General features: G+C 41.8%; 5 protein-coding genes across 28 annotated transcripts in view; 3 read left to right on the forward strand and 2 right to left on the reverse strand.

Moving 5' to 3' along the window:
- The window catches only part of hephl1a (hephaestin-like 1a), a 24704-nt gene extending 14060 nt beyond the window's left edge, over positions 1-10644 (reverse strand). For 2 of the 4 annotated variants that reach the window (XM_027025912.3, XM_027025913.3), the window contains exons 1-6: positions 10322-10644; positions 7318-7562; positions 5261-5473; positions 3656-3829; positions 2064-2318; positions 1634-1802 (exon numbers count right to left, since the gene is read on the reverse strand). In XM_027025912.3, the coding sequence (XP_026881713.2) occupies positions 1634-1802; positions 2064-2318; positions 3656-3829; positions 5261-5473; positions 7318-7562; positions 10322-10497 (1232 nt within the window). In that variant the 5' untranslated portion in view covers positions 10498-10644. Of the gene's footprint in view, positions 1-1633; positions 1803-2063; positions 2319-3655; positions 3830-5260; positions 5474-7317; positions 7563-9120; positions 9275-10321 lie in introns of those variants that run through there. The other 2 variants (XM_081722658.1, XM_081722657.1) reach the window with 2 other exon arrangements.
- A 12744-nt stretch (positions 10645-23388) lies between these two features.
- Positions 23389-26881, forward strand: LOC113587311 (transmembrane 4 L6 family member 1). Its single transcript, XM_027025911.3, has 6 exons — positions 23389-23641; positions 24190-24366; positions 25576-25644; positions 25898-26043; positions 26391-26577; positions 26749-26881. The coding sequence occupies exons 2-6, from the start codon at positions 24196-24198 to the stop codon at positions 26761-26763; spliced, it is 588 nt and encodes a 195-aa protein (XP_026881712.1). The 5' UTR covers positions 23389-23641; positions 24190-24195; the 3' UTR covers positions 26764-26881.
- Positions 26882-35004: 8123 nt separating this feature from the next.
- Positions 35005-52222, reverse strand: med17 (mediator complex subunit 17). Of its 4 annotated transcripts, XM_027025934.3 has the most exons (14): positions 52095-52222; positions 51715-51743; positions 46220-46474; positions 45087-45250; positions 41821-42040; positions 41460-41596; positions 41281-41362; positions 39360-39512; positions 38983-39113; positions 38490-38674; positions 38247-38384; positions 37756-37873; positions 37440-37599; positions 35005-36188 (listed from the first exon to the last, which is right to left on the reverse strand). In XM_027025934.3, exons 3-14 carry the CDS (start codon positions 46452-46454, stop codon positions 35980-35982), a joined length of 1932 nt encoding a protein of 643 aa, XP_026881735.1. In that variant the 5' UTR covers positions 46455-46474; positions 51715-51743; positions 52095-52222; the 3' UTR covers positions 35005-35979. The 4 variants fall into 4 exon arrangements, with proteins under 4 accessions (XP_026881735.1, XP_026881733.1, XP_026881734.1 ...); XM_027025932.3 differs by lacking the exon at positions 51715-51743 and having other exon boundaries at positions 52095-52219; XM_027025933.3 differs by lacking the exons at positions 51715-51743; positions 52095-52222 and adding an exon at positions 51557-51689.
- Positions 52223-52755: 533 nt separating this feature from the next.
- Positions 52756-121125, forward strand: cep295 (centrosomal protein 295). 12 transcript variants are annotated; one of them, XM_081723658.1, is made up of 26 exons: positions 52756-52887; positions 53055-53482; positions 53796-53996; positions 55489-55613; positions 84355-84448; positions 84678-84791; positions 85396-85536; positions 89652-89835; positions 91162-91326; positions 98195-98404; positions 98519-98604; positions 98792-99022; positions 99515-99576; positions 99796-100078; positions 100213-100566; positions 100681-100780; positions 101085-101204; positions 101629-101856; positions 102009-102037; positions 107183-107297; positions 109242-109424; positions 110271-110395; positions 114467-114619; positions 114740-114937; positions 116400-116460; positions 118173-121125. In XM_081723658.1, the coding sequence occupies exons 2-26, from the start codon at positions 53375-53377 to the stop codon at positions 118241-118243; spliced, it is 3741 nt and encodes a 1246-aa protein (XP_081579784.1). In that variant the 5' UTR covers positions 52756-52887; positions 53055-53374; the 3' UTR covers positions 118244-121125. The 12 variants fall into 12 exon arrangements, 10 of the variants coding, with proteins under 10 accessions (XP_081579784.1, XP_081579783.1, XP_081579785.1 ...); XM_081723657.1 differs by having other exon boundaries at positions 99802-100078; positions 101064-101204; XM_081723656.1 differs by having other exon boundaries at positions 52757-52887; positions 101064-101204.
- An 8473-nt stretch (positions 121126-129598) lies between these two features.
- The window catches only part of urb1 (URB1 ribosome biogenesis homolog), a 52504-nt gene continuing 38653 nt past the window's right edge, over positions 129599-143449 (forward strand). For 4 of the 7 annotated variants that reach the window (XM_027025917.3, XM_027025920.3, XM_035528305.2 and 1 more), the window contains exons 1-10: positions 129599-129811; positions 130926-131065; positions 131401-131552; positions 135218-135347; positions 135596-135692; positions 135798-135883; positions 136000-136125; positions 136198-136325; positions 138851-139046; positions 139146-139283. In XM_027025917.3, coding sequence (XP_026881718.2) covers positions 129679-129811; positions 130926-131065; positions 131401-131552; positions 135218-135347; positions 135596-135692; positions 135798-135883; positions 136000-136125; positions 136198-136325; positions 138851-139046; positions 139146-139283 — 1326 coding nt within the window. In that variant the 5' untranslated portion in view covers positions 129599-129678. Of the gene's footprint in view, positions 129812-130925; positions 131066-131400; positions 131553-132030; positions 132065-135217; positions 135348-135595; positions 135693-135797; positions 135884-135999; positions 136126-136197; positions 136326-138850; positions 139047-139145; positions 139284-143449 lie in introns of those variants that run through there. The other 3 variants (XM_027025918.3, XM_027025919.3, XM_081723663.1) reach the window with 2 other exon arrangements.

Raw genomic sequence — 143449 nt, forward strand, 5'->3', positions numbered from 1 at the left:
TTTGAGGCTCAGACATACTCTCAGTATTTAAGGGTAAGCTGAAAATCTATCTGTAAAGTCAGGCATTTTATTAACTACTTCCCATCTTAGGTAAAAGTGTAGATCTGGGGGTCCATGGGCTTTGAGAGTTATGGTAAACCGGGATGTTATGATGCTGTCACTTCAACTCTCTTTTTTCATTCAAGTTTGTTGACTGAGAGTGGCAGAGTACTGATGTTCCACGGTGCCCTCATGCCTGTGGTTCCTTTTGGCTCTTTTCTTTTAGCTGTGCTGCCATAGCTAGATCTGCCGTAGTAAATCTTTGCACATTATAGTTCCCTCATTTACACACCCTCATACCTGGTCATGCCTAATAATATATTCTCTCTTTCCGCTAAGGTACACCTACCCCTGATGTCATGATGTTAATGAGCATCAACCCATCTCAGCTGCCATGGCTACTCCCGCCACCTCATGATGTCTCCTGCTGTAGCCCACACCGACACCCTGGCCAACTACTTCTCTGTTGCCCTTGGTGGACGTTCTTGGGCGGGATGGGTTTCAGACACGTGCAAACCACTGGGACCAGACTAGTACTTTTAGAAAACTGGACTAGCCATTAATTGCTTTTTTTCCCCCAATTTTATTTTTACTTTATTTAATAATATAGTTTATTTATTTTTTCTTTCGAAATTGTTACTATTGTGGTGACCTTTGTAGGCCAAAGAGAGATAGGCCCCCCCCTTTGAGTCTTGGTTCCTCTCAAGGTTTTTTCTCATGCTCTAGGGAGTTTTTCCTTGCCACTGTCACCCTTGGCTTGCTCACTGGAGCTTGGACTTGAACATTTTTAAAGCTGCTTTATGACATCAGTTGTAAAAAGAGCTATGTAAATAAATTTGAGTTGATTACTGAAATGACAGTCATAGGCATAGCAGTCACCTATATGGATCAAGATGTCATTCATTACAATCTGAATGTGTCCTACACAATCAGGATGGTTTTCATTCACTACAAACAAAACAATAAATTAAGTTGTATAAATCAACTATAACCTCAAATTACAAAAAGGCTTAAACACAAAATCAAACACAAGCCAACTAGGCAAAAACTGAGTGACTTTCAATATTTACGCAAACTAATAATGAACATTCTGGTACAAACTGAAAGGGCTTCATATACTGTAGACAAATGCAGGGAAGGGGCAATAGAGGCAATAGAGATACTACTCCACAGGTGAAAATAATACACCAGAATTAATAAGGACAGTTTAATGAGTGAAAAGGAATGCATGAAAAATGAAAAAACTTGTGGATTTTCTTACAGTGTGTGTGTGTGTGTGTTTGTGGAGAAATGGTGAACAAGATCTATTTCTGTAGGTAGGGTGGGAAAAGGTTGACAATTATACAAGTAGCCTATATATACATAATGACGCAGGCAGCTAATCAAGAAAACACTGTGAGTATCTAAATATTCAATAGATAATTAAATACGAAAATTAATTATTATACCACTCATTAAAAAGATTTGCTTTAATGTGGTATGACACAGTGACCTGATGTCACTATGAGTAAACAAACTTGTGGTAAGCTGGCAAATGCTGAGGGATAATGTATATATAACACCAGTAGATCACAAAATACCTGAAAGTATTTACCTGTGAACTGCCGTTAGCAGTTCATCAGTAAATCCATTTTTCCCTGAGGGGGCATAGTCCCAGAGCTCCTCCTCTGCAGCAATGTAGTAATGTCTCTCATGGCCAGGGGGCACTGTAGGTGCAGTTTTAGTCCCACACATAGAAACCTGATAAAAGCCCTGCATACCTGCTACTCATTGCAGCAGCAAGGAAGCAAAGAGACAAAAGAAACACAGCGTGAGAGTTTTCCCCTGGATTTCTCTGATATACATCAGAGTTCTATAACATGTTATAGTGATATACCTTACCAGTGTTTATAGCACTAACACTGTAACAGAATAAAATGCAGAACAAATGTACTCCAAAAGTAGATGACCATATGGTAAAATGACAATGCATGTTATGTCATACTTTAATATATTTCAGAAACACATACAAGAAGAAGGAATACCTTGCATGTGATCATTGACAAGGCAACTAAGCATCCACTTCCCTGCTGTCATGGGAATCATTTCTGCAGTGACAAAAGTGGCAGGAAACAGGCTGAGCACATCAGTGCGGTGACCACGGTCAAGTAGGGTGTGGCCATGGAAGTAGGCAGAGTGAATGTCAACTTCATTTCCAATGCCAAACAGATGCCAGGATACAGTGTGTCCAACACACATTTTCAGTGGTGGCAAGTTACCATAGACATAGCCATTTATTGCTGGAGGGAGAGAAAAGCAATCAAAAAATTAAGATGACATCATTGTTAAAGAAGTAAACATACTAAAGGTGGGATTTGAAAATTCTATTGTTCAATCTAACATAGGAGAGAAAAACAAACAAAGTTTAAATGGAACAGTAAATCACATCTCTAATGATATCTCTCTGATGGTCCATTTGAATGACTTGTCCAGTCATGTCATAAAACAATGAGACCATAAAAAACCCCATCAACCCGATTAATTTGTGAGGTGTAGAGTGTATAAATCTTAGAGAAAGGAACAATTACAAATCAAGTGGCCCTGACAGTAACTCCACCTGAATCCCCAGGAGCTGTGCATATCAACTGGCTATTGTCTTTACATCTATTAACATTTCACATATCACCACCTTAGTCTCTTTAAGACCACTATAGTACCACTGCCCAAGGAAACCAAGGTAACATGTCTGAATAATTACTCACAAGTGGTTCTTAGTTCCATAGTTACGAAGATCCAGGAAAAGCTAGTCAGGTCAAAATATTATCCCTGGTTCCCGGGACCATTTCAATTTACTTTTTGCACAAACGGGTCTGTGCATGATGCTATATATCTGGCTTTACACATTGCACTTGAGAATCAGGATACTGATTATGGCCTGGTTTTATACTATAGTTATACTACAAATTAGGGGTGACCACCAAATAGTCGACTATTCACTGCTTCAAATTAAGAAACCTGGTTTGACTGCTAATCTCATAAATGAACTTCATGTTTAACATTTATTGCTAGTTATAGCATATAACTAATTAGTCACAAAGTGCAATGTGGACTAATGCACTCTGCACAGTGAGAGCTTTCAAGATAGCAGGCCACTAGGAGCCATGGCAATTCTTTTCAGCAGTAAGACAGATCACTACTCAAATTTTATGGCTCCTTTACGGATTTTCAAATATTTCAGATGGATTGTTGACACATATGTGAAAATGCTATGCATTGGTGAGAGTGGTCACCTTTAATGCATGTTGGAATTAAACTAAGAATGCTATTAGGTAATATCAGTGAAAATAATTACTCTTGAATGAGTAATTGTTATTTACGTGTCTACAGCTAATTAATGTATGTGTCTATAGCTAACTTAATAATTATATAGATATAATTACTAAGCTAGCAGGTCAACCTGGAAGCCTGCCTGAAATGCACATGTAGTCTCAGCACATTTGTGCAGTATCTAGCTATCTAGAGACTACATGTGCATCTCAGGCAGGCTTCCAGGTTGACCTGCTAGGTAATCTGCCAAAAAACAACCAAGATAATGATCACTGCCCTGACCATAAAAAAATTAAGCTGAGTATCTTACAATGCAGTAGGTTGGATTTATAAAATGCATCTCTTTCCAGGTTACTAGTATCAGAGCAGAATCTGTTAACATTGTCATCAAGATACCAGCTGAGATTTTCATCCACTACACTGAACATTAGAAAGAATTCTCCATCCACATCAGACCGCTTAAGTCCAGAGCTATCCAGAACTCCTGAAAGTGAATCACAGAGAGCATTAATACAGAGAGTGCATATAGCCAGTGCTAATTTCTAGTAATGGGCTGTGTAAACCTGATTTGCCGTGGTTTAGTAGAGTAAAAGAATGCATCATTATGAGTCCAAATATATTCTAATATTCATACCTTCATTTTTTGCACAATCACCTCTGTTTTGGCTTCTGTAAAGCTCTCTTTGTGCTTGAAGACCCTCGATTAAACCCTTAAAATCTCATCGCTGTTCATCAAAATTACATATTTAGAAGTTATTTCCAAGCAAAAATCTCCTAATGCCATAAAAGTGGCTTGATTGTATTTTTGCCTTCATTCAGTATGCATGGATCTATGTTCACCTTCAATTTAGTTGCTCACCATTGACTCACAAAACTGGTTGCTTTCTGTAATGCTAGCTACTGCATGCTACACAATGGCAAGTAGTAATATTGGAGTACATGTTCAAATCTGAAACTTACTCAGAAGAAGAGTGAACTATACAGGGTCTTACACACCAGCTATTTGGCTAAGGGCTCCAAACTTGGTATAAATTAGTATGGAGTGAGATAATGTATGCTGAGTTTGGAGCCTCTAACAGGTCAAATGCATTTGAATTGGATCAGTCAAAATAACACTACAGGGGCATATACACAGGCTGTGTGATCTAGTGGCTTCTGATTTTGCATGCATAGAAGGCATTTGCTGAGTTTTTCAGCCCTGGGCTGAAAACTCAGTATCCAACTCTTTACATTACCCTATATAGGCAGCACTCAGTTTATCCTGTTAAAGCAATGCTGCCAGGCTCTGCATGATGGCCATTTGACTTAGAGGCCCCCAATTTTGCTCAAATGAGGTCAAGTGCGGTTGAATTGGAAATTTGGCTGCATACACTAGACCTTAGAGAGATGCTGTATGCCAAGTCCCTTGGTCAAAAGGTCAGCAGGCCTTGACCCTTTACATTTACTCTTTACAGTTGTTCTTGTTTAGATAGCAATTTGACAAAACTGACAAAAGTTTAGAATTTTGTTGAATGAAGCCTATTTAAAGGGCTGAATGAGGGTTGTTAAAATGGGGGGGGGGGGGTTCTTGATTCTATGTTATCTTGACCAATGCATGTCACAGAAATTTCATTAACACCCAAGAAAACTGTTAACTTGGGTAAAGGGGGTATGTCACCTTTAATGTGTACGGTGCTTAATGATATGTAGTATTGTTGGGACATTGCATTTTGCATCATGAAAACAGGCACTTAAATAATTGGATGCATGCGTGTCTATTGATGCGTGTAAGTGTGTTTGGGGGAGATACATGTGTGTGTCATGCATGAGATTGCATGCATGTGTGTGATGTATATGTACACATAATGTATATGTACATGTAAAAGAGTGTATGCTTGTGCATATATAGATGGATGTAAGGTTGAATGTGAGTTACCCTCCTTGCAGGTGAGCAGTACACCAATGAGTCCAGCCGCGATGTCTTTAGGTGCATCAACATGTGAATGATAAATCCAAGTGAGGCAGTTGGAGTCATATTCTAGGGGCGCAAACTCTGCTTTCACCTTCCATGTATACTTGTAGGTCTCGCCCGGAGCCACAGCATCATCTTTCTTACTCTGACCAGATGTATCATCTGGATACAGTGCACCTAGTACACAGTGTCACAGTGAGTTATATGATGTAACATAGAGGTGTGGTAGTGATGAAAATAATTGGCATGAAAATCTCTAATATAGAGTATTTATATTATTTATAAAGTGGGAGATTACTGAGGTAGAAAACTAATTTAATGAAGTTTTAAATTAATATTCTAAACACTCCTTGACCTAGTGCTCTTTACTCAATAAAGACATATGTAACATCTTATCCCACAACAGAAATAAACATGACAACAGCCAGCCAGTCAGTCAGTTTTGGTTTGCATGTCAAAGTACATGCCTATTTCCTACAACAAGGCATTTTTTGAGCTACCAGTTTTGAAGAAAGCTCTGAAATCTAGAAAAGAATTTGTGGAACCAGTGAGTGGCACTAAAGCAAAAGCAAAAGTAAATTTGCAATATCCTCCAAAGTTGAGGAAATTGTTGGCAAAAACTTTACTACAACATCAATTAGTAATTTGGATATCTGAAAGGTGATGAATGACAGATTCAAACAGACTGCAAAATATATTGTTGGTTGGTGCAAACCAAGACAGGAAACAACAAATATTTTCCATCACCTGAAAAGGTGCCATCCCAGTGACTACAATGACCACACCCACAGTGTGAAATGTGGACCTCGTTAGTCCATCGACATTTTAGCAGCGTGTGTGGGGCTGTACTAAAACAATAATAAATTGTGTTGTCTTTTTTGCCCATTACCCAATATGAAAAGCGATTAAAAGGAGCAAGGATATAACAAACACAGTTTGTTATATCTTGTAAATAAAGACCTTCTATTTTCTTTAGGCTTCAGTCATTAGAAGGATACTCTCCAAACTGGCAGCATTATAAAATTATATATTGTGATAAATACTAATATTGATCAATATGGGGATTAGATCAAAATCTGATCTAGTTCCCAACCTCATCAAGGCTGGCTCACCATTATCCGATGCCCCATATCTTACTTCATCAGAAAGTCTCTTGAGAGGTTCTGTTCCTCTAAAGAAATTGCTGCATTTATACTAATTCTTAAGTACCATGGCGTTGATCCTTCTGAACTTTCTAATTACAGACCCATTTCTGATCTCTAGCGAAAATGCTAGAATGGATGGTAGCCTATCAACTACAAAGCTATAATGTCAGAATGGTTTTCATACTCTGCATAGCACTGAGGTAGCCCTTATAAAAGTCACCAATGGCCTCCTCCTTACTGCAAACGTATTCTGCTAGACTATCGTACCACAGTGTTGTATATATTGTGTTGTACAGCTGTACAAAAATTACAATTACCCAAACTTTTATGATTGCACTAAACACATTGTGTATATGACAACTTGTAATGACTACCTCTTTCTTCTATTTCTGACACTGCTCTAGCTTAAGCTCTCTTCTCTAAACATGACATTTCCTCTTCTTGGCTTGTTCATTCTTCTTCATTCTTCTTCTATTTAGTTTGTATAGTGCCATGTACTTACTATATTGTAATGCAAACTTCAATGTGATGAACACGCTACATAAATTTAACTATTATTTTTATTTAACAATCAGAGGAAAGCTAAGTGTGACAAATTCTCCTATTACTTATTTCTGTTTCACAGATATTTTTCTTTAGGTAAAGGGTATTTTTTAGGTATTTTTCTTTAGGATATTTATTTCTTTACGCTTTTAGTGTAGCTCACAGAGAAAGAGAGAGAAAAATGTGAGATTTAAGAAATTAGACATTTAACAGAGTTTTGGTTTAATGGAAATTTCCTGTTGGGAACTTCCACCAACACACCAGTTAGTATCCCTTAACATTCTCTTACTCTCCTGAGGCACATAGACAGAAAAAGGGAAGGGCACATCCTACCTTCAGAGTCCTTCTCATAAAATACTCCATGTGGATGAAGTGAATAAGGCCGAGATGCAAAGTTCTTCATGTACACCACAATGTCATCACCCACTTCTGCTCGGATCACAGGTCCAAGAAAGCCCAGCCATTCTGGCTTAGAGATTTCAGTGGAGAACCCCTCATCTGTGTACTGCCTATACACAGCTTTTTTATACACACTACCAATGTGCTGTGGGCCATGTTCCAGAAATGTAGAGGCATACCTTAAAGAAAAGAGAAGGAGAATGGTGAGAGTTATTATTTACCTCTAAACCCCTGTAATAGTGGTCTATGTCCATGTAATTTTTTTAATTCTGTTTATTTGCATGAACTAACCCAGGTTTTAGAGTTATGTTTATTATCTTTATCATACACCAACATCAGACAAACTTGATGTAATTTAGACCTTTTGTGTAGAGTTAAAATGTATCAGGTATGAGTTAACAGTTCCAGAACCCCAGAGAGATTAATAATTTCAAAAAGGCAAACTAGAAAGCAGGTGGGCTTCATTACATCATTATGATGGCATCATCTATCTATTAGCTTTCATTACAAGATTTTGAAGCTACTTCCCACTTTCATGTTATACAATGTATATTGTATTTCTTGTCCTGTTTATATGCCTATTGGGCTTGTCTTGGTACTTCTTATAAGACTCCATTATATAACCAGCGATTATGACATGAAGGCATGACACTTTATTATGGCTTGTTTTGTATAACAGACACCCTGTCATACCATACAATGACCCAGATCAAAAAACCATGGTAGAGATGGTGTCGTGTCTGTTGATGCAGGAAAGAAGAGACAGGAACCAGTGCGTTACCTTGTGGCCTTTTATTAATACAGAGCTCTGGAGATGTCAGTTCACAACGCAGTGCGAGTGAGATCTAACTTTGCAACAGACGGACTTATAGTTTTCTCGCCTTGCGCCACTTCTGCTTTTGTACTTTTCCATCTCAGCCATCGCCTCTGTCTGACTGTCGCGTACACATGTCTTCTTGTATAATCACACATATGCACGTCTAGGGCATTTCCTGTTATGTCTGGACATACAGTAATTATTTTATTAATTCAAGCATTAGTCCTATTCCATTCTGCGCATTATTCTCTATTAGTGTAAGCTTAGCATTCATTTAATTTATGCAACCCCACAATGGTAAAGTCCTTAAGAGATACCACTGGCATAAAATGGCTTCTCACTAAATGCTCAAAACCATCACCATTGCCCTACATAAGTTTGACAATGGCACTAAAAACTTTACTGAAAATGGGGGGAGAAAGGTTTTCAAATTTGTTTCATGTCATGCAAATATTCAATCTCTCAAACAATTTGCAAAAAAGTCTGTAAAAACCATATATGACCCTGGCTCCTTTCTTACACAATAACATTTTTCAAATGTGGCTTTCATGCACTATGTAGCTCTTATGTAACTTGATGTAAAATACTCCTTTGCAAAACGTGTGTGAATTAACCTTTTTCCTGTAATACATAGAGTGAAGCTCAACTATAAGACCATAGGCATAGCAATACATAAGCGAAGTAGCTGTGAGTAAAAAATCTTAACATTTTTAATTACGCTTAAAACATGTCTTTGCTGTCAAGGCTGTTTAATCACCCTTAGTTATATTACATACGCTATATTAAAACAGAAAATCAGCACAATTAACCAAGGTTTTAAAAAGAGAAACCGTCGAAACAGCTGATGCGTGTTGATTGTTTTCATGGTCTTTGGCCAAGCCTAAACGTACAATTAGGCAGTTTTATGAACTCGTACTTACTCTCGTTTTCTTACTTCTCGTTGCTGTGTTCTTTTTAACGTATATTACCCTTTAAAGTATATAGTTTCTATACGCGACGTTAATTTAAAGTAGTTCAATTCAGAGTTCAATGTTAAATTTTAGGTTTGTTAAGACAGCTGTCTGGAATACTCCCCGTAACGTCGCTTTTGTTTTGAAATTTCTTGTCATTCTCTTACCGTAATGTCTAATACACACACGTCCCACAAAAGAACGTGGCGGCTGGCTTGACCAGTTAACTTTACTGTGTTACCTTTTAAAGCCTATTAATAGTCTGCATATTTAAACGTTAACTTCAAGTTACGATAGAACGGAATAAGAAGCTATTATCGTTCATATCCACGTTAAAGTCTATTATCAGCGCTCAGCTGATGATGGCTTTCGAAGTTAACCTTCAACGCATTTCATTTCAGTTAATTTTACTCAAAATTGACTGACTGCGATCTCTGAAAATTTAATCGCTGTTCTGGAACCGACAACTCCGGTATGTCGGATTTACTTAGGTCAACTCAGATTTCAAGGTTAAGTTTTCTGGAGTACCCCCATGGATCGTGTCAAGTATTGTTTTGGTGTGATCTGCCAACAACGCTCATTTAATGTACAGCTCCGCACAAACGCTCCACGCCTAATTGAACGTCTGTGGGTGTGCATGTCAGGGCGCATAAGAGCCTCTGCGAACTAAGGTTTACCTACAAAAAAACTTCCTCTGTGTCGCTGCTAAAATATTACGTGCATATCAGAAGTATAATTCAGCATCAATATATAGCACAACAAAGAAGCAAGTGCCTCAGGCTGTACAACATTTGTACATTTCCAAATGGCTACTAGATTAATTTGGCTTGACTAAAATGAATCTTACGCTTAACCATTAATTCCTAAACGATAAATGCTTACCGACTACCTTGTTTACAGCTGTAAACACTTGGGATTTTTTTTTCTTAGATGAGATTAGCAGCGGTTGCCTGTTAAATCTGTACAGACTTATTTATAGGGGTCAAAGTTTTTACAGTATCTCATTCTTTTTATGTCGTTAGAAATTGTCGATTGGAGGGGTTGAAAAATAGCAAAATCACATAATCAATCGTACATGATCGTGCAATGGTTATATCGTTATATTTAATATCAGTAACAATGTTTGCTACTATTGCAATCGTTCCGTGAAAACACTAGGTTATTAACTTACTCGTCATCACTGATATCGAGGTCATTGATAAGATTTCGTCCACTGGGTGCATAATTCCAATCTTCTTCTCGAATTCCGATGTAGAATGTCCTTGTAACGCAGTGAATTAAAGGAAAGACAGTCAAGATTGTAAAACAGAAACACAAGGCTTTAGCTGTCATTGTATGAACAGACATCGAGGAATTGTGTGTTCCTGTATCCAGTCTAGAGCTAATGATATTCGCGAATAAACACGTATCACAAAAAAAACATATTATTCGCGAATAAATACGCAGCACTATTTCACAAGGTGGCTGCTCACAATACGTATGACAAAAAAACACTGTTCAGCTGCTGTAAGTTGAAACTGAAAGTGACATTCACATTAGCTCCTCCCTGCAGCTGACGAAACTACGGAAAACCACTGAAACTCCCAGTGAAGAGGAGCCTCTAACTACATGCCGATTATGAAGCACTAGCACACCGCGATGCAGACTGCGCAAGAAGATGGTGGCCTCGAGCCCCTAGATCCAAAATCCAAACCAATACATTGCAAAACTCAGCTTCTCCTCTTTAGCAGTACGATCAGCCAACTGAGCATCCTGGAAGAACTGGAAGATCTACCAGTACTACAATAACATACTCAGCATGGATAAACTCGAAGGAAAAAATTAAGCTAAGAAAAAAGCCAACTCCCTTATCGAAGAGACCACGGCCGGCAAGCTCAATTGGTGTCTAAGAAGATCAGGTAAAATCCCCGCTACATATGGAGACACAAAACAATGTGTAACCAGCAGAGTTTCTCAATTTGCTTTTAGCCAATTCATGTGCCTATTGAATGTATGTACTGCCATGTTGTGTTAGCCTCGTAGCTTATTTCGGCTACCACAGTAATTATAATTACCATTCACAGCTGTGAGTAATGAATGATTGAGTTTAGTAGTGTATATAAATGCTAGCACAGTCTGACTGAGCTAGGCTCTGCTGTTCACATTTTAATCACTATCACCAGCTTCCTAAAGGAAGCATGCACACAATGAATAGGAGGGGCCCGAGAACTGATCCTTGAGGAACCCCTTGAGTCACAAGAGAAGTGGAAGAAGTATAGCCAGAGGGTAACAAACTGTTTTAACTCAGTTAGATATTATGTGAACCAGTCCTGGGCAGAGCCATCAATGGCCAGCTCACACAGTCTAGACAGAAGAATGGAATGGTTTACCGTGTCGAAGGCTGTGCTTAGATCTAGTAGTAAAAGAATACAAAGACCAGCAGAATCCACAGACACGAGGAGGTCATTAGTGATCTTCAGTTTCAGAGCTGTGGAAGGGATGGGATCAGTTCTCTTCAAGAACACGAAAGGAAAGGAAGATTAGGCCAGATGTTATCCAGAGCTAAAGGGTCCAAACCAGGTTTTTTGAGTAAACGAGTGACTGCAGCAATTTTAAAGGTAGATGGAGCATGTCATGTGATTGATTAATAAGAGTTATGATATGAGGGGCCCGAGCGGGCTTCAGTTAAAATGTAGGGAGAAGATCAAATAAGCAGGTCATAGTTTTAGACTTTACAATATTAGTGTTGTGGACATCAACTATGTGCAGGTGCACAGCAATGGCAAATGCAGTGACTCTAATAGCAGTTCCCCGTGGAATTGCTCCATGTCAACCCTGCAGGGGTATCGGAATGTAATGTGGGTCTGTGGTTCGGTGGCCTATGGTGAATTGCCACAGAATTGGACTTGTTGTTGTTATCCAGCTATAGTGCACCCAAGGATGCAGGTGTTTACACTTTCCTATGCCAAGCAGCACAGGGCGAAGAGAGACATAACCAGCACAGACTATCGTGGTAGAATCCTGAGGGACCCATGGACTACTCCGGGGCAAACTTTTGGCTGAACTTTGGTTCCAGGACTGAGGACCGTAGCAGCCTTTCAAAAGATCAATGGGTTAGCTTATCAGTTACTGCAAGTAGTTAATGACACCTCAGCAGCTATAGGTGCCTTAAAGCTAGAAAAACAAGCGATAAGGGCAGCAGTGCTTCAACATACAATGGTATTAGATCTCCTAACCATGAAGGAAGGAGGGGTGTGTAAAATGATTAACACTTCCTGCTGTTTTTACATTCCAGATCTCAGCGCTAATATTACTGATATGAATCATATGCGATCTGCCATCACTCCGCCGCCTACAGTTCCAGGTGGATTCTGGGACTGGCTGATGGCCTGGTTGGGCAGTTGGGCAGCAAACCTAGCGGCTGTAGCGTTGCCCATTCTGCTACCCATTCTTCTTCTTCTTCTTCTTCTTCTTCTTCTTCTTCTTCTGTGTTTACCTCCTTTTTTGTCACTGTGTGTCAGACGTCTTTCTAGTGTGTTCACCACGCCAGCTCTCAGCAGTCATGCCAATGACCAACCCCATGTCTGTGAAGACATTCCGCTCCCCAAGACGGGCGGTGCTGGTGACCCACATGAAGACATCGTAGTGTTATTTGCTGAATGAATGTGTGATATAGAATCAAAGGGAGAGATGTTGTGGAAATTTACTTTGCTTTCTGTTACTTTGCTTTCTGTTTCTATAGTCACAGCATAACAGTCTGCAGATAAGCGCATGAGTCAGGGACACCAGCTGCCCACATACTGTTCTAACCATAGAGATAGAAGAAGCCTTCAGCGCTCAGGCTAACCAAAACATGAATTAGCAGATACTCTGTAGGAGTCGTTTTTCTTTTTTTCTTTTTCTTCTGTTCTGTGTATTAGGGGAGGGGGACCGTACTGCGGGTCAGTTCTCTTACTCTGTTATACAGGGGACAGAACTCAATAAACTTTTACTTTTTACTACTCAATGCATAAAACTGTCTGTGCTCTCATTTTTCCACCACAATTTGGCGTTGTTAGCAGGATGAGCAGCTCCACCGCTGAAGGAGGAAAATCAACACTTCACTGAGGACGCTCCTTGGCAAGGCTGAGCTGGGAGGGAACACCCATTCGGGGAAAAGTACCGCCAGAGTGAAGGTATTTTCCCTTATCTTGCGGTGCCTGCCTCATCTTAAAAAAGAACCGTGAGTGGGAGAGAGCAGCTAATTGTGTAAGTACACAGACGTTTATTTCCCTCTGGGCGGCCGTTCGGGAGTTCTCCTCCAGCATAAGAAATATTTCAGATGTACTTGAAATAGCTTTGTTACGATGGTGCAAAGTAAAGTGAAAAAGTAGCCTGCTGATAGTGAGGCACCTATTACTCAGACATGAGATAGGGTACCCAAATAGGTCCGGACCTGGGAGGAGAATCAGTCCGAGAGCAAACAGAGCATAAGATACATTAACGGGACTAAATTACAGTAGCGCATGCATTGAGAGAGTAATAAAATGGGATCCCAAAATACTAAATTAATACAACATGACCCATTCGAGTGGAACCAGCCCTTACATAATGACATGCGAAGGGACTATATGGAGAGTGCCCTAAAGTGGTTGCCCATATGGGTAGATTATTATGGATTCCCTCGGAATGGGAGCTTGAGTGTGAAACTGCTTAATAATATACTTAGACGTATGGAAAACCGACCAGGGGATTCTGGTCAGCATAAGGTATAGGATAGACACCATGGGAATATTATAGCAAGTTTTAAAATGTGGATAACAGAAAAGAAAAAAACAAAACAAACAAACAAACTAAGCAGACTGGGAGGAGGGATGAACCTAACTCCACTTCTCAGTGTGTGTCCTCCAGAGCCGATCCCGATCTCAACTCCGCTCCACCGCAACGGAAACCAGCAGCCGTGGTGCCTGATCCAGTGGAAGCGGAACGTGCACCCGCCTATGGACTACCTCAAGTAGGACCACACACTGGTCTCTTAGATGAAGCCCACGCCATAGAACGAAGGCATCACCCTCAGAGCGGTTAACCAGGAAATGGATGCTGACACCTCATTCTGACTCAGCAGACTGGCTAAAGACTATGCCAGACATCATGAAGCTCAAATTCAAAGAACAGAGCAGACAACATTGATCAAGCCATGTTCACCATGATGCAACAAGTGGCTCCCAGGGGGAGAGGACAAGGAAGGGAGCAAGATGCTCCAGGAGGGAGAGACATGTCATGGAGAAATCTATGTTAAAATTGTGGAAAAGAAGGACATTTTTTCAGAGACTGTCCAGACCCAGATGGCCAAGCTGCGAGAAACAATCTGGAAGAGGTGGACTGACAGGCGGAGGAGAGGCAGGACGGCTGTGAGGGACCACTAACCCCATCAGAAAAGGGAAGTGCCAGAATTTTATTCTATGTATTCTCAGCAATTAAGTAAGGGACCCCTAGCATTACCCCAAGTAATCTTAACTGTTAATGTCAAACAATTGAAGTTTTTAGTAGATAGCGGTGCAACGCACTCAGTAATTCAAGCCAAAGGGTTTAATGTACCAATTACTAATAGGACGGTGTCCATAATGGGTGCAAGTGGAAAGGTGGTGCATGAAAGAATGTCTGCGCCTCTCCAATGTCAGGTGGGGGAATGAAAGTTTTGACATGGGTTCCTTATTTCCTCTGTGTGCCCGATCAACCTGATGGCTCGAGATTTGATGTGCAAATTGAGTTGAACTTTAGTAAGCTCCCCAAAGGGACTCAGTGTTACCTTCGCGGAAGGCAAAGCCAGTGCACAGATGGTGCAGCTGGGAGAGGGGGAGCCGGGATATATCTACGAGTAGGCGTTGCAAGGTGGGGCAGGGAAAATAACCGAACACATGATCGAAACTGCCAGAAGGGCAACTAAGGGAAGAATTAACTATATGAATGCTGAATGTTTGTATGTGACTGCATATATTTCCGATGGTCCAGACGAGCAGTACGTGGAAGCTTTTTTCCACCATAAAAACCTAGAGACCATTAGAACTAAATATTTGTATTGGGATGATTATTTTGTAGCTACGCAAGCTGAACTGTCCGATGAACAGAAACGGTGATATGATGTTGAGTACTCCATCCCCCATGTCTCACTAGGAAGAAGTAATCCTTTTAGACAATGGCGGGAGGTGGGACCGTGGATAAAACAAATGAGTCATCTCCACAGATGGGAACCCACTGAACAACCCACTATTCACTATAATGCAGGAGTATATGCATTCCGAATGACTCTGCTGTATGTAATTACGGCTAACAGAGCTTACCTCACCTCATCAGAGTGTACCCTTGACTAAGTTTGTAGCATTAGAATTCAAGCATGATAATTACCTGAGTGAGGTACCAGATATCTTATGGGCTTAAGGGAAAAACGATGTGGGATTAATCAAAAATTGTGAGCCAGTGCAGATTACGCCAAAGGGCGCATACAGACCGAAACAACCCCAATACCCATTGAAAAAGGAGGCTATAGAAGGTATTAGGCTAGTATTCCAATCCCTTCAAGACGCCGGTGTAATAATACCATGCCCATCCTCACCTGTCCGTACCCCCATATTTCCTGTGAGGAAACCAGGGCGTGATGAGTGGAGATTTACAAGCAGTAAATGCAGGAGTACAAGCAAGGGCGCCTGAATTGCCAAATCTGCACACCGTATAATCACAAATACCACATGACAGTCGATGGTTCACCGTCGTGGATCTTGCGAATGCTTTCTTTAGTGTACCGGTACATCCAGATAGCCAGTTTTGGTTTGCTTTTTCCTTTGAAGGAAAACCCTACACGTTTACGCACCTCTGTCAGGGCTATTGTGAATTGCCAACCATTTATAATGCAGCATTAAGACAAAACTTAGAAGGTCTTACTCTTCCTGCAGGCACAACTCTGCTGCAATAAGTGGATGATTTATTATTAGCAGCACCAACAGAGGAGTTGTGCAAGCAAGCCACTTTATGCCTGTTGTAACGTTTAGCTGCAGAAGGGCATAAAGCTAGTAGAGCAAAATTACAGAACTGTAAAGAGGAAGTAACTTTCTTGGGGCATATTATTAAAGGAAATACACACAGGCTGTCTCACAACAGAGCACAAGCTATAATTTCGCTACCTAAACTGACCACAAAGAAACAGGTATTGTCTTTCCTGGGCATGTGTTCCTACTGTCGCATGTTTATTCCATCCTATGCAGAATTGGAGGGACCGTTACAAGCCATCATTCCCACTAAAACCGGGAATGTGATGCAGCTGGCCTGGACCCCAGAGGTGGAAAAGGCATTTGTAGAATTGAAACAAGCACTACAACGCCTGCCTGCCCTAGGTTTACCAGATCCCAACAAACCTTTCACTCAGATGGTAGATGGGAAAGGTGGTTATATGACTTCGGTTCTATGCCAGAAACATGGCACACATCAAAGACTAGTAGCTTACTTCTCAGCAAAATTAGACATGGTAGCACGAGGGCTACCAGCCTGCCTCAGAGCAATAGCATCTGCCAAGAAGGCTATACTAGCCTCAAGAGATATAGTGGCATACTTCCCTCTTACTGTTTTAGTCCCACACGCAGTACACCGAATACTGCAGGACCAAAGAGTGTCACACTTATCAGCCCTGCGGTGGGTGCGATACCACACTACCCTCTTAGACATGCCTAACATAACTGTCAAAAGGTGTATAACACTGAACCCAGCTACACTCCTTCCTACGGAGGAGGATGGAGATCCACATGACTGCACAGCAGTCTTAGCTGAAGTATGTACACCGCGGGTTGATCTCTTTGAAGAAGCCATAAGTAACCCAGACCTATGCCTCTATGTGGATGGGTCAGCAAGCAGGGATGACACAGGGGTCAATAGGGCAGCATACGCTGTAGTAACAGATCATGAAATACTTAAAACAGAAGTATTACCATCCTTCTATTCAGCGCAGGCTACAGAACTAGTAGCACTGATGGAAGCATGCAAACTAGCTGCAGACAAAACTGTTAATGTCTCTACTGATTCCAGATATGCTTGGGGGGTAGTTCATGACTTTGGAGCCATATGGAAACACAGGCAATTCCTGATGAGCTCAAGTAAATATATTAAACATCACCATCTTGTAAATACACTGCTAGAAGCCATTTTGCTGCCAAAAACAATTGTTAAGTGTGCAGCTCACAAGGCCACAGAAGAGCAAATCAGCAATGGGAATAATTTCGCAGACAGAGTAGCAAAGGCAACTGCAACTAAAACCACTGTGCAAGCAGTACAGGAAACAGCTACTACCCTGCAGGCCACATTATGGGAGATTCAGTCAGGGGCTACCGCACCCGAACCATTTCAACATTGGCAGGTTGATTTTGTTGAATTAACCCAAGCAGCAGGTAAGAAGTATATGCTGGTGTGCATGTGTATGTTTAGCAAGCGGGTAGAAGCACAAACGGTAGCTAAAATGTTCCTAAGGGAAATCATTCCTAGGTGGGGCCTACCAAAGCGTATCTCAAGTGACAACGGCACACCATTCGTACATCAAGGGCTCATAGAATTAACCAAATATCTAGGTATTGATATGAAGAAGCACTGCAGTTACCAGCCCGCTAGCGCAGGGGTGGTAGTGCGGGCTAACGGCATTTTGAAAGCGGGATTAGCAAAAATGTGTCAACAGACAGGACATAACTGGGCACAGTGGTTACCATTAGTCCTGTGGCAAATGTGAACTAGACCCCAAAAGCGCACAATGCTTAGTGCCTTTGAGACGGTATTTGGCAGACCACCCAATATGGGTGTAGGGCCTCCACTGACAGATAATGCACTCCTAACTGATTCTATAGTACAGTATTGCATGTCATTGCACCATGCTCTGTCAGTTGTATCCAAACGGGTGCAAGCTCTCCTGCCAAGCCCTGCAGACAAGCACCTTCATGATATCGCTCCAGGCGACTGGGTGTTGGTGAAAGACCTCAGACGAAAGAAGTGGAACCAAACACGGTGGACAGGACCACACTAAGTCCTGTTAACAACCCACACTGCTGTCAAAATAGAAGGACGAGGAACCTGGATACATCACACACACTGTAAGAAGGCTCCCACACCAGCCCCAACTCCAAGCAGCAGCACCCCAACAGACTAGATCGGAACTGTGTTGAGTAGGGTGTTGAAGGCAAGGCCTACCATTTCGACACTTGGAACCATCAAGAAATCTATAAGATGGGTGTGTCGGTGCTTGTGATACTTGGGGTCTGGCATAGTGTCCACTTGAGTACATCCGAACGTATAACCTGGGATACCACTTCCTCCGGTTATTGGACCAGGATAAACAACGGCTATTTTAGCACCTCTAACAAGGAACAAATCCCATGGTATCAAGCCTTCAATAAGCCAGTGCAGCAGACAATTACAGGTCACCTAAGAGAAAACACCACAAAGCAGTGTCAAATCATTAGGGTTCCGTCTGCTTCTTATGATTATTCTGCAAACAGAAAATATGTATGGGACATCAGAACTGATAGCGAAGTTAAACAATCAGTCAATCTTACTACTGCCAATGCGCCCGGGGATGGAAATGCCATTCAGGTAACGTTACGAGGAAACTGGAATATGGCTAATCCCAATGGTAGCTATCTGTGCTGTATAGAAAGGGTGGGGGCTGACATTTGTGCACCACTGACACAGATAGCACTGCCACGTAGAGAAAATCACACACAGCTAACACAGGCAGAACATAGACTGCATATTACTATGGACAAAGAATCCTATGACTTATTCAAAGAATTGTTACCATTTCAGGGCCCCAACACCACTGAGGCAGAACGATTAGCAGCTAAATGCCAACACAATACAGCGTGTATGCCAGCCTTTGTGCATGCCCAACATATCGAGCAAGAGTGCCTGGTGTGCCAGCACACCGGTGTTCCATGGACTGTAATCCCTCTGAAAAACGCAGTGAATATGACAATCTCTAGGTGCCAGGTTATTAACTAGACCTCAAACTGTTCCAATCCCACTAACCCTGCACCACCAAAAATTATGCTGCATGTGGCAGCTAGAAAGGGTGAGAAACGTGTATGCCAGATGAAGCAGCAGGTGCTGGTAGGTTGGTCCAGATGCATCAACTATGTGCAGGTGCACAGCAATGGCAAATGCAGTGACTCTAATAGCAGTTCCCTGTGGAATTGCTCCATGTCAACCCTGCAGGGGTATCGGAATGTAATGTGGGTCTGTGGTTCGGTGGCCTATGGTGAATTGCCACAGAATTGGACTTATTGTTGTTATCCAGCTATAGTGCGCCCAAGGATGCAGGTGTTTACACTTCCCTATGCCAAGCAGCACAGGGCGAAGAGAGACATATCCAGCACAGACTATCATGGTAGAATCCTGAGGGACCCATGGACTACTCCGGGGCAAACTTTTGGCTGAACTTTGGTTCCAGGACTGAGGACCGTAGCAGCCTTTCAAAAGATCAATGGGTTAGCTTATCAGTTACTGCAAGTAGTTAATGACACCTCAGCAGCTATAGGGCACCTTTAAGGCACTTAAAGCTAGAAAAACAAGCGATAAGGGCAGCAGTGCTTCAACATACAATGGTATTAGATCTCCTAACCATGAAGGAAGGAGGGGTGTGTAAAATGATTAACACTTCCTGCTGTTTTTACATTCCAGATCTCAGCGCTAATATTACTGATATGAATCATATGCGATCTGCCATCACTCCGCCGCCTACAGTTCCAGGTGGATTCTGGGACTGGCTGATGGCCTGGTTGGGCAGTTGGGCAGCAAACCTAGCGGCTGTAGCGTTGCCCATTCTGCTACCCATTCTTCTTCTTCTTCTTCTTCTTCTTCTTCTTCTTCTTCTTCTTCTTCTGTGTTTACCTCCTTTTTTGTCACTGTGTGTCAGACGTCTTTCTAGTGTGTTCACCACGCCAGCTCTCAGCAGTCATGCCAATGACCAACCCCATGTCTGTGAAGACATTCCGCTCCCCAAGACGGGCGGTGCTGGTGACCCACATGAAGACATCGTAGTGTTATTTGCTGAATGAATGTGTGATATAGAATCAAAGGGAGAGATGTTGTGGAAATTTACTTTGCTTTCTGTTACTTTGCTTTCTGTTTCTATAGTCACAGCATAACAGTCTGCAGATAAGCGCATGAGTCAGGGACACCAGCTGCCCACATACTGTTCTAACCATAGAGATAGAAGAAGCCTTCAGCGCTCAGGCTAACCAAAACATGAATTAGCAGATACTCTGTAGGAGTCGTTTTTCTTTTTTTCTTTTTCTTCTGTTCTGTGTATTAGGGGAGGGGGACCGTACTGCGGGTCAGTTCTCTTACTCTGTTATACAGGGGACAGAACTCAATAAACTTTGCATTTTTACTACTCAATGCATAAAGCTGTCTGTGTTTGATGTGCTCTCATTTTTCCACCACAATCAGCAATGAAAGAAGAATCAACAGTATGAAAAGTTGAAAGAGAAGAAGAGAATAAGTTATAGACTGGGGAATGCCAGAGAGGAAAAGGAAGACTTATTAGCAGCAGAGGGTTATGGTCTCTATAAAACGTTTTGATAACACATCGGATGCTGATGACTTTCAGTGGCTGTTGCCTCTGACGGTGGTTCCTACAACTCTTGAAAGGTGCCAGTCCTGGTGTTTTTAGTTACACTGATGGTATTGATAACATAAACATACATTGATAACACATACTTTTTAATAATTCATTAGTTTTTTTAATGTATTGTCCTCTTAACTATTTACCACTGCAGCATATTCCCATGAACAAAGCCTGCTATAATCAAAATTCCAAATTTGAGCTATTATTACTGCTACCATGACATAACATGCTAAAGTCAGAGCTAATCATTTTGAGCTAGCTGTTGGCTAGAATCATCAATTCAGCAGAACAATTGTCAAACAAAAGTTATAAACTATATACATAGCCTACTTGTAACACATTCAGTTTGCATCCCCTTTAACACTCAAACTTCAACCAAAAGTGTTTACTGGGATTTTAAAAACTACTACTAACAATAATGTATGATAGCTTGGTTAGCATTTGTTGTGGTAGCTAGCTAATTTTTCGACAAGCTTATGCAGTACAATAAACCACTTATATATAGCTATAAATGTCTGATTAAAATACGATATATGAAAGAATTCAAGTACGTTAAAACGAACTATCCTCCGGAGGCTTCGTTTTGTTTTTTCTATTTTATGTTGCTTGTGTGCAGAGAACTGTGGGTAACTGAGCGACTGGAAGGATACATCAGTTGCATCCTTAAAATTGCTCCAAATGCATTTCTAGGCTGAGGATGCCTGTTCTTGCTGCTCCTTTGTTATTGCTTTCCCCTTTGCCTGCTTTTTTTTGCCAGTTGTATTGTCCATCCCTGTGCTTGTTTCTGTCTCTGTGCCTGTCTGTGTGTCCGTTTCTGTGTCTGTTTTTGTTCCTGTCCCATTGTCCCTATCCTGGTCTATGATGCATTTCGGTTTTCCTCATCCTTTTGTACCTCTGATTGTCCCCTTGTCATTTGTTGTCATATTTGTATCTCCTAATCCTCCCTCCCAGCCCTTTTGTCATCCTCAGTCTGTTTCTGTTGAGGGTTTTATTCCTGCTCCTGCTCCCATGTCTGTTCCAGGTTCTTATGCTCCTGTGCCTGCTCCTCGTCATGTCGCGTGTTCTGCTCCTGTTCCTGGTCTGTGTGTTCCTGTGTCTCATCCGGTTCTTGTCCCTGCTCCTCAGCTTGCCTGTTTTGTTCCTGTTGGTGTCTCAACCTAGTCCTGTTCTTGGTCTGTTTTATTTTTGGTGGTTTTCCTTGTTTCTGCGCACCTCTGTGCTGCGTGCTTTTGGGCGGGGGGGGGGGGGGGGGGGGGTGCATGCTGTCATGTTTTGCTCCTCCTAACTTGTATGTTGTCATGTTTACCCTGTTTCATGTATTTGTTTTGCTTCCATGTTTCATTTATCCCCACCCATCTTTTGTAGCACCTGTGTCTTGTTAAATCCCATTAGTACACGTGTGTTTGCTGGTCATTGTTATTCCTAGTCAGAGTTTGTGTTCTAAGACTTGTGTTTTCTCTGCCTGTTTTGTATTCACTAGTGTTTAAGTGTTAGTTATAACCGTGACTTGTATCACTGTTATAGCCTGCTCTCTTTTTTGTTGTGTGCTTTTGTTTGTGAAGCTTCCTCTGGCTCCCCTCCAGTTAAGTCACAAACTCAAGACGTTCTTGATTACAGGCGTTTATTTTGCACGTTCATGCCTTCAAACAAGCTGTAAGAACTATAGAAATAAAAAAACTAAATCATAATGATTTAGTGCATTACATACACATTCTCTCAGAGAATAATTATGAAGAGATCACACAAAACAACATACTGTCATGGAAGGCTCCTCCCCCAACGAGTCACGTGGTATGGCCCGCCGCATTCAGGGGATTCACATTTGTACTGTTTGTAACCACCCCCCCCACCCCCCACCCCCGAAATTGCACACACCTGCACAGGGTTTAATGTTGAATGTCTGTCTGTCTTTTTAAACCCCTGTCAGTGTGTACATCCTCGTTGGTCATTGTCACTACGTGTGTGTTAATTTCGATCTTTGTAGCCCCGTGTTAAAGAGTTCCTCTGGGACGCTCCTAGAGCAGCCAGCAAAAGGAGGACTATTAGGAGAGGTGGTACGTTTGGAACTGGGGCGGACATGCACCCCTTGGTCCATTGGGGCCGAGGATGCATTTCCAGCTGTGTTTATCGCCGCATGTACTCACGCTTCATGTATGTCTGTGTGTGTGTGTGTGTGTGTGTGTGTATATATGTATATATATATATATATATATATATATATATATATATATATATATATATATATATATATATATATATATATATATATATCAGAGAAAGAGAGATCATATACATGTGTCCAAATCCAAAGGTATGTTTACCTTGTCAGGCTGCTCCTTTTGAGCCAAAGAACTGTTGAGATTTAGTGACAGCATTCAATATGCAAGTGTGTTTTGTGCTTGCAACATTACATAAGCCCTTTTTCTTTCTTAGTTAATGATTAACATAATAGTCATTTACACAAGCAAGACAAATGGCATTCTCTGGATATATATATATATATAGTTCAAATCATGTCCAAGCACTCTGACTCATATATCAGTAAATGCTTCAGCATTGATGCAGATTAGACACTGATATAAGTCTAACCACTACAGTAAGAGTCAGCAAACCTAATGCTCAAGGACAGAAAGCCTTTATTGAACTCTGAGACAGGAACACTGACCGTAGGGGCAAGACTGCTCACTGTAACTTCACTTTGTCTGTTTTGTACCCATTCAGAACAACATCTTTTAACGAGTCCTAAAATACTGAGTCCTAAAATACTGATCCTTTTAAGAGTGTAGACTGAAAAAAAGTCCTTTGATGTGCAGGTGATAGAATTAGAACTAAAGGATCATAAATTTATTATTCACCATCAAGTTCAGGAAATAAGAGGTAAGTTTTCATTTATACAGAAACTGTAGATTTGTCTGTTCTTCCACATTGTGACCCAAAATAATAGAGGAATCATTGTTTACCACTAATCTGGCTTAAACAACTATTATCTTACAAATATTAATCTGTCTTAAACAACTATTATCTTACAAATATTAGCATATACATTTATTAAATATAAACACAAATATGTTTACTGATTGAGAGTATGCTTTACACTTATGTTGTTATTTTGTGTTGCACCATGGTCCTGGAGGAATGTTATTACATTTCACAGCCAAAATTACAATAAATAACATCTTGAGTTGACTTGTGTGTGATTGGCTGCTGCTTCTCACTGGTGTGTGTTGACCGTCTGAAAATGCATTGTACAGAGCATTGATTGTGAAGTGTCCTTTGGTATTAAGAAAGGTGCTATATAGTCCATAATTGTACATTACCTCTATAAAGTAGTTGAACCTAATAAAGTTGCCATTGAGTATAGGGACCAGATCTATTTTTTTTAATAACATGAGTAAACAAAACAAACTAATGTGGTTTTTCTACAGGTGATCATGTGTACAGGAAAGTGGGCTAAGTGCACAGCAGACCTGCTGTTCCCACTGGCTCTGTGTTGCATTGTAGCCAATATCCTTCTGTTTTTTCCCAATGGAAAGGTGTGGAGTACAAAGAAGATCACGGAGGCTATCTGGTACTTACCTGGAATCATTGGAGGAGGAATTCTGGTGAAGTTTTGTGTGTGCACAGAGGGACAAATGTTTATTTCCATGGATATAAAACCAACTGTTTTAGAATAACTTACTGATTATGACATACATCTTACCATATGTGTTTTTTTATGCAGTTGTTTGATGTGTTTCTTTATATGATCAAATTTGGGCTTGGATAGCTCTGGCAATCTAACTGAAATTCTGGAAGTCCTTAACTTTGTGGGAAAGAAACATTTAATAAAAGTTACCTCCAAAGGATATTTTTATGATAAATGTAAGAGCTGACCAGAATAATTTGATCACACATTTTTTAATTCAGGCGTCAATGAGAAATATTCTGTACACATCTATCTATTGAAAATTTACTTTATTTCTAGATGTTTTTATCAATTTTAAGTAATTTAAGTACCAATATTTTATTGTTATAAGCATTTATCTTAAGAAAACCTACCTGCCAGTAACTACCTTACTAATTTACTTTCCTTACTTACTCACCTTACTACCTTAATAATTTTTAAAAAATCTAAATAAATGTATTATTTTCTTACAATCATTTCAAAATTAGATTGTAGATAACTACATAAGATTTAAGATGTTTTCACTTATCTTTCTCACCATGAATGCAATAAAAATATAGCCATAACCAATGATCACATAAGCACAAACTATGCAAGCACAAAATGTAGGTTCAAGCATAAAATTGGGTCCAAGAGGTTTTACAAAAATGGACAATGAAAGTAAATTTAAAAAATCCAATAGCCTCTCTAGTTTATAGAGTGACATGCATTGAAAAGTTTCATTATGTTTCAATATATTTCAAATAGAAATAGAAGGGTGAATTTCATACTTATGGAATGTTTTTCATTACTACATGGGAACCTATGATGTAGGAAATGGGATTGTCTATATTATTAGACCTACAGAAGTAGGAATTACACTTCAAGGAAGGGGATTGTTTTAGCAGCATGTAGAAAGTCAAACCCATGCAGCAGGAGTTGCTAGCACCTTGAGCATATTGAGTTATTGGTGATGCTGAATGGGAAGGTTTCTTGAAGTTTTGATTATGTGGTCAAAATGGAATAAAAGTGCTGCATTGTCTGCACAATGTGCAATCATATACTATTATTGACTGCATAAGGTACAATCAATATTAGACCACAATGTCCAATTAATCATATACTTATCCTTACCTAACTAGTGCACCATCTGTATGTAATTTCATAGGTGTTCTTACCTGCTTCACTAATAAGGGCAGTTGGGACAGAGGGAAGCTGCTTTTCTAACAGATGTGGGGTGAGATGGCACGACTGTTAAAATTAGCATGCCTAGCCTGTGTGTATAATAGCAGGTGTGTGAGGCCTTCCATACAGTGTAAAAGAATATGAATGAAATGCTTACAGTATTTCCACAACATTATGATTTCATTTAACTATTTTGTGAGCATCTGCCTTTGAAGTCAAGTGTTTTGGTTACTAGTTCTCAAAGAAATAAAAAGAGAACAAAATAGTTTATAAAACATAACTTTTGCACCAATTTAATGTTACAGATGATGCTTTCCATGGTGATGTCTGGTTTGGGGGTTGCTGGAACACTCTATTGTATTCTAGTCTCTGTGGTTGGGTTGCAGGATGGCCCCCTCTGTGACACAGGAGATGGCGTGTTTATCTACCCTTTCTCCAATCAGACGTTAAAGTAATACACACGTGTGCAAATACAGACATACAAACATACCAACACAAATTTTTCTTAGCATAAAAAAGGAAGTGTGGGTTTTGTGCCTATAACTCTCATCTAGTTTAATACTGCCATATTCTGATTTTCTGAGAAACTGAAACTACTCTTCATTAGTCATTTCTGTTACTTCTCTTTAAAGAAATAATGCATATATGCATATATCGACAAAATTGCAGAATAATTTGGGGAACAATTTGTGGTTTAGAAATCTCATCTTGGAAAAAGTGTTAAATTATAAATTATAGAGATGAAGAAGAAAAAAAAAAGTAAAACTAACCATAAGCATGTTTTTATCTTCTCTTCAGTGAGAGTTACTTGTTTAAACAGGAAATTTGGGAGGTGTGTGAGCAGCCAGAAAACGTGGTTCTGTGGAACGTGGTTCTATTTTCAATTTTATTGGGTGTGGGAACCCTGGAGGCAGTGCTCTCCCTTACACAGGTGACCAATGGGCTTGTGGGATGCCTTTGTGGAACCAGCATGAACCACAGACAGGTATACTACACAATCTCTCTCAATAACACAGACTGAAATCCAATAATTATTTCTTCTGCAGTAAGAGAAGTAACAGAATGCTGTCCCTCCTAATGGTGATTAATGACCACAACATTGTGAAATAAAAAAAGAAAAAAAAACAGCACTCTCCAGTTTTATGTTTTCTTACAGGCTTCTATGGATTAACCCTTCTTCACATTTGAGCAGTGGGAGTTCCTGAGACCTGTTGAATTTGCTTTGCTATTAGTGCAGCAAGACCAAAAAGATCATCATCAAGGCCCTATCAGATGACTATAACCATATTATTCAGATATCAGTACAATTTTCCACACAATGACCTCAATACTGGGTTCACAAAAACTAGACTGGTTTCAGCAGTATACAACTTCTAAACTTGAAAATTGTAGTGTAAAAACACAATTACATTTCCTTTATGAAATTCAGTGTTTGAGTTCAGTGTTTTACATTTTTACCAATTGGACACATGCATCCCTTACTGATTTTGAAAATAAACCCCTTTTCCCCAACATAAATACATTAATGTTCAAATAAGAGGCAGTCTCACTACTGCAGCTGATGACATAAGCTACATGACCGGCTGTCGCGAATGGCCACCCTCCTGGCGTCCCTGTTGTCATGGATTCCCTGTTGTCTGTTTTCCTGCACTCCCTGGTTCCACTCCTTAGTTTCGTTTTCTCCGCCCCTCATCTGTTCCTTTATTCCAGTCTGTGTTTTGGTTCTCCCTGTTCCCATGTTCACCTGAGTGTTCTGTGCCTGATTGTCTTGGTTATTTAAGCCCTGTGTTTTGTCTTCTAGTTTGTTGGTTATTTTGGTAAGTCACGTTCCTTCTGTCATGTCTATGTTATGCTCCTAGTACTGTCGTCACCATTGCTTTTCCATTTACTCCATTCATATATCATTTTTACCCTCAGTGTTAACCCTGTGCCTCTGGTTATTTTGCCTTTTGCGTTTGTATTTCCCTTGTTTATAAACCGGCCCCTGCACATGCATTCTGCCTCTCTCCTGTTCCTATGGGAATCGTAACACTGGCACACTAAAGAGCAATGGTTAATTTGTGAGATCCCTGTCACTGTGCATCCCTCATCCCATTCTATAAAATCTATTAACCTCTGTTCTTTCTTTTTCTCTTCTTCCATTTATCTGGTGTTTCTGTGGACTTATGTCCTCTCTCCTACTGATTTGCTCACTTGGTAAAGCAGGGAGGGAAAAGTGTTAGCAATACTAATGTCATTGGCTTGATTCACATGAAGTACTTACATAGCAATAAATATGTAATTTGCTCTAGATAAGAGTATCTGCCAAATGCATTTTTTTTTTTTAAATTTACATCCATCACTCTTGATTTATTATGGCTTCAATGCCCAAGATCAAGAAATTGCTATCAACCTGCCACCATACTTCCTAGTAATATTATTTGGTTTACCAATGTTGATACCCAAATGCAGTTCCACATAGCTATATCATTTTTCTCAGAAGTAACTATATATATATATATTTATGTATATATATTTATGTGTATATATATTTATGTATATATATATATATATATATATATATATATATATATATATATATATATATATATATATATATATATATAATAGTATTTAAATATTCTCAGAATACTAAAATATCTACTACTGAAAACTACTTTTTCATTTTGCAGGAACTAATTTCCACCAAATACCAAACTTACATTCAGTGACACCCCACTTATACTGGTCTAAATTGCACAGTGTCAGCATCAAAATCATCTTGAGGCAAAGGCTCTATTAAAATCTTGTTACTTAATATCAGCAGTGTTACTGTTGATGTGTCATAATAATTGCCATCGTTCTCTAGCATCCCCCAAATGGCTATCAGCCTGGGCTTTTAATGAACTATATTTTCAAGGATTTACTGAAAGTGAAAAAACAACCAAACAAAAAATACCTACAATCAGTGAGCATGTGGACGAGAACAGGTCAGAATGGTCAAAGGATAATGGCAAAAATTGTGAAAGCAAGCTGATAGGCTACACCCAGCCAAATTACATCCAAATTTATACCATATCCAGATTCAACACTGTTGTGCAAAATGGCATCATAGAGCAAACAACTTAATAAATCCTGTCTCGAATAAGTTACAGCAGTCAGGTGCCTATGCGTTCATGATGTTTGACCACCAGTATTGGCTGTCCACTTGTATATACAGTCTTTGGATGTAAAAACATGCTCCATTCCAAGCTATGTTAAGGCTCAGCACCAGCATGATCAATTCTTATTGGACAAGCTGTTTGATGTCATATAACTGCTTAAAAACATTGCTCAGGAGCAATATTCTACTGCAGTACTACCAGAGGAGAATTGCCACTCTGTAATGTGTTCTGGGTTTGTCAGACACTATAGAGACACCTGTGAGATTCCAAAATGATTGGGAGTGAATGGAGTTGAACAGCTAAAAACAAAAAAAATTAAATAGTTTATCAACACTTGACCACAATCTTCCTTTAATCTTGGAAAGTAGAAGTATGTATTGCACTAAAAATATCAAAGAAAATGTACCTGTATATTTCAGCATATGGGTTTTGAGTGCTACTGCTACTGAGTGCTATTTGGCTGGTGAGCTGATGCTGGAGTATCTGAAGTGCTAGAGTCCTATTGTCCAAAATCCTACTGGGTTATTCCATTATTCTATAATGTATTTTACAGGAATGGACAATACCAATTTTATTTAAGATTTGGGATTATTGATATATTTAAATTCGTAAATTTTAAATTTGAAAGATGAACATCTTTGATATTTGTCATTGCAGATAAGTGAAGACACAATATATAAACAGCTACAGAACAAAAGTTACAGATAATGCAAATAAGATAAAATGTAGGCTAAAAAAAAATAGTATCTTACAGTGAAGGCTATAGCATGATCGACCATGGCATGAGGGATGAGGGAGCGTGTGTAGGGAGGTCTTTTTGGGACAGGACAGAGCTGGATTATACGGTTATACGAACACAAGAGAGTAGGCATAGTACAATTATACATGTTAAGATGCTCCTTATATGTGCCAAGGCATTACATAAGGATTACATAAAGGTCTAGCTAACCTTCCCCCTCCCGTTAACCATACTTGACATAACAATAGAAAACCACTTTGAAGGCCATCACATCACAGGATTTTCATAATGAAAGATGTTCATAATGAAACTTCAACACCTCCAGAAGGATCAGCAGTGAGAACAGGCATCCTAGATCCATCCACTCCAAGCCCACTTTGTTATACATTACATAATTATTAGGCCGTACATTACAAACTCCACAAAGTATAGTAACGCTGTTACTACTGTAAATCAAATGAATGTAGTGCATTTCTGTACAGTGGTAGGTAATACATCCCAATTCTGTGAAATGCACATTGCCCACTCAAAAAGGTAGAGTGTATTAGGCTATGTTTAATTATTATTAATTTCCATTAAGATTTTTTTAAATGTCTGTAAATGTTATAAATAATGCGCTTATGCATTTAGTCTGTGCATTGTTTTGTCCAGGCTGCATCAGGCTTTATTAATACTAAAGGTGATTCCTTTCTTCTTAATATTTTTTTACATTCTTCATATAGCCTTATTCCTGTAATAAGAGTAATTCCTGTTTGGGTGGAGAAACAAACACTACTTGTTCTTTAGCACTTATTACCGCTCAAACATCTCTCGACCCTATAGAAGATAAAAAAATATTAGATTTCTTTTAATACAATTGCACATCTAACTAGGAATAAGACTGACACCAATACTCAGATTACAACATCACATAGTAGTAATAGGTTCATGAATGAGAATGAGAAAATTAAGCACATTAGAGATAACATTAGGAGCATTAACGTGACATCAGGCAGCTACATAGAGATCAGAACAACCAAGCCAAAAATGACTCTATAATCCTTTACACTCCAACAGCCAGAATTTGCATCTCTGATCTTGTGCTCAAAATCCTCCACTTGCTTACTAGATTCACTGCCCACACACTTTCTTAATGAAATCCTACCTGAAGTAATTGAACCTTTACTAAATTTAATAAACTCCTCCTTGGACCTTGGCTATGTTCCTAAATCATTCAAATTAGCAGTAACCAGATCACTTATAAAAAAATCTAAGCTCAACTCATGTCAGCTAGTTTGACAAGCTGATCTCAAACCTTCCATTTATTTCCAAGATCCTAGAAAAAGCTGTAGCTAAGCAGCTAAGCTCATATCTGAATCGAAACTAAATATATGAAGTCTTTCAGTCAGGGTTTAAGCCTAATCAAAGTACACAAACAGCACTAATTCAAGTAATTAATGACCTGTTGATTTTACTAGATAGACTCAAAAATGTTGTTGGGATTAGGGAATAGCTGGTCTTACCTAGCTGGTCGGTACCAGTTTGTTAACATACATGGAGACTTCTCAGCATACAACAAGGTTGTATGGTGTCCCACAAGGATCTGTTCTAGGACCTTTTCTTTTTTCTTTATATATGCTACCTCTAGGTGACATTATACATAAACACTGTACTAGTTTCCAATGCTATGCTGACACTCAGCTATATGTCAAAGGACATGTTTCAGCTTAGTGTTATTGACGAATGCATAAAGGACATCAGACTTAATAGTGACAAGACAGAGCTGCTTCTATTAGACCCAGAGACAGCTAGGTCCTCACTGTCTAATTACTCAGTTAACCTCAGTGGTATCACAATTACACCTTCCCTAACAGTTAAAATTCTTAGAGTTACTATGGATCCCAGTCTCTCATTCAAAACTCATGTAAATAATATTTCTAGGATCTTCTTTTGAACAATTCAAAGATTAGGAACATGCCCTCCTCACATGATGCAGAAAAACAAGTGCCATGCATTTATCACTTCAAGATTTGGCTACTGTAATGCCTTACTATCAGCCTTTTCCCTGTAAAGCTCCCATGGAATAACCTTCCTGTAAATGTTCGAGATTCTGTACAGTCAGGAATGATAAACTACTTCCCATCTTAGGTAAAGGTGTAGATCTGGGGGTCCATGGGCAATGAGAGTTATGGTAAACTGGGATGTTATGATGCTGTCACTTCACCTCTCTTTTGTCACTCAAGTTTGTTGACTGAGTGTAGTAGAGTGCTGATGTTTCAGGGTGTCCTCATGCCTGGCTGTTTCCTACCATAGCTAGATCTGCCGGAGTCCAACATTGCATATTATAGTTCCCTAATTTACACACCCTCATACCTGGACATGCCTAATCTAGTTTCACTTTCTGCCGAGGTACACCTACCCCTAATGTTGTGATGTTACTGTGTCTCATCCTGTTTCAGCTGCCATGGCTACTCCTAATACCCCCTGATGTCCCCTGCTGTAGCCTTAATGGACGTTCTCTTGCAGAATGTCATGATGTTACTGAGCTTCTACCCATCTCAGCTGCCATGGAAACTCCCACCTCCCCCTGATGTTTCTAACCTTTAGCCCACCACACCTCCACCCTAGCCAAATACTTCTCCATTGCCCTTAATGGACATTCTCTTGTGGCCCACATGAACACCTCAGGACAAAACTAGGACCTCCAGAAAGTTGGACTAGACATTAATTGCTTATTTCTTCATTTTAAATTTTTTTTCTCTTTAAATTGTTATTGTTGGGTGACCATTGTCGGCCAGAGGATGATGGGCCCACCTTTGAGTCTTGGTTCCTCTCAAGGTTTTTTCCTCATGCTCTAGGTTTTTTTTTCCTTGATACTGTCGACCTTGGCTTGCTCACTGGGGGCTCGGACTTGGACATCTGTAAAACTGCTTTTGACAACATCTGTTGTAAAGAGCACTATATAAATAAATTTTTCTTTTGATCTTTATCAATTATGGATGATCTAGGATAATCTCTACATGTTAAATGCATCACTACAATGATTGACACTTTATTGAGACTTCATGTGGGATTTCTAACAAATATAATGAAATGTAAATACCTTAATGTTAGTTCAATATGCCTGTGACCATTATTGGATGCTGCATGAATGTGTATTTGTGTGTGTATGTGTTTTGCTAATTATCTTTCAAGGTAACTCCAATTACCTTTCCAGGTAACATCAGGTAGCTATGATAGCTAACATTAGTAATGATTGTTGATTGATTTAGCATTTGCAAATTGTCCCATTTTTTCCAAAAACGCTTGTTTACACTTCATACAATTACTGACACTTTTTAGTAAAATATTATTTATTTCTACCACTACAGTTTCAATGCAAACTGATTTACTGACATTAACATTACCTTTTCTAGATGTTAACTACTCAGCAGTGGTGTGTGACACAATATTAATTGTCTTATCAACAACAGATGACGAATCCTAACATTGCTCAGAGATAGAGGGTGGAATATTTTTTTTCCTTCGGTATATTGGGGGTTGACATTTTGATCATATCTGAATATTGGGAGGGACATGTCCTTCCCAATATATATATATATATATATATATATATATATATATATATATATATATATATATATATATATATAGTGACTACAGCCTTGGGTTAAAGATTATGGCTATATGGTAATTATAGATATAGCTAATAGCTAAAAGCTAGTTGTCTCTCTTGTTCAATACTCATGTAAATATTTCTAAGACACCCTTTTTCCACCTTAGGAACATTGCAAAGATTTGGAAGATACTATCTTTACAAGCTAGTCCATGCATGTATCACTTTAGTGGTACAACCAGATGTCTTACTATCTGGTTGTACCACTAAGTACTTATAAACAAGCTTCAGTTAGTTCAAAATGCAGCAGTCAAGTCAAATTTATTTATATAGCGCTTTTTCACAAAGCAGCTTTACAAATGTATGGGTCCAGATCCCTGAAATGCAAGCAAAATGCAACAGACTCCAACATGTGTAAAACTGTTTTGTGACAACAGCTGTTGTAAATAGAGCTATATAAATAAAATTTACTTTGCCCCACAGTACATAAGTGAACTCTTGGTGCACTATGATCCTACACGTCTGCTTAGACCATAAGGTGCAGCTCTTTATTTGTACCTAGAATAAGGAAATCTACCACAGGGGGCAGAGCCTTTCCCTATAAAGCTATGGACACTATAGAATAACCTTCCTGCTAATGTTCAAGATTCAGACAGTCTCAATATTTAGGCTGGATACCTATTTGTAAGTCATGCATTTTAATGATTACCTCTCATCTTAGGTAAAGGTATAGACTTAGGGGTTCATCTTGAGAGTTATGCTAAACTGGAATGTTGCTGTCACTTCACCTCTTTTCTGTCACTCAAGTTTGTTGACTGAGAATGGCAGAGTGCTGATATTCCAGAGAGCTCTTATGTCAGTGTTTCCTTCTGGCTCTGTCCTTTTAGCTGTGTTGCCATGGTTAGATGTACCAGAATCCATCCTTGTATACTATAGATCACTAATTTACATGGTTGTATTTGGAAATGCCTAATAATCTATCACCTCTTTCCAGTGAGATACAGCCACTCATGGTGTCATGTTGTTGCTGAGCCTCTACCCATCTCAGCTGCTGTGGCTCCTTCCACCACCCCAGCAACCTACTTCTCCATTACCAGTGGCAGGCATTCTTGTGCTGGATGGGTTTTGGACACACCTACTCATCAAACCCAGACTAGGATTTTAGAAACACAGAATAGACTTCCATTGCTTATTTGTTCTCATTACTTATTTTCGTTCCTTATTATTTATATTGTTACTGTTATGTCTAGTGTCAGCAAGAGGGGGATGGACACCCCCTTTGAATCTTGGTTCCTCTCAAGGTTTTTTCCTCATGCCCTTAGGGACTTTTTCCTTGCCACTGTCACCTTTGGCTTGTTTACTCTGACTTTGACTTGTACATCTGTATAGCTGTTCTGTGAAGATTGTTGTTAAAACAGGTGCTATATAAATAAATTTGACTTGACTAGTATTTACAGGGATTACGTATTAGAATCTTTGTATAAGGAGCTTTTCTATATCCTTTTAGAAAAACACATGACTTACCCATATATGTGTGACCTGCATTGGAAAGCAGAAATAACACTTAAAAATTGTCTCTTGCAGGCAGTCGCTATATCCTCTTGTAGCCAACTTGTGGGGAGGAGGGTGGAGTATACACTCTGAAGGCTGAGCAGCATAATATCTGGGAAGGAGAGCCAGAACCACCTAGCTTGTGAACAATAACATGAGAGTGGACCTCCCTTTGGATAGTTTTTTAAGTTGAAGTGGTCCTCACATTATAAATGTGCCTGAAGGGCAGAAGATTAAACAATTTATTCACAACAGTTCAATATGTCTATACCTGTGGTATGATGTGGTAGAGCATCTTTAAAATAGTACACCTTTTTAATGTTAAAACATAAAGAATGCTTAGTCTATAAAGATTTCCAAATGAATAAGTAATGAGGCAATGCATGAATTAATTCATGTAGGTTTATGTGTTTTCTCCAATGACGATGATCAAGAACATTTGGATTTTTCATGGGGAGAGATAAAACATGTCACAAATATGTGAGCTACAGCCAGAGGAAGTCCAATTAAACCATACATGGGACCAACTCCTGAGGTTTCTAGAATCTTCTGTTTCCTTCCCATTGAAAGAGAGGTTAACAATACATCAGTTATGATATATAAGAAAGTCCATTATTAGTTAGATTTTTAGACAAGTAACTTTTGGTTTGCATTCTCCAACCAGGTATTGCTGTTATTAAATCAACTTCAAATTCTTTATATCTCAAAAGTTCTTCTTCCTCTCAAAAATTAGGCATTATTCTGCCTTACCTTTCATTGTCTTAATATATTTAGTTTTATGATATACTGAGCATATATTTATCTGCTTGTACCCTGCATGCATAACTTTGTGCAAAGTTTGTATAGAGTCTCGTGTCTATTCTTTTTATTTAAATCACAATCATGGTCTTCAGCATTATGCCACTCAACCTACTTGTTCACAACTGATTTTAAATGAATATATACTTATATCAATATACATTAATATATTAATATATGAATTGAATGTAACTATTATTCAGACCATGACAGTGATTCTTAGTATAGACAATCAATATTTCATATTTATTAATTTCCATACAAAAAAATATTTAATATTGATGTTCACTATACTGGGTGAAATACATAACTATTTGCCATATTACAAGAGAATAAGAAAATGCTCCAATGGCCTGCAAATGGAAAAGTTGTTTTTCACTGCATCACTGTTTATTGATGGGCTTAATCAGCAGCCCTCTCATCTTCAGAACAAAAACAATGTGATGCAGTTACAATAATACACTCAAAAATAGAGAATTTATGGTGAAGGGCGAAATGAGAAGAAAACCGATGTACAGACATTGTAGATAATGTATAAAACATGGTTTAGACAAATGTGGTCTAAGGACAGGGAGTCAGTGCAGCCATTAGAAGCTCCATTTTGTAGACAAAGTTCTTGCCTTCCATCCTGCTCCAGTGCACTTCTTTATATGGCCCTCGCAAATGGCTCCATTTCCCATCCTGCAAGACGTCACTTTTTGGTAGGTCTTTAGCCTGGCCACGTGGAAACTGAACCAGAACCTTACACCCACTCTCAGGCCCATTCCGCACTACGCACGCGCACGCACACGCACGCACGCACACGCACGCGCACGCACGCGCACACACGCGCACACACGCGCACACACGCGCACACACACACACACACACACACACACACACACACACACACACACACACACAGAGAGAGGCACTTTTATATACAGTTAATCTTTAAACAGCCTGCCATATTTTTATCATACCTTGTAGGTTGTAAAAGTTAGAAACACCTAGCCTGCACCTGTACTCACTAGGGGTGTAACAATGTACTTTGCTCACAATTCGATGCACAATACGATATCTTCGACAAAACTTATATTTGAATTTTTTCATGTATAAACAATGCAAAAAAAATGCACAATGCTCATTTTTTCTTGTATAAAGAATATTTACTTCCCTGCAATTAAATGAAATTAGTAACAAGTTTACAACTGTTAAAAAATAATCATAATTAAAAAAAGTTGTAAACAAAAAGTAACTACCATAATAAATAACCAAGTAAAAGCATTCCTTTTTATTTCTGAAGCATAAACAATGAACAATACTGTGTAACTTTTGTATCAAATTTTAAACAAGAATATTTAGTCTCCTGCAATTAAAAAAGAAACATAGAACAGTGGTTTATAACATGCTATTGTACCAAAACGTGACACTGTAACAGCTTTGCCAAAGGTCGAGTGTGACTTCTGGTGTTTAAACAATACAACTGCATTAGATAGCATAATACACAGGACGATGCATCACAATGAATTGTGTTACATTGCTTCGTTACACCGCTAATATTCATTGTCCATTTTAAAATATACCCGTCTTATAGGTGCATTATATACCAATATTTAATTACAGACTATTGTGAATGCAGCCATCCTCCAGCCCTTTTACCATAGGTTGCTGTCTGACTAGAGGATTGGTATGAGTGTGACAAGAAACAGCAGCATTTCTAGAGTTCTTTCACCCGTCACTGCAGATGGAGAACTCAGCATATACATAGACAAACAGCATATACACTCAAGTCCGTTTTAGAAATACCTATACTCACTATTATGTAATCTTATTAGTCACCTGTGTGATGGCATGTACGATCTCTTAGCCATCCCATATCTTGGTCATCATTGTTTCGTTTTTTTTTTCCCCCACTACCTGACCATGGCCACTACCAAGACTGAACATTTTATTAGTGATATTGCATGGTAGTAGGTGTTGCATTAATATGAGATGTGTGCACATGAGGAATATGTGTGTGTTAGACTGTGTGTAATTACCTGAGATGGCATACTCTCCATTGGGTGATGCTACAGTAATGGCAGAAGCATTGCCAATGCTCTCAATGGCTCCAAGTCCCACATGGTTGCTGAAGCTTAGTACATGCCATCCCATTACCTTTGCTAACTGCTGTATTGCATGTACCTGGTGCTGAGACATCTGACCAACACACATAGGCAAGACACAGTGAGATTTTGAAGAATTAAGTTCTGCTTTAAGAGAAGCAATAATCCAGCCAATTTGGTTTACATTAGATTGAATCTCATACATGCGTAAACCTACAAACAATACCCTTGTGTTTAAGTGGGTGTTTACCTGTGACAGTAAGAAGTCTTGCAGCTCTTGCTCTTGATGGGAGAGAGAGATAACTCGTCCATCTCTGTGCACCACTCTGATCTGCTCCACTCCAATATTTAGTTGCAACTGGATAGACCTGAGATAATGAGAGAGGTTGGACATTTTTTTTGTCAGACTGAGTTTTTTTCCATTTATGCTCATGTCAATAGAACTGTAATAAATAACATGCATACACACATGATCTATTTTATTAAAAGCACTGAGCTTTTATTATAGGTTATGTCCTTAAAGCTAAGTCCTGAAAGTTCTTAAAGGTTTTAAAATATCAAGTTCAAATGAGGCTCAGGCCTTAAAGTCATAACCAAAACATTTTCTTCTTTCTTTTGGTGGCCACTTTTATTAGAAACTACCTGTTTCTAAATAAGCTGCTTCTAATAAAGTGGAATGTATATGTACTATAACACACTAGAAGCTTACTGTGTCTGGGTGTCTCTAGTATTTGCTCTTACTTGCAAATCTGCTCATAGCCTTGTGAAGTGATCAGGACTTTGACGCTGGACTCATACACATCATTAATATTGGACCAGTGAGCTTGAATCTGAGGATCCTCTATACGGCTTGCCAAGCTGTCAATCGTCCGTGCCGTCCTGAGAGAGACAGAAGTTCTCTGTGTTTACACACTCCTAAGAAAGGCATGGTGCCCATCCTGAATAAATTATTTGTGTGTCTGTGTGTGTACATATACACATTACCTACTCCTGAGGAAGATGTGTTTGGCTTGTTTGATGATTTTCTCCAGTAGGCCCTCACTGTGCTGTAGACAGTTAATTTCAGGTTTATCGTAGGCCATTGGCCCAGCCAGTCGCAACCGCTTTGGTCCAAACGGAGCACTTGCAGGGTGAGGCATCACAGACGAGCTCAAGTTCTGCTTATGGAACTACACACATGGGGTATACAACCAAGGGAGGCCATTATGATTTAGAAAATAAATGCTACTTTTTCTTACTGCCTTCAAGGACATACATTTCAAAAATAGCTTTATTCTAATGAATGTGTGAGATTAAGGATGCAGACAGAAATAAAAAGAAGACAAAGTCAGACTATGCGTGCACACACAGACTTGTCAAATAACTTAGTGCAGGTTGTGCTGTTGCATGTATAGGGGAATACTTTTTATTCATTCAGTTCTTTTATTAAAACAGCTGGGTTTTTTTTGTTTTTTTAAACTCATATAGATATGTATACCTCTCTAATAAGCTGGTGCAGGTTGTGCTCCAGCACATACAGATGGTCATCTGGTTTGCTTTTGTCAGGTGAAGCTCTGTGGTTCTTCTTCTCTATATTGGAGTGGCACAGAGAGATGGAGAGCTGCAGCCCTGCAATTATAAACATCCTATTAGGCTGGAGAGGTGAAGCACAGTCCTGAAATTTTTAACTCCACATACCATGTCACAGTCACACACATACACCAAGGACAGCAAACACCAAACTCACACACTCATACAAAACTCCCTCTTATATACACATATACCCATACCACTACCCAAAATACAATACTGATCTGTTTTGAGAGAGCCAGTGTGTGTGTGTGTGTGTGTGTGTGTGTGTGTGTGTGCACTCACCAGGGAAAGGCTGGGAGATGATTTGGTTCTTGACGACAATGTGCGGAATGTGAGATTTTATCTGCACTGCCTCCCGAGAAAGCTGAGCAAAGATCTCTTTACAAAGGAGAACATTCTGGGCAGCTTCTAGCTTTAGATGCCATGCCTGGGAACCTGAGAGAGATGTTCCACTTTTAGGTTACCGATCTGCTGCCTTCTTTTGCACATTAGCTTTTTTTTCTGTTATATGCACGATACTGCCAAAAGTACTCGCTTGTCTGCCTTCGCAGGCATATGAAATTGAGTGGCATCCCAATCTTAAACCCTAGAGTTTAATATGATGTCAGCCCACCCTTTGCAGCTATAACAGCTTCAATTCTTCTGCGAAGGCTTTCCACAAGCATTAGGAGTGTGTTTATGGGAATTTTTGACCATTCTTCGAGAAGTGCATGTGAGGACAGACACTGATGTTGGACGAGAAGTCCTGGCTTGCAGTCTGCTCCAATTATTAATCCCAAAGGTGTTCGATCAGGTTGAGGTCAGGACTTTGTGCAGGCCAGAAACACTCATCCATGTCCTTATGGACTTTGCTTTGTACACAGTCACATTCGAACAGGAAGGGGCCACCCCCAAACTGTTCCCACAAAGTTGGGGGCATGAAATTGTCCAAAATATCTTGGTATGCTGAAGCATTAACAGTTCCTTTCACTAAGGGGCTGAGCCTAACTCCTGAAAAACAACCCCACACCATAATCCCCCATCCACCAAACTCAATGCAGTCAGACAAGTATCGTTCTCATAGAATATATATATTTATCTTGCATATATGTATATTTTTCTCTATGCACCCCTGTTTTCTTTTCCTCAGTTTGGACAGAGCACTCTCCACCATTTCACTGCGAATTATACTGTGTATGACCATGTATGTGACGAATAAACCAAACTTGAACTTGAACTTCTCCTGGCAACTGTCAAACCCAGACTCGTCCATTGGATTGCCAGGCAGAGAAGTGTGATTCGTCACTCCAGAGAACTCGTCTCCACTGCTCTAGAGTCCAGTGGTAGCGTGCTTTACACCACTGCATCTGACGCATTGCATTGCCGATGTAAGGCTTGGATGCAGCTGCTTGGCCATGGAAACCCATTCCATGAAGCTCTCTACATACTGTTCTTGAGCTAATCTGAAGGCCACATGAAGTTTGAAGGTCTGCAGCAATTGACGCTGCAGAAAGTTGGCGACCCCTGTGCACTATGTGCCTCAGCGTCCGCTGAATCTGCTGTCATTTCACGTGGCCTACCACTTCGCGGCCGAGTTGCTGTCATTCCCAATCCCTTCCACTTTGTTATAATACTACTGGCAGTTCACTGGAATATATAGTGTCGAGGAAATTTCATGACTGGACTTGTTGCACAGGTGGCATCCTATCACGGTACCACGCTGGAATTCACTGAGCTCCTAAGATCGACACATTCTTTCAAAAATGTTTGTAGAAGCAGTCTGCATGTCTAGGTGCTTGGTTTTAATCACTTGTGGCCATGGAAGTGATTGGAACACCTGGATTCAATTATTTGGATGGGTGATTGAATACTTTTGGCAATATAGAACATATGCAAGATCAGATACAGATCTAACGGTAGTCATTTCTATAAAAGTGAAAAGGTGAGGTTTGTAACTTATTTGACTAAGACTAAAAGACCTAGGGAACATATATTTTAAAAGGTTGTATAATACTAGAGTGTATTATACAAAACAAAAAAAAAAAAACACAAAACAAAAAAAATTATACTGCTCAAATACCTTACACACAGCTAGCTCCTTGTATGGTGAAAAAATGCATAAACATTTACTGTGTATTTAGAAGAGTAAGACAAAATCAAACTTGAAAGTAAACACCAATTTAGATGTTTTTAAGGTGAATTTATCAGCAGTTTTACTCAGTACCTGGCTTGGCCTTGGGTTGCCTCCGGAAAAGGCTGACTGTTCCTAGGTCTCCTATATCTGGGGATTGTTTCTGAATAGAGACCTGAAGACAGAACATGCTTTCCTATTTCACCCTACCAACAACATGCATTTGGCTTTGCACTGTGTCATTGTACCATATCCAACAGTGTGACTTTCACCTTAATGTATGCTGAGCCCTCCAGGTCACTGGGGATCTGGACATTGAGAGGACAGTAGTCATCTGGAATTTTCTTATCCAAATCGATATCAGTGTTTTTAATAACCTCAAAGGTGCCATGGTGGTTAAAAAGAGACCCTACAGTGATGTAAGGACATTAACAGAGCATTACTACAGATCAGTAGACCCTAACACATTTGAGACATAGCCATAAACATAGTGTTAGCACATAATTCCCATAATGTATCACACATCTTACCACCCCAGTACAAAGATTAGCTGGGTAGCATCAGCACAAAACACACAATCACAGGGCCCTGTACACATACAAACATGCATACATTCGCCCCAACTAGACTCACCAGCACTGCGGTAGCTTAGGTCTCCAAGTATTTTGTCTCCAACTTTGCGCAGTTTCCACTGTGAGCGCAGTTGCAGCAGTTCAGTGTTAAAGTCACGCTGCCGCCGCTGCTCCTGACTCTCTGCTACAGACTTACTCAGCTTTTCTGCCCCCTTTAGGAGCAACTGAGCTGCATTGGCAAGAGATTTCTTCTTACTGATTAGCTGGAAGACCTGAGGGGTCTAGATAGACATGAACAAACATGAATGGAGGGGCTTATCCATCCATGATGCCTCCACTGCTTCTATGTTATCCATGTGATCTGTTTGAAGAACAATAATCAGTGTTCTTGGAGGCTAATGCCTGTAACAGAAGTTTCTTGTCTCATTCTAGGCAGTGAATTTTACACTTTTGTGGGCCCCTTTCTCTTTTCTTCCAGCTTGTGGACAACTTTTGGAAGTTGGATCTTGGGTGCTCCATGCATTATGAGTAGTTTTCTGGGCTTGACATCAGCAGCTCCCAATTCTGCTCTTGGCCAGCTTATTGTGACTGCTGAGTTTCTGATGGCTGACAGGGTATGTGTGTTCATGGTGCTGATCTTTTTATTCCGATTCAACTGGTTCTTGTGGACCTGCCTTGTCCTGTGGAGAAACTTCAATGTTGCAATCCTTCAATAATGCCAAGCACCACTGCTACATAGTACCCCTTGGTTTCAAAGTTACAGATGGTGCAAAAATGACCTCCTCTAGACTTTTAAGATCACAAAATGTCAAGGTCACTTTCATGAACTCTAATATGCCACTAATAAAGCCATGTAACTGTTAGGCTATTATTATTGTTATATTATTACTGTTAGGCTATTATCACAAATATTTTTCAATTTACCTTCACTGCCCTGCACTCAACTGGGTGATACATTTCTGTACACTCTCACATATGGCCTATTCTATACAATCTATAATAGTACTTAATAAATAAATATATGATCCTCTTCATGTAAAAACATCTGTCATCATCCAACTTGTTTATGTAAGATTGGAATGTCATGCTTGCATTAATGCATCATGAAACTGATGTATTAATGAAAGCCCATCAGCTCCTTCCTATCAAATACTATCTTTATGTTTTTGAGTGCATTACTGACCAGAAATGGTACCTGGAAGTGCTTCTGCCACAACAGAGGGTCTTAAAACCCCAGAATAAATGATAGAGGTCAAGGATCTCGCAGAAAGGGCACTGGGATTGCCAAACCAGAAAGAAGGGAAGGTGCTGTACTCATGATTTTCTCCCCTCTACAGAGAGACCAGGAAAAAGATACACCTCTAAAGGTGAAACCGCAAGTGATAACTGCAGCCCCTATGATAAAACCCTGCCCACCAGACAAGAGGTCTGATCTTGGCTGACAGTTTTTGTGCAATGGGGGCTAAAAGTCACAGCATGTGTGTTTGGCAACGCTATGAAACTGACCTTAGCTAACAGCAGCACCTTAAAAGAGACTCAAATCCTTGTACCACACATTCATTCTAGCTTGCCATAAATTATATTTTGATTTAAAAATAAAAATGAAATAGTTGTCTCTGCTAGTTGCCTCAGTGCGCACTCACTATTCTCCATTTCATAATTCAAATGCCACGCAAGCTATGAAACCGAAACAACTTTAATTTATGACATTTCAGCAACTACTTAAGCAAAGACTGGCAATATCAGCTGTCCAATGAGATAGAGCCTTCACCAAGCTGTCTAATGCATAGGCCCTTGAAATAACTGATAGCTGGAGTATCATTGAGGAGCTAATATTTGTGTTGCACTCATTAAAATGTGCTACCATAGTAATCTACAGAGAATCTAGAGTATCAATTTTAGTAGTACACCCAGTCACAGCAACTTTTCTCTCAAAACATCTTAAAGAAACCACTTGGAGAGTCATCCACTTTAAGTGCACCGCTTCCCTGGAGAGGAAGCTAGCACCTGGCAATGTTAACAGTGCTCAGAATGTTCCATGCATTGTATTGTTCCACAGGTGACAGACTTCTTGAACAATAAGAAAGTGCCTGCTTTTCTGGGGTTAATAGACCATTATAAAATATTTGTTCCTCATCTCCCCTTGATAGTCTCACAGAACTTACAAAAAAAGACAAAGTAGATTACACAAGGAAGTACCAGTTAAAAATGTTACTTAACTGCTAAACTACTTCAACATCCTGACTTTTGCTGGCTTATAGACAAACTCATTAAATACTTGCCTCAGAGCAGTTCAGGGCAAAAATGTCAAGGGAGAAGAGCATCGGGTTCCTTCATCTATTGTAAGCTGACCCTCACCAAACAACCTATGCTGCTGTGAAGTGAGAAGTGCTGGCCAACAAATGGGCCATCTGAACTGAGAGGAATTTCTTGAAAGGAAATCTGTGCCCTGCAGAGGTTTTTGAGAGGTTATTTTTGCAGTGCCTATAACTGTAACCAAGCAGTAGCCAACCACTTAAAAACCATTTTAAATTACTCTGAAAAATATTTTTGAGGATTAGTGCTAGAAGATTCCTTTATTTTATGTGTACTGTAACAATGATAAACTCTTATTGATAACTTACCAGTATCTGATTAGTTAAAGAAATGAATGAGAAAAGGGCTACATATAATCTGTTGGCCAGATTTCAGATTTTGGTAGTAATGGTCAGCGCAAGTACCCACCCACCTGGGCCATTCTGTTAAATCTCTGGGCTTGAGACAAATCAATTTCAGCAGGCTTGCATTTTCCAAAATCCAGCTTTCATTTGTTGCCCCTCTTTTTGTGTGCACCCTAATTGATACATGAGATTTCTTCTGCATTCTTGGCTATACTTTCCTGGCTATATTACCTTAGGAAATATTTTCTATATTTCCAATTTTATTGGGGCTAAACCACATTCACTACATAGGTCAACAGGTAGATTTTAACGAACTGAGACTGTGATAAAATCTGGAAGATGTGTTCAATAAATTAAAACAAAGATAGACCTTTTCAAATTTCCCTGTGTCTTTGGATACAACTGCATGAAGTTGCTGTTTGTAGCACCTATGATACCGCAATTAATGTGGAGAATTTGTTTTACACACATAGTGCTCCAAGTTTGCTGTGGCCCTCATGCCCGAACATGGGCCTTCCAATCCATCAGAAACTTCAGAAATTGTGCTTTTATTGATTGCTATGTAGTAAACGCCAACAGTTTAAATCTTTAAATTAGATCAATGGCTGTTGCTGAGACTTTAATAATAAGAAATCTGTAATTACTCTTACTGTAAGAAGGCTGTTACCTTTGCAGCAGTGGGATCTTGGGAAACAGGGTCAAGAGCCATGTACTTCTTCTCCTTGATGATGCTGAGCACATCATGCAGTACACACATTTCAGTCAGGGCACTACGTAGGTGATTCCTCACAGAGTCCCATGGCCACAAACATGGCTGGAATTTCACAAGGCCTGAGAGAAGTTACATATGTAACATATGATAATGAGCGCGCGCATATACATATATATATATATATGCATACATATATACATATACATATATATACACACACACACACACACACACACACACATATATATATATATATATACACATACATATACATATATATACATATATACATATATATATATATACATATATATATACATATATATACATATATACACATATATATACATATATACACATATATATACATATATATACATATATACACATATATATACATATATACACATATATATACATATATATATACACACATATATATACACATATATATACATATATATATACATACATACATACATACACACACACACATATATATATATACACATACATACATACACACATACACACAAAAGTAAATGGAAAACAGCCCCAGGGAAAACGCTTCTAAATTTACTGCTTAAAACTAAAAACCTAAAAAGTTACTTCTGGATAAAAGAGAAGTCACTCCAAACAGCTTTCAGCAGAGGATAAATTAAATGTATCCTACCCAAGAAGACTTTTAAAACTTTTAGAGTAACTGCACTACAAAATAAAAGCAATTTGCTTCAAATGATATTATTATAATTGGTGATTGTTATTGTTATTAGTGCAGAATACATAAAGAAATGGAGCTCATAAGTGATTTTTGTTTATCCAAGGATAAAATGAAATAAAAAAATATTTTGGTTTGTTTAATTTCAATACAAAAACAGGTAAGAAGCCTATTATAAATTATTGTGTATCCTGGCTAATAGTAGCTTTTGCTATATGTTCAAGCTTATGTCTAACCTTGGTCACCATCGAATTTGATTTGCTTTTCACATTAGTTACTGTGCATTAATTCTCTGCATTTCTCCATATTCTGCAGGAGTAAGAATGAACCATTAGGAAAGGTTTATGGACAGAGGACAAGTCCCTCTCACCCTCATCCTCTTCTGGTTCCTGCTTGTTCCAGTCTGTATCTCTGCTTTCCCCATTTGGTTCTTCCTCTTCTGAGTCAGAACCCTGGCCAAAGTCAATCCGCTGTGCAAGCTTTGCAAGATTTTGTGACATGGACAGTGGTGGCACATATGTCTCCACTCCATCCAGTGAAACCTCCTGTACCTGTCGCTCACAGGACGACTCAATACTCACACGCACTGCAGGGCCCCCAGACATCCTGGTCTCTCACCCAGCTTCTGCAGAAAATAATTAAACCACAAACATGACTAAATTCTCATTCCAAACACTACTGCATCTCATAAACAGTCTTGATATCAGCAAGCCCATTCCACAAGGACATTTTCTGGGGAGGCGTGAACGAATGCTAATTGAGAATTTTTTATAACCTAACCAAGTAGACGGTAACAATGTATTTGCTATATAAAAATGATCCAAACCAACAGCTTCAAAAAGAAGGCCAAATAGTTAGCCAACACAGCCAAGTCATTTACCACCAAATTCTCCAAGTTCACTTATAGGGAACTACAAACGGAACAAAGAGTAGCAACGAAGAACCAACAAACCTTCATGAACCTTCATGTAAGTAAGATTTGCTTATAAACATCCGCAGCTAAGGATGGAAACACTTCGAATATGTATTTGCATCTAAAAACTAAGCAACCTCTAATTGCTTCACAAATGCCGTCGACCTCAAAAAGCCACATAGTCACTGCTGGCAAAGCTACAGCGGCACAGTCACAAAAAACTAACAAGCGCTTTCGCCAAATCCAAAATATATAAGGGGCAGTGTGTGATGGAAGACGTATAGTAGCGGTTACAAAATATCTCACTAAATAAATGGGTCATACGGTAGAAAAACCTTCATTTAAAGCTAGGATCCAAACACTTGATTGCCAGTACGAGCTACCTGGAAGGAAATACTTTTCTAAAATAGTGATTCCTAACACTTGTATAACAAAGTTCAACAAGATGTACAACACGCACTGCTGTCGACTGCAGACAGCTATTCATTCAGACATGTGGCCATCCGTGAACATGACACCATAAATGTCACTGATCGTCAACTTCATCACACCAGACTGGAAATTACAGTCTAAATGTCTCGAAACAACATTTTTCCTGCAAAAACTCACATAGCTGCCAACATTACTGGCAGGCTAGTTGATGCACTCTGAGAATGGTAACTGATTGAGAATAAGCTCTCAGCTATAACTACAGATAATGGAGCTAATCAAGCTTCTATCAAGCTTCTGCACTTGCCATGGTTAAACTGTTTCGGTCATAGTCTCAATTTGGCAGTGTAGAGCAGACTGCATGAGCGAAGGCAAAAAACAGATCATACTCTTGAAGTTTGCTGTGCCATGACTGCAGCCTTCTACCAAAGCTGGTATTGGAAAAGAGAACTGAGAAGACTTGAGACTTCCTCAATGCAGTCAGCTCACATTTACTATCTGTTTATTTTTTACAAGCCTATTCTATGGTTTTGTAGTAGCTTACAGTTGTACTGTATCTTAATGTTTTATGTATACTTTATATTGCCGCCATAATATTTAATAATTAGAATATTTAAAAATAATTGTTACATAATGGTATGTTTTTATTAACAACCTATATAAAGTGTGATGTTTATGTAGACTTATACACAATGAAAAAATTGTATCCCATTACACTGCTGTTTTGTTAGTGTTTTTTATTGATGTAGCTAAATAAATTAATAAATTGATTAACAGACAACATTTTATTTGAAACTATATAAACTATGTTGCTTGATATGTTTTTGACAGGACTGTGCTACACTTTGGGGCTCTAAGCAGCCAATGATGAGCCAGAAAGCACTGGATAGGATCTGCCCAACGAGAGACGAAGCAGTCTCTCCCTGACATGGCAAGACAGATGTTTTACAGGCTATTGGTACCGCACTGAAACCCGTTAGTTTGTTTACTGATATTTTGTCCAGAGAAAACTGCATGTCCAGCTCTTCTATAGTCCCCATACTTAAGCTGTGCAGTGAAGATCTTTTGGTTGCAATAGATGTCGACATCCCACCAACAAAAGCCATTAAAAATGGGATTCTGGGGAAACGAGGCAAAATATAAAATATGATGTGGAAAAATTGACCCTAAATACCATGGTGGACATGAAATTGCCGACACATCTTGTGCTGAGATGAAAGCTTGGTTAAATGAAGAGATGGTCACATGTGATCGGAACCAGCTCTGGTGGTAGTGGCTGATAGGATGGGGAGAGTGAGAAAAGGGAAATGAACAGTGTGGGCTGTCTAAAAGAGAAGCAACTATCGGCAGCATCCAGAAAAAAAACAAAAAAAAAACCCAAACAAAAACAAAACAAAAAAAAAACACATCAGCCAGCAGAACTTTGATGTATACAGAGGAGCATGTAGCATCCGAGATTTCTGCTTACTTTTGCAAGCCTGTAATCCACTGAGATGAAAACCCTCTAATTTAGTAGAATCAAAACCACTTATCAATGATGACCAAGTTAACCAGAAAGTACTGCGTGTTTGTGCCACGAGCTGAGCATCAGAGCAATTGTTCAGCACTGTAGACAATAGTTAGCCCTGTGCGTAACTTTCTTAAGTGTGACAAAGTAAACCAGTTAGCTTTTCTGGCAAAAAAGCTTGAATAGTGAATTTTCTTGCCATCGTTTCTTAACAGGCCACATACAAGCCAATTTAAATTTGTCATTAAAACACTGTTGAACTGTTTGTATTCAATGTTAAAGCCTGAAGGATTTTTTGCCTCCGTTTTAACAGTGTTCAGTGAGAGATTAAATCTACTGAAACCAATGGCTAAATAGTATAGCCTAGGTGTGTTTAAAGCTGTAAGGTTTAAATATATTTTTCAGATATTGCGCTATCGTGAAGTGCAAACTAAGTACCATTTGTAATGTTCTGATGCATCTTTAAAATAAACGTTTGTTTACAGAATGTGTATTAATCCCACCCCCCCAATAATTTATAGCACAAGATTATTTGAAAATGGCATGAAAAAAGGCAATACCTAGACGCCTATCCCTAGACTAGAATAATGCACATTTCAGTCAACAATGTTAGAAAGCCCTGTTTTACATAGAACTAAATGTTTTGTTTATACAAGAACATTACAATAGTGTAAAAATGTTGTTCATTTTAATATATTTCATAACTTGGTGTTACATCCATGAGACATAAACTGGCCCCAAGTATATACAATTAAAATGATTTTGAGCTTGGATCAACAGAAAATTACAAGGGTATGCTTTTTATGGCAGTCCACATACCAAGAAATTCATCCCCCATTTTAAAATATAATTATGTTTGTGTTACATCCATTAAACTTGCACAGGTATTGCTTTAAACTCAAACATCTTAAAGCATTTTATGGTCTTGACAACAGAAAGGAGTCATGAATTTCAAAACAGCCAACAGAAAGTAGTAGTCATGCAAAACAGCAGTAAAATTTGTCCTATTATTTTTTATTCAATAAATTAGTTACGTTTTTTCAACAAACTTTTAGTCTATCGACACACCATCCTGATTATCGGTCATCAGCAGGCCACTGGTGGGCATAATGGTGAGCCCACACTCGGTGTAGTGTGTTCTATACTGTTGGCTCTGGCAAGTCCTCATCAGAGCATTTTTTTTTTTTTTTTTTTTTACCAATTGTGCATGTCGAATGTCAGCCAAGAGGAAGCATTTTCTGATTAGCTGAACAGTCAATTTGACATGAAACAAGATAATATAAGGTTGCATAAGGGGTTTTTTTGTGCCACACTGTGGCTTAATCAACTGAGGCAGTGTGCTAGGTTAACAGATTTTGCTACAGAGAAAGTAGTTTTGTTGTGCTAACTACCTAGAGAACAGGTGGAACTTCTCATTACTTTGATGTTACAAAATGCAATTTTATGGAAGGAAGGAGTTCAAGAAGAAGTGGGAGTCACGTATAACTTTGTATACTCATCATCATAAGCCTGGATCTTTGGAAAGCAAGCAGTTTCCTTTTGAGTTAATTTTCTTATGCATAGGTACACAATGTACATGTTATAAAATACTGAAATACTAATAGCACTTTTAGTACTTCTATACTATCAGCACTGCACTTCATGTTGATTCCAAAAACATGTTCACTATATTCTTAAAAGTGTAACACCTTTGCAAAATGAGCATTTTAAAGTCACTACCGTGGTAGTATCAGCACTGAAAGCATGTGCTTGTTTTGCAACCTGCGTGTCTTATGACGCACAATGTTCCATTATTTCCCTGTAATCATAACTTGAACATTTAATTATACACTGTAACGCACTGATAATTGTTAACTAAAATGCGCGATCCTAGTCTCATTTTTTGATAAGTACAAAAGGAAAATGCATGGGGATTGCCTCCGCTTTCGACTGAAACATATACCACATTTAGTTCTGCTCTGCAAAACAAAGATTTCCCCCATTGTTGACTGAAACATATGAACCTAGTTTCATTCTTTTGATCCATATAGAGCTAACAAACAGGGATAACATCGACTTTGGATTGAAAGAGGTACCGGAGTTTGCTGCCGAGAAGGGGATTGTATCTCGTATGTAGCTTTTGTAAAATAACTAAGATTTTGTAAAATAGCCACCCAAATATAGCAATCCTAGCCAGCTAACGTAACAGACAATAAAGGGCAGGTTCACTGCACATTATTTATACAATAACAATAAACTTAACATTTCACTCGATATTTGGAGGAGTAACCTGCACGCATATTTATGGCTTGCAACGTTTCCCCTTTGCCTAGATAGCTAACCCATCTTATTATTGGCCAGTTGAGATTGTGGAGTAAAATGGAAGGCCACCAGCATAACAAATTATATTACGGTAAAAACTCCTTTATAGTGGTTCTTTGTCGTGACAGACTACATGAGACTATAAATTACCACAACGTTGTACTAGCTAACTTGCTATGCTATGCTAGCTAACACAACATTATTAACCAACTATCAGCTAGCCCGTTATGGCTGCTCTGTCGTCAATAGCTAGATAGCCCCACTTAATTAATCCATCGACTTGACGTTAATTAGTCGACGCTCATACAGCGCGGCACTTACTGAGGGAAAGTAGCTAGCTAGCATTACCTAGCTAATAGTTGCCTATCTGGCTGTCTCTAGCATAGAGTAAATATACAGTCTATTGTCTGTATCTAACACGCCACAATAAAGACACGGGGAACTACTGTAAACCTAGCTATCCTAGCTAGCTAACTGGAGTTTTGAAAAACAAGCTACAATTGACATTCGGAACTGTACTAATAATAGTTAAAAAGTCAAACCGCCGTGTTACTTACATATTTGAATAGGTAGCTAATCAATTATCTAGCTAACTATGTTGACCACAGTCTTAGCTTTAATCGATTAACTAGCTAGTGCAAACACTGCAAAGAATGGTACAGTCTTTTTCTACGGTGTCTACGGTGTTGGGGAAACCAATAAAAAGTGCATTTACCGCCCCCTTTGGAGTATGTCTGGTAGGATCTGGGGAGAATCATTAGCATTAGGCATTATTATTATTATTATTAGTGTTTCATAATAAAATTACAGATAAATGTACACAAGCAAACAAAATTATCTTATCACAATTAAATTAGCGGCACTAAAATAGTTATGCAAGACAACATATTTTAAGTCTACAGCAAATATACAATGAAATAACACTGAAAATCGTTAACATGTTTGCAAAGGTTTATAGCAACATCTGAACTTAATACAGGCTGCCGAATGCCTGGCTAATTTCCGCATAGTTAGCATAGATCACAACATAGTCGGTACTTAACTCAGAGCACCGAAGTATACTTAATGTCCAAAATAACAAAAAAAAAATCTTACCTAATATGAAGAATATCAGCAGCAATATGTGTTTTTGAAGTAAAACAGTGAATATATTATCCACACTGGATGCATGTTCTTACGAGCAGCCATCAGACGTTTCTCCACTCATGGTGCTAAACTGCGCATGCGTGTGAACTAAAAGGTGTGCTGTAGTACAGTTCTCGGACCTACAAACTAAGGGAACAGACCATTTGTCTTTGGGCAATGTGTCTGAACATAAACAAAATGTTTTGTATAAATATAATAAACAAAGCTACTTTGTGGCTGGGTTACATATATGAAAACAGGAAAAAAAACAACAACTGTTTTCGAGGCTACTTTTTTTTTTTTTTTTTTTTTTTTTTACTTCCAGTGCTATATAGAATATATCTTAGTGAGGTAATTACCTTAGTCATCACTTGCATGGTTTCCAGCATCCACGCACCCCAAGACTGTAGCTATGACTGGAACTTTGGGTGGACCATATCTACCCAAGGGGATAGGGAATCACTAACTCGAGATGAAATTATTATTTTTAAGGACTAATAAAGTATAACCATAATCATATAAAAAGAAATCTATGCATTTTTGTGTAACCTTAGTGTGGTGCAGAAGGGAGTTACATCAACTAGGATGAGTAATCCTCAACGGGCCTTTCCTAGGATCGGTGGGAGGGTTTAAACAACGAAGAGGCAAATCTGGATTTAATAATTGTATTAAGACAACAATAGCAACTGTACAGCTCTTTCACTCACTGAACAGTGGGGGCACGTTACAGTTATATGAAGACAAGTCCAGCTATAGGAAAGAGGTATTTTAATTTATTTGCAAGTACACATCAGGGACATCTGTTCTCTAATTTTCACCCCTTCACTTGTCTTCTCCTTTTCAGCCCTCTATTATACTATCCTTTCCAATTCTATCTTGTCTTTACTCTCTCCTGCTCTCCAGTCATCTCTTCTCTTCTCTGTCACGCAGCTCGCCTCTTCAGGTCTCACCGGTGTGGACTCAACAAAGAACTACCCAGTCATTTTTTTTTTAATTAAGAAAACACATACATAACTGGTGTCCTTAAAGTTGTTTGTAAATCATCAAGATTCATTGGCGAGGGAGTAACGATTGAACCATTGCGCAAGCGTCTCTACACCGGAACAACTGGTCCCGTATGGAATTATGGGAACGTCTAAAAACTGTATATAGGCGGGCTGTTTAAAACATGTCCGTGTGTTAGCTAGTTTCTAGCTAGCTAACCTCTACAGTTCAACAAGCACAACATCTAAAAACATAAATATCGTAGTATGAAAGGAAAAACGAACAAAGGGAGCCGAGTGCGACTGAGCCCAAACGAAGAGGCGCAACTAATTCGAGAAGAACTGGACAGAAGAAGGAAGCTACGATTCCAGCAAGTGAGTGAGCCACCTAGCGTTAGCTTATCTTAGCTTAGCTTAGCTAACCTATCTAGTCAGAAATACATGTCTGTGAGTGCTCGATTTGTTTATGACAGAAAGAACAAGTTGGTCCATTTTTATGAAGTAGTACATGTTAAATATAGTGTCTAAAAAGTCTTTCGATTCTCCCAGTTTGTTCCCCATTCAGCTACCTAGCAACTAATATAGATAGATACTTGGCGACCTAGCAACAGGACATTCCACAGATAGTCATTTATGCTTGAGCCCGATAGTTTGCTTTGATGTCGATGACGTTGTCATTTATGAGCAGGTACGGGAACAGGAGCGGTACGTTGCGCTGCAGGTCCGGCATGAAGTGAAGGAAAGGAAGGAGAAAGAGCTTCAGAGTTTAGCTGAGACTCTTCGAGAAGAATGGAAAAAGCAGCGGAGAATAAGGATACAAAGCCTGGAGAAACTCTTCGATGAGAGCTTCCGATCTGTAGGTCAGGGCCATCGCATTGCCAAACAGAACGTGAGTATAAAGACAACGAGCGGTGTTGTGCAGGCACAACGTTTGGGCTGCTTCTTAAGTAGTTAGGATGGGTTAGCTAGCTAGCTAATAGAATTCATCCAAAATATTGTAGTAAGAACGTCGGATTGTCAGTGTGTTGCACATATTTCATACATTTTTACACATTTGCATTTCAAAATCATTTTGAAGCACATATAAAATAATGTAGGTCACTGACAAATTATAGTGAGTGTCTGGAATTTGGATTTAATGTAAATGTATCTGTACTTTGGATTTAAAGTAACAAAGACTGGAGTTTGGATGACATGTAAAAAATGCTTTACATCTTATCAGATTTGTTTCATTAGTGTTTACAATTCATTACATACAACACTAACAGTCAATCATGTAGCTTTGTGGCAGTGCTGTCGAATTCTTGATTTTATTGCTATTTTTATTAACTTAATTTCTTGAATTTTAATACCATTTCAACCATAAATGCAGTATGTTCAAAATTCAATGACTATCATTACTTCAACCTACGTGCCTCATTTTCAGGTGTTTAATGTTTCTTTTAATGTGAAAATTTAAAGTGAGGGGAAAAATATCAATATAAAGAAGGAACAGAATTAAATTTAAAATCCAGTGGTTGTGATTAATGTCACCAACTGCATAATTTCTGGTTGACTTTAGAATTGTTTGTATTTCAGTTAAATGGTATTTTTACATTTAAAAGAAAAAGTGAAAAAAAAACCCACAGGAATTTCATTACATTCCAAATCTAAAGCTTATTACTGCCAACAAGCTACATTATTCACAGGTGGTTTTAGTGTTGTATGTAATGAATTTTAAATGCTAAAACTGAGAATTTAAATGTAAAACATGCTTTACATGACATCCAAAGGTTGTGCATTGATTCCATTTGTTGTCATGACTTTTCTTTTGAGCAATGAGGTAGACAATTTATTGACAATACTTCATTATCAAAAGTGAACTGTGTGGTAGCTTGTTGTCTCAGGGTGGGAGTGCTTGTATGCAGAAACTCACATAAATGATGAGCATCAAGCGAAAGATAGTGCTCTTTTCTAAGCAGATAATTGAATATGGGGATATAGTAATGGGGAGCATCTCATAAATTGACCGAGAGGATGTCAATGTAAACACACAAAAGGTTCTGTCCTAGAACTGTTTCAAACAGGTTTTCTCAGGAATTTAATAAATACATACTGATGCCATTGCTAAAATATTTGTTCTACATATGTCACATAGTGCATTAGTTGACTTTCTTACTGTTTAACAACTCTTCAGTCAAATCTTTCATCTCACTTCTGTGTTTTCTTTTTTAAAATATTCTGGCATTATTATCCAAAGCAAGCTTGAGTTTGAGAAAGGCAGTGCATCAATTTGTTGATGGTGGTTATACTAATAGATAGAAGTGAGTTCTTAGTTTGTGTGAAGTATTAATTAACCATAATAGCAGTTGGAACAATTGTTTGTATATGTTCCTGCGTAGGAGCCTGATTGGAACGCTTTGGCTTGGAAAAGGGAATGGAATGAGGAGCAAGCGGCAGAGCGGCATCAGCGAGCGCTCCGAGACCTGATATCCTGCAGAAGAGCCCAAGAGCAGCATCGTACTTGGTTAGAACACACACAAAACACACACACACACACACACACACTGGGTGTGGGGGTGGGGGGGTGGGTATGTATGGGTGTGTATGTGGGGGTGGGTGGGTGTGTATGTATGGGTGTGTATGTGGGTGGGTGTGGTTGGGGGTGGTAGGGTGTATGTGTGTGGGGGGTGGGTGTATGGGGTGTGTGTGTGGGTGTGTGTGTGTATGTGGGGGTGTGTGGGTGGGTGTGTGTGTGGGGGTGGGTGTGTGTGGGTGTGTGTGTGGGGGGCAGGTGTGTGTGGGGGTGGTGATGGGGGTGTGTGTGTGTGTGTGGGGTGGGTGGGGATGGGGGTGTGTGTGTGTGTGTGTGTGTGTGTGTGTGTGTGTGTGTGTGTGTGTGTGTGTGTGTGTGTGTGTGTATGTGTGGGGGTGGGTGGGTGTGTGTGTGGGGGTACACACACACACACCACCCCACCCCCACACATACATACACCCCCCCACCCACCCACCCCCACACATGCATACACACAGTGAATATATCTACCCACACCCCCTCACATACAACACATTACACACTATCACTCCCCACACCTGGGGGCCACCCCCACACACCCAGTTACCCCACACCCACACACCTAATCACACACACACACCCACACACACACACACCCACGTCACATACACCCCACGCAGGGGGGGTATGTGTGTGTGTTGGGGCTGCGGGTTGGGTGGGGGTGGTTGGGTGGGGGGGGGTATTATGGTGGTGTATGTGGGGGGGGTGTCGGGGGGTGGGGGTGGGTATGTGGGGGTGTCGGGTGGGGGTGTGTGTGGGGGTGGTTGGGTGGGGTGTGTATGTGTGGGGGTGATAGTGTGTATGTATGGGTGTGTATGTGGGTGGGTGGCTGGGGTGGGGGTGAGGGGGTGTATGTGTGTGGGGGTCAGTATGGGGGTGGGGTGGGTGTATGTGGGGGTGGGGTGTGTGTATGTGGGTGGGGGTGGGTGGTGGTGTGGGGTGGGTGTATGGGTGGGGGTGGGGGGTGGGGGTGGGGGTGTGTATGTGGGTGGGGGGTGGTGTGTGTGTGGGGGTGTGTGGTGTGGGGGTGGGTGAAAAAGGGTGGTGGGGTGTGTGTGTGTGTGTGTGTGTGTGTGTATGTATGTGTGGGGGTGGGTGGGGATGGGTGGGTGTGTGTGTGTGTATGTATGTATGTGTGGGGGTGGGTGGGTGTGTGTAGACATACACACATACTTCATTCATCACCACTCCAATTCTACACATACATATTATTGACATTAATACATTATTACCTCATCTACACTACCTGTCCTACACATAGCAGCCATCTCGATTTTACGACCCTCACCGCTGCGTTAACATCATGCCACATTTCCACATATACCACACCTGATATCTTTACACCACACCACTACTCGATTCAGCCACGCAACACCAACAGCACCATCCATTCATCACACCATCCACACACACGTACACACACCATGTAGTATACAAAATAATGAATAACCACAAAAAAATAATTAAATATATGAAGGTATGTAGGGGTACGAAAAAGAGGTAAGGTGTAATAAAAATATATGTGTATAAGGTGTATATGTGTAAGAAGTAGGCAACACATCATCATTCATCTACCCACCCCCTACATACAGACATTGAATACATATATTATTACACTACTACTATACCCCCACACATACATACACTCCCACCCACCCACCCTCATTTATATTTATTACACATTAACTCACCACCACACCTTCCCCACACACACACACCCCCCCACACACACACACACACACCTGGCCACCCCCACACACACACCCCCACACACATTCCCCACATCATCCATTCAATATCATCCATCATCATCATCACACATCCATCATCACCATTGCTGACCCCACTATGGGGGGGTGTATGTGCGTGTTGGGGGGTATTGGGGGTGCAAATGTGTGGGGGTATTATGTATGTGGGGGTATTGGGTGGGGGTGTGTATGTGTGTATTATAAAGGGCAAAGGTGTGGGGGTATTAAGTGGGGGTGTGTATGTGTGGGGGTATTATGGGGTGGTGTAGATGTGGGGTATTATGGGGGTGTATATGTGGGGTATTGGTGATATGTGTGTATGTGTGGGGGTGTATTGGTGGGGTGTGTGTAAGTATTAAGGGTGTGTGTAGTATTAGTGGTGGGTGCATGTAAGTATTGGGTGGGGTGTGTATGTAAGTATTGTTGGGGGTGGTGTAAGTGACAGTGGGGTGTGGTAAGGTGTGGGGGCATTACAGTATGTGGGGTGGTCATGGGGTGTGCAGATGTGTGGCATTGGGGGTGTGCATGTGGCATTAAAGTGTGGCATATGACAGGGGTGTGTGTGTATGTGTGGGGGCACATGGGGTGTGCATGTGTGGGGTATTATGGGGCAGGTGCGGCATGCGTAAAGGGTCATGGGGTGTGCATGTAAGACATGGGTGTGTACACAGTAAGACACAAAGTGTGTGTGCATATGTAAGTATTGGGTGGGTGTGTGTGCATGTGTAAGTATTAAAAAGAAGGCAGAATATTTATGAAGGTGCAAAAAGGTAATGCATGGCCATGGGGTGTAAAACATGTAAGTATTATGAAGGGTGTGTGCAGACAGTAAAAGTGGTCATGGGTGTGTGTGTGCAATGCGTATGGTCAGCGGGGGCGTGCGTACGTGGGGCTATCATGAAGTGCGTGCGTATACGCATCAAAGCGGGGCGTGTGCATCATAAAGCGTGTAAAGTATCATGGGGCGTGATTTATCATGGGGGTCCAGTGTTGGACTCATTCATAAAGGCATGCAAGAAGTATCGAAGTAAAGCGCACGTGAAGTATCAAGGGCAAGGCGCAAGTGATCATGAAGTATAAAGATCATGAAGGCATATCGATGGCGCGTGAAGGTATCAATGGAAGCGCGTGCGAAGATCAATGAAGTGGCAAGGATCAATGAAGGCATGATTCATATGAAGCATCATGAAGGCAAGGCGCACGAAGTATCATGAAGGTGCGTAATGCGAAGCGACGATGAAGGTGCAACGTGCAAGATTGAATAAACAAGGCATCGCGTGAAGTATCATGAAGTGCGCGCGCACGTGGGGGCATCATGGGCGTGCGCACGAAGTATCATGGGGCGTATGCGTACGTGAAGTATCATGGCGTAGCGTGCACGCGGGGCGAATATGGAAGGTGCAAGACGCAAGATCAATGGTGCGCACGTGCAAGAACAAGGCGCATGCGTACACGCAAGTATCATAAAGGCAAGCGCGGCACGGCAAGATCAAGGCGAAGGCAGCGCGGGGCACGCGTGAAGATCATAAAGTGCGCGCGCGCACGCGGGGCGTATCATGAAGGTGCGCGACGCGTGAAGAATATGGGGCGCACGCGGCAAGTGATCATGAAGGTGCATGCGGGGCGATTGCGCGCGCACGCGAAGTATCATAAAGCGCGCGCACGTGGTATTTATCATGAAGCGCGTGCACGTGGGGCATCATGGTGCTGCGCACGCAAGCACATAAAGGCGCACGCGTGAAGTATCATGGGGCGCGCGTGCGCACGCGCGGGGGTATCATAAAGGTGCAACACGCAAGTATCAGCGAAGTGCAGGCGCACGTGCGAAGTGATTATGAAGGTGCGCATCGCAAGCATCATGAAGGCACGCGTGAAGTATCATAAAGGCGCGGCACGTAGGTATCATGGGGCGCGTGCGCACGTGAAGTATCGGCGAAGGCGTGAAGTGGATCACAGCATCAGCGGCACGTGAAGTATCAGAAGCAGCACGGGTTGTATGATCATAAAGTGCGCGCATGGCGAAGTATCGGCGAAGTGCGCGCGCGAAGTATCATGGTATGCGCGGGGCATTCATGGAAGGCGTGAAGTATCGAAGCAAGCGCGTGAAGATCATGGGGGGTGCGAAGCATCATAAAGGCGTGCGCAAGCATCATAAAGGTGCGTGAAGGCATCATGGGGGTAAAAGTGATCATGAAGCAAGTATCATGAAGTGCACGGCGACATGGGGCGCGTGTACTGGAAGCATTCAGTGGGGGTGCAAAGGTACGGCGATTCATGAAGGCGTGAAGCGCACGTGCGAAGTTATCATGGCGCGCGCGCAGGCGAAGCATCAGCGTAAAGGCACGCAAGAACATGAAGGCGCGCGGCATCGGTAAAGTATCATGGGGCACGTAGGTGATCATGAAGTAAAGGCGCAATGGCGAAGCATTATGGAAGCGCACGGTTAAAGTATCATGGGGTGCAGGTGCGGCACGGCGGTGATCAATGAAGGCGAAGTATTCATAAAGTGCAAGTAACACAAGGCGTAAGGTACGTAAAGTATCATAAAGGTGCGTAAAGTATCATGGAAGGTGCGCAAGCATCATAAAGCATATCAGAAGGTGCGCAATATCATGGGCGCAATATCATGAAGGTGGAAGTATTCAGGTGATCAGTGTACAAGTATCATGCGTGTATCACATCATAGTGGCATCATGGTCATGGGTGCGCATGCAAGGATCACAAGGCAGGTGAAGGCGCACATGAAGATTCATGAAGGCGCGCACGTGCAAGCTATCATGGGGTGCGCGCACGTGCAAAGATTCAGGCAAGACGTGAAGCGATCATGGGGGTGCGTGCACGCGCGGGGTATCATAGTACGTGCAAGGCATTGGTAAAGTGCGCGCACGGGCGGGGGCACATAAAGCGTGCACGGCAAGCGATCGAAGTGCGCACGCGTGGAAGTATCAGGTATGGGGGCGCGGCGAAGTGCACGCAAGTATCATAGCGCGTGCACGTATGAAGATTATGCGCGTGCGCGCACGTAAAATCATGCGTACGTGCAAGCATTGGCGGAAGGTGCGCGCATCGCAAGCATTATGGGGCGCGCACTTGGGGTGATTGCTAAAGTGTGCGCGTCGCAGAAGTGTATCATGAAGGTACGGCACGCAAGATCATGGCGTGCGTACGCAGCTATCATGGGGCGCGTGCGCACGTGAAGTATCACAAAGCGTGCGCGCGTACGCGCGGGGGCATTCATAAAGTGCGCAAGACGCGTAAAGTATCATGGGGGCGCGCGCGCAGTGAAGTATTCATGGGGGCGCGTTAATGCGAAGTATTCATGGGGTATGCGCAAGCACGGTGAAGATCATGAAGGCGTGCAGACGTGCGAAGTATCATAAAGTGCACGCGTGAAGATTGGCGAAGCGTGCACCGTGAAGATCATGGGGGCGCAGGCACGTGGTGAACATGAAGGTGCAAGACGTGGTATTCATGGTGCAAAAGTGTACGGTAACATGGGGGCGTGCGCGCGTGGCACGTAAGTATCAAGGCGCGCGCGCGCACGCGCAAGGATCATGGGGCGCAGCACGTGCAAGATCATGGGGTGCGTGCGCACGCGAAGTATCATGGGGGCAAAAGGCACGTGCGTGGTATCATGAAGCGTTAATGCAGGCGAACAAGGAAGCGCAAAGTGCAGGCACGTGAAGTATCATAAAGTGCGTGCGGCACGTGGGGTGATCATGGGGTGCGTGCGCACGTGCGGCAACAAGGAAGCGCGGCACGTGAAGTATCATAAAGCGTGCGCGCACGTGCAAAGTATCACAAGCGCGCGCACGTAAAGGTCTGGCGGCGCGCGCACGCAAAGTATCATAGCGCGCGACGTGTGAAGCGACCAGAAGCGCGCGCGTATCGCGAAGTATCATGGGGGTGCGTTATCGCGGAAGGATCATGGCAGCGCACGTGCGAAGTATTCATGGGGCGTGCGCGGCAACGCGCGGGGGCGATCACAGGCGCGCGCGCACGCGTGAAGTGAATCATGGTGGCGCGCGTTAATGGCGTAAATATCATGTGCGCGTGCGCGCAAGCACTGCGCAAGCATCATCATGGTGCGCACGTGCAAGCATCATAAGTGCGCGCACGCGCGAAGTATCATGGGGCAGAAGCAGGCACGTGAAGTATCATAAAGGTGTAAAGTATCATGGAAGGCGGCGGCGCGCGCATTGCGCAAAGCGTGCGAAGACCATGAAGGCGGCGCGTAAAGATCAATGAAGGCGGCGTAAAGATCATGGGGGCAATGATCAATATACAAGAACATGGAAGGACCAAGAAGGTGCGTGAAGCATCATAAAGTGTTAAAGTATCATGGGGAATGGCAGGTGCGTGAAGTATCATGGCGGCAAGTATCATGGGGCGGTGGTGGTGCAGAAGACGATGAAGGTGAAGTATCATAAAGAAGGCAAGATCATAAAGGCGCAATGGTCATAAAGGTGCGTAAAGTATCATAAAGGCATGAAGGTCCATAAAGGTGCGAAGTATCATGAAGTGGGGCGATCATGAAGGCAAAGGCACATGATCATAAAGGCGCGCACGCGTATCATGAAGTATACACACATCAGCAGTGCACGCGATCGAAGTGAAGGCGTACGCGCAGAAGGTGCACGCGTGAAGCATTGGTAAAGCGCATGCGTGAAGCATCATGGTGCAGGCATCATGAAGGTATCATGAAGGTGCACGCAGAAGCGACTATGAAGGCGCGCATCAAGTGATCAATAAAAAGGCACACGAAGTAAGTGCATTGTTATACGTGTGCGGTCATCATGGGGCGTACGCATGGCTAGTATCATAAAGTGCGTGCGCATAAGCGGTAAGTATCATAAAGTGCAAGTATCAATGGGGCGTAAAGGCATCGACAATATATATCATAAAGTGTAAACATGGGGCGTGCGTGAAGATCAAAGAAGTATCATGGGGGCGCAAGCATTCATGAAGTGTGAAGTATCGAAGTATCAGCGTAAAGTATCATAAAGTGCACGGCGGATCATGGGGCAAACATGAAGTGGATCGGTAAGTGCACGTGAAGTATCATGGGGGCGCATGCAAAGTGCAAGGCACAAGTATCATGGGGGCGTGCGCATGCGTAAGTATCATGAAGTGCAGCATGCAAGTATCATAAAGGCACGTGTAAGCATTGCTGGTGCGCGTGCGTATGTATATCATGGGGCACGTAAGATCAATGGGGCAAAGGCACGGCGAAGTATCATGTAAAGCACGTTAAAGGTTCATGAAGGTGTACGGCGATCATGGGGTGGCATTGCTATCATAGCATTAAGTAGCATCATGGGGTGTACATCAATGGTCTGGTAAAGTGCATGTAAGCATCATGAAGTGCACGCGTGAAGTATCATGGCGGTGGCATCGTTCAGGCGATCACGTGCGCAGGTGAAGTATCATGGCAAGTACGTAAAGTGAACATGAAGGCATGCGTACCAAGTGGGGGCATCAGGCGGTGCAAGATGCGCAGCATATGGGGCATTAAGAAGGCGTGCGCGTAAGTATCATGAAGGCATGCAAAGGATCATAAAGTGCGCAGAAGTATCAGCGGAAGGTGCAGAAGATTATAGGTGCAAAGGCGGCAAGTATCATGGGGCAGCAATGGCGTAAGTATCAAGAAGCGCATACTTGAAGAAGGCAGAAGTATCATAAAGGTGCGCATGAAGCATCATGAAGGCAAAGGCGGCGTAAGTATCATAGTACAGCATCATGAAAGCAAGGCAGAAGATTATAAAGGTGCATGAAGATTATAGGGCAAGTAGTATGATCAATAAAGCGAAGATCACAAAGGCGCATATATATCAAGGGGGCGCAAAGATCAAGAAGACCATGAAAGTACAAAGAAGTACCATAAAGGTACAAATATCCATAAAGGTACAATCAATAAATACAAGATCATAAAGTACAAAGTAATGACCAATAAAGGCATGAAGATCATAAAGGCAAGGTTATCAAGTAAAGGCAAGAAGACTAATGAACTACAAGTGACTAAGGGGCGTAAAGGATCATTAAATACATCAATTGGTAATACACACATATCATAATGCATAAAAATAATAAACAAACTAATGGTAAATACATAGTAAGACCAATAGGGCGCACATCACATCATAATGCAAACATGTATCATGGTATACTAAGATCATGGTATGCGCATTATATCATGAAGGTGTACTTTAAAGTGTGCAGGTACGCACGTGAAGTATCATGGTATGCGTATCGCAAGTATCATGAAGGCGTGCGCACGCAATATCATAAAGGCGGCGCACGCAGAAGTATCAATGAAGCGTGCGCATTACAAGATCATGGAAGGTGCATTTGGCAAGATCATGGGGCACGCAAGCATCAAGAAGGCACACATGAAGTATCATGAAGGCAGGTGATTACAGAACCATGAAGGCAAGATCATAAAGGCAAGCAAGATCAGCGCAGCAGCAAGGTGCATGATGAAGGCAGCGAAGATCAAGAAGGCACATGATCATAAACGTAAAGCATCATAAAGGTAAAGCATTCAGGCGACCATGAAGACCATTAAAGCAGCACACATCAAGGCATCACGATCATAAAGTGCGCACGCAAGCATCAGAAGTGCGGTGAAGGCACATCGTAAATGGTAATAAAGGTACAGTACATTGCAAGTATCATAAAGGCAGCAGCACGCGCATACTGGCGAAGGCAAGGCATCAAAGAAGGACTGGCAAGCACTGCACGTATCAAGAAGGCGCAGCACTAATATCATGGTGGCGTGCGCACTGGTGATCATGGCGGTACAGAATGGCGAAGTATTTGGCAAAGGCATCGCATGAATGACTGAAGAAGGCAGACTGCAGCAATATCATGGGGCACACATCCAGTGATTGGCTACGCACGCGTGAATGTATCATGCGCGTGCGCACGCGTGGGGGCATCATGCGCGCGTACGCATAGCGGTCAGCGCAAGGCGCAAGACGGCAAAGCACTACAAAGGCGTACGTGCGCATGGGCAAGCATCAGTTAATGCGCACGTACAAGCATCATGAAGGCAAGAATCACAAGTGTTATGGGGCGATCATGGCGTGGCTTATCATAAAGTGCGTACAAGTATCATGAAGGCGCATGGCGAAGTATCAGCAAGTATGCAAAGTATCATGGGGGTGCGGCGCGTAGTATTCACATGGGGGCAAGTATCACAAGTGCGTATATAAAGCGATCATGAAGCGTGGCGAAGATCATGGGGTGTGCGCATGAAGTATCACAAAGGCGTGAAGTATCAGCGGAAGGCGTAAAGCAATCAAGAAGGCGCAAGCATCATAAAGTGCGTATGCAAGCATCAAAGGTGAAGTATCAGTTAAAGCGCAATATCATAAAGTGCAAGCATCAAGAAGGTGAAGCGATCAAGTATCAGCGCGCAAATGGTCAGCGCGCGCACAAGAACAAGGTGCAGACGTTTATCACAGCGCGCACGTTAAAGGCGCGTAATGCGTAAAGTGATTTGGTAAGCATTTGCAAGTATCATGAAGGTGCACACTGCAAGCATCATAAAGTGCGTGCAGCACGTGAAGTATCATGGGGTGCGCAGCATGGTAAAGTGGTCATGGGAATCAGTGCACGGCGGTATCATGGGTATGGTAATATGAAGTATCATGGGGGGCGTGTACGCAGCACGTATCATGGAAGGGTGACGGCAATATCACAAGGCAGCACAAGTATCATAAAGCATGTGCGAAGTATCATGAAGGTGCAGTATGATTACGAAGCATGCGAAGTGATCAATGAAGTGCATAAAGTATCAAGAAATGATCGCGATCATAAACAAAGGTGGACCTATCGGAAGGGGGCGACGCGTGAAGCATCAAGAAGTACATTGCGCAAGGATCAGAATGCACACGCGCAATATCAATGGAAGCGTAAAGATCATGGGTGCAAGGCATGGATTAGTAACGTGCGTGGAAGTATCGAAGTAAAGTAAAGTTATCACAAGTGCAGAAGTGTCCATAAAGGCGGTAAAGTGATCACGCGCAGCACGCGTGAAGCGATTCATAAAGGCAGCATCATAAAGGCATTAGCAAGTATCATGAAGTGCGTACACGCAGCAAGATTGGCGAAGGTGCACAAGTATCATGGGGTATCAAGCGTGCGTACGCAAGATTATGAAGGCAAGGCGCATTACATCATGGGGGCGCACGTGCGGGCGGATTGAAGAAGATTGGGCGCGCGCACGTGCAAGTAATTGGCAATGCGCAGACAAGTGAACATAAGGCGCGCATATCGAAGAAGGCGGCGCAACAATAAAGGCAGGCATGAAGCATCGGTGGAAGCATGAAGATCAAGAAGGCGTGAAGTATCAGCGGGGCAGAAGTATCATGGTGGTGAAGTATCATAAAGGCAAGAAGGCAGACGCATGAAGTGACTAATAAATGCAAGGCGCGACATGAAGTGACTAAGAAGGTGCGTAATGCGTGCGGTCATGTGCGTGCGCGCACGTGCAAACAATAAAGTGCGCACGCGTTATCATAAAGGCGCACGTGCAAGCATTATGGTGTGTGCGGGCATGTGGGGTATCATGGGGCGTGTGCGTATGGGGGCATTGGGGTGGGGGTGCGTACGCGTAAAGCATTGGCGGGGGTGTGTGCGCACGCAGGCATCATGGGCGTGCGCACGTGCGGGGGTGAATATGGGGTGCGCGCACGTGGCAAAGGGTCATGGGGGTGTGCGTACGTGCGAAGCATCATGGGGCGCGTACGTGCAAGCATTGCTGGGGTGCGCGCGCACGTTAAAGCATTGGGCGGGGTGCGCGCACGTGCGGGGGCATCATGGGGGCGTGCGCATGCAATGGTCGGTGGGGCAAGTGGTCATGGGGGTGCAGCACGCGGGGGCATTATGGGGGCGTGCACGGGCGGGGGCATTGCTGGGGCGTGCGCGTGCAGGCATTGGTGAAGTGCGTGGGGTATCATGGGGGTGTGTACGCGGGGGCATCATGGGGGCGTGCAAAGTATCATGGGGGCGTGTGCAATATCATGGGGGCGTGGGGCTATCATGGGGGCGCGCGTGGCGATCATGGGGGGTGCGGCATTGTGGGGGCGGGGGCGGAACATGGGGGTGAAGCAAGGTCGAAGGGGGCGTGCAAGTATCATAAAGCGGCAAAGGGTCATGGGGCGTGCAAGCATCATGGGGGCGCGTGCGGCAAGTATCATAAAGGCAAGGCCCATGGGGTGCAGGCAATATCATAAAGGCGTGAAGTATCATGGGGCGGCATCATGGTCATATGGTGGTACACTTGCTATCATAAAGTGCAGACTGGCGATCACGAAGGCACACCGCGTATTCACAGTCAAAGGCAAGGCAAAGGCACGCAATATCATGAAGGTACGTTAATGCATAAAGGGATCATGAAGGCGCAAGAAACGCAAGTAGAAGTATCAAGAAGGCGCAACATCGGCGGGGGCATCACAAAGCAATGCAAGATCATGAAGCGCAACGGCGCGAATAACAAGCAAAGCACCAATAAAGAACCAGCAAGCGCAACATATGATCACAAGGCAAGGCGCGCATTACAAGCATCACAAAGGCAAGTAATGGTTAAAGCATTCATAAAGGCATGCAAAGCATCAATAAAGGCGTATGAAGCATCAATATACACATGAAGGCAAGGCAAGTATCACAATGCAAGAAGCATCATGAAGGCAAAGACCATAAAGCGAAGTATCATGGGGCGTAAGTGGATCAGGCACCAAGGTGGCATACATCAAGAAGCGCACGGCCAGATCATGGGGCGCAGCAGCACACGCATCTGGTAAGCGCACACGCGAAGTGATCAGCGGTATGCGCAATGCAAAGGTGCGCAATGCGGTGGCGATCAATGAAGGCGCGTACGCGTAAAGTATCATGAAGTGCGCGCACGTGCAAAGTATCATGAAGGTGCGCATTGCGCAAGGTATCACAGGCGCGCAGCACGCGGGGCGATTACAACACGTAAAGCATCATAAAGCGCACGTATGGGTGATCAATAAAGGTGCAAGGCAGCACGGCGAAGTATCAATGCGTGCGCACGCGCAAGTATCACGGTGCAATGGTGATCACAGCGCGTGCACGGCGAAGTATCAGCGGGGTACACGCAATGATCATGAAGTGCGCACGGCAAAGCATCATAAAGCGTGCGTACGTCCAAAGTATCACGTGCGTACGGCAAAGTATCAAGCGCGCACGCGTAAAGAACAATGCGTGCGCACGTGAAGCATTCGGCGGGGCGGTACGCACGGCAAAGCATCAATAGTGCGACAGGCATATCATATGAAGCGCAAAGGCAGGTATCATGGAAGGCGCAGCGTATCATGGGGCAAAGTATCATGGGGGCGCATACAAGTATCATGGAAGTGGGGGGCATCATGAAGTAAAGCGGATCAGTGATCAAAGGCGTGAAGATCACAAGGCACGGCGACCACAGGCGGCATCAAGCATCATGGTAAGGCACATCACAGCAAGATCAATAAAAGCGCGCACGCGCAAAGGCGTGCGCACGCAAAGAACAAGGTGGCGCAGCAAGACGTGGCAGAAGCATCAGGCGAAGGCGGTGCGCACGCGTGAAGTGACTAAGTAAATGGCATGCGTTAACGGTGAAGACCAAGAAGCGGCACGCGCAAGCATCAAGAAGGCGCATACGCGCAACAAGTGAAGTGTATCATGGGGCACGTGAAGACCATGGAAGGTGGTGCAATTGCTAGTGGCATTCATGGCGCGTGCGCGCACGTAAGTAAAGATCAAGGTGCGCGCACCAAGCAAAGTGTATCACAAGGCGTGCGCGTAACATCATGGTAAGGCATACATGAAGCATCATGGCGCTACGTAAGGCGGCGCAATATCATGAAGGCAAGGTGAAGTGCATCATAAAGCGGGCGCAGGCGTGAAGTATCATGGGGCGGCTGCGTAAAGGGTCTGAAGTAAAGCGCGCGCGCGTGCGCGTATCATGGGGGCGCGTGCGCGTAGAAGCATGGGGCGCGTGCGTGAAGTATCATGGGGGTGCGCGAAGCATTGTAAAAAGAAGTATCATAAAGGTGGGGGTGATCATGGGGCGTGGGGTATCATGGTGCGCACGGCGATTGTTAAAGTGCACGGTGATCATAAAGTGTGCACGGTGATCATGGGGGCGTATCGCGTACATTATGGGGGCGGCGTACGCGTGGCGTGCGTGCACGTGGGCATCATGGGGCGTGCGCGTACGCGTGGGGGCGCAATCATGGCGCAAAAGCGGCACGCGTTAAAGGGATCATGAAGTGCGTGCACGTGCAATATCTATGAAGGTGCGTACTGCGTGAAGGATTATGGTGCGCGTGCGCGTAAAGGTGCGCGTGTTATCATGGCATATCATGGGGGCGTGGGGGCATTGTTAAAGTGGGGCATCATGGGGGCGTGCGCACGGTATCAAGGCGTGCGCATTGGCGATCATGGGGGTGCACGTAAGCATCAAGGCGCATGTGAAGCGTGCGCACGTGAAGGAACACAAAAGGCACGTGAAGTATCAGAAGCGATCATGGGGCCACCGTGAAGTATCATGAAGTAAAAAGCACGTAAAGTATCACAAGGCGTTGCTGCACAAGTAGCATCAGTGCGTGCACGCGTGAAGGTCACAAAAGCGCGCGCATTATTATCACGCGGTGTAAATGGGCATCATAGCGCGATGTGGTAGAAGTATCATGGGGGCGCATGCGAAGCGCGTGCGCATCGCGCAAGGATCATGGGGCAAAACGGCTATCATGGGGGGCGCGTGGCATTATATCAAGGGTGGCGGCAGGCATGCGTGAAGCATCATAAAGGTGCAAGGCGCGCAGCAATGCGCAAGCAATCAAGAAGGCACGCAAGATCAGCAATGCGCAGCACGCGCGGGGCATCAGCAAAGGCAAGGCACGCGCAAGTATCATGAAGGCACAAGAACATAAAGGACGCAAAGGATCATGAAGGTAAAAGATTGGCGAAGTATCATGGCAGGCAAAACATGAAGTGATTAGCGGCGCGCAATGCAAGATCAAGAAGGTGCATTATTATCAATAGGTGTACACACATCATGGCGTGCATTTACATCATGAAGGCAAGATCACGGTACAACGATGAAGTGCACGCAATGTATCAGCAAGGTGTTATCGCATGATCACAAAGGTACAAAGTACACGCGAAGCGTATCATAGGCGGCAACGTAGAAGATCAAGGCACGCGCAATATCAAGGCACGATACAAGATCATAAAGCGCAACGCGCAAGGACCATGGGGTGCAAGCGATCAGCGGGGGGCAAGAAGTGGGGCGTATTATCAATGCAGAAGTGATTAAGAAGTGGACCATGCAACAAGTGATCATGGGGCATCAGTAGCGCACGCAAGACCATAAAGCATCATGCGCGCGTGACGTGCTGGGCATTCAAGGTATGCAACACGCAACCAGCTGAAGGCACATTATGAAGTATCAATGGGTACAGCATCAAGAAGCACCATAAAGCAAGACATAAAGATCAATAAATGCTGCGAAGATCCAACATACGCTACACAAAGATTAATATGCGCCACAAGAAGATCAATGCGTGAAGATCAGAACGAAGGTAAAGGGTCATGAAGTATCATAAAGGCACAAGCAAGTATCAAGTGGGTGGCAATGTGGTATAACAAGACAAGTATCAAGTAAAGGCGGCACGGCATATCATAAAAAGGCGCATGATCAAGTGGTGGTGTACATTGTTAAAGTATTTGGTAGTGCGCGACGTATGATCACAAGGTACGCAAAGAACTATGGTGGCACAGGTAAGATCATAAGGTACAGACGGCATTTATAGTATGTGCAGACACATCATGGGGCGCATGCAAGTATCATGAAGTGGCATGCGCAAGGTATGCAGTAATGCGTAATATCAAGGGGTGTACATTATATCATGAAGGTGCATTAAGTATCATGAAAAGTAATGCGCAAAGGTCATGCAGCACACATTATGGGGTGCGCGCACGTGGTATGAATCATAGGTGCCGTTAAAGAGACTATGAAGTAAACACAAAGGACAAGAAGGTGCAGACAAGCATATCAGCAACAGTGTGCACGATCATGAAGTGCATGCAAAGGGTCATAAAGGTGTATACGTAAGTATCATGGTGTGTACGTTAAGCATTGGGCACAAGGCGCATTGGTGGTACAGACATGGGGCATTGGCGAAGTGCGGTGCACGGTCATGGGGCGTACGTAAATGGTTATAAAGGCACGTAAAGTTATCAGCGGGGCACAAAGGTCATAAGCATACAGAAGTAACATGGCAAAAGGTGCACAAGCATCAGTATGTTACTAATATCATAAAAAGACATGACCAGAAGTACAGACAAGAAGGCAAAGGCACGCGCAAGTATCAAGTAAGTGCAATGGCTATCATAAAGGCGCACTATGATCATGAAGGCACGCGTGGGGGCATCAAGGCAAGGCACGCAAAGCATTCATGAAGGTGCATCGTAAAGCATCACAAGGTGCACACAAACAAGCAAAGTGCGCACGGGTAAAGTATCATGAAGCAGACTATGAAGATTCATAATCAAAACGCATCATGAAAGTGATCAAGCGACCAATAGCGCACGTTGGTATTAATCAAGTAAAGGCACGCAAGCATTCAATAAAGGCACGCCACAAAGCATCAATAAAGCGCACGTAAGATCATATGCGCAATGCAAAGATCAATAAAGTCACACATAAAGCATCGCTAAATGCACGCAATAACAATAAAGGCACATTTAAGGCACAAGAAGGCACAAGTAAGAACAATAAATACACATCGTGATCATAAAGGCGCATTATTGCATCATGGGGCACATGAAGATCAGCAATGTCAAGATCATAAATGTACACAAAGAAGATCAATAAAGGCACGTAAGTAATCATGAAGGCATCATAGTGCTTTGACTAATAAATACATATCAAATATCATGCACACACAGCATGCTATGAAGTAACACGCACGTGAAGTGGATCATACACACGTGAAGTAATTATGGCTGATCGTGTATATGGATTGATGTTAAAGCATCATAATATCACATGGTAAAGTAATTGAAGTAAAGTATCAATGCGCAGATCTATCATAAAGAACGTAAGATCAATACGCATTGTGTGGGGGTGGTTGGGGTGGGGTAAGTGTGTATGTGTGTGTGTGTGTGTATGTGTGGGGGTGGCTGGGTGTGTGTGTATGTGTATGGTGTGTATGTGTGGGGGTATTATGTGTGTATGTGTGGGGGTGGTTATGTGTGGGGTATTGGGTGGGGGTGGTTGGGGTGTGTGGGGTGTGGCTATGGGGGCAGGTTGGGTGTGGGGGTGGCTGGGTGGGGGTACATGTGTGCATGTGTAAAGTGGTTGGGGGTGTAAAAAAAGGTCTGGGGGTGGTTGGGGGTAAAAAAGGGGGTCTGGGGTGGTTGGGGGTGTGTGTGTATGTCTAGTGGTGGGGGTGTGTATGTCTAGTGTGGCTAGGTGTGTATGTGTGGGGTATTATGTGTGTGTATGTGTGGGGTGAATGGTATGGGGTGGGGTGTGTGTGTATGTGTGGGGTTTATTGGGTGGGGGTGTGTATGTGTGGGGTGGCTATGTGTGTGTATGTGTGGGGTGTGTGGGGTCACATGTGTGGGGGTGTGTGTGTGGGGGTGTGTGGAGGTATGTATGTGGGGTGCAGAAGGTATGTGCTGTATGTGGTGTGCATGTATGTGTATGTGTGTGTGTGTGTGTGGGGGGTGTATGTATGTGTGGGGGTGTGTATGTGTGTATGTGTGTAGTGTGTATGTATGTGTGGGGGTGTATGTGTGTGTGGGGGTGTATGTGGGGGCGTATGTATGGGGGTATATGTGGGGGGACGTGGAGGTTTGAGCATATGTGATGTGTGCATGTGTGGGGGTGTATGTATGTGTGGGGGTGTGTGTGGGGTGTATGTATGGGGTGTGCATGTGTGGGGTGTATGTATGGGGGTGTGTGCATGTGGGGGTGTGTGTGTGGGGGTGTGTATGTGGCGTGTGGGTGGGGCAGGCATGTGGGGGGGTGTATGTGTTTGGGGGTGTATGTGTGTTATGTGTGTGTGGGGGTGTATGTGTGTGTAGGTGGGAGGTGTGGTGTACACAGGTGGGGGGGTGTGTGGGGGTGTGCGTGTGGGGTGTATGGGGGACAGTATGGTGTGTGGGGTGTATGAGTTTGTGGGGGTGTGGGGTGTATGTATGTGTGGGGGTGTATGTATGTGTGGGGCAGGTATGTGGGGGTGGAGGTGTGTATGGGGGGTGTGGGGGTATGGGGTGGAGGTGTGTGTGTATGTATATGTGTGGGGGTGTGTATGTGGAGGTGTGTGTGGGGGTGGAGGTGTGGAGGTGTGTGGGGGTGGAGGTGTGTGTGGAGGTGTGTGTGGGGGTGGAGGTGTGTGGGGGTGTGGGGGGTATGTGTGTGGGGTGGAGGTGTATGTGGGGTGTATATGTGTGGGGGTGTATGTGTATGTGTGTGGGGGTGTATGTATGTGGGGGTGGGGTGTGTATGTGGGGTGTGTGTGGGGGTGTATGTTTGGGGGTGTATGTGTGTTATGTGTGTGTGGGGGTGTATGTGTGTGTGGGTGTGTGAGGTGGGGTGTATGTGGGTGGGGGTGGGGTGTGTGTGTGGGGTGTATATGTGTGTGTGTATGTGTGGGGGTGTGTATATGTGTGGTGGGGTATGTATGTGTGGGGTGTATATGTGTGGGGTGTATGTGTGGGGTGTGGAGGTGTATGTAGGTGTGTGGGGGTGTGTGGGGGTGTAGCAGGGGGTGGAGGTGTGTGTATGTATGTGGGGGTGTATGTGTGTGGAGGTGTGTGGGGTGGAGGTGTGTGTGGAGGTGTGTGGGGTGGAGGTGTGGAGGTGTGTGTGGTGTGGAGGTGTGTGGGGGTGTATGTGTGTGGGGGTGTGGAGGTGTATGTGGGGGTGTGTATGCATGCATGTGGGGGTGTGTATGCTGTGTGGGTGCATGTGTGGGTGGGTGTGTGTGGGCTGTGTATGTGGGGGTGGGGGTGTGTGTATGTATGTGGGGGTGTGGGGTGTGTGCAGGTATGTGTGGGGGTGTATGTGTGTGGAGGTGTGTGTGTGGGGGTGGGGTGGGGCATGCGGGAAGGGACGTACGTGGGGGCGATGCGGGGGCGCGTTAGGGCGCGTGGGGGCGGTGAAGACGCACGTTGGGGGTGGGGTGCATGCACGCGGTGGCATATGCACGACGTGTGGCGTGCGGCGTAAAGTGTATGGTAGCGGCGATCGCGGTGAAGTGTACAGGTGAAGCGGTCTAGACAATCGTATCAGTGGCGCACGCACGTGCGAAGGCACGTACGTGAAGTGCGTGCGGCGCGTACGTGGGGGCGGAAGGCACGCGCGTGCGAAGCGTGTACAGAAGATAAATGAAGGTGGCAGAAGGCATGCGTGGCGCAGAAGGTGCGTGAAGACACGTGAAAGAAGGTATGCGCGTGAAGCGCATGTGGAAGTGGTGGCGCGCACGTGGGGCACGCAACGCGCGGTGAAGGTGACAAAAGAAGTACGTACGGTGCCAATGCAAGGTAATTACACAGAAGACAGAGGCGTAAAGCGCATGGGGCGTGAAGTGGAAGTATCAGTAAGTATCAGCGCGCAGATAGCATGATCAGAACGCAAGAACATGAAGCACGGTATATCAATGAAGGTACACTATGGTATCAATAAGGCAAAGATGGCAAGTATCATGGAAGGTACACATAAAGTATCATAAAACAGGCGCATTACAAGATTATGCGCACGTATGATCATGGGGGTACATCATGGTCATGGTGCAGACGGCAAGTATCAGCGCATTGCGTGAACGTAAAGTGCATACAGCGCATAAGGCGCGCGGGGCGTAAAGCGCACGCACGTGCAAGAAAGATGGCGCGACGCGTGCGTGAAGGCATGTGAAGTATGGCGCACGCACGTGCAAAGGCATGCACGCGTGGAAGGTACGTGCGGAAGCACACGTGTATGGGGGTGACGCATGAAGTGAAGTATGACATGCAAGGTACGTGGGGGCGCGTATAAAGTGTGGTATCATATATCATAGTGCGTACGTGCAAGCATTAAGGCGTGCACGCGCAAGGGTCATAAAGTGCGCGCACGGGCGAAGTATCGATGAAGGCACGGCAAAGTTATCATGGAAGGCGCGCACGGCAATATCATGAAGATCATAAAGGTGCGTACCACAAGATCATGGGGATCGTGCGCACGGCAAGCATCGTTAGTACGTTATCAACAAGACCAATAATCAAAGGTGCACGTATCGGTGAAGGCGGTGCTGCGAAGTATCATAAAGTGCGCACGCGTGAAGTATCATGGAAGGTGCAGCTATCATGAAGGCAAGATCATGGGGTGCGTGGTGCTGCCCATGGGCACAGCAATGATTAATGGGGGTGAAGTATCAATAAAGGTGGTGCGGTGAAGCATTAAGAAGGTGCATCATGATCATGAAGGCAGACAAGCGATCAATGCGCGCGGCACGTGCGGCAATCATGGTGGCGCGCACGTGTTAAAGCATTCATAAAGGCACATGGGGCAACAGAAGTACATATGATCAGTGGCGAAGTATCAATGAAGCATTAGCGGCAAGATCATGGTATGCACGCAAGATCAGTGGAAGGCAATGAAATAGTGGCATTTATGAAGGCGGCATTATAAAGATCAATATGCGTACATTAATAATATTTATATAAAAACATATAGGCATTGGCATCAGCATTGGCAAAACACAGCAGCACCATAAATATCATAAACAGTGCGCACGCGGTCATGGGGTGCGCGACAACAACATGGGGCATCGCATATCATAAAGCACAGTTATCATGGCACATCATAAATGCAAGCATCATAAACAGCGATCATAAAGGCGCATATCAATAGTACGCGAAGCATCACGAAGCGTGCGTAAAGTATCATAACGCACGGCGATCATGGCAAACACGCGGGGCGCATTGGTGCGCGTGCAGACAAGCATTTGGCGCAGACGCATCGTGCGCGTAAAGGACAGGCGGCAACGCATGGAAGGCGCATGTGTAAAGGTGGATGCGGGGTGCAAAGCATGCGTGGAAGTGATGCGTACGCACGTGTGATGCGAAGTGCGGATAAGGCACGGTACGCGCAGCACGTACGTGCGGGGGTGGCGTGGCGTGGTGCACGTGGGGCGAAGGTGCATTGGCACGCGGGGGTACATGCGTGGGGGCGTGTGAAGTACGTGGCGTATGCGTGGGGGTGTGCAGCATGGGGGCGTATGTGCAAGGTAAAGGTGTGCAGCACGTATGTGTAAAGGGCGCGTGGGGGCATGGTGCGGCATAAAGCAGTGTGGGGGGGTGTGGGGGTGTGTGTATGTATGTGTGGGGTGTGTATGTGTGGGGGTGTGTGTGTGGGGGGGTGTATGTATGTGTGGGGGGGTGTATGTATGTGTGGGGGGGTGTATGTATGTGTGGGGGTGTATGTGTGGGGGGGGGTGTGTATGTATGTGTGGGGGGGTGTATGTGTGTGTGGGGGTGTGTGTGTGTGGGGGGGTGTATGTATGTGTGGGGGGGTGTATGTGTGTGTGGGGGGTGTATGTGTGTTTGGGGGTGTGTATGGGTGGGTGGGGGTGTGTATGTATGTGTGGGGTGTGTGAGGTGTATGTATGTGTGGGAGTGTGTATGTATGTGTGGGGGTGTGTATGTATGTGTGGGGGGGTGTGTGGGGGTGTATGGGTGTGTGGGGGGGGTGTGTGGGGGTGTGTGTGTGGGGGGGTGTGGGGGTGTGTGGAGGTGTGTGGGGGTGTATGTATGTGTGTGGGGGTGTATGTATGTGTGTGGGGGTGTATGTATGTGTGTGGGGGTGTGGAGGTGTGTATATGTGTGTGGGGGTGTATGTATGTGTGTGGGGGTGTGGAGGTGTGTATGTGTGTGTGGGTGTGTGTGGGGGGGGTGTGTGTATGTGTGGGGGGGTGTATGTATGTGTGGGGGGGTGTATGGGTGTGTGGGGGTGTATGTATGTGTGGGTGTGTATGTGTGTGGGGGTGTGTGTGGGGGGTGTATGTATGTATGTGTGGGGGTGTATGTGTGTGGGGGTGTATGTGTGTGGGGGGTGTGGAGGTGTGTGGGGGGGGGTGTATGTGTGTGGGGTGTGTGTGGGGGTGTGTATGTATGTGTGGGGGTGTGTTTGTATGTGTTGGGGTGTGTGGAGGTGTGTATGTATGTGTGGGTGGGGGGGTGTGGGGTGTGTGTGTGTGGGGGTGTGTGTATGTGTGTGGGGGGGGTGTATGTATGTGTGTGTGTGTGTGGGGGGGTGTGTGGGGTGTGTGTGTGTGTGGGGGGGGGGTGTATGTGTTGGGGGGGTGTATGTGTGTTGGGGGGTGTGTGTGTGGGGGTGTGTGTGTGTATGTATGTGTGGGGGTGTGTGTGTGGGGGGTGTATGTGTGTGTGGGGTGTGTGAGGGTGTGTATGTATGTGGGGGTGTGTGTGTGAGGGTGTGTATGTGTGTGTGGGGGTGTGTGTGTGTGTGTCTGTGTATGTGTGTGTGGGGGGTGTGTGTATGTGTTGGGGGGGTGTATGTGTGTTGGGGGGGGTGTGTGTGGGGGTGTGTGTGTGTATGTATGTGTGGGGGTGTGTGTGTGGGGGGTGTATGTGTGTGTGGGGTGTGTGAGGGTGTGTATGTATGTGGGGGTGTGTGTGTGAGGGTGTGTATGTGTGTGGGGGTGTGTGTGTGTGTCTGTGTATGTGTGTGTGGGGGTGTGTATGTATGTGTGGGGGTGTGTGTGTGTGTGGGGGTGTGTGGAGGTGTGTGTGGGGGGTTTGTGTGGGGGTGTGTGTGTGGGGTGGTGTATGTGGGTGTGGGGGGTGTATGTGTGGGGGTGTGTGTGTGTGTGTGGGGGTCTGTGGAGGTGTGTATGTGTGGGGGGGGTGTGTGGCGGGGTGTGTGGGTGTGTGTATGTATGTGTGGGGGTGTGTGGAGGTGTGTGTGGGGGGGTTTGTGTGGGGGTGTGTGTGTGGGGTGGTGTATGTGGGTGTGGGGGGTGTATGTGTGGGGGGGTGTTTGTGTGTGGGGGGGTGTGTGTGTATGTGTGTGTGGGGGTGTATGTGTGTGTGGGGGGGTGTATGGGTGTGTGGGGGTGTATGTATGTGTGGGTGTGTATGTGTGTGGGGGTGTGTGTGGGGGGTGTATGTATGTATGTGTGGGGGTGTATGTGTGTGGGGGGTGTGGAGGTGTGTGGGGGGGGTGTATGTGTGTGGGGTGTGTGTGGGGGTGTGTATGTATGTGTGGGGGTGTGTTTGTATGTGTTGGGGTGTGTGGAGGTGTGTATGTATGTGTGGGTGGGGGGGTGTGGGGTGTGTGTGTGGGGGTGTGTGTATGTGTGTGGGGGTGTGTGTATGTGTGTGGGGGGGTGTATGTATGTGTGTGTGTGTGTGTGGGGGGTGTGTGGGGTGTGTGTGTGTGTGGGGGGGTGTGTGTATGTGTTGGGGGGGTGTATGTGTGTTGGGGGGTGTGTGTGGGGGTGTGTGTGTGTATGTATGTGTGGGGGTGTGTGTGTGGGGGGTGTATGTGTGTGTGGGGTGTGTGAGGGTGTGTATGTATGTGGGGGTGTGTATGTGTGTGTGGGGGTGTGTATGTGTGTGTGTGTGTCTGTGTATGTGTGTGTGGGGGGTGTGTGTATGTGTTGGGGGGGTGTATGTGTGTTGGGGGGGGTGTGTGTGGGGTGTGTGAGGGTTGTGTATGTATGTGGGGGTGTGTGTGTGAGGGTGTGTATGTGTGTGTGGGGGTGTGTGTGTGTGTCTGTGTATGTGTGTGTGGGGGTGTGTATGTATGTGTGGGTGTGTGTGTGTGTGTGGGGGTGTGTGGAGGTGTGTGTGGGGGGGTTTGTGTGGGGGTGTGTGTGTGGGGTGGTGTATGTGGGTGTGGGGGGGTGTATGTGTGGGGGTTGTGTGTGTGTGTGGGGGTCTGTGGAGGTGTGTATGTGTGGGGGGGGTGTGTGGCGGGGGTGTGGGTGTGTGTATGTATGTGTGGGGGTGTGTGGAGGTGTGTGTGGGGGGGTTTGTGTGGGGGTGTGTGTGTGGGGTGGTGTATGTGGGTGTGGGGGGTGTATGTGTGGGGGGGTGTTTGTGTGTGGGGGGTGTGTGTGTGTGTGTGGGGGTGTATGTGTGTGTGGGGGGGTGTATGGGTGTGTGGGGGTGTATGTATGTGTGGGTGTGTATGTGTGTGGGGGTGTGTGTGGGGGGTGTATGTATGTATGTGTGGGGGTGTATGTGTGTGGGGGGTGTGGAGGTGTGTGGGGGGGGTGTATGTGTGTGGGGTGTGTGTGGGGGTGTGTATGTATGTGTGGGGGTGTGTTTGTATGTGTGGGTGTGTGGAGGTGTGTATGTATGTGTGGGTGGGGGGGTGTGGGGTGTGTGTGTGGGGGTGTGTGTATGTGTGTGGGGGTGTGTGTGTGTGTGTGGGGGGGTGTATGTATGTGTGTGTGTGTGTGTGGGGGGTGTGTGGGGTGTGTGTGTGTGTGGGGGGGTGTGTGTATGTGTTGGGGGGGTGTATGTGTGTTGGGGGGTGTGTGTGGGGGTGTGTGTGTGTATGTATGTGTGGGGGTGTGTGTGTGGGGGGTGTATGTGTGTGTGGGGTGTGTGAGGGTGTGTATGTATGTGGGGGTGTGTATGTGTGTGTGGGGGTGTGTATGTGTGTGTGTGTGTCTGTGTATGTGTGTGTGGGGGGTGTGTGTATGTGTTGGGGGGGTGTATGTGTGTTGGGGGGGGTGTGTGTGGGGTGTGTGAGGGTGTGTATGTATGTGGGGGTGTGTGTGTGAGGGTGTGTATGTGTGTGTGGGGGTGTGTGTGTGTGTCTGTGTATGTGTGGTGGGGGTGTGTATGTATGTGTGGGGGTGTGTGTGTGTGTGGGGGTGTGTGGAGGTGTGTGTGGGGGGGGTTTGTGTGGGGGTGTGTGTGTGGGGGTGGTGTATGTGGGTGTGGGGGGTGTATGTGTGGGGGTGTGTGTGTGTGTGTGGGGTCTGTGGAGGTGTGTATGTGTGGGGGGGTGTGTGGCGGGGTGTGTGGGTGTGTGTATGTATGTGTGGGGGTGTGTGGAGGTGTGTGTGGGGGGGTTTGTGTGGGGGTGTGTGTGTGGGGTGGTGTATGTGGGTGTGGGGGGTGTATGTGTGGGGGGGTGTTTGTGTGTGGGGGGGTGTGTGTGTATGTGTGTGTGGGGGTGTATGTGTGTGTGGGGGTGTATGTGTGTGTGGGGGGGTGTATGTTTGTGGGGGTGTATGTATGTGTGGGGGTGTGTGTGGGGGTGTGTATGTGTGTGGTGTGGGGGTGTGTGTGGGGGGGTGTATGTGTGGGTGTGTGTGTGTGGGGGGTGTATGTGTGTGTGGGGGTGTGTGTGTGTGTGTGGGGGTGTATGTGTGTGTGTGTGGGGGTGTGTGTGTGTGTGTGTGGGTGTGTGTATGTGTGGGGGAGTGTGTGTGGGGGGGGTGTATGTGTGTGTGGGGGTGTGTGTATGTGTGTGTGTGGGTGTATGTGTGTGTGTGTGTGGGGGTGTATGTGTGTGTGTGTGGGTGTGTGTGTGTGTGGGGTGTATGTGTGTGGGGGTATGTGTGTGTGGGGGTGTATGTGTGTGTGGGGTGTATGTGTGTGTGGGGGGTGTATGTTTGTGGGGGTGTATGTATGTGTGGGGGTGTGTGTGGGGGTGTGTATGTGTGTGGTGTGGGGGTGTGTGTGGGGGGTGTATGTGTGGGTGTGTGTGTGTGGGGGGTGTATGTGTGTGGGGGTGTGTGTGTGTGTGTGGGGGTGTATGTGTGTGTGTGTGGGGGTGTGTGTGTGTGTGTGTGGGTGTGTGTATGTGTGGGGGGTGTGTGTGGGGGGGGTGTATGTGTGTGTGGGGGTGTGTGTATGTGTGTGTGGGGGTGTATGTGTGTGTGTGTGTGGGGGTGTATGTGTGTGTGTGTGGGTGTGTGTGTGTGTGGGGGTGTATGTGTGTGGGGGTGTGTGTGTGTGGGGGGGTGTATGTATGTGTGGGGGGGTGTGTGGAGGTGTGTATGTGTGTGTGTGGGGGTGGGTGGGTGTATGTATGTGTGGGGGTGTATGTATGTGTGTGTGGGGGGTGTATGTGTGTGTGGGGGTGCATGTATGTGTGTGGGGGGGGTGTATGTGTGTGGGGGTGTGGGGGGTGTATGTGTGGGGGGGTGTATGTAGGTGTGGGGGGGTGTATGTGTGGGGGGGTGTGTGTGTGTGGGGGGGGTGTGTGTGTGTGGGGTGTGTGGGTGTATGTGTGTGTGGGGGGGGTGTATGTGTGTGTGTGGGGGTGTGTGTGTGTGGGGGTGTATGTGTGTGTGGGGTGTGTGGTGGGGGGGTGTGTGGGTGTGTGTGTATGTATGTGTGGGGGTGTGTATGTATGTGTGGGGGTGTGTATGTGTGTGTGGGGGTGTGTGTGTGTGGGGGTGTGTGGGAGGTGTGTATGTGTGGGGGGGGGTGTGTGGCGGGGTGTGTGGGTGTGTGTGTATGTATGTGTGGGGGTGTGTGGAGGTGTGTGTGGGGGGGTTTGTGTGGGGGTGTGTGTGTGGGGTGGTGTATGTGGGTGTGGGGGGTGTATGTGTGGGGGGGTGTTTGTGTGTGGGGGGGTGTGTGTGTATGTGTGTGTGGGGGGTGTTGTTTGTGGGGGTGTATGTATGTGTGGGGGTGTGTGTGGGGTGTGTATGTGTGTGTGGGGGGGGTGTGGGGGTGTGTGGGGGGGTGTATGTGTGGGTGTGTGTGGGGGGTGTATGTGTGTGTGGGGGGTGTGGGGGGGTGTGTGGAGGTGTGTATGTGTGTGTGTGGGGGTGGGTGGGTGTATGTATGTGTGGGGGGTGTATGTATGTGTGTGTGGGGGGTGTATGTGTGTGTGGGGGTGCATGTATGTGTGGGGGGGGTGTATGTGTGTGGGGGGGGTGTATGTGTGTGGGGGTGTGGGGGGTGTATGTGTGGGGGGGTGTATGTAGGTGTGGGGGGGTGTATGTGTGGGGGGGGTGTGTGTGTGGGGGGTGTGTGGGTGTATGTGTGTGTGGGGGGGGGTGTATGTGTGTGTGTGGGGGTGTGTGTGTGTGGGGGTGTATGTGTGTGTGGGGTGTGTGTGTGGGGGGGTGTGTGGGTGTGTGTGTATGTATGTGTGGGGGTGTGTATGTATGTGTGGGGGTGTGTATGTGTGTGTGGGGGTGTGTATGTATGTGTGGGGGTGTGTATGTGTGTGTGGGGGTGTGTGTGTGTGGGGGTGTGTGGAGGTGTGTGTATGTATGTGTGGGGGTGTGTGGAGGTGTGTGTGGGGGGGTTTGTGTGGGGGTGTGTGTGTGGGGTGGTGTATGTGGGTGTGGGGGGTGTATGTGTGGGGGGGTGTTTGTGTGTGGGGGGTGTGTGTGTATGTGTGTGTGGGGGGTGTATGTTTGTGGGGGTGTATGTATGTGTGGGGGTGTGTGTGGGGGTGTGTATGTGTGTGTGGGGGGGTGTGGGGTGTGTGGGTGGGGTGTATGTGTGGGTGTGGTGGGGGGTGTATGTGTGTGTGGGGGGTGTGGGGGGGTGTGTGGAGGTGTGTATGTGTGTGTGTGGGGGTGGGTGGGTGTATGTATGTGTGGGGGGTGTATGTATGTGTGTGTGGGGGGTGTATGTGTGTGTGGGGGTGCATGTATGTGTGTGGGGGTGGGTGTATGTGTGTGGGGGGGGTGTATGTGTGTGGGGGTGTGGGGGGTGTATGTGTGGGGGGTGTATGTAGGTGTGGGGGGGTATGTGTGGGGGGGGGGTGTATGTAGGTGTGGGGGGTATGTGTGGGGGGGGTGTGTGTGTGGGGGTGTGTGGGTGTATGTGTGTGTGGGGGGGGTGTATGTGTGTGTGTGGGGGTGTGTGTGTGTGGGGGTGTGTGTGGGTGTGTGTGTATGTATGTGTGGGGGTGTGTATGTATGTGTGGGGGTGTGTATGTGTGTGTGGGGGTGTGTATGTATGTGTGGGGGTGTGTATGTGTGTGTGGGGGTGTGTGTGTGTGGGGGTGTGTGGAGGTGTGTGTATGTATGTGTGGGGGTGTGTGGAGGTGTGTGTGGGGGGTTTGTGTGGGGGTGTGTGTGTGGGGTGGTGTATGTGGGTGTGGGGGGTGTATGTGTGGGGGGTGTTTGTGTGTGGGGGGGTGTGTGTGTATGTGTGTGTGGGGGTGTATGTATGTGTGGGGGTGTGTGGGGGGTGTGTATGTGTGTGTGAGGGGTGTGTGGGTGTATGTGTGTGTGGGGGGGGTGTATGTGTGTGTGTGGGGGTGTGTGTGTGTGGGGGTGTATGTGTGTGTGGGGTGTGTGTGTGGGGGGGTGTGTGGTGTGTGTGTATGTATGTGTGGGGGTGTGTATGTATGTGTGGGGGTGTGTATGTGTGTGTGGGGGTGTGTATGTATGTGTGGGGTGTGTATGTGTGTGTGGGGGTGTGTGTGTGTGGGGGTGTGTGGAGGTGTGTGTATGTATGGTGTGGGGGTGTGTGGAGGTGTGTGTGGGGGGTTGTGTGGGGGTGTGTGTGTGGGGTGGTGTATGTGGGTGTGGGGGGTGTATGTGTGGGGGTGTATTGTGTGTGGGGGGGTGTGTGTGTATGTGTGTGTGGGGGGTGTATGTTTGGGGGTGTATGTAGTGTGGGGGTGTGTGTGGGGGTGTGTATGTGTGTGTGGGGGGGGTGTGGGGGTGTGTGGGGGGGGTGTATGTGTGGGTGTGTGTGTGTGGGGGGTGTATGTGTGTGTGGGGGTGTGTGTGTGTGTGTGGGGGTGTATGTGTGTGTTGTATGTGTGTGTGTGTGGGGGTGTATGTGTGTGTGTGTGGGGGTGTGTGTGGGTGTGTGTGTGTGTGGGGGGTGTGTGTGGGGGGGTGTATGTGTGTGTGGGGGTGTGTGTATGTGTGTGTGGGGGTGTATGTGTGGGGGTGTGTGTGTGTGGGGTGTATGTGTGTGGGGGTGTGTGTGTGTGGGGGTGTGTGTGTGTGGGGGGGTGTATGTAGGTGTGGGGGGGTGGTGTGGAGGTGTGTATGTGTGTGTGTGGGGGTGTATGTGTGGGGGTGGGTGGGTGTATGTATGTGTGGGGGTGTATGTATGTGTGTGTGGGGGTGTATGTGTGTGTGGGGGTGCATGTATGTGTGTGGGGGGGGTGTATGTGTGTGGGGGTGTGGGGGGTGTATGTGTGGGGGGGGTGTATGATGTGTGGGGGGGGTGTATGTGTGGGGTGTGTGGGGGGTGTGTGGGTGTATGTGTGTGTGGGGGGGGTGTATGTGTGTGTGGGGGGGGTGTATGTGTGTGTGGGGTATGGAGGTGTGTGTGTGGGGGTGTGTATGTGTGTGGGGGTGTATGTATGTGTGGGGGGGTGGGGGGGGTCTATGTGTGTTTGGGGGTGTGTGTGTGTGTTTGGGTGGGGTGGGGGGTTGTGTGGGGGGGGTGGGTGTGTCTATATATGTGTGTTGGTGTATGTATGTTTGGTGGTGTGTGTTTATGTATGTATGTATGTTTGGTGGTGTATGTGTGTGTATGTATGTATGTTTGGTGGTGGGGGTGTGCATGTTTTGGGGTGGGTGTGGTTGTGTGGGGTCGGGGTGTGTGGTTGTGGGTGGGGGGTTGTGTGTGTGCGTGTAATGTATGTGTGTGTGTGGTTGGGTGGGGTCGGGGTGTGGGGTTGTGTGTGTATGTTTGTATATTTGGGTGTGTGTGTGTGGTATGTATGTATGTATGTATGTATGTATGTATGTATGTATGTATGTGTATATATATATATATATATATATATATATATATATATATATATATATATATATATATAGTGAAATTTGTATTTTATGTAGTGAAATTAAGTTAGCAAACCATTTCCATTAGTGTATGAGGTGACAATTGATGCAAACCTTGAATTATGTTCTCTTGATGAACGTTGTTCCACTCTTTATATCCAAATATTGTTTTTCATGCAGGCGTTCTGAAGCTCGTCAGAAAGCTCTGACAGTGGAGAAGGACAGGGCAAAAAATGTTGCAAGCCTTCCTCTCCTTGCTCCTAATCCCATAGAGGTATAGGTCTCTCTCAGAATGATCTCGAATAATGTGTTTGGGGTCTGGCAGGGTTGTTTTTTTTTGTTTTTTTTAAAGTGAAGGTTGGTGTTGGGATTGAGACTTGGTTTAACCACTTTTCAGTACTGTGTATATCTTTATTGAAATGGTTTAACTAAAGAGAAAAAGTATCAGAAAATATCAGTATTTGAAGCTTGCTTTAACTTTGCGGTCTATTTCTCTCTGACAGAATATTGGAATTCAGATGCTGCCACCACCAAAGATGGCCAACCTAGAACATTATTCCATCACACATTACCATGTACCAGAAACAGTGGTACACAGAGAGACAAACTTTGAACAGGTATGTACAAATAGTATGAATTATATTAATATTCCTCTTGACCCCCCCCCCCCAAAAAAAAAAAAAAAAAAACCTAACAAAACTGTTTAAGTAGCCTTCATATGCATACAACTACTCACACACACACACACACACACACACACACACACACACACACCAAAGCCATGAGAAAAAGACTCATCAGGGCAAATTTCATAAAGGTTTTTCCTTCCTGAGCACTTTTGTGTGCATTTTATGGATTTTGGCTGTTGAACATGAAAATTAACATTTGCCTAGAACATACCATTTTATAGCTATATTTGTGCAACATGTGCAGTCAGCTTCAAAGCTTGGCAATTACACATTAATTTAATGCAGTTAAATTCAATACTAATAGTCAAATTATTTTAATAATAATAGTTTAAGTTTCTCTAAGTTTGTGATGAATCAGTTCTGAAATAATTTTTGTTTTTTGGGAACATGCAGATGCTGTAATACTGGGAGGATAAATCCCATTGTACTCGACTTAAAATTCTTTACTTTATATTACTGTCCTGGTAGTAATATAAAACTGGTGGCTCTTATTACTAGCCTGGGTGAATTACTGGTGATTATATCCCTGCAGCCCAATGCTCAGCAGACAGCAGTGCTGGAAGCTCAACGATTGGAGCATCTGAAGAGCGAAGAAGCGTTTGATAGGAAGTTGCAGCTTGAGAAGGCACAGCTTAGAGGTGACCATGCCCTTCGCAAAGAAAAAGTCATTCAGGTGGGGGTTATGCATGTGTATATGAATCTTTTTGGTATCCTGCACTTAATGGTAGTCCTGTAGTCAATCCAGGTGTGCACAGGCTGTTCTGTCGGGTGTTACAGTCTGGAATCCACCAGTAGCTGGCGCTTGGCTTCTCTGGTGTTGTCAGTGCCTTTCTTTGCCCCGCTCTTGTGTTGTCATGTGTATACCCAACTTATCCACAATGATGCCTGACAGGAGCTTCCATGTTGTGCAGAGGCAAGTTTTTGGCCTGTAATTGACTTGAACTGCCCCTTTATGGGGGTCCTTCAGGATCAGCATTGTTTGGCCTTCAGTTAACCATTCAGGGTCGGAGTTCCATCTGTTAGCAGCTGGTTCATTTGTTCTACCAGATGCTCATGAAGTGCAGTTGGCTTCTTCAGCCAGTAGGTGCGGACCATGTCAGGGCCTGTAGCTGTCCAGCTCTTCATTCTTGACACCCTTATGTTGGATGTCTGCTAGCGTGATGGTTAATGGATGCTGTTCAGGGAGGTTGTTGTGGTCTGCTCTCAGGTTCAGTAACCACTGGGCATTGTTGTGTGATGCCTCCTTTCCCCATATGCTTTTCCAGTATTATCCAGTTTCTGCCTTTGGTTGGTTTGTTCACATGCTATTACACCCTGCCACCAAGAGTGCACTTTGTATGCATCATGGGAGAATGTCCTGTTTATGCTCATAATATAAATAAAATATATTGCTTGCCTTTCGAGGACACTTTACTGTATGAGAGCAAATGAAAGCATGATGAGAGTTGAGAAGAGAATAACACAGGGTAAAACACTAATAATAAAATGATGCAGTGCAGTAATAAAAGAGAAATTAAATTATAGGTTAAAACGTGGTATGATGAAACGCCAATAAGAAGAAAAGGTTTACAGATTAGGAGAAGCAGTCTGAAAGAACTTTAGAAGCTTTTTGAAGGTGGCTAGTGATGGGCAGAGGTGGAGATGCAAGTTGATGGAGTTCCATATCTTTGGGCCTGCAACAGTAAAAGCTTAATCACCATAAGTGCGCATATTGGCAGGAGGAACAGACAGCAAATGAGCATCAGTAGACTGGCACAACTGTGAGTGATTGTTTCTGGACAGCAGAGCAGAGTGGTAATCAGGAGCCAGACCATGTAAAGATTTAAAAACCAGAATTCTGCACGTATTGGAGCTTCTTCAGAATACTAGCAAGGAGCCCAACCAGGATAGAGTTGCAGTAATCCAGTCTGGTTATAATCATGAATTGGAGTTTTAGCTACAGAATCAGGTAGTGAAGGACACCGTCTGTTGATATTTTTAAGGTGGTAGACGGCAATTTTGATGATGTTATTAAAGGTCTCAAGGAAGAGTTTAGAGTCCACGGTAACAGAGGTTCCAGACCTGAGTCACAGAGAGCGTAATGAAACCCGGGATAGGTTGGGTTGACCAATTTTCTTGAGAGTGCAGAGATGCCATGAAAATGTCTTCAGATTTAGCGAGTGACACCAGTCCAGGTCTCAAGCCTATGCAACAATGTGTTGTGACTGACTCTATCAAGCGCCGTAATACGATCTAGGAGGACAATGATATTCATTATACCAGCATCAGCTCAGATGTTTCTTGAGTTGGGCCAACACTTCATGCTCCAGTATAATGCTGAGGAAAAGTAAGGTTTGATATAGGATGGAGGTCAAGGCCTGACTTATTCAGGACTGGTGTAACAGCAGCTATTTAAATTTGGCAGGACATAACCTGAGCTAAGTGAGGCATTGATGACTGTGGTGATGAGTGGGGAAAGTGAAGGCTGGCAAACTTTAATCAGGTGGGTGGGCAGAGGTTACAAACAATTGCTTTGTAGCCATTGATGAACCTTGTTACAAAACTCTCACTGACCTGTTGAAAAGAGGAAACGTGGTTAACAACTGGAGGGCAAGATGGAATGAGGGCTAAGGGGCCAGCAGAAGTGAGAATTTGAGTAAATGTTGCTAATTTGAAGAAAGCCACAAAGTCATTGCAGACGGCAGTTGAAGGTGTTAAAGGGAAACCTCAAGCAGGCTGCAGCAACTTATTAATTGTAGAAAAGAGGGCTCTTGGATTGCCACAGCAATTAGTGCTATTGGGGGAATGAAAGACAGCCTTCACCTTATGCAAAGCAGTTTTATAGGACAGAATATGTTTATAAGCAACTGGATGAATTGTCAGTTTTCTTACTAAGATGCTTCAGTTGACAGCCTCTTGCTTTCATTAACCTAAGTTCAGAGGTAAACCACGGGGCAGGGTGATGGAAAGTCACAACTTGAGTTTGAAGAGGAGCATGCTGGTTAAATTCAATTGACAGTGTCAGTATAATGACTGACCAAGACCTCAGATAAGTGGCTATGGGATGTGAAACCAGTCGAGGGTGTTCATAGAAGGCAAAGGACTGATATTTATAATATTCCTAAAGGTGATACTACAAGGGGTGTGCATCCTTGTGCAGAGATGGGGATAGATCAGAGATGTGAAAATCAGCAACGTGCATGTTACTGAGGCACAAGGAGTGGTACAAATGAGATCAAGGATGTCTCTCTCCTGGCTTCTGTTTCTTTTTACCTCTTTGGGTTGGCAGCCAAAGCTCTTAATTGTTACTTGGAAGTCTCCAAGGCCTCAGGTATGGACAGCTTGTTGTGCTTCTTGGGTACTTACATCGTCACACCTTTATGCAATTCTCATAGCTCACTAACTTCTCTCCTTGCTGCCCTTATCTTGGCCTCCGACCTCCTCCACTGAGGATACTTCGCCTTGAGGCTGCTCATCTTGTAGTCAGGCATTTCCAGTATCACTGTTGTTGTGGCATATATCAGCTGGCTGGTCTCAGTGAAGGTCACAGTAGGGCACCTCTTCCAGCTTGTCTTCAGATACTACACTACAGATACTTGGTCTTGGTAGTATACTGCGACTGGTACCCAGCTTGGCCATGATTTCCAATCTCAGGTCTGTAGCTCTGGTGTTGAGCTTGGTGCATGGGTTCACTGGATCTTGGTTCCCAGTGTTGGGGTGTGGGATGACGTTCAGAAGAGGGATGTCATCTTGACTCCCACTTGCCATAGCACTCATGTTGTACCTTGTTGATCTCAAGTTGTGATGGCAGTCCCACTTGCACTTGTTGGGTGTTTAGGTGTTCTAGATGTTGGGTTTTGAATGTAAAATGTGTATATTCTTTACATTTATATAAAATTTTAATGTTTAAGGATGTGCTTTACAAACTAAGTTTTTCGTCATCATTGTTATTTATGCTAAACATGAATAAAGACCCATTGTCATTTAGTTTCACTTTACTTTTCATTATTTTGTCATTATTTTCTAGATTAGATGACAAAAAGGGAATAACCACAGGCAGCACATGTGAATTATAATGCAAGACAGGTGTTTATATTAAGTGCATAAATTAAGTTGAAGTTGAAAGGAAGAAACAAAGTGGCAAACAAAACAAAATGGGCCATCCTAAAATGAAGAGAATCTGGGCATCAAGGTATTTTATGGGTTGAATGTTTATCATCTGGCTTTGTGTTGGTAGACTCGACACTGATCTTGTAATGGAAAAGGCTCCATTTTGTAAAAAGAGGCAAAATGCTTAGAATTGTTTAGTTTGTACTGGCTATGATGGCACTATTGAGCCATCGATTTCTCTTGAAATAAGTATTGTATTTTCTCCAGAGGTTCCATAACTCTCCCTGGATGTTTGCTACTAATCTTGGGCAATTGCCACGCTTTTTAAAGAGGGCTCGCTCAATAATGTCTTGCAAACCATATTACTCTTCTAAGCACTGCTGTATCATGTTTGGTCCAGCAGCAGGATCACTGATGTTAATGACTCTGATTTTTCTAACAAACTCTGAAGACTGAGGTTTAGAAGACCAAGTTCTTCACTGGATGTTAAGTCCCGCCATAGCATTAGCAAATGACTTCCATGCCCAATAGATCTCAAACATACCGAACATGTGACCTGTTCATGCTCGACTATGTATCTATCCATATTATAAAACCCTGTGTGGTCAGGTGTTGATCTCTGAACGGCAATGTTCACTCACTTCATCATTCCATATTCTTGACTTAATTCCTAGCACACATTTGTGTGTTTTGACACAGGACCAAGCAAGGCTACTGAGTGAGTTGGAGCAATTGCAGCAGGCTGATCTGCAGCGGCGGAGTAGGGTGATGAACAACTTGTCAGCGCACATCTTCCAGCCTCTCTACAGACATCATGACCTCAGAACTGAGAATCAGGAGAAGCTGGAAATTGCCTTTCAGAACTGGTACACTTCAGAAAGAGGTAATCTCTAAGACTAAGTATGTCCAAGATGGAGACTATAATCCTATCTGTCTTGACAGTGTTTTACTAGTCTCATCTGATACTACTATCAGATTCCCCAAGATCTAGAGCCTGACAGTATAATTTAAAATTCTTTCAAAATGACTTGATTCACTTCAAATCATGTTATTGTAGAAGGGAATTAAACATGTGGTTTAACTTAATCCAAGCAATGAGAGACTGTGTGACTATGAAACTATAAAAATACAAAGTTGGTGTAGGCCGGTTTTCTTAATCAGTCTCATAATTGGCTACAAAATATTGGAAGTTGATATTAAATTTATTCTGTCAGTATTGGCGCAATATTAATAGCAAATCAAATTTTATAGCACTAAATTCCAACTACTTGGTTTAGTCTGAACAAGTCAAATATTTACAGTAAATTCTATTGGTGATGCTAATAATTATACTCTAAAAGCTGTAGTTCGGTAATAGTTCTTTCTTTGGCTTATAAATGAGACAACCATTCAGGAAACGGGGTTCAACATAGGAAATGCATTTATTGGTTAAAACGTCAACAGTTATTCAAATGTGGAGACTGGATGAACTACTGACTGTGCGTCTGTGGGTGTGCAAGACAAAAGGCAAAGGAAGACTATGGCACGAAGTTCAACTGTATTTAAACCTATGCCCACGAACACCTGATGTTGGGTTAGTAGAGGGGTGGACTAGGCTCTGCGTGATGTCACAGGGATTGTTACAGCTGTTTTATAATGTAATTAACAAGGAAACGGTCACCAATGTGCATAATCGTAAGGTATCATTTATAATCACTACGCTGTGTTACGCTACGTGTATTCACAAAGCACCCGACATAAAACAGTGGTAAATGCTGAGTTAATCCGGGAAGGCACCAGTTTTTCAAATTACCATGTTGACTACCCAAGAATTTTAGTTTTCAGCAAATTAAAGCATGGCATTTCCTTCAGTTGGTGAAGATTTCCAGCAGATTAGAAAATTAATGGAATAAATAATGGATTATTCAATGAAAGGCTTTTTCCTTAGATCGTCATTTATTATTGTCATACTCCTTGTTGTAGGTGTAGCCCCTGCTATGTTTCAGATATTCCAATGTAATGTGCAGCAGCCTAACTTGAAGGCATTGCCTGCCAACTATTTTCTTTTAGTGTCACTTATTTAGTTGTTGGTCATAGTTGTTTTACATCATGTTCTAAGATGAGTATTTGAGAGGAGAATTTCAGGTTTCTTGTTAATCAAAAATTGATCTTATTTTGAGAACCTCAGTCGAGGTGCATAGCTCAGGACCGTGGTTTTGATTTCTTTCAGAAGTCAAAGGAGACTTGGTACTTCAGCTTGTGCCAGAGCCTCTTCCTGCCCCATCTGTTGAAAGTCAGGATGATGACCTGGATGTGACCCTTGACCTTGAGATGACACCTCATGAAGAGTTAGAGGAATGGGAGAAGTCAGTTACTCCTCCCACACAACCTGTAGGTAAGCAGAGAAGAATTAGTTAATGCATAGTAGAACATTTTGTAAGGGACAATTTTTGCCCTCATTAACTGAAATTTAGAGAAATTTTATGCATAGAAGGGGAATTTTTGCACAAAACTTGACACACTGTGAAATATATCGATTTAACGTGATCAAAATTGTACACCTACGTCACTCGAGGATTACAGGTAATATCTTTGTCCCATAATGTTTATGACTAAGTGTGGTATAAATTGGAGATTACTGATTATCTATTACAAATGTAGCTGTAACCTAATTCAAAAGATTATTAAAGTAATATTTTGCCTTCACAATCAACAAACAACAAGGCTATTAGCACTCAGACTAGTTGGGGCTGAAACAATTCCTCAAGAAACTCAACTTGAGTACTAAAAATCAACACATTCTTTGCATCAAAACTTTTAATCCATATATCTATATGTGTGATATTCTTACACCCAATCGTGCCTTGTGAGAAATAAATATATTCAAAACATCCATCAAGCTGAAAACAGATTCAGGAGCTCTTTAAATGTGAAAAATGTATGTGAAAATGTGGTGGCATAGCAAAACAGTAACGTGTTGCTTCTCATCTAAAAAGGTGGGAGGATAATGTGAAGAAGCCAAAAGTGATTTAAAATGTTATGTATTTATTTTTAATTATATAATTAGCAAGCAACAGAGACTATGAATAAGTGCCCAGAATCCAGTGTGTTTATAGCAGTAAGATCAAGTGGGCTCTAGTGAAGATGGACGAATGTTTACTTAAAAGTGGTGAACAAGTGGCAAATTAATAGATTTACTGTGTGTGCGTGTTTATAATGTAAAAATATATAAATTGTCTAAACCAAGCTATTTTGTTTGCCATTAATATCAATCACTTGGCATAGCTGCACCAGCTTTGTCAAAATATTTGACTTCGTTCACAAATGAATGTTCTGCACATATTGTGAAAAACACATGACAGATAAAAAGATCTTGGGGGGAAAATGTCATGGATACCTTTTTTTAAACTAATTTGAAATGTTTTATTTTTGTTTTTGCATTTCTGAAAATGTTTTGTTTAAAACCCATAATGTAATGTGGCATTTAAATACACTAAATTAGGTTTAGTTTTGGCAAATACTGTATTCAATTTAAGGCATAATGTTGATTTTTCTAAAATGGAAATCAAGACCCATGTTATATTCTCCTTTGTATGTTTTAGTGTTGCTCTTTCTAATCCAGTTACTAATTAATCAATTGAGTAATCAATAAAATGCTCGATTGCTAAAATCCATTACTGCAACCATAGGGACAAGGACAGCAAAGAAAGGCATGAATCGCACTCATTTGTATGAAATCAATATATGGCACATATTGGGGGTGGAGCTGGATCCGCATTCCTTATTCGGCAAGACACTAATTCATTTGTACAAATATTTATTGCATATAAATAGTTTTTACAATTTATTTTTTGGAAGAAAGCTGGTGTTTTTCATAACTGGGAGTGCCGTAGGTGTTTGTGCTCCACTTACTCGTGCTGACATAAGACAATGGGGAAATGGAAGGAAAAAAAAGAACAGACCAAAAAGGAGAAGCATATCCTGCTTCTAGACAAAGTGTATGTTACAAATGTGTTACTACAGCACTATTTTTAACTAGCATATTTTTTTGTTTTTTGTCTTATGTCATGTCTTTTGTTTTCCTGTTGGACCTGGATCTTGTCAGTTTGTTTGACCAGTAGGAAAAGATTAGCCTGCTACCTCTGGCATTGTAGTAATCACTAGTTCACCTACATGTTGTGCTCACTGCTCAGTCAGCCTATTCTAGTCAAGTTGCTGTGCCACTATTTCAGTTTAAATCAGATGGAACAGAACTTATTTGATCAGAAGGAGAATAGGCTTGCCTTCGCCTATCAGCGTAATTTGGTTTCCCTTTTGTGTGATTGTTTTGAATTGTGTTTACTCTTGGCGAGAGCTGGTATATGCAACTCTTAGGCAAAATCTACAGCTAGTTAACTCCATTGTTAGCTCTGTTGTCTACTAGTTACAATACCTCCATAGGTAGCAGTCCATTTTGATTACTTGTAAGGAAAAATTTTGAATCTTGTCCCTTCTAGTCCCACTGTGTGACTCACCTGATCTGGTCTTCCTTCCTCAGTGACCTGGGGCACAGTTCTCAGAATAAGCGGCAGAGTGAAAGATATGAGAATCACGCAAGCTTTATTCTTGCTTAAATTGGATGGATGGGTGGATAGATAGATGGCAAAGTGCGTAAGTGGAAAATGTGTAAGCAACATTGAGACATCTCTCATACAAGATGCTCAGCAACTAAAAAAGGATCAGTCACCTATAGTTAGCTCAAACCTTATTTAATTCTTTCACATATGTAGCGGTTTTAACACTTTTAATAAATGGTCAATTATTGTTGATAAAACTGGTTGGATTGATACCACCTGGTAACGTAAAAGGGGAAATACCCTGTAGAACCATCTGGGGGGGGCACAGGAGACGCGTGTGTTCCATTGGAGTCGTTTGGATGGCGCTGAGAGAAGGAGAGCATCCCTCTAACTTGTGAACTCTGCACCTCTCTTCTAGCATAACAGCACAGACTTTTTATCCAGCTACAGGAATGGCACTGAGTGTCCTTTCGTTGAAGTCATCTGATTGCTATGAGAGTCCATTTTTCTTTAAAATCCTTTTGGATGGCAGTGCATGAGCGATGAAGGCCAACAATGGTGAGAAGACCAGGATTCTTGGATCGAGGGATTGCATCTGCATAGCTGGCTCAGACTGGGGGCCATAGGCCTTCGCAGGCAGGTCTTTCTGAATCTTGAGTTCGTTACCGGCAGCACAATGGAACTCCGGTCTTAATCAATCCATTAATGGATGAGTTTGCTCGATATAAGCCGTGATGAGCAAATTCCAACAAATGCACACCAATAATTAAACTAATAATAATAAACTTATTAGTAAACTAATAAGCCAAAAGAAACAAAAACCCATTAAAATTTAAATGTAAGAGAACCAAAATAAGAGAACCTGTATTAAAGTCTTTCTAGCCACTTAACAAAAGGTCATTGATCTACGTCTTCCCTCACAGAAGTTCAGTCCCCTCCCCTCTTGTTCCAATAGGAACCTTGCCGCTTAACACCTCATACCAGACTGAATTTTTTTTTTTTTTTTTTTTTTTTTTTTTAAACATGGTTTGGACACAGGCTCTCCTACTGCCATCATCTACTGTCTCTTGTCAAAGGCATTAAAATGCAAGGTCAACTAAGCCTCTACCATCACAGATCAATGTCTATACACAACAGCAACTGCCAGGATTCAGTCCCTTCATCCTCCAGTCTGAACACTCGCATCTCACTTGCACTGAACAACCCACTCCACACCCCACTCATGACCAGTCCAACAGCACCACACCAACATTCACTGTTGAACAGGTGAAGGAGCTGAAGAAGCTCAAACATGCCATCTGCAGAAATTCTCAGATGACACTGCGATTGTGGAGTGTTAGAGGAGTAGACAGGAAGGTTAATACAGAAAACTGGTAATGGATTGGTGCAAACTGAACCATCTGCAAATCAACATTTGGAAGATGAAGGTAGTGGTGAACTTTAGGAGGTCCAAACCTCCCCTGTCACCATTCACCACTGATGGAATGGATGTGGATGTGGTTGGTACTTACATGTATCTTTTGTGTGCACTTAGAACTCCATTCCAGATTGTTGTTTAACACCTGGGCAGTGATGGACAGAGAATATAGCTGTCTGTGCTTTCTGAGGAGACTGAAGTCTTTTGGGGTGTGCACAAAACTCCTATGGACATTTTGCTTACCATTCTCTTGCATAGAATGGTGGAAAAACAGAAGCACATTCAGTGGCAGACTGATGTAGCTGCGCTGTGCTAAAGAACTAATAAGTGAGATGTTTAGTCTTATTGCAGTGGTGAGGAAAGATATCTTCTTTTTGCAGAGGCACTACTGATCTGCTTTCTGAACTGTGCTCAGTTTATACCGTCACCTTTTTCATTTTGCACTTTATACTGAGTACTGTTGCTGCTCTTATGTAATAATGTGTTAGTGAAATGCCTGCTGGTGCTGTTCATGTAAATGTCACCTCAAATGTATATATAGATATGGCTTGTTTCTATAACTTTTTAAAAAATGTATTTAATCCACTCTAGTAATTTGATTTGCTCTTGTAATTTTAATGTTAGGATGCTCTTCTGTATTCCCCCCCCCCCCCCCCAATGTGTTAAACTTAGTCAAAGACAGGATACATTTTATGCCTGTTCTTGTGCAATATGTATATGGCTGTGAGGACAATTTTCCTTGGAATCAATAACGTGTTCAATTATCCTACTTTACATTGTCCATGCAGTAACGCTGCCTACCCCCCCCCCCCCCCCCCAGCGAAGTGCCAAAACTGGCATACTCAAATCACTTGATGGCATCCAATATTTTTAAAGTTCAGTACATTTATCAACATAACATTTCTTAGGGCTAATACAAGTACCTGCTTACCGATTTTCAGCCATCTATATGCATCCATTCACCAGAAATCCAACGTTGAATACACCGTGTCTTTCTGGTAAATTTCCAACAATCGTGCCTAGTCTTTTAAATGGCGTTTTAAAATGTTTCTGGTAAGATAACTTCAGATCAAAGCAACTGCATGACATATATTTAAATGGTATTCAGAGTGTTAGTAAAGTTCTTTAATTGTGTGCTCACTTCTTTGCGAAAAAGCATGCATTCATTTTCTTCGTAAGCTTACACAAAATACGCAAGCCTCAGTTACCTCAAAATGCACGTTACTGACATAAAACTTCCTGAATAGAGCATTAGACCCCCCCCCCCCCCCTTTTCTATTTTCTGTTGAATTCAATTGGCAGTTGCAGTGCCATTTGTTATGGAGTGACAGCAATTCTCACCAATGTGTGAAAGGGGGTGGCGAGGGGCTATCATTTACTTCCAAAGTGTTTCCAGGGCAAGTGGCATGATTTGGCAGCTGTTTCATCAAATGGAGGATACTTGGACAAAAACGTAGACCCCACACTTGCCTTAGTCATCCCTTTTAATGTTTAAAGGTCTGCGTACTGTCAACCAGTGCTTCAGTGTTGTTGGCAGATAAAGTGTACCACATGGGTTTAACATTGTTTGGCGAAACTTGTACAGCCATAAGAATTATTTGATAAATGTATGCAATTGCCTATCATCTTTTGTGATGTGAAGTTGGCAGAATTGGGGTCATAGTTAAAGCAATGTTAATATGCTGGTTTGAGGAGGCTCCTGCATTTCAAGGTACCATAACGACACTGATAATGTTCTGGTAAAGGTAGGATAGTCACATCAGGGGTGATGGGCCTTGCTTGCTCAGGGCTTAAGTGTCATTTTTATAGCTGCAGTTGCTAGTGGTTAAGGTACTTGACTTGTAATCTGAAGGTTGCTGGTTCAAGCCCCACCACTGCCATGTTCTCACTGTTGAGCACCTGAGCAAGACCCTTAACCCTCAATTGCTCAAGTTGTACTCACTCATTATTAAGTCGCTTTCGATAAATGCATCATTTAAATGCCGTAAATATAAATGTTCAAGACAAAATTGACAGTTCTGGACAAGGGTTCAACCTTAAGAAAAAAAAAAAATCATAGGAATAAGAAGTAAGCTGTCTTTGCTACATTCCAAAGGTGGAAAAAGGCTGTCCTGGAAATATTTACCCAAGTTTTGAACGAGACACTGGAATCCATAATTACATCAAAAATCTTTAACTGTTAAACATGGTGTGATAGGATGTGATCAAGGTTTATTACAAAGAGAGCATACTCCTGGATGACTATGCGTCTAGTAGGATCACTTTTGTTTTGTCAGGGAAAAAAAACTTCTCAACATTCAGTGTTTTTGTATCCTTTACACATTCCTCAGTAAACTGATTTGTCCAATGGTTTGCCTGAGACATGAATGTCATTATGGATCATGTATCAGTGTTTACCTCTGGTTAAAATTAAATGTAGCATATATGAAGAAAAAGGCAGGAGCCCTAGAAGAGACCCTTGTGTAGCACCAAAATTAACCAAAATGGTACACACTGAAAAGTATGTTTATGCTTAAAGATTGACTTAGTAAGATTTAAACCAGGAAGGGGCCCAAAATTAGTAAAGTATTTTATGAAATATTTGTAATCTATGGTATCAAGTGCTGCACAAGTGGTATAAGCTGTCTGTCCTATGATGAGGACTACAGCCTGACACAAATGGATCTTGTTCTGGTACAGCATTTTCTAGATTCTTTAGAAATAAAAGGAAGGTTTAAAATTGGTCTGTAGTTTAACAACTGGCATGGGTCAAGGTTGGCTTTCTTGATGAGTGGCAACATGACGAAATCATCCAAATATGCAGTTTTGAAGCCAATGTTCATAGGAGTTCACTATATTTTAATATACAATATTTAAGTTCAATGACTTCAGTTAGGATTTCTTTAAGTGTGTGGGGAAATGAATATAGTAAGCCAGTGGAAAAATTTCAATAGGAGATTAATCATATTCAGGGTGTTGAATAGGAGTGAAAGACTCCAGTGCCAGATATGAGCTCTGTGTGCATGTTTGAACCAACCAGGTGATGACCAAGGTAATAAATATCAACCTAAGAGACACCTTGAGGAAAAAAAATGCTTTAGTCTTATAAATGAGATTTTTGTCTTTTTTAGAATTTTATTTGGTTTAAAAAATTACATTATTATTTAATAATCAGTATTGGTTAATAATTGGTATTGTGCCATCTCTAATACACAGCTCTATCTGGAAGGTCCCAGAACATGAGTTTTAAGGGGCAAAAATGTTAAATATAGGGGTATTGTCTGGGAAAGAATAATGTTCATATTTTTCAGCTCCCTCTGTATGTGCTGTGGATACTGGCCAGCAAGCTCTTAGTAGGCTGTTGGAGTGCATCAGGAATAAAAGCTCACAGAAGGGTGCAGTAGGTTATGGAAGATCTGCAAAGAGTAACAGTATTGAAACAGGATTTATGAGTAACCAAGAGTGGGATCAAGATCTCAGCCTGGAACAGGATGCTTCTTGCCACTTGGAGACTAAAAGTGGTTAGTCAGTTATTTTATTTTCAGGCTTCCTCTTTTTCTCTTAATTTTGCTTAAGCATCACCAAGTTATGGTGAAGTTATATTTGTACATTTCTTCTTTTACATTTGTTCTTAGATACCAAAGTGGTCAAAGACACTTTTGTGACTGGTTCAGCACTGCAACCAGAAGAGAATCTCTCAGAAGTGGAGAGAAGAGTGCAGGTCAGTGTGTTCACTCTGCATACACCAGACTACTATATGAATATATCAATTTTTGGAGACTACTTATTTTTTAAAAAGAAAATGTTTTGGTTTTTTTTTTCCTGATTGCCCCAGTTGTGTTTATTTCAGCTGTTTGTAATCAGCATTCCTCTTTTTATTGAAGTACTGTCTTTTCTTTCTTTACCAGGAAAGGGATCTCTTGAGGCAACAGCTGGAGCAACTTGCTTTATTGCAGGAGCTGGAGAAGAAACGTTACAATTTGAAGCTCCAGTTGCAGGAGGCAAAGCAGTACAAGCAGAAGTTACAGCAGGCTTTACCAGTGCATTCCAAGACATGTAGTTTGCAAAATTTGCCAGCAGAGCCACAAGAAGTTATCCCTGGACCTGCTCCTGATTTGGACCTTCCATCTGAGGTTGAGGTTTGTGTAGTAGGGCAATAAATTTCAATGACAGAAAATATATACTAGCATGGATTTCATGGTACAGTTAATAATAATCTACATGATTGGTATCTCTCAGTGGGTACCTAGTGAGCAGCCTTCCTCACCATTACGTGGCCAAACATTTCAGCCAGACATGCAAACTTGGTGTTTGTCCTACCATTCTATATACTAAATGTGTGCATGCATAATAATTGTCAGGCAGGGAACACTAAATGGTTAATCCAGCCATGTCAATTTTTTTTGTTGCAAATTCAAATATCAGGACAGTCACAGAGACTGTTGTCCTTCTTTTTAGTGCCATATAAGGAAGTAAAGTGTTCCTAAAACTGATGTTCTTTTAAAAATTGCTGAAAAGTGTTGAACTTCATTAGGGCAACAGTTATACTGCCTTTGTGTCTTTCAGATGAGGTTTGAAGTGTTTGTAGTGTATCAAGTGAGAGAAACCTTTTACTTGTTGTTTCTTATCAGTTGGGGAGATTCACTGTTGTGGCAGATAGCATGCCTATGCAGAGACTTCTGGACCAGAAACGGTTAGTAAGCATTGGCACAGCGGCAGTTTGCAATTTAAAGACTCATAAAATTAACTTTAAAGAGTAAAAGCTGTTCTGATTACATTTTCAATGGAGACTGAACCTAGTTGGAACATATATGAAGTTAACATGTGTTGGCAAGTGATGTGTAGCAATTGTGTTAGTATCCTTTGTATACTTCAGAAGTGATGTTTTTAAATTCATTTTTTGATATGCAAGTTGTAGACATCATAAGAAGTCTGTTGAAGATGCTTGGTGGCAGCTGGAGGAATACCAGAGAACTTTGAAATTACGATATGCTGCTATAACCAGTACGATAGCCCAAACCCAACCATATCCTGTAACTGAGGAGACAATTTGCCCTTTGACTGATATGGCACACCCTACTGCCCTAATGCCCCTTTTGGAAGATAATACTGGCCTCCTCATTCCTCTTGAGACAACAAGAAGTTACCAACATTCTCCATCCACTGAGTCACAGACATCTGGAAACCCGTCACAGGTTAGCTAATCACTTTTGCATACTACCAGCACTATCTTGAACACAAACACCCATACACTCTATCAAGCTCTATCCATACACACTACTGTATGACCTGCAAAGTCCTAACCAAACACTCCCTTTCTTCACTGCAGAGTCTGCTTCCCAAAATTCACCAGCCCTCTGGGGTTGCGCTTGGTGCCTCAGACACCCAGCAGGAAGCTGCCAACATGTCTCTGGTTTCAACCCTGGGAGCAAGCTCCTTATCAAAGGAGTGCCCCAGAGATGGTGCTTCTGAGCTAGAAGGGGTTCCTTTACCACCCCCTTCTGTGCTTCTGGAGCTCCTGCTGAGCCGGCAACCTTTTCCACCAAATACCAAACTGGCCCCGCTTTATCAGCAGTCCAATGAAGTAAGGGGGTCAGAGATGCAAGCAGACTGGTGGGACAAAGAGCAAATAAGGAAACAAACACAGGCCCTTCAAACGTCTGTCAGAGCAGAACACATTAAGGTAAATGGGCCCTTAAAGCCAAGTAAGAGAACAGTTTCAGACATAGAATAGCTTTACTCTTATTTTATAGGGGTATTTCTGAAAGGGTTTTTCTGATTTTGGTATATTGGCAAGATGGAGTCAAACTCCCTCATCGAGGAAAGTAACGGAATACTCCCCCCATGTAACAATCAGTGCCATGCCTGCACCTGCTCATCCTTCCTTGTCTCAAGTGGTAAGACTGTCTGCTTTTTAATTCATGGAGCGATGTAGGGTGTGTAAGGTTTTTTTTTGTTTGTTTGTTTGTTTTTTAGTCAGAAAGCTCCTTTAAACCATTTAATTGGGTTTCAGAGTTGTCCTAATAAGATTCATCACTAAATTAATCTGAAATTTGTGCCCTAAATATAGTAAATTTATGATTCATAAGATTTATTACAGGAAAGTTCAGCTGTTTGCTTGCTCACTTTATATATATATATATAAATGCACACAGCATTGATAACAACCTGTATCCTCAGAATGCTGTGTGTGTAATTCAGAGAAGCCACCGGTCTCCCGTCCACCTCGTACACTCCAGATCCTTTGGCAGAATTTGGTGCAACACAAACTCAGTACCATCCAGGAAGTGGACACACCAGCCAGTATTAGCCTAGACAAAGGTGTGTATATACACACACAACCTTGCTTATATTAGCTTGAACACATTCATGCCATTGGCCAGTATATCTGCTTAATCAAATGTACTGGGCATCTCTGCAGGAAGCCCACAATTCTGTTAACTTTGTGTCTGTATTCTGAAAATTGATTTGCATCAGAACAGACTAAATCCCTAGCTAATTCATGCTAGCTGTTTTAGCAGCCATTAACAGTCACCAATGAGGTGGGGGGTTAGTTTGAGGTGTTCCTCAGCACTGCTGGAGGAAGTTCTACTGGATTAAAAGCCGGTACTACATTAAATAAAACATAATTATTGAAAGAGTTTATTGTATAAAAATTAAATAAATATTGTATATTGTTATAGAGGGAAATTGGTACCAAACTCCCAAACAACTGTGCATAATCATGTGTACTTGTTCACGATAGGTGCTGAGGTGTGTATGCAGAGGTTATCCAAGGATCACTCATTTCACTCTGAATCCAGCAGTGTGCCCATGTCTCCGCCCATTGTGGAGTCATGGAATAGGAAGGAACTAGACTCAGGCTCTGATGTCATGAGCTTGGAGAATAGCACATGCAGAGCCAGCAGATTGTCATGGAGAGAGACTTTACAACTAGCATCGACAGGACCAAACGCACAAAGCAATATCACGGGTGTGAACTCACCGGCTTTGTACATAAACATGCATCCCAACCTGACAGGGAAAATGCATACACTAACCTCATATAAGAGCACTGCATTCCTGGATCAATTCTAAGAGATCTAACCAAGACTTTCGTTTTTTTTTTTTTTCCTCCATGTGCAGGTTCCATGGGCCAGTTGCAGTTACAGGAGGTAAATTTTAAAAAGCCTGACCAAGTTCCTGATTTCCTGTGTTTGGTTTTGTTTTGTTTTTATTATTCTCAGTGACACATTGGGCCATTAGGAGTTGTGCTCATGACAAAAATGTGAAAGATTTTAGTTATCTGTCTCACCTAAACATGGGCACTGCTCAAATACTGTATAGGAACAGCTTTGTTGCATTGTCTTTTCATTTATTCAGAGGATTTCCTTACTTTTCTCCATGGCTATTGTAGCAATTGTTGTTAGTTCAAAAATGAAACGTATTAAGGCCTATTAGTCAAATTGTTGTAAATAACCATAAAATACATAAAATATTTGACTTTATTACTCATGTAATCTTTACTCATTTGTTCTTCCAAATCCACCTATTCACTAACTCAACTCAACTCAAGGTCAAAGCTCAAGCTTCAACCTAAGCTAATTCTCACCTAACTGCTGTAGTGATGTTTCAATTGCTAAATTATTAATAACTGGTGCACCACCCTAAATATAGGGAAATTATTAAATATCATTAAAGATTAATCAATAAACTTGTTTTAATTGTATTGAGTAACTGATTAACCTTCAGCAATTAATGAATATTGAGAGAAATTATGCATTATAAGGCATACCAAGTAGGGTATAGGAAATTAACAAGCTATCATTATTAAAAAAAAAAAAAAAAAATCATAACAGATGGGCAAATTAATAAAATGCAATTCTAAGTACTTGGATTCTTTTCATGAGAGGTTCTGGGCTTTATAGTTTCCTAAACTCTCCACTGTTCCTTAAGCGTCTTCTTTCAAGAAAGGCTAGGAAGATTGCAGGTTCAAGCCCCAACACCGTCAAGTTGCCACTGTTGGGACCCTGAGCAAGGCCCTTAATCCTCAACCGCTTAAATTCATAATTGCAAGTTGGTTTGGATAAAAGCATCAGCTAAATGCCATAAATGAAGTGAAGATTTTATTGCTATTCCTGACTCCTAAACTGTTTGAAGCTGAGACTGTGTAATAAACTACATGTTAAAAATTCCATTGTGATTTCAAGGCGCTGAGCTACATGTTAGTGGTCATGTTTGGATCACTGAACTACTGTTGGCTGAATAAGAAGTAATCATCAGCTTGAAATTACGTTAAGGAGTATTTTTAGCTATATTTAGCTATTTTAGCTTCGGAGCGGGTTTGGAAGCTTTGGGGGTGCTTCGTTTCCCTGCTTGTGGGGGGCTTTTGTCTGAGGAATCATGTTTCTCTGAAAACCCTTGTTTTTTCACGGCAATTTTGACTACCTATAAAAGTATACATTTCTTTCTCACCTTTCCATTGGGGTGGTTCTTAGCCACTTTCTTGCACTCAGGATTTCTACCAGAGTCCTGGGAGTTTAAAGGTGCAGAGCAATATTTTTTGCTGTTCCTACGATTGTACTCTTCTGGACTAAAATTGTCATTCCTGTGATCCATGGAAATCACTCCTCCAGCTTTGTATGTTTCTGTAATTGCTGCATCTTGTCTACAATCTCAATGTCTGGTTGATTTTGCCACCTGCATCTGGAGGTCCCATAAGATCTTATGCCTTGTTGTCTGCAGTCATAGCTCTCTGCAATTCTTTACATTTGGACTATGACTTGTATAAGTTCATGTACAGTTGTGGCCAAAATACTAGCACAAATATTTTGTTTTTTCAAAGTTTGCTGCTTCAGATTATGTTGGCAATTTGCATTAACTCTAGATTGTGGAGAGTGATCAGTTGAATTGAAATTAATTGCAAATTCATTCCTTGCCATGAAAATTAAATTGATCACAAAAATTACTGCATTTCAGCCCTGCTACAAAATGGCCTGCTGTCATCATTTCAGTGATCTTGTTAGCTCAGGAAAGTGTTAACGAAGACAAGGCAATTGATATCACCCCGTCATGCTGATTAGAAGAGCAGACTGGTTGCTTTAAAAGGGTGGTGGTGTTTGAAGTTTTTCTTCTGTTAACCATGGTTACCTCCAAGGAAACACATGCAGTCATCATTGCATTGCATCAAAAGGGCTTCAAAGGCAAGGGCATTGCTCTTTGTAAGTGAGCACCTAAATCAACCATTTATTGAATCAAGACCTTCAAGGAGAGAGGTTCAATTGCAGTGAATAAGGCTTCAGGGCGCCCAAGAAAGTCAAAAGTGCCAGGACCATCTCGTAAAGAGGATACAGCTGTGGGATCAGGGGACCACCATTACAGAGCTTGCTAAGGAATAGCAGAAGGCAGGGGTGAGTGCATCTGCACACACAGTGAGGTGAAGGCTTTTGGAGAATGGCTTTGTGTCAAGAAGGGCAGCAAAGAAGCCACTCCAAGAAAAACATCAAAGATAGACTGACATTCTTCAAGAAGTATAGGGATTGGACTGCAGAGGATTGGAGTAAAGTTATTTTCTCTTCAGACTGTTTGGGACATCTGGACAAATGATTGTCTGGCAAGAAAAGGTGAGTGCAACCATGAGTCCTGTGTTATGCCAACAGTGAGGTATCCTGAGACCATTTGTGTGTGGAGTTGCTTTTCATCCAAGGGAGCCGGTTTGCTCAAACATTTACCTAAGAACACTGCCATAAATAAGGAATGGTATCAAAACATCCTCCAAGAACAACTTCTCCCAATGATCCAGGAGTAATTTGGTAATGAACAAAGCTTTTTCCAGCGTAACAGAGCACCATGTCACAAGGCAAAAGTGATAACCAAGTGGCTCGGTGAACAAAACATTAACATTTTGGGTCCATAGCCAGGAAACTCCCTAGATCTCAATCCCGTTGAGTGGGGACAAACAAAAACACAGAAACTGTGATCAATTCCAAGCACTGATAAGGCAAGAATGGGTTACGGATCAGTCAAGATTTTGCTCAGAAGATATCCATCATGCCAAGGCGAATAGCAGAAGTCTTAAAGAAGGGTGAACACTGTAAATATTTTAAATGTGTTAAATATTTGTAAATAAGTCTTTGCGTGAATTGGATGTATTTGTCAATTTAAAGTGGAGAAAAAAACAAAAACTCTGAAGTGCTTATAATTGTACTTCACTATACCATATAAACATGTGACAAAAGGATCTAAAAAAAACTGAGGCAGTAAACGTTGTGAAAACCAAATTTTGTCAGTCTCAAAACTTTTGGCCACGACTGCATATGATTCTTTTCTGTATGCGTCTTTCAATCCTGTCTTGACTGGACACTGGAAGGATGATATCTGTCATTGATTTGTTTCATGGTCTTTTCTTGCTATGGCACCCCCTCTACTTCTCTGGTGACCATGTTCCCCATCTGACTGAAACCCCCTCGTCAGCTCATCCTTGGAGGCATTGCTTGGACATATTCATGGATGTTTCCTGTGTCATCCTGGATAGTGGATCTTACACTTTGTAGGTCCTGTCTAACAGTCTCCTGTACATCTCCTTTCTTGAGTGCTGCATGAATTGTGAGATTTCTGGTCTTGATGTTGGCATCTTCCAGTTGTGCTTTTGGCCAGCTTATTGTACCTGCCGTGTATTTGATGACTTTGATGGCTTTGTTCTTATTGTTCCCACTCAACTGACTCTTGGGGACCTGCCTTACTCTATGGAAATACATAGGTGTTCCTGCTGTTGTTTCTGCCTCATGATTCCTGTGTGATTGGAGGTACTTGGAGTTACCGCAGGTACTTCTACCTGGCCTCCACATTTGTTGTACCATTTCCTCTTGGCGTAGAGCTTGAGGTCGTCCATGTACAGGATGTTGCTGATGGTAGTTATGCTCCTGAATTGATGATCTTGCTGAGATGATTTATGTTTGTGCAGAACAGCAGTGGGGAAAGTGTCTACTTGTTATATTCAACACTATGGTCACCAGGAGTTGGCTTCTAGCATTGTCCTGTAGTGTTCCACTGAATTTTGGATGAAGTCCTATACATTCTGTTTGAGTTCATAGAGGGCTAGGCATTCACTTATCCAGGTGGGTGGCATTGGGCTGTATGCTTTCTGACAGTTGAACCAGGCAATACTTAAGTTGATCTGTCTTGGCTTGGAGTTATTTTGAATAACTCTTTGGACTTGGATTCCTTTTAAATGGTGTGTGGTGTAACCAATCCCTTTCTGAGCAGTTCGCATGTACTTGCACATGTTCTTTCATCTTGGTGTCTAGCATTCCTGATGGGAGCTTTCATGTTGTGGACAAGCAGGTTATTGGTCTGGTTTGATGCTGTTTCGCCTTTGATAACCTGCCCAGAGGGGGGCCTTTAGTCAGAAACTGGTTCATTTGTTCTTCTAGTCTGCCATGCAGTGCTGTTAGTTTCTATAGACTGTAAGATAAAAATACGCATATAATATCAGTTCCTAATCAATAGCCTAAACATGCTTTGATGGAAAAGTTATATTCACTACAACAGCATCTCCCAAAGAGCACAAAAGTTTGGTCCAAGTTCGACACATTTGCCATGACTTGGGGTAGTGCTGTTGGTTTGTTGGGGCAGCTACAAGGCTTGGAATTCTTCCAGTAAGACACAAACCTCCCCTGTGGACCATTTAAGCTTTACCAATTTAGATTTTAAGGCAGGTGGCATATTCTTATAAAAGTGTTTAAAATCTCACAAACAGTAGGTCATTTTATACCATATTGCCACAGCTCCAAAGGCAAGCATAAAATACACAGTTCTCTTCAAGATTCAAAGTTAGTTAATCTAATAGATCAAATTCACTAATGTCTATTCTCACCTTTCTCAGATTTGGCAAGCAACTTGCTCAAATGCCATGAAGCTTCTCCAATTCCCACCAGTCCCACTTTGAATGAAAACCTTAAGTCACTTATAACTATTAATGTTTTACATTTATTTAATGATTAACATTAAATACTGCCTGTGTATCATATTGTTGAACCTTTCACTCATTGACCTTAACATTCTTAACCCTATAATTATAACCCATAAAACTGCTGCTGCCTCCTATCCACTCCAAGATTAATGATGAAAACTAGCCAACTTGGAGCTAGCAGCTACTGCTGCCAATTCTATACACGAGGGATTGAAAAGTCTGAGCCGAGATTCAAGTCTGTTTTTCTGTGGTGCGTTTTAATGACTATTGTGTTTTAATATGAGAACTGAAACTTTTCATAATACTTTTTTCTTTTTTTTCTTCTTGCTTGCTTGTATTGTGTGTTCAGCCAGGGTTTGTTTTACCACATGATAGAGCTACTGCTGAGCCAGATCTGTTTTCCACTACCATCTCAACAGGCAGCTGTTCGAACTATGAACATAACCTCAATCACTTCAAGACAGGTGGGTTGGTATAGGTATCCACAGTGAACTAACCAGTCATTTCAGCCAATTCTGAGCATCAATTTCTGTTTGTCAAAGAGGTTGGTATGAGAATGTGTAAATGGAGATATAGACTGTTTTAAGATATTAACTGTTAAAGGTGTGGTTTGATGAAATATCAGTTTTATTCAGTTTCACCCTTAACCTAAATGAGAACTGGCCAAGACATATTTGGTTTCTCATGTTTGCTTATATGGTTTTACATCACTGCTGAGGTTACCTTACAAGTAATGTCTGAATGTAGATTACAAGTAATATCTCACTTTTCCTCTGCACATACATGCTCCAGGTATCTCTCATACCATGCCAAACTGCCAGATGATTTCTGAATAATTCAATGAACTGAATGATTTCTATGCCTGTTACAAGTCCCCAACAATGAGCCACAAAGCAGAGCTTTGGCAGCAGGGAGCACACAGTGCATCATCCATGCAAGGCAGCTGGCTAATACAACATCCTCATACGGTGACTCCGGACTTGCTAGTTAGAGCTGGCTTGTGTCTTTGCAATCATATTCAGCATTTTCCTTGCACACACCTGTGTACATCACCATCATGCCCTTCCCCAAGAATAGACCCATCACTTGTTTCAATGACCACGATCTGGTTGCATCTCCAATTGTAATGAAGTACTAAAAGCTAGTCTTGCTAGTCCCCATCCAGAGGAACATCTCAGACTCCTTACACCCTCTCCAGTTTACTTTCTGACAAAACGGGTTCACAGAGGATGTGGTGAACACTGCCATCCACTTGGAGACCAAGGACAGTTCTTTGAGAATGCTGTTCATCAACTGCAGCTCAGCATTCAGCATTGTCTAACCATCTAAATAGACCAACATGCTCCACACGCTCAATGTTGACTGTCTTCTGCAACTGTTCTGAACCTTCTAACAGAAAGAAAGCATCATTGTCTATTTTGTGAACTGCTCTGCACAGGACCATAAGGCTCTCCAGATGGTAATGAAACCTGCCAGAACCATCACATGAGCTGCTTTCCAATCACTGGAGGTCATTTACCACACCAGGGTCACTGGACTGCATTTACACGCTCTTCTGATTTCTTAACGATCCTTTATTTTATTTCTTGTTCATTTTTTCTCATTATATATATTATATTCTTATTTTCACTGGAATGGGAAGAATGCAGAATAAGAATTTTATTATTCAGTGTAACTGACTGTTTGCTGCTGGGCATATGACAGTAAGCTCTTGAAACTTGCCTTGACCACCTCACAGTTCTCAAGTAATATCACGTGGCTGTGCCAATTTGTTTTAAAACACAATATGATTTACCTATGAACAAAATTTTACTGAATAGTTTAAAGCGCAGATTTTTTTTAAGATCCATTTCTAATTCATACATACATTTTGATTACACAGGCCAGAACAGCATTAACCAATAACATTTAACTATTAAAAATGTAGAAATGCACCAGCAGATCTGAGTGTGCCATCATGCTGAAAATATCTGTAATTAAAAGCATAAAGAGATCACTGCACACCCAGGTGTTTTTGTTTTGTTTTTTTTACATGGGGCTACAGGGCCAGTGTTGTCCTCTATGGTTCTCTAGTTTGCTGGGTGGATGCCACCACTACACAGAAGGTCAGAGTCCTAAATAAACTGATTAGAAAAGCAAGCACGACCAAAGGACTCACTCGAGGTAGTGAGAATAAGAAAGCTAGAGGACATTTTTTTTAATTATTGTATCTAATTCATACTGTTTTTACTCCTTGGTTGTTTTGTACAAACAAACAAAAAAACAACGAATTTTTGTAATGCTTTGTACTGGTGTCTTTCAGAAGCCTTTCAGAATTGTCAATTCTTGTTACATGGCTAATAGCTTTACTAATAATGCTATATATAAATGGTTACAAATAAAAGTAACTATAAAAAACTTTCTTTCAGATTCTTCTCCCCTCAGCATTGAATCAGCTGCAAGAGTAGGAGCCTCTTTGACTTGCTCCAGCAGCCCGATTGGTTATGGATTGCCTAAGGCAGCTGGCTCCTCAGAGTTCAACAGTGGTCTGCAGTGCATCATTGATAAATACACTAATGAGCTGGGCACATCACTTAGAGAAGTTCAGACAGGTACAGATGTATGCACACAATTATTTATCCAGCTCCCAGTCGTCCTTCCACACAAAGCTGTGCCAATGCATACGCATGCTATATACTTCCACAGTACATGAACATGCATTGTGCATATAAAACAAAGATGGTGAGTGATGGTGTGATAAGTGTTCAACATTACTAAACCAAAAACAAGGCTTTGCTGCCATTTCTGCTCTGTAGAGTGAGAGGAGATTTAGATTAACTTTTTGCTCCTGTGAGAAATTCACTTATTCCAGGTAGCAGCATATGAGGTTTAATAAAGACATTGAATAGAAATTAAAACAAATATGCAGGAACATAAAGAATATATAAAGGTTTTATATATAACAGTACATATGAACATGTTTTCATTTACTGAACATCAGTTATTGAAAACATGTTATTGCACATACATTACAATAACAATAAATGCAGTCTTATAAAAGCCCAGTCTGGTCTGTTTCCAATCAGGTGTATATAGAGGCACATAAAATGGCACTTGGAGCTGTTAATGCAGGTACAGATAAATAAGACCTTTACAGCATTTAGTTTTCACTTTTATCCAAAGTGACTTACAATTGAGTGAATACAGCTTAAGCAACTGAGGGTTAAGGGTCTTGCTCAGGGACTAACTTGGCAGTGGTGAGACTTGAACTGGCAACTTTCCACATACAAGTCAAGCACTTTAACCACTGAGCTACCACTGCAATAAGGTATGCTTTAAGGCAGTTTAAAAAAAGAATACATGCACAACCACACTTGCATCTGTAATGCATGCCAAGGCAAATACACATTACTGTATCAAAATGGGAAATTCAAACTTTTTTTTTTTTTTTTTTGTAGGTTTATTTAAGGCATGCTTGAGTCCCCAGTCCTCTTCTAGCACCCTGCATGGGCAGATAGTAGACATTCAGCAGGTTTCATGTGACTCAGATGCTTCCCATTACTTTAGGAACAACAATCTGCAGGTAAGAAAGAAAAAAATCTAACCTCCAAGACATTTATCATATAAATGACTACATTTTTTTTTCAAGGTCAGGATCCTGATTGTAGCTTGTCTGCCAAATGCTGAAAATGAAACTGTGCCAAGACAGTCAAGAAGAAAATGTCCAGCTTATTGCAGCACATATACATTTACAGCACATACTCATCTGACTCAGATTGACACAAATGCTTAGGCTAACATGAAGCATGAAATGGTGTCGGTTATACTTAACATACACGGCTTTTTAAGCATGCAGATTTTGTCCAAAAGTATTATACAAAGCGAATGGCCAGTTTCCCTAACTTTTTGATTATACAAGTAAATTTACAGCATTTAGAAAACTAATTTATCAAGAGTGATTGAGGTGTTGTCATCTACTTATAGAATGTACTGTAGCCAATACTGGATAGGTTAGATTCTAAGATACCATTGAACTAAGATGCTGCTGGATAAAGGAATCAGTTCTGACACAAACTGAGCACGTCATAAGTGCATTACTCAACAAGCGCTGATATCTGGGAAGAAGAATAAAAGATACCATATTAAAAAGAAGACCAAATCTAAGTCTGTAGGGACAGTTGTTGGAAGGAAGCATCAAACAGGGGACTAATAGTTGGTTTAAGGTTACTAACTGAATAAGTACACTATAGTTGTTCTTTTGTACTTGATGATTTATATCTAATGTTATGGAACTCCTTCATTCAGTCACACTGATTTGTAGTGCTGTTGTGGTATGGTTTCTCCTGACTAAATGTAGGTAGAATGGTATATGTATATTTAAAAAAAATTCCATACTCGCCCTCCCCCAGGGCAGTCTTTTTTGCTTCAATCTTGGATCCTTTACCAGAGTCCTCGGAGCTTTAGGTTCATGTGTAGTATCTTGGCTGTTCCCAGGACTGCACTCTTCTGGACAGAGATCATGGACGTTGTTCCTGGGATCTGCTGGAGCCACTCTCCCATAGTGCTCTGATTACCATGGGAACCACTGTTGTCTTTACCTTCCACATCTTTTGTAGCCGCTCTTTCAGTCCTTGGTATTTCTCAAGCATGTAGGGATATTCAAAATTGTAGTAAAGTACACCAAGGTTTCCGGAGAAACAGGATGTTTCAGACAGAGATCCTTCATCATTTGTTCAAGCAAAGTTCTAGAAGGAGGAACCAGTTTATTATAGAAAAGGCAGATGTGAAGAATTAACACAAGTTGCATCAGTTTTAAGAGAATATTCGTGAGCGGGTTCGTCTCAGGTCTTGCATAAAGAAAATGTTTTTAAAGCCCTTAAATTGCCTGTAAGCCCTGTAATTTACCCTATATTGTTGGCAGTATACAAGCAAGTCTACCATTTTATGTGGTTGTTTTTGAATTACATCTATGCATAACAAGGATTGAGATATTTGCATAGCCTACATAGGTTACTCTCCTTTTTGCAGACAGAACAGACTTATATATACTTGGCACCATTGTTAGCTCAGTTGTCTACTAGTTAAGTTGCCTCCCTAATTAGCAATGTTTTTTTGGCCATTCATTTGCTGTCTGCCAACCCATAGTGCTTGGTGCTAAGTGCTACCATGATCAATAACTTTGTGCTGTCCATCGGTCCTGCCTTTTCCAGCATTTGATATAATTGTCTCATGTTTCCACCTAAGCTATCGGTCAGTAGTACATTCTATGGAAGGTTTATCCTGCCATGGCACATTCTCTGCTTCCATGGTGACCATGTTCCACATCAGTTGGAGGAACTCCATCAGCTCATCCTTTGGGGTTATTTCTTGTATGCATTTATGGATTTGTCATGTCTCAAACTGTACTTTAACATTTTTAACATTACAGCCTTTAGAATAGTGTGCCCCATGCATTGTGAGGAGTTTTCTGGTCTTGACATTGACAGATTCCAATTTTCCTTTGGCCGCCATCTTGTGGCATACATGGTTTTTGGCTTTGACCTTATTGTTCCCATTCCACCAGCTCTTGAGGACCACCTATAAAAGTACTTGGATGTTGCATTCCTTTTTGTTTCTGTCTCGTATTTTTCATGTGATTGGAGTCCTGTCTTCCATGTGTAATATGGCCTTGTGCAAATTCAATTTCCCTCTATTGCTGTCACTTTTTTGCTTTTTACTAATAGCCAACCACAGTTCTCCAGCCCAACTGACATTCCTGTGTCCTCACTGTAGCTACTGTTCGGGTGGATCAGTGTGTCCATGTCCATTTCCATCTTGTACAGCTTCATGTCATCTAGTTACAGGAGCTGGCTGATGGTAGTTCCACACCTTAATCTGTACCCATACACATGCTTGTTTATGATCCAGCTGATTCATGCTTACAGTAATGTCAGAAACAAAATACACCCTCTTTGAATCCTATGGTTTTACATATCAGGGAATAATACAAAATCTGGCCCTTGGGTCTTAAAATTACGTAAATACAACCTCAGATGAACATCACAACAAATTACACTCATTTAACAGAAACTAGGCCAAAATGCAGAGCCAAAATTCATGTTATGCTGAATTCCTGACAGATTGACGAATCACAAATGCTTTAGCAGGTTTAATAAAAAAAAAAAAAAGAACACAAAAAAAGGAGCAGAGCACACACAGGACAACAAGGCAAAACAATGAAACAAATAACAAATGGTATACCAAATGCAATATTTTGCTCCACTTTGTTCTGAAGGCTGTCCAAGTCAGTCATCCTCAGCTGGAATTGAGCAAGATATAGAGTGTAATATGCAGGCAACTAAGCCCCGTATGTTCTTGTCGGATGTTACCTGTAGGGCACAACTATGCTGGCAAGAGTTATATTCAGATCTTAAGTAAGTCTGATTTGGAAAAAATTGAACACTCAAATGCCAATGAGATTACTGGCCAACACTTTGATTTATCAAACTCTCATTATCTGAATACAGTTTTTACTAATGAACTTCAGCAATTTGTAGAGCTCTCAGACAGGTGTGATTTGGAGAAAGTGGGGAAACGGCTTTATGCTTTAACATGGAGCGAGATCGGGATGATGAAACACTCACTGCCCCAAAGTTACTGTAATTCTCCAAACATTGCCCTCTGGAGCACAGAATTCCCTTAAGAAATCTATCCCAGCTAAGGCAGAATATCATGGGTAACATGTGTTAAGGGTTTATAACTGAAAATTTAAGAGCACTCACTTTCATTTTCCCAATGTGAGATCATATACCTTTCAGCTAGTGCTGAGCAATAAAACAGTCTCTAAATAGGATTGGGATAAAATTTGTCAATAACAATGATGACCTTTGACATTTTTAATCATTTTTAATCAAGTATAGCCGTAAACATCGTTTGTGCTACCAACGCTGAAGAAAGCAGTTGGTGGCGTGAAAGTAAACTCACGATATTCTTCAAAGTTTATGAAAGTGGTGACCAATTTGCCAAGATTTCAGATATCCAAGCCACTTCCATATTACTGATAAGTGATTAAGCACAGATTAAGATGGCCTGCAAAATGTCCTTGGTTGGTGCAAACCAAGATGGAGGATGGGGGACAACAAATATTTTAGAGTGATCACACCCACTGTGTGCGTTTGCGGCCCCTGTTGGACTGCCTTTGTGGCCATTACCCCATATGAAAAGCAATTAAGAAGCAAGGATATAACGAGCAAAGTTTCAATTATACAACATGCACACATGTAGCATAATGATTGGTTAACAGTTTTTTAGATTTTGCACTTTGTTCACAGATTTCTATCTTTAAAACGTGAAACCAGTACATAATTTATATTACTTTTTGTTAACATAAGGTTTAAGGCAGATAAAGCATGTTTGCACAATTAAATGTTTACATTATATTTATGTAAATTTACATTCTATTTTTGCTGATTTAAACTAATATTCAGTCATTAGCAGGATGTGCTTCAAGTTTGCAGCATAATGAAATATTGTGATAAATATCGATATTGATCATTATGGTAAAAAAAAAATATATATATCATTATCAAATTTTTGCCATATCGCCCTGCTCTACTTCCACCCAATGGCTCCTGTGGTTACACACAATGACTTGGCAGAATGTTGCACCCTACAGAGAGAACCCATACACAGAGAGTTTCCCTCAAAGGAGGCAAGATCAGAAGTGCCTTTGAATCTCCAAGTGCACTATGGTCATCCATGCAGATGTAGTACAGGACACCAATCTGCAGCTGGTCCTTCAGACTTTTCTAAGTGGAAAAAAATACTGGTAAGGTCTTAAAGAAATACTAGCCATTCCTCTCTGGCTAAAATGCTTTCCTGCTTAAGCTGTATTTAGAAGGGTGATGTACATATGTATGCATGAAAGCTTTGGAATTTCTGTTTGTAGGATCCATACACTGAGAAGGGCATATACGAAGAATCTGAGATTTCTTTGGTCAGTTTGTCAGACACAACACTAGAATATAACGACTACAAAACCCCACATCTTGAAGAGGAGCAGAGTGAAGCAAGAGAAGCCAGAGAGAGGCAAGAGAAAGAGGGTGTTGGAGCCAGCAAACTGGAAGAACCTCATCGTAATGACATTGTGAGGGACAACTTAGTTTGTGTTTTATATCCCTGTGGCGTCCGAACCTTGTTAGAATATTCTAAGCGCCTCAAATACAGCACTGTCTGTGATTTTATAAGCTTGCTTTGACATCCCTTCAAAGTTTTGCAACTTTTCATATTCTTTTTATATTGATTGGTGTCAATTTACTGTCACAATAAACTGTTACAGTATAGAAATCTGGTAGTCAGCATTGAGACAATCCTGGCAGTATTTATTCATTCATCTACTCTTGGTACAAATATTATCTAGACAATACAGTCTACAGTCGTGGCCAAAGGTTTTGAGACCAGAACAAATTTTGGTTTTCACAGTTTGCTGCTTCAGTTTTTATGGCGGCAATTTGCATTAACTCTAGATTGTGAAGAGTAATCCGATGAATTGAAATTAAATGCAATGTTATTCCTTGCCATGAAAATTAATGAAATTAATGCCATGAAAAGGTGAAGGCTTTTGGAGAATGGCTTTGTGTCAAAAAGGGCAGCAAAGAAGCCACTCCAAGAAAAACATCAAGGATAGACTGATATTCTGCAGGAAGTGTAGGGATTGGACTGCAGAGGGTTGGGGTAAAGTTATTTTCTCTGCTGAAGCCCCCTTCAGACTGTTTGGGACATCTGGACAAATGATTGTCTGGCGAAGAAAAGCTGAGCGTTACCAGTCCTGTCATTCCAACAGTGAGGCATCCTGAGACCATTCATGTGTGGTGTTGCTTCTCATCCAAGGGAGTGGGTTTGCTCAAAATTTTACCTAAGAACACTGCCATAAATAAGGAATGGTATCAAAACATTCTCCAAGAACAACTTCTCCCAATGATCCAGGAGCAATTTGGTAATGAACAATGCTTTTTCCAACATAACAGCACCATGTCACAAGGCAAAAGTGATAACCAAGTGGCTCGGTGAACAAAACATTGAAATTTTGAGTCCATGGCCAGGAAACTCCCTTGATCTCAATCCCATTGAGAACCTGTGGTCAATCCTCCAAAAGAAGGTGGACAACAAAAACACAGAAACTGTGATCAACTACAAGCAGTGATGAGGCAAGAATAGGTCACCATCATTGAAGATTATGCCCAGAAGATGATCTACAGCATGCCAAGGCGAATTGCAAAAGTCTTAAAATGGAAGGGTCAACACTATAAATATTAAGTTTTTGCTTAAACTGGATGTATTTGTCAATAAAAGGTTTATAAACTTATGAAGTGTTTATTGTTCTTCACAATACCATATAAACATCTGAGAGAAGGATCTTGTCAGTCTAAAATCTTTTGGCCACGACTGTATAAGGACAATGATGCTTGGACATGCTTAGCCAGTGTAAAACCTGCTGGTCTCAACTGATGTGACCTTTTCCCTTACCTTGAAGTTGTTAAAGTATTTGGAGATATTTTCTAATAACAATCTCTGTCATATACTGAAAAGTGTCTGCATCACCTTTGTAGGAGAAAAGCCACTTGAAGGATCAACCAATACTTGCATCACATGCATGTAACTTGCATACAGGTAAGAACATTTCACAAGAGTACTTAAACTGTTGGCTGCTGTTCAGCTGAATGGTAGAGCCATTTTAGGAAGCTTTGCTAGTGATGGTGTAGACACAGAGAATGCATAAAACAACTTGGACTGAAGTGGAATTTCTGCTGTCTAATGTTTTTAGACATGAAGTAATATTTGCTACGATCTTGTGGACTTCATGCCGTAGAAGGCTGAAGTGACTCAACCTTGAGAACTTGGGCTGCAGTAGAAGCCCTCTCTGACTTATTACCTAATCTAAGTAGAAATCCCAATCAGGAAATGGTGCAGCTGCAGCCCAGATTTGAAGACTGCATCAACAGAGTAATTGCATAGTATGAAATCTGTGCTCTTGTGCAGAACTGTGTGCTTAGTGTTACTAAACGTATGTACAATCACTAGTCAAGCAGAAAAAAATGCTCTTTTTGCCTACGAGTGTTCTTGATGTAGTTGCACTTACTATGGAATTAAAAAACATGAGTCTTGAGAATGACCTGCCTTGGTGCTGAGCTAGCATAAAATTTGTTCCCTTCAGTTTTCATCACCCATGACATAATGGTCTCAGATTAAAGATTAAGGAAAATGGTAAATGCCTGCAGCAGAATCACTTAAAGGAATCGACATAAATTGTAGGTCTACTGCATAAGGTAAAAACTGATGTCAATGATGGGTATTTTTAATTTTCTTTCCCAATTGTCAAACGACCACTTATTCTCAAATGACAAGTGTTCTCCTTTACTACAGGAGAACTGTTGTAAAATACACCTGGAGCATGAGAGAACTCATTGGATATCTGTTCTAAAAAGCTTTATTTGTACTGCATTTTGGGGGGCAGTTGTAGATTTAGCTAGCTAATGTGTATAGTCAACATTGTCTTGATGGGTTGTTGCCTAGCCTAGCAACATTCTTACAAACTATAACCTAAGTTGCTTAAGGTTAATGTCCTGCACAGAGCATGTTTATGTACACTGTACATAAATGTGGGCAACTTTTTACATAGCAGACAGCTTGATATGTACATGGTTTTAACTTTGCTAATACTGTTATAAATGTATTTGTCCTAAACAAACAAAAACAAATTGCACAAAACAATAAGAATTTGATAATATGAAATAGCATAATTTGATCATTTGACTTTAAGCAGTTTTAAAAATTCCATGGTGGGATACCTGGTGGACCATCACTTTTTTGGGGGGGCTTTCTGTGTGCATGTACATACAGCAATCCACTGTCACGGAAATAAAACAACTGTTTTGTACATTCATAAATGTCAGTTTAACACATTTGCCATTATCTAATTGGTCCACGGATATTACTGTCCACAACAAAATCTTAAAAAAAAAAATAAAAAAAATTCCACAATGGACCTGGAGCAGGGCAGTGGCTAAACTGAAGATGTAAAATGCAGAAGTGGCTGTTGTGGCAATCTCCTCGTTTCACCTTGTTCAAAGGCTGCTCTTGTACTTCTGCTCTAATTTCCATCTGCCAGAGGCCTCTGCTCTGGGACACATTTAGGCCTAAGTGATCATTCTAACCATTCCTGAAGTTTTGTCACATTTGTCAGACATTGCATTGATTGCTTCTACTTTGTTTCACCAGGCTTCATGTTTGAGTCATTTTGTGATGAGATTTCCAGCTCTGATTTGATTGGTTTTATAACTACATGAGTGTTTTCATTGTGTACCTTCTGATCTTTGCCATAGACAAGGGTGATGTACATGCAAGTCTTGGTGCCATTTGTCCATACTGCAGTCTGCTCACCTTGCCAATGTGATCCCAAGAAGGACTCTGTTAAGCTGAATGCATGCTACACAATTTGAGACCCTAGTTAAAATGCATGTGTATGCATTTTATAACTGCTCACACATTGTGAGCAGTTCATTGAAATTTACAGTCTGCAATGCAAACTGTTTGTCCAAGCACACGTGTGTGTAGCGAGAACAGAAATGAGCGATAGCCAGTGATGCCAGCAGAAAGGAGCTGAAAACAGATTACATATGTCTATTACACAAAAAAGGCAACTGGACAAACTATCATTGCACAGCTCCGCATATCACCATTATTACAGCATTTTTCATGCATGTTTCAGTACTTGAAAATCTCATAAGGAAGCACAGAGTTTCTGTGGTGGTCTGTGTCCTCCTAGGCTTTCTATGCACGTAAACATGAATATTTCACCTGAACAAGTAACCATCTGGGAAATTACCTCTTGCGCACAAAACGTTTGCACATGCTGATTATAACACATCTCAGACTTTAACATATGTACCTCTGTTCATGTTTTACTGAGTTAAGCCCAGTTTCAGGACTCAGTGACCACAATAAATGATTATAGAGGGTTCACTTCTCACCAAATCACCTTCTCTTAAGGGTTGTTTTGCTTTATAATGTCTTAGGCTGTTATTCTAGAATTAAAAAAAAAAAAGAAATCTATGTACACTTGTTCCAGTGGTCTTGTAACTGGATGTTCACTAGTGATGCGGCTTTCCCAAAGGTCTTTCCCTTTTCTCCACCTCAACATACATTTTAGACTAATAAAACAGAATAAACAAGATTTAGCATATACTATACACCTATGTGGCCCATATCAGTTTGCATACTATAGGACTAGCAGAACACCCTACTTGGAAGGACACCTTGCTGGGCATCAATATATGTACTTTCTTTCCTTTTCTGATATAAAATACTATCTTGCAGCTCCATGCAGTCTCATCAATTGGTTAAATTCATAGAATTCTCATATTATGGATGCAGAGGTTAGGCACCTGTCAGCCTTCTTTTTCTTTTAACTCATTGGCTGTGATGTATGATTGTTAGACCTCCAAAATGTACTTGGACCACTTGTTTCCCTGCTCTGTATTAAAATTTGGTGTGTCGTCTACCCCCCCCAGTACATTTTCTTTTTACATCACTTGTATTTAAGTCTTTGCAGCTTACAACATTAACACACATTGACACAAAAATTTAAGGAGTTAATTTTTTAATTATTTGTAATTATTTAATTAGACGTTATTGGGCGAAAAATATCTTCGTGAAGCGCCCTGGCAGCCATATCAATTTGTTTCTGATTTGTGTGCCTGTGCTCTCACAGCTAAAAGTTCCTGTCAGTGGTTTATTTAACGCTATTCACAACAATCTGTTATCAAATATGTATGCACTGAAATAAGTGGTGCTAGTTCTTTTTCCGAATAGATATTGTTATAGATTACTTTTCATGTCTAAAATATTTACTTCTGCTTGTTTGTTGGCCAGCAATATTGAAATTTCACAAAGTTAATGTCTAGTCTTGGCAGCTTTGGCCACTTTCACAGTGTGAAATGGCAAAATAAATAATCCATGACCTACACTGTTTACCAGGCCTCTTTAGTTGCCATATTTGCTAGCCCGTGTGCACCTCCTCTGTGGGGAAGGGCTTTGTAGATGGGGATGGAGCACAGTGGAGAGGGAAGGTAGACTAAAGGAAACTGGCACCCACACTTTCAAGTCTCCAACAAAAAGAAGAAAAGTAAACAAAACGGTTACACAGAATGACACACAGTTTGAAACTTAATCAGAGTACTCACAGTCTCTCAATATGTATGAAAGCCTTGACTTCCAGTAAACTCTTTAATTCTTCAGACAAGCTAAAGACTTGTAGCAAGAAAAAGCCCACACTTGTTGACCACTTTTGGCTGTCATCATAAGAAAAGCTCAGCATACTTTCTCTGCATCTTTTAAGTGTTGTCTCATCTCGCCTCCTTCTCTCCTTCAACCTCTTCTTTGACTTTTGGTCCATTTTTTTTTTAGTGAGGAACCAATCTGGGAGCGATACACTGTAAATGTTTCTGTGCAGCGACCTGAACAGATGAGGCAAATTTATTACCATACATTCCCTGAAGCATCCGTGTATACTGGTGTAATGTTAATTAGGTTTACCTTAATTAACATTAATGACCAGCTACATAGTGACAAATGGTTACTTAAACTTGCGAGGGACCATGGCTCACATGGGCCCTCAAGTTTGAACACCTTGGGCAATTTAGAAAAAATGTTTTCATCCAACCAGTGTCACTGCAAACTGTTTTCTAGCTTTACTTTTTCACTTGTACTCAATAAGTTATGTTGTGCCTCCCTGTACTGTCTGCAAGTTGCACAACCAGCTAGAGGAAGGTAAACAGGGGAAGGAGTGCCGTATCCAACAAGAAGCTTATTGTAAGAAACATGAGTAAGCCACAAAAAAAGCTGTACATATGTGAAAAGTACATGATGTGTGAAAAGACTGATTGATTAAATATTCAAATGTGTTTTTTGAATATACTAACCCATTGAATGTACCTGAATTTCGAATGCTATTATCAGTCCACTGTGATCTTGTGATCTATTTCACAGATTAAGTGTGTTCATAGGATGTGTTACTGTTCTATTTTTATTCTGTCTTTGTCCAGCAGATGTTGGAGAATCCAATGGCTAAGCAGAGAAGATAAAACTGCATTGCTACCTTCTTTAGTTTGAGTGGGGTTTGTCTAGATGTTTTCACTGCAATTTTATTAATACTTTGTGTGGGGTTTTTTTTTTTTATAACCTTTTTCAAAATTAATCTGCACATTTAAAATTGTCTAGGGTTCGTGTACAATATGTGGGCTTTCAAACTAATAATTAAGTTGGCCAACTTGCTGACTTTTTTTTTTTACTGCTTCCTTTTTAACCTATTACCACATAAAATGAATAAAAGCTATTTTTATGATAGAACCATGGAACTTATGCTTTTAGAGTTGGCCCACCTGAATTCATCCCTCTGTCCAATCAATTTTTTTTTCATCCCATCAATGTCCCTTCTTTCAAATAAAAAAAAAAAATTACATATGAAAATTGGTACAAAAATTTACTGTACTTTTTTTTTTCCTCCCCTTTGCACTCCTTTTCTAACCCCCCCCCCCCCACCACCACCACCACCACCACCTTCCTCTGAACTTTCATAGAAATCCATTGTTTTGCATACTCCATGAATTTATAAGCTACAGCCATCAAACTCAAGAGCTGACACCAATTTGCAGACTTCATTCTTCTAGTCGAAATATACGTAACATGATTGTTTCTTGCTAAACGTGTAAGAGAAAGCTTTGCCATCATTGTTTCTGTTGACCTTCCAGTGATTATGCCATGTGTAAACTGACTGCACATCATCCATTCAACATTTAACATTGGAAAAATCCTTTAGCCAGATCCTCATTGTGAGCACACCTGAATAAAAACTAAAACTAAAAATTGGTTATGGTTAAAAACTTGCTAGTTTCCTGGATAAAGGAAGGTTTGTGTTGAAGGTAGGGTAGATGGTGCTATTTTCATCTGAATAATATCATTTTCATTAAAATAACTGAATATTTTGATTTTTAACTGAACAGAGTTTTTATTCGTGATGAAAGTCATGTTTTTGGTTCCAAGAATGATGTCTTCTCCATAGGTATAGATTGGCAGTGCACAGTGAGTTATAGCCAAAATGTCTAACTATTGCATCTTCGACGGTAAAATGCTAGTGTCCAGCCATAGAACTGGTTTGTGTGGTGGGGGGGGGGGAAGCCTGTTACCAAAATTTAACTGAGAAAATTACATTTATTTATACTAAGCAATGTGTAGGTAACAACCATCAGCACTACCAGCAATGCCTAGAGCAAGCTTGCCTCAACTGAAGAAGGGGTGTGTTCAATAACGCATGGAACAGTTCTTAATTTGTAAAATATGAAGTAAAGGAACACCAGGGGCACCAGTTGATCCAGAAAGTTGGTAGGGAGAAAAAAGTTTCCAGAATGTGTATGCAAAAGTCATCCAAGTGCTCTACCTAGTGTTAGTATAATGACTGCAGTACGGTGCGGGGTTGCAACCATAAAATCAACTGAACATTTACAGTGTGTTAAGATATATGTTCAACCTCAGACATTTTTCCTTAGAACATGTCTTGCAAAACTGCAAATATGAGAGGTACCAGATCTTGATCCAGCAGGATCTGGCACAAATTAAGCATTGAACACACCAGGGAATGCTTCTGCTTCACAAACCACCCTGTCCTGTTACTGCCACACTGCTGTAGGTGCAGATTTGAACTGTAAGTCTCTGCTAAATGCTATAAATGTTTTGTGGAAGTCAGTTGAAGCTTGGTCCCATAGCAAGGAATAATTCAAAGTCTGGAAAATAAGAGTAATCAGTCTTTTCAGGGACTGTGTAACAAAAATACATACATTTATGAATTATTGACAGGGGCACCACCCTGAATGTAGAGAAATGATTATTATTAGTTATTACTGATTAATTATCAAAGGTTAATTAATGTTATACCGGTCTCAATCCTCAGTTAGTTCATATTTTGTGCAGGGACCGAATACCATTGTTTCAAATATACTTGCTACGATGACCATCTTGATGAATAAATGTAAAGTTTATTGATTAATGAACAAAATAAATAATTGATGTCCTTAGACCAGTAGCATAACTTTAGCGGACTTGGCTCAGGTCTACAGAATCCCTAACAAATGATAAAGGAAAGAGAAAAATAATCAGCAATTAAATAAAAACATTTAAATAGAATGAGCATAGAAGAATGGCTTGCTATAAAGTCGATTGATTAATCCATAGGACTGAGATCTACACACACAGCTAAACTAATGCAAGCTAGCCAAGAAGGTACTATGGCCAAGTTAATTAGCTAGAATAAAAAACAAGAATGCTTGAGAGAAGGAGGAACGCCTATACGGGGAATCCTAACAATAAATTAGCCCTGCAGTTACTATTTGAGCTAATGGGAGAAATATGAATCTCTACAGTTATCTATTAGAAGGACGGCTCATGCGGGCACCCAAAGCTTAGCATGAGAATGAAGTAAAAGGTCTTACATTTTGGGCTCAATGAAGGGCAAGATGATTAGTCCACTCATGGGAGAGGATATGAGTGCTTTCGCATGACCAAATTCTGGATGAATTTCCGCCACACGTATGTTAGAAGGAACGACTGTATCTCAGTCTAAGACTTTGACTGAGTCTTGCATTTACCTTGAATTAGCTTACAAAACATTTAATTCAATGTAGTAAATAAAAAGAGGGAAAATAAAACTACTAGAATACAAGATCATGTTGAGATATTGATACTTGGGTTAGGTGATAATTGTTTTTTAAACCATATCAAGTGGGAACAATTTTATCACACACCTGAGCATTTTGTCTGTGTATTTCTAAATGGAAAGAAACGTTCTTCCAAACAATATAAAGCACACAGCTATATATAGGAAAGCAGTTACATGCAGATGTGACGAACAGAAGGTTTGAAGACCTGATAAGAGGGTTGAGATGCCAACCTATCAGAGCCAAAAGGGTCTTGGTCTTGATAACAGGCCTTGTAGGATGGGTGTTATGAGTTACCTTAGAGGTGAAATCAGGGTCGAGCAGGGGAAAGAGGCTGGTTTCCTACTAAATCTTGATAAGGAGGTCTTCCAAGAGGAGTGTTTAGTTATCTTAGGGTTGAGTGCAGTCAAGCAAGGGAGAGCTGCATTCTCCACTACAACTGTCACTCTCCTAAAGATCCCCATCACTACACCCATGACCATAACAGAACCCTATAGGTGCTTCCCAATCCTGAACAAAATTAAGACTTTTCTGAAAAACACTAATGCATGAGAGGTTGAACATAATGTCCATGGAATGTCCAATGGAAAAGAGACTGGTGATGGTGATTACAGACTTTAACTATATCAGTGTTTAAACATTTGTAGGCCAGAAAGAAAGGAGAGCAAAACTTGTGTTAAAGTAATGCTACTTTGAAGTGTGTAGGCAACATTACTGTGTTGATTTAAGACTTGTTTTTATTTTTAATTTTTAAAAAAATTGATTTATTAATTTTTTTTTTCAGTTTGTTTGCACCCCATTCAAAACTTTTTGCAACAGCTGTCAATGCTGTTAGTAGATACAAATCCTGGCTATTGCTGGGTACGTTCCTAAACCTCCACTACCAGGAGTACCCAGACACCTGGAGCTCCTACATTCCCAGGGCGCAGTATGCCCAGAACTCTCTACTCTATGCAGGTACAGGGATCGCATTAGTTCTGTATTAGATCTGTATTTACTTCTCTTTCCAGTTGAGAGTTCATCATGTGCATCTGTTGTTTCCTCTTCTCCCTAATATTTTTGGTCCTTTTTCTTCTCATTTGTCTACTTCTTAAACTTCTTTTTCTTCTTGTCGAATGAAGTCTTTTTTTTCTTTCTTTCTTTTTCTCTGTTAACACTTTTTGACTACTTGGCCTTACCGGCCTTTACTGGATTCAATCTGGACTGGTTTCTCATGGACACCCGACATTTATTACTTCCAGTTAGTTACACACAAGTCCTCTCCCTTCTTCCTCCCATCCCTCAACTGCACTGTTGTTTTTGTGTTGCACCATGGTCCTGGAGGAACATTGTCTCGTTTTTGTTGTGTACTTGTATATAGTTGAAATGACAATAAAACCTCTTTGAACTTTTGAACTTTGCAGCCGCGGTGTACTCACTAACTTGTCGTCAGTACATCTAATGTGTTGGGCACTTTCCTGCATTCAGGTTGTTGGGTTGGCCAACATGGTGAGTGGTTTTAAATATAATGTTTTTGTTGTGGTTTCCCCGTCAAATTGATATGTCGTGCTGTCATGTTTTGCCTTAAATAATGTTTGATTTTTATATTGTTTGTCTGCTTTTTTCTGAGGATGATCACTAAATCAGTAACTGAACTAAAAGGTTTGAACACTCACACTAAACTGGAATTTATGGCATTAAAGACAGTTGTTGTTTTAGATTTATATATTGACCTAGGTACATTCACCAGTCTCCGTGGTCTCCCACTGTTCATTGTGTTTCAGATTTCCATATTTTGCTTATCTGCTTACAGAAAAGTATTACTAAGGACTAAACAGACCCATGGAATTAACACTGATCATCTTCGATCACTTGTGAAATTGAGTACTCTCACAACTTCTTTAAAAATATATGCCTCCTGAACTCCTGCACCATCACCAGTAAGGCATCGTTTATAAATGATTTGATCATGGAGAAAAACTTGGACATGCTCCTTCTAACTGAAACGTGGCATTCAGCTCTGAAGGTCATTTCTCCTACTCCAATGTTGCTGCGCTCCCAAATTGCCTGTTTGTTTATTGTCTGAGCTGAGTGAATTAATCACACACTCTTCTATTTCCTCTGCTATCATGTTATTGGGTGACTTTAATATTCATGTTGACTCTAGCAGTATACTTTCCACTGAACTCTCAAATTTTTTGAATGCTGTGAATTCACTCAGCATGTTGATTTCTCTACATATACTCATGGTCACACATTTGATTTGCTTTGTACCTCTGGTCTCAATGATGGCTCAGTTTCTGTCAGGGTTGGCCCCTCCTAGCGTCCCTGTCTCTATGGTTTCCCTGTCTCTGTAATGATGTGGCCTGAGTGCCAAAGGGCATGGAGCAGGACACACAGACTCAATCAACATGGACAAACATTTATTACATACAACATAACGGCACTCACGTATAACACGAACAATGAACATGAATACGTTTAACGAGACTAATCTTGACATCCACACGCTACACCAACAATGACCAACGATACTGCACACACTAACAAGGGGTTAAATATACAAACAAGATGAGGTACAGGTGTGTGCAAGCGTGGCCACAAGCATATCCTCCCAAGTCACGTGGCAGACCAAACCCTGTGACTCGCGGAAGGCAAGCATTCCATGACAGTCTCGTGTCTTTGTTTTGCTTGACTTTGTTGTTGTGGTTCTGTTCTGTAGTTTAATTCTCTCTGCCCACTATGAGTTGCACCTGTGTCTTGTTAAGTCCTCATTACCCTGTGTATGTAAACCCTGCCTTGTTGCTTGTTGTTGTTGTTGTTGTTTGTTTGTTGTTGTTTTTTGTTTTGTTTTTTTTGCTGGTCATTGTTAATCCTAACCTCCATGTATGTAATACTAGCCTCTGTATGTAAAATCATAGCGGCTCTTTGTAATTCCTAGATGTTTGTTATTCCTAGCCATGTGTTTATTCTAGCCTTCATTTATCCTAGCCTCTGTGTGAATTGAACACCCTGTTTGTAATCTATGCATCTTTTTTCTCTGTAGTTGGATGTATTAAGCCCTGTTGTGTTTGTATTGTGTAATTAGCATACAGTACACACATACATACATACATACAAGTACTTTATTTTCCATGAGGAACTTCACTGTGAAAATGGTAAAAACAACAACAACAAAAAAGAAAACACCAGACAAACAATAAATATATAGAACCACTAAATAGATAAATAAGCTGTTAATGAATGAAAATATAACATAGAAATACAATACAATGCTATCTAGGAGTTCAAAAGTGAAATGGAAGAAGGAACAAAGCTTAATGATGCTCTGCTTGTCCAACATTCAATTATAACATTTGCTAGAGGGCATGAAAGTGTAGTGAAATTGGAGTGTATGTGTGGGATCATTATTTACTTGTTTGGCTTTCTTTAATGTTCGTGTCTGGTAGATTTTGCTTAGAGACTCCAGTTCCTGGCCAATGATTTTACTACTGATTTGGAGAATTTTGTTCAGGGGTTGTAAGTTAATAGCCTTCATAACTGCAAACCATGCCGTGATATAATAGGTTAGTAGGGACTTAATAAAGCACTTATAGAATGTTTGGAGAATTGAAGGCTGAACCTTAAGTCTTCTCATCTTCCTAAGGAAGAATAACCTCTGTTGGCATTTGGAAGACATCAGCTCAACATTTTTCTTGTAAGTGAGAGTATCCTCGATGGTTGTACCCAAGTATGTACACTATATTGCCAAAAGTATTCGCTCATCTGCCTTCGCACGCATATGAATTTGAGTGACATCACAATCTTAATCCATGATGTCGGCCCACCCTTTGCAGCTATAACAGCTTCAACTCTTCGGGGAAGGCTTTCCACAAGGTTTAGGAGTGTGTTTATGGGAATTTTTGACCATTCTTCCAGAAGCGCATTTGTGAGATCAGACACTGATGTTGGACACACAGGCCTGGCTCGCAGTTTGCGCTCTAATTCATTCCAAAGGAGTCCTATCACATTGAGGTCAGGAGTCTGTGCAGGCCAGTCAAGTTCTTCCACACCAAACTCACTCATCCATGTCTTTCACTGAGCTCCTGAGAGAGACCCATTCTTCCACAAATGTTTGTAGAAGCAGTCTGCTTGCATAGGTGCTTGGTTTTATACACCTGTGGCCATGGAAGTGATTGGAACACCTGAATTAAATGATTTGGATGGGTGAGTGAATACTTTTGGCAATATAGTGTATATTCTCGATATACATCCCAACATTGGGACCTCATGGTGGTGCTATCTAAAATCCACCAGCATTTCCTTTGTTTTGCTGGGATTCATGTCTAGGTGGTTGTTTGTACTCTCTGACCTGTCTGTCAGAAAATAGAGGATAAGGAGAATAAAATGTGGATTAACATACATACTGTGAAGATTTTGTGCCATGAGGTGCAGCTGTACAGTGTTAAAGGCATTGTTAATCCATTCACCATTTCAAGTCTCAGAGGACTTCATCACTAGCGATTTTAGAGCTATAGGAAGATAGTAATTATTGCAGGTGGGATAGCTTTTTTTAGGGACTGGGAGGATGGTGACAGATATCCAGAGAGTTGGTATGGTGTGTTCCGACAGAACAACTGAAGAGGTGACAGTCTTGTACAGGTAAATGAATTTTGCCAATATTTTGTCTCAGGAGCATCCCTCTTCAGTGTCCAGTAGTAGTCCAGCAACATAGAAGGGCTCCATTTTAATCGGAACCAAATTGCCATAGACCAACTATACAAAATGATAGAACAGTTTACAACCAATTATATAAGTTGACGGGTAAAAGCAGCTAACTAGCTATCCTATTTTATCATTTGTATAACCTTAAACTCTTTATAATCTTCAAAATATGCCTCAATATGGGGCATGCATTGCTGCACGCCATGCATTCAGATTAACTGCTGTATTTACTTTTCTGTTGCTTATAGTTTATTGCTAAGTAGCTAGCAATTTTATTTCTCAGAATATCATTGATATCAGACCATACTTTCATATTACTTTAATATGAATAATGGACATTAGGAGAGAGCACCAATTTCACACACAGATATGTGAGCCTTAAAGAAAAGGATATATTGTGAGGTACTTTTCAGAAATGTAATCATTCTAATCCCACTCCGGAAAATGTGCCTGTTCATTGTTCATTATGTTGGCATACTGTCTATTTGTCCAACTTATTGAAACAAAGTGGTGGCACTCATCTTTAGGCATTTCACTAACCCTCCACTAACACTTGACAGGTTATGGTGAAATACACAAAAAGTTAAAAAATATTTTTAAATGTAACAGGAGTCTTGCTCTTTGCTGAGTTTGCTGATAGCACACATGCAGACCTTAAAGGACACCCATTAAACAGGGACAGTAGTGCAATATATTTGATGTGCAAACTCCTTGTGAATAAATTTATCAAAGATAAAAGAGACTGTTCTTCTACAGAGATGCATCTTTTTGTTACCATTACAGGTATTTTACCAGAACACCCTTACTAATCTTACTAAAATACCTTCTGCCGTTCCGTTAATCTAATCTCATCTAATATAATCAGGGAGTACTTTTTACTCAGATTCTCTAGCATGCAACTAATATTTGATGTGGGATTGTAAAGGTATTGGTGTATGCTGTTTGTACCAGACAGATTACTGATAGGCCTACATACTTTTCTCATCTCTGATGCCATTTTTGTGAGTTATGCTTCTTGCATCATCCATGAGGTCCAGCTGCCTCATTCGAAGACTTTGAGAATACCTGCAAATTGAAAGAAAACCAATGATAATTTGTTAAAATGTTAATAATCCCTACTGAAAGACTACGACAGAAGATCCAACTTTTGTTAGAAGCCTTAACTGGTTTCAGACTAAGATGGAAGTGTTTTCTGAATTTCTATAGCATTCATGAATTTGTATCGCCTTTGTAAAACATAGCGCATGTGGCCTTTCCGGACACTGTAGTTTCGCTTTCCGGAAATAAAGTGACGTACAAATGAACGTGCTACGTTTGACACATTCCAGCCACCATACTTGAACTGGCTTTTTGGGGCTGCTTTCGTGACGCTGGAAAAACATTAGTCAGGAAACACGTGTGTTATGGTTCGTGGGCTATCCTCGGAGGAGTTTAAAACATGGCAAATAAACGCCAAAAAGCCGGTTCTTCTGAGTTGCTCATGTCAGCAAAAAAGCCGAGATTAAATGAAGATGAGTTTAATGGCACTGTTTTTAAAGCTATGCTAAAGAATCCCAGCAAAGCCTTTAAAGGTAAATATCTTATCTGAAAAGTGGTAGCCTGAACAGCGTTTTGATAGCTAGCAAGTAAGCTAGCCACACGTCGACAGTCCTGAATTTATTGGCTTTTGTAGTTAGTATTTTAGCAAAACGTGTGGCGCAAAATGTAGTTAGGTACCTACTAAACAGTTGATCCTCATCTTGAGTTACTCGTCCTATAGTCTAAAAGCACTTCACATGCAGTTCCACTCGTTTGGTAGCGTTGGTGATGGGAGGGCGGTTGCTAGCTAGCTATATTGCCGAACATGTACTGTTGACATGACTATAACGGACCCAACGTAATTTTTGCTTTTACATTTAGTCATCTTAAATGGGCAATAGGATAGGACTGTACTAACCTTGAAGAAAAGAGCTAAATAAATGGGACAAAACAACGACGCGTTGAGAACGAATTACATGTAGCTACCAACACCAAACTTGAAAGCTAGCTAGCTAGCTAACTACATACCGTAACTAGCTACTTATAGAAATATAATTTTATATTCTCAGCTAGAAATATGTTGAGGGTATACTAGAAAGCGCAACTATTCGACGAGTCTCCTAATTTCTAGCCATACTTTTCGTAGCGAGTGTACCTTGCGTAACGCTACTCTGTGGACTAATAGTAATCGTTCGGGTTAGGCCCCTACTGTTTGTACATTGGAATGTTAGAAAACCGAAAAGTAATTTAAACTAGCTAGCAATGTAAAATTCCAGTAAAATGTACACACATCTTAGTTGCATAGCGTTATCTTTTGTAGATCAGTGATAAGGGTTACGTTGCGAAGAGGCATCATTGGACAAGCTAACGTGAGCTACCCACACTAGCGCAATTAACGATTAATTACATATTATTGGATACATGCGTGCAAAATAAATTTAACAGTAATCATACAGTTAGAACAAGCGATAAGGAGTACAAACATTTTTTGAGATGGGAGCTTTGTCTGTAATCCCCCTACAAGACACATTTGTTTTACAAGCTTCTGCTTGTCTGATGGACGATCATTTAGATTTAAGTTTCAAGATAATTTAGTTAGGGTTTTTATCTATAAGCAGAGCAAACATAACATGCTTTTATATTCTTGCATTATTTCTCATCTTCTAGGTTTGGAAACCTTCATAAAAACTGCAAAAAAACTCCCATGCGACAACCTTTATGATGTGGTTGAGGGCTACATAAAAATCTCAGCTGAATGTGCAGAAATAGTGTCATTACTTGACGGAGATAACACTTCTGAGGCTGAGGTAACCAGAAAAATTGATAAATTTTTAGTAAGCTTTCCTGGATGTTTATAGTAACGGTCCTACATTATGGTTTTAGAAATGATACTTAGCCATGTCTGAATTTTGCCCATTAATTACTCAAAAAATTGCATTTAATATTGAGTTCTTTGAATTATTTTTGCAATCTCTGTCCATTATCAGTACAACTTAGTCCCAGAACTAAGAGATGCGTCTTAAACTGTATATTAGCAGCAAATTCTAGCAAAGGTTACTTGTTTTAATTAGCTTTTATGTTTTGGGCTGCTTGCCAGTTCTCCAGGCCTGCATATGGCATGTTTATTTTTCCCTTTGTCCAGCTGATGCTGATATTCCAGAGTTTAGAGCAAATTCTGCTGCGGACAGCGAGTGATCTTTCTCATTTCCGCGTGGTTGGCTCCGCTGTTGTGAAGAAAACTGTCTCAGCAAATATGAAGCTGCTTAAATCTTCTTTATATTCAGTGAATTATCAGTAAGTTTCATTACTTTCATCACTTATCACAATTTATGGAGCACTGTTAAAGGTGTAATAGTGAAGATTCAAGCTACTTAACTGCTAGATGTGGTGTAGCGGTGGACCACTACACTGGAATGATTTATTTTTTACTCTTTAAATACTAAGCATGCCTATAAGAGGTATGTTGGCCAGTGGAGTTAAGTTACTGTTTATTAGCATTTTCATAATTGTCTTGACTTCATTTTTGTGATTAACATTTTTGACATATCTTAAATGTATCAGTTTACCCAATACACAGACATCCCAAGACCCTCCCTCTTATATCCACCAAATAAATAACAATCTCCTTACTGTAACACAACCGTCAATTTTATATAAAACAAAATCACAATGTTTCAGTATTTTAACAGTGCATTGCTTAGGCCATAGATACCAAAACAGCCTAGAACCAAGTTAGTGAAGCAAAATGAAATAAAATATGCGTCCCTTCCAGAGGACACATCTAAAGCATCCTGACTTTCAGAAAGGTTGAGTACCTGCTCCATTTTATCAAATATACATCCAAGTTCTCTTTGCCAATTGCCTGTTTATATTGTCTTTTCAAATGCTGCCTCTCTCTCAATCTCAACTACCCACTCATAGTTCAGGGCACATTCTTTGTCCACCCTCTAAGTAAAGCCTGCCTACCAATCATAATACTAGTCTAGACCCAACTAGGGCTGCAGTAATGGAATATTTTAGTAATTTAATTTTCAAGTTCAAGTTTGGTTTATTTGTCACATACATAGTCATACACAGACAATAAATAATAAATATTTTGCATTATTAAAGAACAAGAGTACAAACACAAAAGAAAAAATGGTGTTTCATTTACTCTTAATGGGAACAAGTATATTACATTCTGGTTTTAAAGAACACATTTTCTGAATGTAAAAACAAAACTTTAATTGGAATATAATTTAAAAAGAAAGGTGTATATACATGCATCCCAAAACTAAGGCATAAATAAAATATAAAATGTTGCCTTTTATGTTTCAACCTAACTATATCTTGGGTATAATGTAAGCCTTCAATGTATTGTACAAAGGCTTTGTGGCATTTGTAGGAGACCACATCTTTTGAATGAGGTTGATTTAAAGTGTGTGTGTGTGTGTGTGTGTGTGTGTGTGTGTGTGTGTGTATATATATGCATGTAAGCCTTTAAAGAACATGTCATGATTACAATGTAGAAAAGTGTGCATACAGTATATTGCCAAAAGTATTTGCTCGTCTGCCTTCGCACCCATATGAACTTGAGTGACCTCACAATCTTAATCCATAGGCTTTAATATGATGCCGGCCAACCCTTTGCAGCTATAACAGCTTCAACTCTTCTGGGAAGGCTTTCCACAAGGTTTAGGAGTGTGTTTATGGGAATTCTTCCAGAAGTGTATTTGTGAGGTCAGACAGTGATGTTGAGGTCAGGAGTCTGTGCAGGCTAGTCAAGTTCTTCCACACCAAACTTGCTCATCCATGTCTTTATGGATCTTGCTTTGTCCAGTGGTGCACAGTCATGTTGGAACAGGAAGGGGCCATCCCCAAAATGTTCCCACAAAGTTGGGAGCATGAAATTGTCCAAAATCTCTTGGTATGCTGAAGCATTAACAGTTCCTTTCACTGGAACTAAGGGGCCAAGCCAAACTCCTGAAAAACAACCCCACACCATAATCCCCCTCCACCAAACTTTAAACTTCGCACAATGCAGTCAGACAATGCAGTATCGTTCTCCTGCATCTGCCAAACCCAGACTCGTCCATTGGATTGCCAGGTGGAGAAACGTGAGTCGTCACTCCAGAGAACATGTCTCCACTGCTCTAGAGTCCAGTGACGGTGTGCTTTACACCACTGCATCTGACACTTTGCATTGCACTTGGTGATGTAAGGCTTGGATGCAGCTGCTCAACCATGGAAACCCATTCCAGGAAGCTCTACACACGGTTCTTGAGCTAATCTCAAGGCCACATGAAGTTTGAAGGTCTGTAGCGATTGACTCTCTACAGAAAGTTGCCAACCTCTGCGCAATACGCACTTCAGCATCTGCTAACCCCGCCCCAGTCCATTTTATGTGGACTACCACTTTGTGGCTGAGTTGCTGTCATTGCCAGTCGCTTCCACTTTGTTATAATATGACTCATAGTTGACTCTGGATTATTTAGTAGCAAGGAAATTTCACGACTGGACTTGTTGCAGAGGTGGTGTCCTGTCATGGTAGCATGCTGGAATTCACTGTGCTCTTGAGAGCGACCCATTCTTTCACATATGTTTGTAGGAGCAGTCTGCATGCATAGGTGCTTGGTTTTATACACCTGTGGCCATGGAAGTGAGTGGAATACCTGAATTAAATGATTTGGAAGGGTGAGTGAATACTTTTGGCAATATAGGGTATTAACAAGTTCCAAACTGGGGCTTGCCCTATGTGCACATGCAATAGATTAAATGTATATTTAACTTAAGACTGCCATTTTGGTTATGTTACACGCTAAGTTTTTTATTTTTTGTTTTCATATCGTACTATTTTTTTTATTGACCTCAGTTATTTATTACCAGTTATCAACATTTTCTATTACTCCTCATTGCTGAAATGCTAACAAGAAATCCAACAGACTTTATATTTAATCTTCATTGGTAGCTTGGTATAATTGCAGAGTAGTGCTGGGCAATTTTCACCATTCATTTGTTTAATTTGAATTAATATTTTTCAAAATGTCATCAAAACTGCAAAAAAACAAAAAAACAGTGAAAACAGGCAGCAGTTTGCAGAAAAATGAGCTCATAGAAAAGGCAGGTGGAACGATCACTTTAGTTATATTGTAACATGAAGCAAGCTGAGGCAGGGTACGCGTGGTGAGCAATGGATTTGGTCTAAACATGATAATCTATGTGCTGAATTAAGGTTAACCGTTAAAGATGCATAGCCAAAAAGCACTTGACCATGGAGATACAAAGCAAAATATGGAGGTAATTACAATGACTGACAAAACAAGACAGGAAGACAAGGTACAAGTATGCAGATTATGGCGAGCTGGGTGAAGGGTGAGGATATAGGAAACATGAGACAAAAGAAGAGGCAGAAATTAAAATAAAAATAAATTTTGCATAACATGGGAACCATGACATGCTATGGGGATGACTGATACAGAATTGGTATGAACAGTCAGATCGATTAATATAAAGTGTAAAGTATGTAAGTTGCAATCAAAATTACCAGCATGGTCAATTTGTTTCAGCACATAGGCTATGACACAAATACAAGTTGCCCTTCAACATCCAAAACATCCAATGAAAGACCGCGATGAGCTGCTTCGTTTTCTAGTGCTATTCCATAGGTCGTGAAGATCTGAAATAAATTATTGCTTTGGCAATAACAAACTAAATTTGGTGGGGGGGATTGTATTTTTCAAGTGTAGGAGAAAAAAAAAAGCACATTTCTTGAATAGGTTTTTAAACAAAAGATGTTCTTTACTTCCCTGCAATTAAAAGAAACTAGGAGCCAAAATATACAATTGTAATCAGAATGTACTGTAACCAAAATGTTATTTCACCATTTAAATATTAAATAACCAAGGGAAAGGATTTCTTATTTCTGAAGCATAAACAATGCAAAATACTGTGCAAATATTAATCCAATAATTTGTGTGTAGATTTGTTCGGCAGTGCCTCTGCTTGCTGGCTGCGATGGTATCACAGGGTGCGGATGCTGCAAGAGAGATTTTCAGCAGTTTGGTCTTCAGCAAAACTCTCAGCAGTCTTGCTCGCCGCAGAGACAGTACTGTAAGCTCTTTTCGTGGATTTTCTGAATCCTCTGCTCCTTTTCTATTTAAGTTGCAGACGTGTGAATCGGTATTCCTGGCACACATACACCAGTGCTGCATGTTATGGATGTTAATGTCCCTGTAGTGTTGCAATATAGTCATTCCAAATATAGTTTGAAACGGCGTTCTGCCATGTTGGTGATCTTCATTGTAGTAGAAGTCTTGCAGCACTTTTAGTAATGGCATATAAATGTTTCTTATCTGAAGGGCCGGCCAGATATTCGCATGGCGTACATTCAGTTTGCACTCTCTTTTCTAATGTATGGAGACAGCTCGACTGTAGGACATGTGGTGGACACCAGAGGTAATGTTACCTTTTAATAGGTTTGGATATCGTGTTTTATGAACACACATCAGGAATTTATTTATTAATTTTTTTATATATTTTTTTAAATTTCTTGATGTTTAGACTTTCTAACAGATATATTTTGCACTGGACTGAAAGAAGACCGAATATCAATTGTCAATCTGATTCTGTCTACGTTACAGACTAAAGTAAGCATTTTTACAGTTTCAAAGTTGTGTGCCATACATAACATACAGATTGCATATGTGGTGTTTTTGTTTATTTTTAAATAGTTTTTTAACCTAACTTTTCTGTTGACCTGCAGCTTGTACAAAATACAGCGATTAGCAAAACGCAGAAAGTGCGTCTCTTCAATGCTTCCACTCTAGCGCACATCGCTTCTCTCTACAGATGGAATGGGATTGTTGATGTCACTACTGATCATAGCGAGGTAGTTAAAATCTAATGAACAATCATAACCTTTGTCCCTTTCATATTGCTAATCATGATTTTGTTTTGTTAGGTTATGGATGAACAGGAAGGTGGTAGGGTCTTTGTGAGAGAGTTGGTTCATAACTTTCTTCTTGACCTCTGCTGCTCTCGCAAACATGGTATCAGCTTCCATGACCCAAGTCTGGGTACATCTGGGAGGTGAGTGGGACATACAACAGCTCTGAGCTACACAGCTCTTTAAAGGCTTAAAGCACAAAACATTCCTAAGATAGTGGGGCTAAGATCTCTGTCTTTTGACTAATAATAGACACAGAATAATCAATCATATTTTTACCATCCACACTGCTTTTTTTCTTTTGTCAGATGTTTATATGGTATAGTGTAGTACAATTACAAGCATTTCATAAGTTTTTAAAAATGTTTTACTGACAAATGCATCTAGTTTAAGCAAACACGTGATATTTAAAGTGTTGACCCTTTTTTTAAAGACTTCTGCAATTCGCCTTGGCAAGGTGAAGGTCAGTTTCTGAGCAAAGTCTTGACTGATGACAACCCATTCTTGCCTAATCAGTACTTGGAGTTGATCACAGTTTGTGTGTTTTTGTTTGTCCACCCTCTTTATGAGGATTGACCACAGGTTCTCAATGGGATTGAGATTTGGGGAGTTTCCTGGCCATGGACTCAATTTCAATGTTTTGTTCACCGAGCCACTTGGTTATCACTTTTGCCTTGTGTCATGGTGTTTCGTCATGCTGGAAAAAGCATTGTTCATCACCAAATTGCTCCTGGATCATTGGGAGAAGTTGCTCTTGGTGGATGTTTTGATACCATTTCTTATTCATGGCAGTGTTCTTAGGCAAAAGTTTGAGTGCTGTAAACAGTGAAAGTCTATTGTCTACATATGGATTGAGTTGAATTTGGAAGTAAAAATGCATATAAAATATTTATAATTTATGTAAATGTTAAGCACCCCCCCAGCAAAAAGTTTTCATTCAGAATGTTAGTCTCTCATCCTACAAGCTCAGCATGAGAATTTCTTCAAGGCATCATAGAGGCTGCTTAACAGAATGCTAAGAGCATGCAAAGCTGTCATCAAGCAAGTGGTGGCTACTTTGAGGAATCTAAAATCTGAAAGTTTTTGTTAAACTTGGCATAATCATGTTCCGATATCTTCACTTTTCCTAATGATTTTCCTAAAATATAGAAAATGAAGAAAGTAGGTGTGTCCAAATTTTTGACCGGTACTTTGCGTGTGTGTCTCATTAAGTCTAGTCTGTTTGCGGTGTTGAAGTGTAAATACGTCAAAGCAACAAGGGGTGATGGTTAGCTTGCACTTGGCATTAGTTCATCAGTTGGTGTGTCCCTAGCCTATGAAACAAATATTGTGAATTTTAGTCTTGGCTCATTGAAGTCCAAATTATGTATTTATGATTTATACATTTATAAGTTATTTCTGCATTAAGATTTACGTATTGTGAGACTGAATCAGTAGATAAAATTGCAGGTCTGTTGAAATGGTTTTGTATTGTTACAATTAATGCAATTCCAGCAATTATCCATTATAAGACCTTCTTTTCCATATTATTGATCCTGAATGAATAATCTAAAATTACATCTAATTAGGCGGGTATACTTGACAACAGCTTGTTCCTCTAGCCATCACTAATTGGAGCTTAAAAGTGCTAAAGAAGTGGGAGGGGATCTAGTTTTTATGGTTAAAGTACTTGATAAAATATTTCCTTAGCTTGCTTGTTATGTATTGGATGATTTGGATGCTATAGCTCAGTGAATTTAATCAATTTAAAATAAGTGTTAGGATTCACTGCAATACACTCAGAATAATATTATCATTATTTTCCAAACCGCTCAAGAAACGCACATTTATGCCTTTATAGGTACCAAAAAGCCAAAGAATCCTATTTACTTTAGAAAACCATGTGCAAACTAAATTATCAAGAACTTTTAGCACCTTTGAACCTCTGATTTGTGATTACTGCTGTCTTGAATCTACAGATATAACGTTTTTGCAATTAGCAAGTACTTAATTATGACTTTTGATGACTGACTGTAATGAAGGCTGAAGGCAACCACCCCACATATATATCTATATCTATATATATATATATATATATATATATGTGTGTGTGTGTGTGTGTGTGTGTGTGTGTGTGTGTATATACACACAAAAATATATTAACAATTATTGTACAGTACAATTTTATATACTGATACAGATCATAATGAATAAACCTTGTATAGTTAATTGCCAAATTAGGACTTTAAAAAGCCCTGTCCTGATGATTTGTTTGTTTGTTTGTTTTTGCAATTTGAAACTGTTAGGTCTGAATACTTTTGTAAATGAGATTTCGATTTTTCATTTTCAGAACTCTCTCTAAAAACATTGTCATTTGGTTTTATGGGTGCTTAAGTGTAGATTGATGTATAAAAATGGCGATTTTATTCATTCAAAATAAAGTACAGCACTATAAAGTGTAATAATGGGGTCTGAATACTTGGAGTACACTGAATATATGCACCCTGCACACCACTAAGACATGCAATCAATGCATAATGGTATGGATCTCAATGTTGATTGTAAACTGGGCCAAAACTAGGATCTATAATGTAGAATTGTTAGAATCTTCATATTTATTTGTTCTTTGCAGTTTTTTTTGTTTTTTGGGGGGTTTTTTTGCCTTAAACATTTGCTCATTTGTTTTCAGGGCTGGGAACATTGTCCTACTGCAGTTTGTTGTGAACCTTAAGCAAGCTACAGAGGATGAACTTGTGGCTGATCTGCTTGTCAGCATTCTGAAGTGTAACCCTGATATTCTGACTCGATACTTCCGAGAAACACAATTCTCCTTTATACCACGCATGAAAGGAGCTTGGCTGGATAGCATTGCACTGCTGAAAAAAGTAAGTTCCATACCAGCTGGATATGTCACTTAATTCTGTAGTAGTGTTACATAAAACATGTACAGTAACTCCTTTTTGTTTTTATGTCTTCTCTCATAGATTTATCAAGCACAGCCAGAGATATCCATGGTATTCCATTTGAAAGAGATGGTGCCTGCTTCCCACCTGCTCAGTATGGTTCTAATTACATCTCTTCCTCCAGTCTGCAACAAGGCCTTCTTCATTCAGGGTCTCAGTGTAAGCCAGCAGCCACATTGAACTCCTTACACTAAAAGGACCCAATGCCATTCTTCACTCTTGTACTATATCTACATACCATTTATATTAGTTGTTTAAATAATTGGCAGTAGTTACTTAATAATATGCTTTAACAGGGTTCAACAGAGAGTGCACCTTACCAAAGAACACCTGCGCCATTGATTTAAAATATGCAGGAACATGCAGAAAAATCCTAGTGGGGGGGGGGGGGGGGAGAGAACTTATTAACTATACAACTTCCATTCGTCAGAGATGTTTTTCACTTGAGGGGTAACTAAAGACAGACATTAATCAACATTTATGCCCTTTTACTTCAGGCTTTTACAGATGTGACTTGCTTCTAAACACAGATTAGGTCTCCGTCCCAGGAGTTCTTATAATTTGGCCTGTAAGTCTATTTGATGGATAGCAATTTCTGGATTGCTTTTGTTGGTTGATGCTAGGGCCTTCAAGAGAGAGCTCATGTCCGGAATCACAGAACTCTTCAAAGCTGTTCTGAAGGAAGCTTTTGGAGGCAAAATGAACACAATTTAAGCTATTGGACCAAGATTTACTACCAGCAGCAGTCAGCGGAACTGAAGCATTCACTCTAAACATACCTTTCATGTCCAAAAAGCAAACTTTTACATGGTCATTAGAACACGTGATTAGAAACCATAGTATCTGTTCAAAACACTTTAGGATAAAAGGGTGGTTAATATCATGCCACACATGAGCAGGAGTACCACTGTTATAACAGCAAGGGTCTAAATCACTTGGGTTCATTCTGCCACCAAGGCACAGCTGCCCTCAGAGCTGATTTTATTAATGTATAAGCTGTTATTTAGCAGATATGTAGAGGTTACCTGACATGGATATTAAGCAACGTGCCTATTTTTACAGTTCCATGCATGAACACGTTTGTATTCACGCTTAATGAATACTATGTAAAAATGGAAGACTACTTTAGTTAGAATCTTTTGTGCACTTAAAATTCTAAAAGGATTAAACATTTTAAAAAGGAGCAAATATGAGCATTTTGTTGAATGTTGTTTAAGATGAATAACTGAATAATGGGGCCTACTTGTTGGTTAAAAGGTAAGTAGGATTGAATTAAAGATTAGGTTTCAAGTTAGAATTGACCCTTTCCAATCAACCCATGCATATTTCAAAAACAGAATTTCAACATTCATTCAAGCTTTACTGAACCATAACAGAAATATAAGTAGTATCTAGGGTATTACCAAATTAAGCCAAGTCTGCTAGATCCAAGATTTAGAGGCTGTAAACTTGAGGGTAGCTGTGAAGGCGTAATCAGTAGTAGCTGAAAGCGCTGGTCAGTGGTTGTGAATAAGGAGAGTGCAGACTAGTTTTGGCAATATAATAAAAAGTTGGAATGACTGATGCGTTTGATGTTTTGGGAACGTAGAATACTGGGTATGTGAGTGGGGTGTTGTCATGTCCTTGTGTTGTGCAACAGGCCCGTGGCCCGTGGTGGCAACAAGTATGCATTAATGGTGCAAGTGGTGTTAGTCACCACGGAGACCAGTATGGATTTGTGATGTTGGGGGAATGCTTGGTGATGTATTGGGTAAAATCCATGTGGAACTGGTGGCAATCAGTACACATTAATGGTGCCAGTGTGGTTGTTTACGACTTTATCCGCCAGGGAGGCCACTTTGGGTTTATATTTGGACATGTGGCTAAACAGATTAAACGTGAGCTTGGAGGAGTTGTTAAGCCTTCTGGAGGTGTCCTGGGCTTAATTCAATGAAAAACTGGCAAAGTGAGGTGACTATCTGATGACCCCTGAGAAGAGCTTGTGATGTGGTTGCTGGTATGAACAAATTGGGCTTGGCCTGTGTGAAGGTTTATTGCATTGGCATAGGATATTTTGCATCTTATCCTATAATTACAATTTACAAGAATTTTTGGATTTGATTTCTGATTTCTAATGTTTACAAACTCCAATATACAGCTAATTTAGTATAAAAGAATTCATAGAACATACTACCCATCATAGGATTGCCCAGATGTATGTACACTCTAATCTTCACATGCTTGATAGTTCTATTTAATGTGTGCATGTCCACCCATCAGTCAGTTATAGAAATGTCACCAAAAACATTCAGAACTTTTATGACTTAATGTCCATCCAACACCAGCTATGTGCATATTTGGAAACCTATTGAAAACAGACATTAATAACAAATTGCATCTATTTCCCAGCAATAGTCAATAAGTCTTTTTGGAGATATATATATATACACACACACACACACACACACTTATTTTGAAAAATTGAGGACCTAAACTATTGGTATCTCAGTCATCCAAACACCAACTTTTAAGTCTGTAAACTGCCCTGTGAAAAGAACAACATAAGTTGTATTTCGATATCAGTGGTTGAGGTTTGTGCCGCAAATTTGTTTCCGTACATAATATAGAATTCATAGCATTCATTGAAGACTGCTGAGGAGAGATCATCGTATGTTAAATATTACAATATTCAAATAGAAATCTGATGAGAGAACTGAGGCAAGACATTTTTAAAATAATTTATTACTAACTTATTAATATTTTGCTGGAAAAACCTATTAATGACATACTGTTAGCGCCAGCAATAGCAATAGCAATAGCAACATTATCCAGAACTGCATGTCGAACATGGCCAAACCAGAACAGACATCCCTCTCTCACTTTCACCTCAATGGGCACAATGCTGGATTGTCGTCAGATCATATTGTTGGTAATATGGTCACGGAGGGATACACCCAGTCTCCAGCGAGCCATGCACATCTCCATTGCATGGAGACGCCGCTCTCATCGGCCAGCATTCTGATCCATAGAGTGCAATGGACCAGACAACAGTCTGGAAGATTTTCAGGCGCATGGGAATTCGCTTATCACACAGGACACTGGTAACTTCCTTCCACCGCAGCCATGTCGCACTGACACTCGCCATGTTGCTCTGTAAGATGGAGCCAAGGTACCGAAATGTGTCCGGTTTCTTCAGGTTGTCAGCATTTACCTGGATCGAGCCCACGCCGGGAATTGTTTCCAAATATGGGGCGCAGCCTGAACTGGCTCAGGCGGTTGCTGCTTTACGCCGACGATGTCATATTTGCAACCACCACCCGAGAGGAGCTGCAGCGCCAGGTGCAAGCCTGGAGCGACTACCTGAGCCAGGGCGTGCCCTGAAGATCCCGTGTTGGTGTCCATGATAAGAATGAACAGCAGCGGCGACAGTGCAGAACGCTGGTGAACGCCAATGTTCACTCGGAATCTGATGTTCCAGCTGCATACCTCACCCGACTGCTGGTATTCACAGAAAGGACTTTGACCCGGCTGACAAATTCATCAGGCATGCTGTGGTTATGGAGTGCATACCAAATAAGCTGATGGGATACGTGATTGAAGGCTTTCTCCAAGTCGAGAAAGATGGCATGTAGTGGCCTGTTTTTCTTGCGGTGCTTCTCCATTAACTGGCAAGCTGCGATGATCACGTCAGTTGTTCCACAGCCTTTCACGAAGTAGCACTTGTTGACACTGATCTGGATGATGTTGCACAAGCGTTGGTCGAGCAGGCATTTGAAAATTTTCATCGTGTGCAAGAGCAGGCGTTTTGACCAGTAGTTGGAACATAGTGATGGGTCCCCCGTATTCTTGAAGACTGCTTGTAGGTGAAGGTGAAGGTGATGCTCGTAGACCAGTCTTTCGGTGGTCGGCCCGGGGCCTTCTGGTTCTTCAAACTTCCAACAGACCCGGTCACCTCCTCAGTTACAATCTGAGGCACTGGTCCAGATAGGGCAGACCTTTCGGAATTGGGAGATGTGAGAATTTGATGTTTGAGATCTCGTCAAAGTGTTTACGCCACCTGCTGAGGATTTCCTCCTTATCCTGCAGTCGCTGACTGTTCTTATCCTTCATGCACATATAGTGCTCAAAGTCATGCACTGCCCTCGTATATGCTTTCGCCAGTCTTTAAATGTTCTTTTCACCTTCCCGCGTGTCCAGCTGCTCGCAGAGCTCTCGATAATGTTTGGCCTGGGCTGCAGCCACCGCTCTCTCGGCTTCCCGCTTGGCGGCAGTGTAACACTGCCAATTATCGCCGGTCTTGTTGGCGAACCAAGCCCTATGGCCGCCTTCTTTTCCCGCACTTTCTG

This window comes from Electrophorus electricus, chromosome 11 (genome assembly GCF_041902795.1).
Source record: "Electrophorus electricus isolate QZ-2024a chromosome 11, ASM4190279v1, whole genome shotgun sequence".
NCBI classification, from domain to species: domain Eukaryota; kingdom Metazoa; phylum Chordata; class Actinopteri; order Gymnotiformes; family Gymnotidae; genus Electrophorus; species Electrophorus electricus.

What these genes read in the sequence shown, in the direction of transcription:
- cep295 (XM_081723656.1), top strand. Translation starts at nt 53,375, where the DNA reads ATGAAAGGAAAAACGAACAAAGGGAGCCGAGTGCGACTGAGCCCAAAC. An exon ending in ATCGCATTGCCAAACAGAAC is followed by an intron (nt 53,997 to 55,488) that starts GTGAGTATAAAG and finishes GTTCCTGCGTAG; the next exon opens with GAGCCTGATTGGAACGCTTT. An exon ending in CATCTGGAAACCCGTCACAG is followed by an intron (nt 100,079 to 100,212) that starts GTTAGCTAATCA and finishes TCTTCACTGCAG; the next exon opens with AGTCTGCTTCCCAAAATTCA.
- LOC113587311 (XM_027025911.3), top strand. Translation starts at nt 24,196, where the DNA reads ATGTGTACAGGAAAGTGGGCTAAGTGCACAGCAGACCTGCTGTTCCCA. An exon ending in GCTTTTCTAACAGATGTGGG is followed by an intron (nt 25,645 to 25,897) that starts GTGAGATGGCAC and finishes TTAATGTTACAG; the next exon opens with ATGATGCTTTCCATGGTGAT. An exon ending in TTCTCCAATCAGACGTTAAA is followed by an intron (nt 26,044 to 26,390) that starts GTAATACACACG and finishes TCTTCTCTTCAG; the next exon opens with TGAGAGTTACTTGTTTAAAC.
- med17 (XM_027025934.3), bottom strand. Translation starts at nt 46,454, where the DNA reads ATGTCTGGGGGCCCTGCAGTGCGTGTGAGTATTGAGTCGTCCTGTGAG. An exon ending in CCTAAGCTACCGCAGTGCTG is followed by an intron (nt 41,597 to 41,820) that starts GTGAGTCTAGTT and finishes ACATCACTGTAG; the next exon opens with GGTCTCTTTTTAACCACCAT. An exon ending in CATCTCCCAGCCTTTCCCTG is followed by an intron (nt 39,114 to 39,359) that starts GTGAGTGCACAC and finishes TTATAATTGCAG; the next exon opens with GGCTGCAGCTCTCCATCTCT.